The 120,348-nt window shown below is 43.2% G+C and overlaps 2 protein-coding genes across 7 annotated transcripts; both read left to right on the top strand.

Moving 5' to 3' along the window:
- Window positions 1–10,060: 10,060 nt before the first annotated feature.
- Window positions 10,061–25,949, top strand: LOC110989506 (aquaporin-3-like). Of its 4 annotated transcripts, XM_022253943.2 has the most exons (9): window positions 10,104–10,204; window positions 14,758–14,834; window positions 17,198–17,346; window positions 17,943–18,075; window positions 19,427–19,564; window positions 21,419–21,528; window positions 22,076–22,293; window positions 23,194–23,364; window positions 25,270–25,949. In XM_022253943.2, the coding sequence occupies exons 2-9, from the start codon at window positions 14,774–14,776 to the stop codon at window positions 25,277–25,279; spliced, it is 990 nt and encodes a 329-aa protein (XP_022109635.2). In that variant the 5' UTR covers window positions 10,104–10,204; window positions 14,758–14,773; the 3' UTR covers window positions 25,280–25,949. The 4 variants fall into 4 exon arrangements, with proteins under 4 accessions (XP_022109637.2, XP_022109635.2, XP_086993246.1 ...); XM_022253945.2 differs by lacking the exon at window positions 14,758–14,834 and having other exon boundaries at window positions 10,061–10,204; XM_087137120.1 differs by lacking the exons at window positions 10,104–10,204; window positions 14,758–14,834 and adding an exon at window positions 11,684–11,702.
- Window positions 25,950–37,962: 12,013 nt separating this feature from the next.
- Window positions 37,963–91,274, top strand: LOC110989505 (cardioacceleratory peptide receptor-like). 3 transcript variants are annotated; one of them, XM_022253940.2, is made up of 2 exons: window positions 37,963–38,314; window positions 84,024–91,274. In XM_022253940.2, the coding sequence occupies exon 2, from the start codon at window positions 84,058–84,060 to the stop codon at window positions 85,216–85,218; it is 1,161 nt and encodes a 386-aa protein (XP_022109632.1). In that variant the 5' UTR covers window positions 37,963–38,314; window positions 84,024–84,057; the 3' UTR covers window positions 85,219–91,274. The 3 variants fall into 3 exon arrangements, with proteins under 3 accessions (XP_022109632.1, XP_022109633.1, XP_022109631.1); XM_022253941.2 differs by lacking the exon at window positions 37,963–38,314 and adding an exon at window positions 67,408–67,833; XM_022253939.2 differs by lacking the exon at window positions 37,963–38,314 and adding an exon at window positions 67,411–67,877.
- Window positions 91,275–120,348: the final 29,074 nt, after the last annotated feature.

Raw genomic sequence — 120,348 nt, 5'->3', positions numbered from 1 at the left:
TCTGACAAGTTGTGTGGTGCTACCGATTAGGAGACAGTGCTTAGCATGGATGGTCACCCTACATAACAAACATCACAAGTGATTATCGGTACCAATTTAGACGGTATAGACTGACTTAGCTTAGCACAACTCTTCTCTGCCCAGCAATATCGTGGATTGGTAGCACGGTTTATGAAAATGGCTTCTGACATGTGACCTGACGGAGTGGTGGGCAGTTTCTACTCTTGCACTGCAGAATCACACTGACCTTGCGAGACCGCATCTTTAAACACCACCGGTTGAGCGAGCTCATCAAGCATTCACGTCGCGCCAACCCCAGCGACTTCGATACCGCTGAAACTCGTTAATAACGACAGTTCCTTCGAATGCTTCAATATCATTTTATCATCATCAAGGCATTAGCCGGTCCGGGGCGGACGCGACGGCCGGGGCACGAGGGAAGTCCTCAGTGGCGCCTACCACATCCGAGGAGCAATAGCAACACATACCTGGGTCGCCTTGGGTTCACAACGGCAAGTCTGCAGACTTGCAGGATATCGACGTTACACTTAGAAACGCTATAGGCTCATACGCTGTTATTAACCACGGTCCGTGGATACTATAACTCACGTTGCTTTCATGTGAAATCTTTTACTGGTCGAAGGCTTGAACAAGCCAATTGAAGATTTTGGCGTTTGAGAAAAAAAGTGGAATGGATATCATTTTGGGCTCAACAGACTAAGAAATGAAATTGAGCGACGGTGGCTACAGAATACAGAATTTTATGGAGAATTTATTGGCGTCTCTATAAGATTGATTTCACATCTACTCATTTTCAAGAAGTAGTCTAACCCATTCATTCTATATTTTGTATAAAATGTAATGTCATAATTGAACGTGAGGTCATGGACCCGTATAAATATACTTTTGGACCTCAAGCATAACACAAACTCTCATAAAAAGCACAAAATGTACAGTCGCTAATTCACCGCCATAAAGCTAACTACGCAAAAAACAGTTCTACGGTCTCTCACCAATGGAAATTTTAATCCGTATTTTTTTCGTTGACTTTTAATCCGATCTAACGCTAATGGTAAGGTGACTGCGGGGAGGCACACGATGTGTGCCGACTCGGTCCAGTACCATAGCTCGGGGGGCCACCCTATACCGTGTGCGGCCCAGCTGGTTCGGCGTTGGTTGTTTCTACCCGCCCCGGTCACCGTCTTGCTATTCCCCGAACACCCAATTTAGCAGTACGCGGCCCGCCCCATGCACGACTGACCGCAGGCACACCGTGCCCTGCCGGGGCGGCCCTGCGATTTACAACGAAAATACACAAGTTGTAGGCTCTGAAAAAATTTAATATATCGGACGGGAGATGTTTCGACTGATTAGGGTTCTTTTTGGGACAAACGCGGCGATGTAAACTCGCGTGACCTCGGCTGAATTTCAACGGCTTTGTTGAGTTACAGTTTTTAATGAGCAGGATCTACAGGGTCGTTGAACTGACACTTTTTGTTCGTAACTTCGTAATAACATTAAACTATTACAAGACCGTTAGAAAAAATCGTGCCTCTCACAAGACGCGATCCCCGACCTGTTTATGCGGGTGACCAGCGACGCTTATGTTGCAAGTTACGCTTCCCACACCCCGAGTAAATTAATCTTTGCCCAAACTTCATGATACAGAGACCAAATTGTTTCGATGTTCATGTAACACAGCCACCATTCTTCAGAAATGGAGCCAGCAATATAATGATTAATCATTTGGCATTACTGGGACCTCTGGCTGATCGTTATCTCCGTGGAGGACATCACCAGTGCAGTTCAGGGCACCGTTTTAACCTGAACGTAATTAAATTCCCGCATGTTGAGCCACATGGAACTTCTTGGAAAATGTTGCACGTGAAATTGATACTTGATTTTGACCGCGATGAGTAACTAGCTTAGTATAATTGTGCGGGGGGGGGTCAGTCCATGGACTTGTTAGTTCAACGATGCGAATCGGTCCCGATCAAGCAGCGGCCGGGTCCACAGGTGTACGGCGTTATCCCTGCTCGGCTGCACGCCCTATTGTCCAACTTTAAGGTCTAATTTTTTGTTTGCCTTACCAGACTGTTTTCCCATCCACCGTGCACCCAACGCCCTATTCTTGCAGGAGAAAGAAAAAAAAAAGGAGGGAAAAAACATCTCACAACAGTCGGGCTTGAAAGGGTTTGACCAACAATTCAGCAATCACCGCGATTACCTAGCGTATTTACAATAGCATTGTTCCCCTGATTGGCTCGGTATATTTCAATTTGCAGGCAGCCTTTGTTCCCCCACTTTATAAGTCCTTTCGCCCCGTCAAGCAGGCACTGGTTGTTTGAGTCTGCTTGTCTGGCTGTCCCTTCTGGCTATACTGACCCCAGATCACCGGACAGTGCACTGCGTGGTAGGGGTGACTCGACCAGGGGACAGCATTGTCGAAAAAATATATTTAATTGTAAAGACGATAACATCTTGTGTGTCAAGATTATGTTGTTCAGTGTTGAGAATGAAATAGTTGCTCCAATTGACTGTTTGGTTCTTTGATTCGTAATACCTCTCTCCTAGTTTGCTCACTGTCTTTTCCAAAATTCCAAATAAAACTAAAGGTAAATGCACATTTTCTCACACCGTTTATGACCAGCAAAGATCAGTTTCTGACAACTTGGGTCTCAATTTGGCCTGAACGTAGAGGACGCCCTGTTGAAATTACGCCATTCTCCTCGCAAAAAATAATATGCTCATGAAGTACGTGTGATTTGCCCACCAGAATTAGATCCGTTTGGAGCTTACACAAGATTGTCTTTAGGCCTAACCGAAATTACCTTCAGGTTTTTTTCTTATTAAAACCAATAAGCTCAGACACTGGATTACTTCACAGAGGGACAGTTCAACACCATTCCCGCATTTTTTTTCAGTGCCTTACTTCTCGGTTTTAGATGTCTAGGTTACGATAAAACTTCTTTTACGTTTAAATCATAATCTGGGAATTCGATTCTGGGATCCATTTATTTATTTCGAAATTCAGCCAAGCAATCAACCATCCACTTATGCCATTAAATGGTGAGTAAAGTACCGGTCCCCTCCAATCTCATGGAACCTAAAACACCCCCTTGCTCCGAATGGAACACGCACAGGTGCACCAGTCGGCGTGATCAGACGATGAGCCTTGAGACGAACACCTGCAAAGTCTCAGGTATGGCGTTCCCGACCAAAAAAGAGCTACCCCGTGAAATCGGGTCAAAGTACCCCCTTGATTAGGCCCGCCCCCTGGGACACCATGCGGGTACATTCACCGGTTGGTTATATGGTGCTTATCCAAGGAAGAAAGCCGCGGACTTGACTCGCCCTGGGGGTTGGCAGCTCGCAGGAGACCCCGCGGGTGGAGAAAGAAAACCAGAGCCATTATTAGCCTCTTTTCAGGATCTTTTGACAGTGTTCAAAGTCTCCCGGTTTGTGTGCTTAAGCCCGGTAAAGATACAATCCAGCCGGCTGAAAGGCCTATAACAAACTTGGTTTTTTTCCCCGCATTCAAAGCGTGAATGTTTTTACACATGTCGCGAAGAATGCGGGCAGCCGTTGTGTGTTTGACAGAAGTAGGGAAAGGAGATCCACGGCCCTGTATAAACAAGCTTCGAAAGCGTCAACATTTCAAACCTGGAGATTATTCTGGTGACATTTCTTTCATAAAGGCACGCCGCAGAAAATTGCCAATCTTTGATGAATGAACCCGAGACTTTAAAGGCACAAACACCCGTCGGTGGTCTGCCACATTATAAACTGTAAATGATTGGACTAGTGCGAAATACTTTACAAAAGCACGACTTGAACTTTAAGGTGCTAGGATATTTGTTAATGCCAAAGAATTGACAGTGTCTGCGCGGCACACTGCTGACCCGATTTGGTTTTGCCACGTTGAAATTTATCGCCACAACTGAACCGACTTGGCTGATGCCTTCTTGCCACTGATGGATTTCGTGTTGGGGACATAACTTTTAATAACTTTTTTCCCCTTTTATAGGCATAGTAGACACCTCTCTCTTATTGCCTACGATTTGTATGGAAGGTCAAAATTGTCATAATTGGGGTTTTCGTTATACAATGCGGATTTGCCGCGTTAGCGTTGAAAGTTAAAAAGATTGATGTAGCCGAGCAGCGATGCTGGTATTATTCTGTGTTTTGAAATCGGTGTGAGATCTTTATGACTTTGTCACAATTATTTGCTTTCTTTTGAACTCAGTGATAGCCATAGCTTGCCAACCACTGGTGGGAAAACACTGCTATTGTGCCCTGCCTTGGGAGTTTGCGGGAAAATTAAATACTCGAAAATGCTGTACGGGGTTGGACTTGAACCCACGACCCACGTGCCAAGTCATCCAGCAAGGCTCCTTCGTGGTCATTTTGTTATTCATGAGGTTGTGAGCTGAGCTGCTGATCCTCAGGCCTCGTTCAAATCACTTGGCTACGGCCGAAAATTACACACGACTCTATAAGAACTGACCGCAGCCGCTACTATACACTCGTGTGTAATTGCCGGCCGTAGCAAAGTGATTCGGACACAGCCAAATAGCTGTCGTTCCAAATGGTTCGGGGGTCGTAAACGTTGTGCAGCCCTCTGTTGACCGATCCAATTATGGAAAGAAATTTCATATTAACAGAACATACCGTTGTATGTTTCTGGTTTATTCTGTTTTCATGTGAGGGCAGCACAAGGTGTTTGCCTTGGTTTCAGGTAAAGTTAGGCCTATTTGCAACCGGGGATAAGAATATTCAAAAGAAGATTCAGTTTCGCCATTTCCCACCACAGGGTCCGTAATACAAAATAATAGGAAGTCGCATACTCATCATTTTTTTAAAGTTGGAATAGTCTTCGTTGTGTGATTTAAGTACGATGGCCGACAAGTACAACTTAGACTAATGTCATTGATGAAGTTTCAACGTGACTCGGCACATCAGTCAGTGACTTCCGGCGATTTGTCTGTTGACAGCCTCACGACGGGGAGGGGGGGTGGGTGTTGCTTCGACAGGAGTCCAGTTGGAACTCTTGTCACAAAGTCGTCGTTTAAGGTAAAGTGCACACTACCGGTGTGACTTGCGACGACCGAAGGGGGGGAGGGGTCGACAGGACACCAGCGGAACTTGTGTCGAAGAGCACAGTGTCACCGTCCATGGTAAAGTGCAAACGATCATTGGCGCGGTCCAGTTGCCCAGCACCAAAGTGTTGCAGCCGCTCACGCCGACTGCGCTACGTAAGGGGCACTCGCTGTAGCTGAACCTAACTCGAAAAGTCGACAGCACAGGAGACCAGGGTTGTGAAATGGAAGTTTAGGTGCCTGTCTGATTTGAAAGAATTGAATTAAAAGACTCAAGCTTCCAACCTCCTCGCTTTGCCACTGAGCATCTTTTAGTTAATTGCTATCTAAATATACCAATAACGGCTCTCTCTTAAAATGTTCTCGATGTCATAAACAGCTGATTGCATGTAGAAACCAGAATGACCTTAGTTAGCATCACTGTGTATTGAAGACAAGGCAATTCATCGGCTAGTTTAGATTGTTCGTGAGACTTCTCCACAGGTTGATGCCAGGTTTTACAGGAAGTGCCAAGCAATGAGATGTTTCTTGTTACCTGTGACAAGAGAGATTGTACCGAACATACTGCATATTGGTCCCGGGTTAATCGAATGGTCCATCCTGGCCAAAAGTGTGTGGGGATATACCTCCACACCTACCCACCCCTGCCCACAGTGAAATTAATCCGATATCCTTTTAACCGTAGAGGACGATGGTAGGCACATAGGATTTAAACATGTGGGTCAGCTAGTTTCTGACTCCACCTTTAAATTTGGATATAATTATATTAACAATTTAGTTTCATCAGTTTTTGCCGGTTCCTTTGCGAGCAAACATAAATATTTGTACTTTTGCAAGCACATTTAGCACTAAATATTTAGTTAATGCCACAAAAGTATATACCCAGAGACCAACAGACTAAATAAAGAAAATATAAAACGTGGCTTCCAAAACCGTCATATGTTCCACAAACTACTAGGGCTTCGGTGTTCGCTCCATTAATTACAAGTTCAGGTTCATGAATTTTAATAGTGACTACACTACAGATGACTCAATGTCTGCTCTGCATTCTCTGTAGTGAGCCTGGCAAAAGGTTTCGCAAAGAGACGCTTTGTGCTGGTTGGAACAAACCTACTCGCGTCCACGACAGTCGTCCTGTTCACTGCACGTTGGAAAATCAGCAGAGAATTGGAGACAGGTTGTTGTGATGCAAATAACATAGGCCAAAATTAGGAAGTTTATGACATCATAAAATCCCTGAATTTACTCCTATTCTTGAATTGCCTGAGAACAGCCAAGAAACAATGATTTTCAACATTCTTTAAAGACATACCTCTGAACCCTTGAACTAAACCCTCTCCTTGTTTGAGCTCTGCCCTGTTTCCTTAAAGCTCGCTCCGCCCCTGAAAATCACGCACATGAAGCCACGAGCTACGTGATTCTGTCGGGCAAAGCTGCGGTACAAGGTAGTCAGTGTGGCTCCTCTTAAAATATATCAAAGAAATGAGGTTGCTTAAAGGCTTATGAGAATCCAAATTGGCAGGATTTTCCTGTTTGCGAGATCTATACAAACCAAATACATATCAAACACAAGAAAAAGATGCCATCTTGTCAGTCCGACAAACTATATTGTGTCAGAAATAAAGACTGTTGAAGTCTTCAAGCACAAGGTACATATGAAGTACACGATTATCTCACAAATGACTCTTAGTTCCATTTTTGTTCTGCCATTTTAAAGGATATATATTCTGATGCCTTTTATAAAATAATACTACGAATTTCATTAATCCTGAGCAAAAGTTTCATGCAAATCTAGGTAGAGATCTCCGTATTACTGGTATTCAGCGCAATGTGCTGTCACATATTTGATGGTTTTCTTTCGCGTTTTCTTTTCCTTAGCGATTCATCGCTCTATAAGTAAAGTACCCCGGTAAATACCAACGAGCCACCATTTCTCAAAAAAAAAAACGTTTTCTTTGAGCCAATTGTGGGTGCACACTTTGAACAGAAAAGTCTCCAAACCGAACAAGACTTTTTATGGATGACGCATCTTTAAAATATAAATTGATGCCAAATAGTGTTTAAAGACATTGAGGAGGAAGGGGCACAAAAGCGATAATTTAAGAATACGTGTCATTATGTAGATATGGTTTAATGAACCAAAACGAAGCAACGGGGCCAAACGATGTGACGAGATTGGGGTTTGGAGGATGCTACAATTAGAGATGTCAGGCTGTATTGAAGTTAAGAAGATCTTCAAATGAGCTTGATCCTGAGAGCCTAGTCTGGAAGCACGTATCGTTGGAACGAGTGGAATCTGAACTGAAATAATTATGATGTGAATATGTAATTGGATGGAACGTTTGCTGGCCTCCGATTTTATGTAAAATATGCTGATTTAACACCACAGTGGGTTCTGTTTAGTTTTTAATGTAGGCGGAACATATGCTCAAAGTTTAAGTTTAAAATAGATGCTGGCGACATACGAAAAAATAATTGTTGAACCTTGCCATAATTTTTTTTCAAAGAGAATTAATAGGCCTACAAAGAAAACCAATAAAATAACTAATGCAATATACGTACAGCTCTTGGACTCGACGTTTTTTCTTTTGTTGCTTTTTATTTCATTTTAATTTGATTTTTGGGTTTTCTCTTCTGTGTTTTTCATTTTCTAACAACTATCTCGAATTTTCTGTTCAGAAAACTTCTTTTCAAAAATATGGGGAGGGTATGGATGATTCTGTGGATCTGTGGATAATACCCGCCCCATCGGGGATGAAGCAAAACCCCTCAACATGCTTCGGAGTCTCTCCAGAACTTTTGAAGGATACATTTTCGTTGTCAAGGGCTCTGGGTACCAGCTGTCAATCACTGACCTGAGACTGCAGGTCGTATCACACCCTCAAAGCGCAGCAGCGTTGTGAAATAGTTGATACGGAAGCTTCATCTCCGTAGGAATTGATAATGAAAAAGAGCTTACTTGGAGCGACATCAGCATCACTGGTTGGGTTAACCCTAAAATTTCCCGTGGCGGAGTCCTTCCTCAACATTTTTGACAGATATTGCCGCAGTACATGTTTTCATGAGTTTATGGAGTAACTCTTGGCGGTAATTTCGACATCAGTTTTGTAAAAAATGAACATAAGTGTTGTCGCACAGCGCCCACTTTCCCAGACATGTCAGCCAAAAATGTATGCTTCTTCATCGCCGTGCCCAATGCAGGCGAGCTGGTATGCTGTGTATAGCCTTGAACTTAAAAATAACCGTGACAACAAGTGTCTTTACATGCATAGCAAGTTATAACAAATTGGGCAACGCACAGCCGAGTTCCGGGGGGGGGGCAGAACCCAACCCCGGCTGTCAGATAGGCCAAAATAAACAGGCTCTTTGAGGGTTAAGTTATATGTAGGCTGCGAGGATATTAGATGCGGTAGCATCTCTGACCCCGGACGTGTTTGTGATACCTGAACCGAACGGAAACATCCCAGATATCTTCTTGGCCTATTAAGATTGGGTTTGCCAAGTTTAAGTCATTCAGCCTGAAGGCTTATCCAGAAAGAAGCCATGATATAATAAATGATCTACCCAGAATTCGCCATGGTACGATATCTATCTACCCTCAACATCATTGACTCTTTAAACAGCGCCCTCCCTAAATTTAAGATAGTCGAAAAGTCTTTGCAGTTAACCCTATCTTAGCTTCGGCATTTAAAAAAAGTTTCCAGTGAGGCATAGCATTAATGAATACAAAATGCGTTCAAGTTGCAAAACGACAATGTTGATCTCTTTCGCTTAACTCGGCTGTCAGTTTCCCGGTAGTATCTTACAGATGGTCACATTGCTCAAAATGGTGAGCGATTCCATTCACTTATCTCCATGTCACAATCCGGATCGCTCAAGGGCCATTCTGAGCTTCACAATCTGCCAAATGCTGGTGAACCAGTCTTAACAAATTTGTCTGCTGGGTGGTAATGTGGAGGACATGGACTTCACTGGTAACATTAATGGCATCTGCCTCCTCAGCAGGCTTGAGCGGGCAGATTTGGGGATTCTGTTTTTGGATACAGAGACCTATCGAATGGAGCTCTTTTTATGCAGCAGGAAAGTCAAATGTTATACGACGAGGGTAATAAAGTCAGGGTTGAATCCAATACCGATAGGACCCAGGCAAGATTTGAGAAATAGCTTGTTGTTTCCACTTTTGCCTTCAAATGAAACTTGCATTGTATAACTGATCAACGGATGCCAAGTGAGGGCGCCGCACATACCTGCATGAATTACATCCAATCATGTTTAATCGCAAAGATAAATTTTAAAGTGGTAAGTTGAGTTGGATAAGATTTAGCCTGTCAGTTCCTTTGGTCAACAAGATAAAGGAAACTAATCAGTCGGATGTTTGGCTGGCAAAGATTTCAATGCAGCTTGGCATTTACTTCAGACGCCGTGGATAACACATCTGCATGTTTTTCATCTTGTCAGTTTAAAGCCGTGTTGATGGGATTGTTCCTGTTTTACCCTACCGAGATGGATTTATACTTTTATACGTGAATAGCTGGTCTGCGAAACGATGTTTATTTGCCGAGAATGACAGACCAACATCTTACAAAAATTGTTGTCGAAATCATATGAAATCATGCTTTTGCTCAGCACGAAAAGCAAAGGCAAGCATTGGCAGAAACTCTGTCCTTTAATCCTCATCGGTGATCTTTCCTCATCTCTATCTGCATAATCTTGTTATCTGCATAATCTGTAGAGTGTTTCCTTTTTGAAAAAAGGCTAAAATTTAACGTACTTCTTCAGTTTCAATGAAGCTTCTTGGCTCAGGCTTCTTATCACATCATTTTTATCCAGCTTCCTTATAATTATTTCCTGAAGACTATAGTCTTCAGGAAATAATAAGGAAGTGATTTCAAAAGATTCGTGTGGCAGATTTACTCTGGCTCCGTTTAAATCTGCTCCATTAGCTTGAAAAGAGGGCGACGTGTATAAAAAACGGTTAACCGCGGCAGTAGCTGTTGTTCAGCCAGAGGGCGCCGTTTCATCAAACCGTGTTGACACTTCTGGTGGGGGAGGGACACTTGTTCCTGAAGTAGACTTCAACCTGCCCTGCTGACGCTGTGAAAGGGGTGAGTATTATGCTCTTAATCCTTCATATTTGTTTATGGTAATGTCTAATACTAAACCCATTTGGTGATATGCCGTGGAGAAATGTTCAACACTCATTGGATTTCCTGGTTTCTGCTTGGGAAAAAGTGAAAGATTCTGACCGCGGAGACCAACATATGGAATGTATGGTCCGTAATTGGAGCATAGAGAAAGAACACGTGACGACATCCCCGGACCTGTGGTTTCAAGGGCCCAGGAACTGCTGCGAGTCTTGTCTTGTGTATTGCTAATAATAATATAATACCTTGTGCTGATTGATCAAGAACTGGCCCATTGCCTGCCGGAGATACTGAAGGGTAATATTATATCTTACAGCATTAGTGAACTGCCCCCTGCCCCGTAAATCGATATATCACAGGAAGGAATCATGAATGTTGATATGTCATACGGAAAGGAAACTCCTGTATCTGGGCGATTAGCTGTATTCTGAAGTGCATTCGCGTCTGATTTATCGTTCAAGTCCCTGAACTCTGACACCTTGCTTTCCTCAGCGCTCTCGGTAAAGTCGTGCAACTTCTAGACTGCAGGGCATGTACATGTACATGTACATGTACATTGTACATGTACGTGTGCGTGTAGGTCGAGTGTGTCTTGTGTTTGGTTTTCTAATCTACATTGCTTGCTCTTGTACGTATTTGTTTTCTTGGGGTCATTAAATCATACAACACAATATGCGTGGATACACAGTAATGTTTAGTTTTAAACTCGCTGTAACAACTCAAAGATTTCATGCAGCTAAAAGACCGCTGACGTGCGCACACGTGCAATTAAACTATGGCCTACACAGTTTCATCATGGAGGATGGTTTCACCCAACAAAAATGTATTTGCTCTTTGCATGCTGTCGCCGTAAGCACGGAGAGCCTCGAACTGACAGCTTTACGCAACAAATATTTATAGCCGCTTCAGTGACTCCCATGTGTGTCAGTTGCCGAGGGAACCAGTGAACCGGCTATATTTAATTATGTGAAGCCGAGAGTTTGAGGTTCCCGATACTTATGGCAGCAGCGTTGAAGAGCGAATTGCAGTAGGCATACACAAAAGCAACGTTGACTGCAATTCTGCTCCAAGACGAAAATGTTGCTGCACATCTTGAAGTAAATCCGTTTCCCACAGAGAATTAACTATGCGTGAAAAAAGTCCTTGAACTAGACAGTGCGACCTAAAGTTGACATCAGCAGTAAGTGCTGCATGTGTAAACAATTCGGTTGAATGATGGTAATGCAAATAGTTATTCCATCTGGTAATATTGCAATTTTGCCCGCATAGAGAAATGGAAAAATAATAAAGTGAACATGTCATTTTTTATGACTATGTGTCCCAGTGCGGTCTAGGTAATTGCAAAATCAGCGAACCAGGTCCAAAGAGGGATACAATTTCTGATCAGAAAAGAACGAAATCATGTGGTCCGGAGGAACTGCAAATGTGAGGGCTTTTGAGGGACCATTTTTAATCGCAAGTATGTCTCATGTATAATTATGAAATTTTTTGAACAATTTAATTCCAAGACCAATTTCCGTATCAAGGAGAAATCAGTTTCGCGTCCGTCCAGTGTAGAATGTTTCATTGTCAATCATTTTTATGTCATTTTGTCACTCGTCGACCCTGATAATTGTCTATGTTTTGTCTTAGTGACTTCATCCCTTCGTCCTTCTTTTTAATGGATATAAATGATTACCTTTCAAAATTGAATATAAATGGGAATTTCATTCTTTGTATTTGTTCAGATAGGCCTATTGAATTTTTTTGCCAAAGTCATGCTTGTAATTGGAAGCCTTTTTAAAAATTATCTCCCCTCCAAATTGGTGCGGGTAGAAAAATAAATGAAAAAGAAACAAAAAGAAGCCTTTCCCAATAAAATGTATGGAAGAAAGGTTAAATTTGTTCTCGACATCCTTTCTCTGTGGATTACTGAGTGAAAATTATTCCCTTCTTTGTTCCAGGAAAGTCGTCGAGAAAATGCTGATTATAATTCTCCCTCAGTCAAAGGAGAACCCCTTTAATTTTTTTTTAATTGAAAATCATTCCCCCGTATCTCTGCGCATGGCCAGGTGCCTTGAATTGTAACAGTAATATTGTCCAAAGTCGTGACTCTTATCAAGATGTGCAGTTTGACAAGTTACCCGAAGCAGTGTCGCTGGGAACCTTCATCTGGAGTTTTAATACAAAATGACAGTTCATAACTTTACGAAATAAAAATGTTCAATCATCGAATACAGACTCAAGCCTGTACTGAAGCAATATATACGAAGAATCGTCTCATTGCATGTGGAAACCGCGTGCCTTTGACGACGTTATATTACCGTGGACAATTACTTTGATAAAATGGTTAATTGATCATATAGCTTCCGGTATTATAAGTTGGCATTCGGCTAATTAATTTTTCTGGACCATGTTAAAGACTAGCGATGGACTTGTGACAGGGGAGAATGTTTCAGTAAATAACTCCAGTAAAAATGGTATTTGACTTTTCTGTGTTGGTTACGTGTGGGTTAATGTACGCACAATTCAGTTTTAACTTCATTCATCAAGTTTAATCTTGACAACGCGTAAATTTTCCTTTAATTTTCAAAAGCATCCAAAACTAAAACTTTCAGAAAAGAACAAACGTTAACATTTTGGTCGTTTTGTGTTCTGAGTATTTATTTGCTTTTGTCGAAGGGTTTGCAAAAGTAAGCTGGACCTAAGTCATTGTGTCATGTGGTTAGTCACGCGCGCCGGGTTTCTGAACTGTCAACAGAGTGGGACGAACTTTGACCTCCTCGTGACTCAAATATGCCGCACTCTAAAGATTTTGTCCGAGTTTTTAATTATTCTACAATTGGTTTTGGCTACTCGCTGAACCAAACTGGCCAAGAGTAGGTGAATTCCAATGGAGAGGGAGGCAGACCGAGGTGAGTTGGGCAAATTATGGTTAAAGTATCGATTCATTAAGGATCTCCAATTAATGTGGCTTTCCTAAGATTTAATGAGGGGAAGTAAACATAACGAAGAGCAAGGGGTAGAAGTAACGTAAGAGAGTGTATAACACATGTATTGCCTTAAATCATTTATTTTCCATTCATGGAATAGGTCCAAGGGTCCCACTGCTGGTAATAGATCTAAGTGGGGCAAAATCAGTATATTTTGCTCACAAAGATGGTTACAAGTGCAGTAGGGTGTTACACCAGCCATTACTGATTTGAAGAAGAAGAAGAAAAAACCCAGAAATCCCACAACAAACCGGGCCGAGGGTTGCGTCCTCCACTGGGAGAGGGGGACAAGTTGACCCCCTGCTATCGTTGGATACTCCAAAGTTCAATATCCTTTTAGTTTTATTTATTAGAGTTCTATTAATCATCATTTATTATTCATTTATACGATTTAAGGGGCCTGGAATTATTTTGAAAGCCTGTAATGTTCGGGGACAAATTCCTCCAAATTTGGCTACTTGTCTCACAGTTTGATGTTTTATATAGCCCACAAATATCGCCTCCTATATCTAGTCAGAATCTGCTAAGTTTGCAAACATTGGGCGAAGAAGGGAAGGGGTAAACCTAACACCGGCAACTTAAGACGAAGCCGAGAGTTCGCGAAACTCAGGCCCTGTGGTAAGACGCGGCTTTCTCCTGGTGGTGGTCGCCATATTGAAATTTTATCCCCCCTGGTATTGAATGTTTTGACCTGACACGTTTTATAGCATTGTGCTATATGGAAATATAAATTATAGGGTCATTTTCCAAACTGGGGGATACATATCGATGACAATTTACACATGCATCGTCATCTTGACGTCTCGGTTTGTTTGAAATTGGCGTTAGCTCTGAAGTTAAGGTTTATAGCCTTTCCTTCAGTACAAGTACATTGATGCATTCCCTTGTCAAACGCTTTGCTAGGCTTACACAAGTGATGTACATGTAGTTTTGAAACTGCATGTATGCCTCTTTAAAATTATACCTTTCTTGGAAGATGAATATCCGATATCATTGCCCAGAGGCACATATTCTGTAACTAAGGACTAAACTTGCGCACGATCTGAGAAGGAACTTTTGCCAACTAAAGGCAAGTAAATATGCACGACTTGTAGATACTGTTGCAAACTGATCGAACACTGTGTACATGATAGGCCCCTTTGTATGTACATATACGTGATAGGCTCCTTTGTGTGTTTTGTATAATTGCGGTTGGTTTATCAAAGGTTAAAACGCTCTATCCTTGACCCACAATCGGTACTTAAGTTGGACGGGAAAATCTGATAGAGTTGCATAACAGAAGTAGTGGCATCACTGTCCCTGCAAGCTCGTGGCATTACCATGACCTACGCTCACTGTCTGTAACTCTCCGATCATAACAGTGACCGACATACATGTACTGTACATGAAAGCCCCATCGCTACTCACTGTATACTTCTGTCTCGGTATGTTGCACGTAGTGCACCATGACCTGACCTTCCGGCGCCCTTCAAAAGTTCCCCTTGTCAGAAAAAAATGCAGCCCGTTTTATTTGTCACCTAATGAGCCATCTGTGATTTGCAGAATGGCACTGTAGCGAATGGCCAATACCGAGGACACCCAGTTATTGTCGGCCGACCGGCCTGGTTCATATCTGAACGGTAGGTTAAAGCCGTGAGTACATGTACTACAATCTGGTGTAAGGCTCCGCATGCATTTTCTGAGTGGAAGTTCCTGGTATTCCCTGGAATAAAGTGTTCAGCTGTTTCTGTGTGTCGTTGTGTGGGGTAGCTTCAGGGGGCTTCTGTGGACAACTTCCATCGTCTTACGCCATCTTTGTCCGTCTGTTTACTCTTGTCTGGCGGTTCCTGCACGTGCAAGTGTTCATCTGTCTTTTTGTGTTAACAACATACAGGCTGAGGCTACACCGTGACTTTCTCAACACTTCGTTACTTCCACACATTTCTCATAATTCTGACTCAATGAGCTTTGTTGGCACGTGACACAAAGCGGGGAAACACTAGGCCTACGCTTAAAGTCCCCCCACCCGTAACGGAGCGAGCTGTCGATGTCTTTTGTCCTGTGGTGTGCAGCCCCAGCGTACCACACTTTTTTAATATCAAGCTTTCAATAAAGTCACAAGTAAGATTTGAAACTTTACATGATGGAAGTACATGTACGTGTAGTATAGAGAACCCACCTCTTCTTGAAGAGATAGATGAACCCCACCTCTTCTTAAAAGAGATAGATGAACCCCACCTCTTCTTAAAAGAGATAGATGAACCCCACCTCTTCTTGAAGAGATAGATGAACCCCACCTCTTCTTGAAGAGATAGATGAACCCCACCTCATCTTGAAGAGATAGATGAACCCCACCTCTTCTTGAAGAGATAGATGAACCCCACCTCTTCTTGAAGAGATAGATGAACCCCACCTCTTCTTGAAGAGATAGATGAACCCCACCTCTTCTTGAAGAGATAGATGAACCCCACCTCTTCTTGAAGAGATAGATGAACCCCACCTCTTCTTGAAGAGATAGATGAACCCCACCTCTTCTTAAAAGAGATAGATGAACCCCACCTCTTCTTAAAGAGATAGATGAACCCCACCTCATCTTGAAGAGATAGATGAACCACACCTCATCTTGAAGAGATAGATGAACCACACCTCTTCTTAAAAAGATAGATCCCATGCACGGTGTACCCGCAAATCCTTATCATAAATAAAAAATCACAATTTCCCCCTTAGGGCAGTTGTCTGCTGATGGTGATGATTGCTAGTGTAAATTTACCTCTTCAACAACTCTTACTTTAGGTAGCAATTCAAAATTCCTATCGGTTGACTATAGGACAGGGCCATCCAACCAATGAAGAATAATAACAGTGACGTGTGTTAAGTGAATAAGGGGGGGGGGTGTTGCTCCACTGAAACCACACACATCCTTGGGAGTAATGCAATGTAAAGGCATTTATCGGTTAGAATTGGCCACTTGAGAACACTTCACCTGATAGCCAACCGATCATAAATGTATCGGTGGGACCGTTCTGTCCGACACCTACCCGATAAGAATTTTGAAATGGTGCCTTAACTGGTGTTTGCTCTTTCCTGTATTGTTTTCGAGTACCATTTTGCCTTGGATAGTCCTACATGTTTTCTATTTAATACGCTTGCATTGCACGTTGTCACAGTGCAGTTTGTCGTTTCCTACGTTATTCTTGTACTTGTGAGCCCACTGAGGGCGCCTTTCCTTCCCAGCTTTCCAATTATAATATTTTGCTTTTCTCGATGCTCCCCTACACCATCTTTTTGTGCAATGCCCTTTATCTGCACTGTACACTCCTAAAATAATTTTCTGCTTTTAGCACAAGAAGGAAACAATTTTATACAGTACTCGGCGTCAAAAAACACGCGTGAAAATTGTTAGAAGTCCTTGAATCTGTCGAGTTTGTTTTCAAATTAATGATGTTAACTTTACTTTTGAAATTCACATCAACCTCACTGACTACCAGCATCCCCGTACTTCAACCGTCAGTAGTGTGTGAGATATTTCACTAGCCCACTTTATATGGTTTAAGCCGGAGTCTTTCATCCCTGGGAATTGTTCTTGCGCCATTTTACTGGTTAGTTTCTTCATATTTTAAGAAAAATAAATCTAACTTTCCTATATACCGTTTCAGAGCGCACGAATCGTTAATGATTTTACTTGTTTTTGTCTCATCAACATTAATGCTGACAAATTTCCTTTCGCTAGTCTTTGACCAACTTAACGGAGTAACGCGTACCGGTTCGATTTTAACGGGCATGTCTATAGAAAACTCTTACCCGGTGAGACACCACTACGCCTTAAATTAAATGAACCTGAATTTGGGCGTATTTTGCAAGTCACGCAACTGGTTGAAAAGGTATTTGGCACGTGCGTATATCCCCGCCACCCATTGCAAGCGTACAACCATGTCAAAGGTCAGTAAGGATTTTGTACAACTTTAAGAGTCCATATCTAATGTTTTGGTGATGTATTTTCCAGGTGATTCGATTCAATCCCATAGCGGCTCCAAGAGCAAGATGTCGGAGGGTTGGTTCACGCACGTAGACAAGTTCCTGGACAACCTCCGTCTCAGAAATGAACTCGTCCGCCAGTTCTTTGCCGAGCTGCTGGGAACTTTTATGCTGGTGGTGAGTTAGATAATGAAAGAAACAATGTCTAATGCTTGTTTTTAAGAGATCGTTTCATAACAAAGGTCCCCTAATTAAACGCAAAGATCCTGTTTCATAATATTGATGTCTGTGTGAAAAAATGTTGTTGAAGGCACTTAATTAAATGCAGATCCTGCTTCAACGATGCCGAAGAGTGTGTTGCTGGGATGCTATACAGTGGCTGCCGTCCATTTCTCAGATTTAACCCCACAACATAACAAAATGAAGTGTTAACCATTTGTTATGTCGTTGCAAGATTGGCATACCCACTAGTTTTAACCCGAATGGGCTCTTACATACAAACCATCATCATTTGAAGACATAAATGTAAGAAATGGTTGTTGACCCATGCCCGGACCAATGCTCTGTGGCCGTGACAAGCCCGCTTGACAACCAGGACAAACAGCTCTGACCCTTCCCAGAAGTCGACGCGCTGATTTCCTAGTGAAAGCGCTTTTACATTGACCAATTTGTGAATAGCGCCACCAGCTTTCGCTACTGGGAGAGAAACTGATTAACTGATAAACTGCTTCACCTTTGAATTAATTATTACTATGGTTCTTTTTGAAATTTAGTTGATCGGTGATGGAGCTATTGCGCAGATGCAGTTCTTTGGCGGAACAGCATTAGGGGCTGGCTTTCTGAATGTGAACATCGGGTATGCCTTCGGGTTGATGCTTGGGGTATATTTTACAGCTTCAGTATCAGGTAAATGAATTGTCCTCAGCATTTTCCCATTAGTTGCAGTGACATATCCAGAGGGGGGAGGGGAAACTTTCCCCCCCGACAGATTTTCGCGATGTTTTCTAAGAATACTGCACAGCTGAGTACTAAAGAAAGTATTGGGTATATTTATGAAATATTAGCACCCAAACCCAAAGAAAACAACACCAGCGAATAAAAGCAAGGAGGTCGGGACCGCGAGTAAGGCTGTCGATTTTTTTTTCTCCACAACATCATGTTCGATGAGCCCAAAACCGTATTGGCTTTTGAATTCCACCCCCCGACACCAAATGCTGGATACGCTGATGGTCAGTTGGAAGAGGAACTGGGATCTTATGTTGTCAACGAAACAGAATCCGCGTTGCCTGTTGCATAGTTCATATGGGGCTGCATCCGAATCTGTTGTCTAGAGGCAAGTCTAGGTCTTCGCTCCATCTGAAACACGCGGAGAGGCGCTGATAATGGGCGTATTTAGCCATAGTTCAGGAAGCCCGTTTCGGACAAGGTCTGAGTAAAGTGAAAACCGTTGTCCAGTTTCAGAGATCTGCTAAGCACGCAAAATGTTTGGTCAGCAAAAAGAGCCTGAGTGTCATGCAAAGTAGATAAGCCTATGTATTACTCGAGAACAGTTCCTCACCCATTAATTATTGCTCAGAGGAGAATGGTTTCTGCTTAGCAGCTGTTCAGAAGGCCCTCGCGATATCCCGTTAGACGGAGAATCTCATGGTAGCCCAGTGCGGTCAACTCTTGTACCGAGGGGTGAATAGGTCTTTGTCGGTTGCAATTACGCGATCATATGCTAACAATACATGTAGAAGCATAGTCGCACCTCTGGTGGTCCGTCACTACCATGGCCCATGGGTGTCGCGGGGAAGAGGGGAGGGGGTGTACAAGATCAAAAAGGGGGAAGCGATATTTTCTTTAGTGTACCTCAAAATCGATCCCCTTCCATTGTTAATGGTTTATCAATTTTCTAAAAAAAAAAAAGAAGTTTTCCCCTCTCTCTGCATGGCCTTCCAAGGACGTGAGGCTTTTGCCCGAATCTACGGCTTTGGCTGCTCGCTGTTGTGTATACCAGTTGCCCAGACCTTAGGTTTTTCACGGCTGGTTCTCTCCTTTTAGAAAATCGAGTTTGCTTTTGACACGCCCAAGCAGGTGTTATTTGCGGGCTCTGTGAGAAAGACGCAAGTACCGTACGAGCCAACAAACTCATGATTAAAGTTACTTCACAAAAGGTAGGCCTAAATAAGAGAAATATATTGAAAGGGGAAAACTTGACAAGTGTTAAGGGTTAGCTTTTTAATTGATACAGTTGAGAATGATGTTGACCTTTCAGGTGGTCACTTGAATCCGGCCGTTTCACTGGCTTTCTGTACCTTGGGGAAGTTGAGATGGATCGCCTTCCCTGTCTACATGCTTGCCCAGTTTATCGGAGCCTTCCTGGCGGCTGCCATGGTGTTTGCTGTCTATTATGGTAAGTTTGGAAAAGTCGAAGTTTAGGTCATCAAGTGTCTCGGTATTTTACTCCTGGTAGAAAAAAAATTATTACAGAATTGAAAAGATTTCAAAGGGATAAATACCTTGTTGGAAAAATACCATGAATTAGATACAACCTCGATTCCCCCTTCTTTTTAACATTTAAGGCAATCTGTTCAAACGTTAACAGAATAAAAAAGTTCAAAATAACAATGGGGATGTCAATTGCTAATAGGCCCGTTATTGAAATAAAATGCAGTCAAATCATACCTGTGCATACCTTCTTAAAGGAACAAATGTTTCCTCTCTGAGCAAACATTAAGCCTATGTAGAAAGGATAGAACAGTGCACTGGAGACTCGATCGGTGTTTCGGTTAATATCAGTGGTTGTTTTCTGAAGTTTGATTACGTATTACAGGCATTCTTGCTGTTCCAATGGATTTGCGACTGTTGCGCATTGCGTTCCCTTATTATTCTGACAGATTTTGGCTTCTCTCAGTAAACAGCCATCTGTATCCGCCTTGAGCAGAAGCACCCCCTCGTCGGTTGAAACGAGCCATGTTGGTAGGGGGTGTTCATTGTTTTTGTTGGTAGCGACGCGACCGCAACTCATGCATTTTATAGTTCTTTGTGAACCAGCGAAGTGCAGTGCCCACCAAAGTGAACCTGTGTTGCTCACGGAGCGTATAAAAAAACTGGACTCGCAGTGCTTTCTACTGAATTAAGTCAACGGCGGTCTTTTTTTTTACCGTGCCGAATACAATTGCGGTGGTTGCTTGCTTGCCGTTGTAACTGTTAATGAAACGAACGAATTCAATCAACAAGGGTGACAAAGCTTCTGTATTACCTTTGGGTAATTCGCCGCGCATTAGGCGCGGTAAGATGGCCGCCAGTGGCTTCAATGTGGCTTCAAGGGTGTAGTCCACTAATTCAGGCCCCATTGAAAGCAGTGTAAAATCAGCATTGTTCGGGGCCCAATAATATGCGTACCAACATCCCTGAGGCATCTGAAACACACGTTAAATTATTGTATGGTCCATAATCTTTTATTTTCTTTTCAATTTTCGGTGGGTTTCTGTGGTTTACCCCCCCCCAAAAAAGTGATTTTTCCAAAGTCTGCTTGCAATCATTTTCCAAGTGACAACCCTCAACTTTCTCGGGCACTTAGGACTCTTTTTCAACAGTATTTTCTAGCCATTCTGCTCTCTGATGAAAGCCCAAAGACCCAGGGAGTTCATCCCAACAACGATTTACACAATCTCACCACTTTGAGGGCCATACAATCTTCTTTTTCAAAAGATACTGCGGGGGTACTTTTAATTCTAATGAGCTGGCCAGAAATTCTCGCTTGAATTAGTGGACTGCACCCTTCAAGAACTGTGGGCCAAGATATTTTTACAAAGGTGACGTCTGTGCTGTTGCTTGGAAAATTGCGCCCTCTCTTGGTCCTTCATACGAAAAGTTATTAACAGTAAAGATAGCTGTTGCTCTGATTCGATAGACAAGGAAATATACAATTTATTACTGTCATTCAAGAAGTCCAAACTTCACGTAGGCCCCCTTTGCTATGTTGAAAATTCTTCCCAACCGCTGGTCTTATTTATTTTTAACCTAGCGAGTGAGGTAATTTCTCACCAGTAAGTGTCCCTCTATTCTAGTTAGCTAAACTATGTTCTGTTTAATGCATGATGGTGCCTCAGCATCCCACAAAGGTCGAGTACAATACAGTGTATACACGCAACACCCCCTCCTGTCGGAGATTATGTAGGTAAGACTTTATTCAGCATGCACGTAAGTATAACCCTCTTTCATCGGCTTGTTGTTTTGTTGATTTCGTTTTTGCATTCGGTAGATGCCATTGACAAGCATGACCACAACAGGACGGTGGTAGGAGGTACGGCGGGCATATTTGCCACCTACCCCAAAGCAGAGCTGTCCTGGGGAGTTGGATTCGTGGACCAGGTCGTTAACTTCCCAGTTTGTTTTACTCAGAATGGTCTTTCCACCGTTGTCGTTTAAAAGCACTGAGTTTGACGGCCACGATACCTGAAATACAGGTAGCAGAAATTAATTAAGTTGTGAGTCTTGAGCTGATTGGAGAGTGTTCTTTATGAGATACTTTGAGCCTATTTACCCACCTGCAATGCATATGTGAGGGCGTTACCTATCATTGGTGCTGTAATTGAAGCCAATAGCTGCCACTATTACTTCCCGGAGAAGCTCGCGTTCAAAGTTGTTAGCCAAAGCCAAGACTTTCGGACGAAACTTAAGGCTACACACTTAAGGCTGCACTGCTCGGTGGCATTGCGCCCTCTCCCGTTAACGAATAATTACACAGCCACCACTTTGAGGCACTGAAACGGCAATAAGTGATATCTTGTAAAACAGCCACATATTCTGAAATTTCACCCCTCGGAGTTTCTGACATTCGACGAGGTTCGATGTGATGTTTTTCCTCGGCAAATGAATGAAGCATATAAACTTAACCTTTGGCCCTTGCCCGCTGTAGCTCTTGGGCACGGCCCTCTTGATGGCGGGCATCATGGCGGTGACGGACAACAAGAACTCCAAGCCCCCCAACGGTCTGGAGCCCGTCTTCGTGGCCCTGACGTTCTTCGCCGTGGGCATCAGCTTCGGCTACAACTTCGGATACGGCATCAACCCAGCGAGAGACTTCGGCCCTCGGGTCTTTACTGCTATAGCTGGCTACGGATCTGACGTTTGGACGTGAGTTGCTCGGCGTCCGTTGGTTCACAGTCAGGAAAGGGTCAAACAGGTCCAGACCAACGGGTAGCTTTAACTCCAAAGAAATAAGCAATCGTTTCATTAGTTTCCCTGACAACGCCTTGTGATTTTTATTTTGACTTGAAAATGAACGTTGCGAATGAGGAAATCGGCAGATACGATCATGTCAATTATTCAATCGACATCATATTGCTAAGTCTTATAGGTCAGTTTTTCACCTGCATGTAACATCACCTTTTTGACAATATTATCACCCTCAGTCTGCTGATCATGACTTTACATAGGTGGGATAAATTTAACCAAATCGAAAAGAAGATGAAAGCATAAAACATGACGCAAATATACTGTATATAACACGATATCGGTCCAGATTTCAGCAGTTTGAACTTCACAACGCATTCAGTACACGCAGTCGGCAAATTCAATTTGACTGAGTGAAAGTAGTCAGATTTCAACTTGATGTGCATGTGCACAAGTGAAGTACCTAACAGTATTTAGTCTGAATAAAAAGAACATATATTACAACGTGTAGTCGATATCACTAGGTCACATAGTGCGCCCTGCGTATACCAGGCAAGGTATGGGACGGAGGGGTACCCCCCTTACCTGTCCAATCCCTATACACACTGTAGACTATTGTTACCGAACACATCCCCTTAGAAGTCTGTAAAGAATTCCTGAGATTCCGATCAGACAATGACCAACACAAAGGCAGGGGGGTTCTCTCCGTCCCATATCTTGCTTCAAATGGCCCTGCGCCTGACGCTGAGCGGTATACCGTCCTGCCATTGACATTGCAACTGTGTTATATCCACGTACCGATTGTGCCTGTAAAACCTCCTTGCTCCAGCCACCTGAACATTCTTCTTCAATCTTGAACAGGCTGAACGGGATTCAGTGGTGGATCATCCCCACGTTTGTGCCTTTCCTGGGGGCACCGGTTGGCGCCTGGGTCTACTACCTGGCGATCGGCATGCACTGCGAGTCGCCCCACCGAGGTCAGGGGGATCACGCGGAGCTGCTGGAAGCGCAGGCGCCGGACGCCGCTGAGAAGTAACTGTCATGGGAACTGCTTAGCTTACCCGTAGCATGGATCAACGATAAGACTAATTGGTCGATTTCTTTTAATGCTGCATGGTTTGCAACTCTGGTTATGACCCGTGTGTTTCAGCATGATTAACCACGGATGAAGTAAAGGGGGCTATGGGGTTTAAAGAACCATCACTTCCCGGTCGGCTTGGACGACCACTTCGCAAAAAGTACTTTTGCTTTGTTTTGCTTTTGCTTGCATTTTACTCATCCACTGAGCACCAAGTGCGTCATGCCACATCACTCCCGGTCTCGTGTCACTCAAGGGCCCTACCGTTGGACACGAACAGGCGTGGTTCTAGAGCCATTTTTAACTTCTGCCACTTATTTTTAATTTTAGAACCGCGCCTGGACACGAGTCCGGTTGGACTTGCCTCGATTCCCTGTTAATCCCGCTGACCTCTGCACAAACTGACTGGGTGCCAACGATCTTATGCTACCTTTACCATCTTTCTTCCCCTATGAGGCATGTGCAGAATCATTTTTGTTTTTTTATTTTTTAAACAAACGTTTTGCGTGGTGGCGAAAACAGAATTGCGTAGTTACCAATTTTTTTTTATTAAATCACGAGCACATGTAGCATTGCGTACAAGGGTGGACTCAGAACCAAGTTTTTTTTTTGGGGGGGGGGCAATTTCTTTTTCTTTTTTTTTTGATGGGGTAATTAGACATTCTGATCAATTATAAGCTTTTTGGTTCTTTCTGAGGGTTAAGGCTATATTGTGGGCTTTTTGCACGCTTTTTGAAAGGAAGGGAAATGAAATAGACCCAAAGATTCGTAAACTTTCGATATCAAATTTGCAGGAAATGTAACAAAGTGTTTTCATTTTGTACGGCAACTAAGGGTCATGGGTAATCTAAAAAAAAATCTAAATTTTCTCCGTATGCTTGAGCATAAATGGAGGTGTAAGGCAAATTTGTTAATATTAAAGTGCTTTTTTTCTTGTTATAGGTTTCCTTCTCATTATGAATGCCCTATCAATGTCAGAATTATAGAATACATGAACATTCATAAATAAATAAAATTCAAAAGAATGAAAAAATAAACTACGTAAAACATGCGTAATATATGAATAATATATGTACAGAATTCTGCATAAAATATGCAAATATACCATAGAATCAAAGCAAACACTGTACATGTACATGATAATCCATGGGGGGTTGTTTGTGTTAATTTCAAGTCAGTTGGGTACTTTTTTCTGGCGATTTTTGCGAAAATTGAAAAATGCATAAATATGTATACCTCACTAATTAATGTGATTAACCTACTAAACAAAATATCGTTTTGCTATCCGTATGGATTATTATTAAGATTAATTTCCCTACAAAAATTCGCGGCAAGGGGGCCTTCCATCTCCGAGATCTTGAGTGTCAAGTTGGCCACTCCCATGAAAACATACTCCTGATAAGCCCCAAATGGTGGAATTGTGACATCAAGGCTGACCAAGGGTTACCATCTCTCCAGCTAATATACAGGTTTGCTGTACTAACAATAAAAAGTTCTTGTGTATCACTTGTAGAAACCTAGTTAATAAAAACAGTTGAAAAAGTTTTGTTTTTGGAAGCAATGCCTAGTGTAGATGTGCCATTGTAGTTCAAGCTTTTTAGTTTAGCATGAATTCGCTGCGTATGAGGATAATCTGGATTTGCTTCGTTTTTCTAACTTCCATGTTTCCTTTCGTAATTTGCATTACAAAGTGTCTCGTTTTTTCGTAGTGATAGTACGTGTTTGTGATGACAGCGAGTTTATGCCTTGTTACTTTCGAACGTTTGTATCATAAAAACGTTATAAAGAACTCGAAGCTACGAGAAAACAAATGAGATTCAGAAATGGGGCTGTTTCCTTGGTTTTTTTTTTCTTCATAGATCCATGTAATCCACAGCGCGCATGGCAAGAGAAAGCTTCGAGCTCCGATGGCACGGAAGAATTCCGAGAAAACAAAAACAAAAACGGACAGACTACGGAGACTACCGATTGAAGATATTGTAGCGCCCTCTCTTGGCACACCAGGAACATCATCTAGTCAGAAGATCAAACCAGGACCTTTTTTGATTAATTAAGTACCACTGTCATTCCCTTTCACTAAAATGTCATTTGAACGTAGCTTGGTAGTCATTACCACCATTGTAGTCGACATCTCTTCCGGGCCGGTTCGTACTTGGCGCAAAAGCGAACACAAGCGTCAATTTGTGACGTCAAATCAAATAGTAGCGCTGCGAATCTGCAAAAGTTTGGCACATCTCAACTCGAGCGAACCTTTGCCGCAAACTTTAGTGACCTCAAATTCTTAGAAGTGCGAACCGGCCCTAAGGCCTTCGCAAGACCCTACAAGACCAGCACAAGTCCTCAAGTTTTAATTCAAGTCATGAGCTATTCAAATGAACTGCAACAAAAGCATTCTGTCGTCACTGTTAATCCGGTTACTATATAGTGAATGTCTAGTGTGACTGGTCTTGTGAGTGGTCTTATGTCTGGTCTTGTGGTGGTCTGGACTACAACACCATTGGTCATTAAAAGATTTAAAGACTCCCTTTCATGCAAAGCAGTTATGTCTCCCGGTTGTTTCAGCTTTATTTGAGTCCTGCAACAGCTGACTAAAATCCAAAAGCACTTCAGTTTGTGACAAAATGTTGGACCGCGAAACGGTCTGTCACCGGCAAACACATCGTTGACGTCGGCATTGTGCAACAACAGTGTGGTGTTGTGTGACATCTACGTCGGTGGGGACAAACAAGCCATCCAACGAAATTGTCATGGATACCGGAGCCATGTGGATATCGGTTGACAATAACAGGCCGCGGTAATACCGCCTGACGCCTCATCGCCGGCCGCGAGCCGAAGTGACGCGCACTGGTCTCCTGCACAAGCCAGCTTATTAGGATGATTATTTCCGGATTCCATCACAGGAAGCTTAATGAAGGATCGAGTTTAAATGCAGAGCTAACTGTTTACAGCTTCAGAGCGCCTGCCCGGCCGGTCGGGCAGCGTGATTTTTTTTCCTGGGAAGGTTAGGGGTAATCATAATAAAATGGGCGTGTCTTAACTGTTGCGCATGCGTTTTTCGTCTGGGAAGGTTGGGGGGCTATTATCATAAATGGGGTATTCAAACTTTTTAAGTATAAGACACAACCAAATTGATTTTCTGGCTGACTTGCATGGTAGCTCTGTTACAAGAGCATTATAGCTAGAACCAACAAGCCGAGGGTTTGAGTCTACATGTAAGGATTTTTTTCTTGGTGGGGAATTAGTTGCTGTATAAAAGGAAAGTAAAGACCGGCATTCACCTGAGCACTGAAGTTTCTAAGCGTCCACTAAATTGATCGAGTTTGCAGTCAACCACGCCCATATACAGGTATGATAATTACCCCTAACCTTCCTAGGAAAAACAATTCCGCGGCCGGGCCACTGAGTGATTGTGTCGGAATACAAGTATGTGCCTACAGGCTTCACGTTTCCGACAACAGCGTCGCGAGTGGGGGCCGTGGTTTGAAGAAACCATGACCTCCATTGAAGAATGAGATGTTCAGAACTCAGCAGAGGCTAAGTCATCTTTTTAGTGCCGCAGCGTCCATGTTCTCTGCGAGTCACCCCTTTGAAATCTTGAGCTGAATGAAAACTGCAGTAGCCGCGGTTCGCTTTCAGTGCCCTCTCCAATAGTGTGTGCACTCCAGATCCCCCCCCGGGCCCTGTAAGTTTAACCTTCGTGATCGGACATCATTCTGGCTGACTCTTGCTTGCGGGATGTCTGGGATGTGCCAATTTTCATAACTATCTCGTGGGTTTGCCTTGAAGGCGTAATTGTTATTGTAGTTGCAAGTAAATGGACAGATGGTTGGGTTGTTTGTTTTAATCCTGTTTGGGCTAGGGAAGTTGAGACCGCATGCACCCCCTTTTTTCCTGGTCACTTGTATACACTCCAAATGGGCGTGAACGTGTTGTCGTCCCAGTAGAAAAGTAAGTGTTACGCCGCTTTTACGTACAAGCACCCTATTGGTAGGGTGCGTATCCGCATCCGTTTAGCATCCCTTTGAATCCTGTTGTTTCAATTAACACTCTCCGCCTTCCCACGGACACGATCAAGTTTAGCGCGCGTCCTGGTCTGCGTGCGATAGTGGCAGAGGGTGTTCAGTGAAATCTTTCAGGAGTGAAACGAGGGAGGTAATAGGACGCACGGACAGAACAGACCAAACGACGCACATGGAAAGGCCGCCTTATTACGCACACGGACACGGAAGCGTACAAAGTACTCGTGTATGGAAAGGCGCCTTTACGTAAGCTACACCTCAGAAACATCCCGAACGAACATGCATGGTCATTGGAAGACAACCAGGGAAAGGCAACACATTTTGAGAATGGCGTGTCGTGATAGTTGTGATCCTTTTTTCTCAAACCATATTCTTGTCCTGGCTGTGTCCCCCCCCCAAAAAATGGTTTAGTGCATGCACCCCGGGACTTTTTCCCTGGCGAGATTCGCCGGAATTCCAGCTACACGAAACGGAAAGTGTTGGATTTCGTCGGTCTTCCGTTCGTGTCGTCCGTCATTATGCGGTCGGGCTCCCCTGACGCTAGCCCCGGGTAATCCACACCACCGGACACGCTGCCCCGTAATATGTCCCCGGAGATCGGGTGAACTTTTTGTTAGATTTCGGTTCCCCGACTTCCCTTAGTTACGGAATGAACAAACAAGCCGAAGTTGCATGCTGATACGGGTTTCCAGATGCCAAGTATGAACGCCTTAAAAGACGGGCGCTCCAATAAAATATACCATATCGCCACTTATGGAGGTTGCGTCGAGGTTTCATGATCGAACAGAGAAACAAATAACTATCACAATTTGCACATTTTCGGCACCAAATTCCACCTATTTTAACAGACGAAAATCAATGTTGTGCCAACGGAAGTTTGCTCAGTTTTTGCCGTAGTGAGATACTCTGCCATGCTTAAAACATTCCTCCAGGCTTAAAATGCACTAAAAGTAATACCCTGAGAAAGATGTGCTCAAAATCTGCGTGGGCGAGCGGTTTATTTATACGGACGCCACCTAGCTTGAGTTAACGCCGCATTTCGCGGCATACGGTATTAATTTTAATGATTAACAAAAGCGCTCAGGTGAGTACTGCTTCAGTGGTCGAAGGCCCACTTAATTGCTTTCACCTGGAAATTCGTGATACCAAAAGAACGCCTACTGCTGAATTATCTCCATTATGTTCGGTCACGTCGGTCACACTGAGTCTTCGCTGGTGGACGCATTTCCACGAAACCATTTACAGTGCGAGAAGCAGAGTTAATTTCCTGACCGCGTCTGCCCACGTGACCTCTCTCATGTGAACGGTATTTGTTCTGATCTCACGGGCATGATAAAGACAATGCATTACCCTCCTTCGCAGACAGGCCGCTTTGGGCTATATGGAGGGGAGTGTATTATGGTGATTGGTTTAGAGACATTGAATCGTACTCTGGCGGAAGAAGTCCATAGTTTCCATGCCAACGATAAGAGACATAGAGAGCATCACCTATCACTCCACAACGACAATGCCCATTACGACTAACGCAAACATGGACGCAGATAGTTGGAAAGGTTCGATCCTGTTCAGGTTTGCTGACTGTCTGCGTCGAATCGCCAGAGTAGGTCCACGTAAACACGCACGCCAGCACGACGAGCGTACTACGATTTCCGTCTCGCTTAGTACGATCAAGCATTTTGCCAATTTTCTCTTTATCACAGGCAATGAATTCATCAACAAAATAGCTGACCATACTCGCAATTCACGTGCGTACCGGTTGTGCTTGAAAAGGTGAAATAACAACCTAAAAAGCCATTTCACGCACACACACAAAATCGGAATTTCGGAGGCCATTTTGTTTAAATATTTGGTGGAATAACGTCACGCATCGCCTCCCGTGACTGTCTGCGCTAAACCATTCTCATCTTGCGGTAAAGGTATAGAAAATCACGCACCAATTGCCTCTGAGGATTCAACTTGGACGAAAAAAATACGTTACGTATTGTCACTGCTCATGCTATGCTAAGACTAACATTACACTGGTGTTACTGCGATACTTAACTTGGGGGGGGGGGTGGAAACCGTCAGGCCGGGAATAACTTGTTATTGATCTGTTTTTATGAACACATGACTACAACGACTGCTGCTTGAAAGCATAATCAGGCACCAATCTACATGTATTCCTCAATTTAACAAACGTAGGCATATCTGAAATGTAGGGATGTGCGGTTGACGTAGTACCAGGATGCATGGAAGAGCTTGTATAGCTGTCTGGGCGTGCTGCTTGACACCCTGGAAACGAGGTTGGGCTAATTCGGCAACCAGACTTCGGTGCCATTATAATACAGCGCTCACTCGCTCACGTTAAATGCTCATATAGTGAACTTTGGTAACCAGAATTAGAAGTCATTACCGGCCGGTGGTCCAACGCTCAGTGGACAGGTGGTACGCGCGCGTTACATGCCTCTTCGACCAATATGACGTCTAATTTGCCAAAAGGACGCTAGCGTTAAGCTTAGGAACGCAGGTGTGTGTGTGTGGTAACACCGCAGTTACGGGATCTCCTCTGATTAAGGCGCCTTTCGATATGCACGTCAACACTTGTGCTAACCGTTTTGTATCTGCCAAAATCGGAGCGATTTAATGGGTCTATTTTTGTGTCTGTAAAATTGAAACGCACGGACGCATAGTGTACTCAACGCACCAAAAACACCGTACATAATGGAAAGGCGTCTTTAGTCTACATAAGTGTGACGTCACTTGAAGAAGAAAGTGTAGTGCAGACGATTGGAGTACGCACACGTGTTGGTTCACGAGCTGTCAATTGGGTGTGGTAACCAGAGTGTGCGCCTGTTTCAATGTTACGAAGGGCGCAAGTAAGTATATGTATGCATGTGTCAGAAGAATCGTGATCAGTTATACCACTGCATTAATTGTGTCTCCACGGATCAGTCTACGACACTGCGTGTGTGTAACAGTGCCCCCGACAATGCTATCTGAGGACTTCAAGAAAAGAAAGGTTTCCGGTTAGAAAGGTCATGGTTTGCTGCAACCTTATTTCTAGGTACTCTCCTACGTTTCTGGGATATCCACCTCCCTCATGCTCACGAATCAGAAGTGCTCACAGTGCAGGAAAGATCGCCGTTATTGTCTCGACACTAATACGCTCGCTGTGGTATCGCAGTGGTCTGATATCCTACCTGGCCATCCGAGAAGAGATTTGTGTCTGTCTTAGGCCATGATCTCCCTGGTGATCTCCAGGATGCCATTGAAATCCCGCCCCGTCCCCTCGCACGTGTAACCCGTCAAGAATGCCTTGTCCCCGCTGAGTAACTGAATCACCGGCTCGGATATTGTAACAAGTTTAAAGGCTTCCACAACTCAGTGTGCGGCTAAAACCAAACAACGTGAGCTACGTCCCCTGACATGTCGCATGTTTCACCCAAAGTATATTACAGCAGTGGAGTTTGTTTCATTGTAAGCCTAACTTAGAAAACGCCCTTGGAAACGGTAAATGAAGCCAACGTGACGTGACATTAATGAATGAATGAATGAGTAGTCTGCTTTGTTATGCCATCAACAGGTTCCTACTGCAACCTACCTCGCTGCCAAGGCAAATTTGACTCCATGATTTTGATGTCTTCCAAGAAAAAATATGTGCAGCCAAGATCTAACTAACCCTAAGTTCACTCTTTGGAAAGGTCGCTTTATGATATTTTGTTGGAAGAAATCAAGTGTAAATAGGCCTATTCAAGCCCAATTGACATTAATTTTGACAAGCTACCTTGCAGATGTTCATCCAATCATATCATCAAAGAAACAACATTCCTTGGACAGGCTTACATCACTTTTACATATTGTTGTATAGTTAGGTTCCTATTCAACGCACTGTATCCTCCGCGCGGTGATAAGTGGATGAGCAGCGGACGATTGCCACTCAGACTCAATGGTCGGATTGTCATTTCTGGCTCGACAAGGCTCGGTGTTTTGCCAAGCGTTAATCGCGCGCCACCTTCGAGAAAAACACGGATAACCTGGCAAATCGCCTGAACCCGGGCTATATGACGTGATTCTTTCGACATGTTTTTCAATTTTATGTGCCCGTAATAAAACGAATCACCCTGGGGGTACTTTTTGGCGAAAACCCCAGCTCGCCAGCAAGGTCTGTCTACTTTGATTGAAGTGATTACATCTCCTCTGTCCGACCGATTGCATCCAGGTTCGTGGCTTCGCGCTCCCCTCGTTCGGGCTTCTTTGATTACATTTTCCCGGCACGGCTGGCCTAATTTCCCCGGCACAGACACCCGCATTTTCTGAATGAGATTCAATCTAGAATTTCACCGAGCAAATCATAATTATCCGAAATTAAACTCGCTTCCAATATTCTGTTACAGGGCTCAACTCACGAGGAATATTTTTCTCATTTTTTGGAAGGGGGGGTGCCAAGCCTTCTCGTTTTCCTTTCATATTTTGTTTCGCGATACACCCAAGTAGGTCTCGCTTCGTCACTCAAACTTTAACATGTTCCATCTGTGGTAATTCCAATTTCTCCCGTCTTTGATAATCGCATCACTGTCCAGCTCGCAATGCCTTGTCTCCTTCGGTCTGTTTGCATTTTTTGCGTCATTTTGACAAACTTAAGGGACATATCCGTCACTCGCAGAACGAGTACAGGCCTAGGGCAAATTCTAACAATTGTCATGCAGATATTAAAGCACGGCACGAGGTGTATGTCTATATTTTTGTTTGTTAATTTTTTTTTACTCAATGCGTTGAAGTAGTCATAGACTTTAGGCTTGTCATTTCTGGAAATGTAGAGCGTTACATTTAATAGCGTTTCCATGGGCGTAGTTTTAATTGAGAAGAGCTAGTAAAGGCATGCCGCGCAGTTCCCGCCTTCAATGTGCGTAAAATGTTTTACATCTCGCTGCATGTCATGTTTCGGCACTGTGTGCGTTTGCCTTGGTAAATGGGCCCTAATCCGCGTTGGAATAGCGGCTCGGGGGCACGGTTTTCAAGGGAAGCGGAGTAGTTGGTCGCTGGCTGCGCGTTACGCGGTGCGCGTCTATTGGCTCTATCCACTGGGAGCAGAAGCACCCCCTCATCGGTTGAAAAGAGTCATGTTTGTGTGGAGTGCATCTCATAGTCGTTCGTGACCCAGCGAAGTGGAGTTCCCACCAAAGGCGCCTCCGCTGCTGCATGGGAAAATCGTACCCTCCTTTCGCCAATGCAGACTTGAACAAACGTATACAAACAGTACGTAAAACAGAGTTCTGTCCTGACGGTGATTGAAAGTAACTGATTTGTCCATCCAGAGCATTATGAACTCATCGGAATCATATTTCAATATCATCCTCCTGTAGAGACAATCAGGAGACGTCGTCACATTTTTGAACCCTGGAAAGACTGACCATTCCACCACGGTCTGACAGCTGCTCAACAAGACACCAGTTTGGTCATTTTTACCAAGATTTGGTCGGATTCGGTTCCCATGCATTCTTATGCCCAGCAAACATTCAATCGGTATGGGTTGCTCAAAACAGATAAAACTTTAACGATTGTTCTTGACAATTTGAAAAAAAAGTAGATCCTCGTTCTGAATAGAGACTCAGAAGGAGTGGCATCCCACGTGCTGAAATAATAGACTATCCCGCAACGCCGTAATGGCTCAGAAAGCGCGATCTGATGGCAAATCTGATGATAGAACAATCTAGCAAATGGTTGCATTAAAGTGGCGACCGTGCTAATCGCTGGCATTCGTGCCTTGCCCCGAGCGTGTGGTACGTATCACGCACGCGGCCTACAAAAACAAATAGTGCGACACTTTCCTTCGATAAAAGTGGCTCTGAGCGCAAGCCGTAAAGTCCCAGTCGGTATGCAGCCCTCAAAGGAATCAAAGCGACTCGCAGAGCGTGCCCGAGGTACCTATTGATAACTCCGTCAATTTGTGCAGATGAAGATAAAAGCTGAAGATAATGTAATGATCACGGGTCAGATTTCTTGACGGAGCAGTTAAGCGGGGAAAGTGAACTGTCTAATAGCTTGCCTTGTGGAAAGGCGCCGAATGAGTTTCTTCATGGCGGGTGCATTCATTGGTAATATTATTAGACCACATTCATTTCTCTTGACTTCAGAAGTTTTATAACACGAAAACAGTTATGGCAGATTTTTTTCGAAAGATTAGAGTTAAACACTGTGTAGAAATGAATATTTGCAAGTCTTTAAAGAAAGGAAATTTGAAATGCTTGAAGTTCGTTTGCATAGCACTACAACAGCTGCGGCAGCAACAGACAGTGATGTCAACATGCAGATTTTTCAGGCTGCTCACTCCTTGCATGTGGGGTAGTCATCAATTACTGTGCTATATACTGTCTGTTTTCTACAGTATATGTTCCACATTCGCAAAGATCAGTGGTAGACGCTCCGATCTTATGGTGTTGGGTCAACACCTGAGCGAGGCTGGTTAAAGTTCATCCAGGCATTACGTGGCAGGTCTCAGGGGTGTGCCAGAGCCTTGTGGCTGAAAAAGACCATCCCTGGGACCAGGGATCAAGGATTCAATCAAGTTGTGCGGGACTGGTGGATAGAATTCTTCTGGCATCAGTGGGGACATGTTACCGCTTCAGTCGTTGGTCAGCAACGTCAACCAGGTGATTCCAGTTGACTCATCTTCTGTGCTGTTTCAGGTTAGCTTCTAGATTACGAAGCTTCGACGAAGCTCTGCTATAGCCCTAGTGGGACACCAGTCAAGTTTGGTAGGCATTCAACAGGTGTGGATAGAATGGCTCTACTAATCAGCCTCATGGCAGTGTTGAGCAGGACATCTATGGTTGCTGTGACTTCAGTCAGGTGCTACGTACACGTACTCAGCAGAGGAATAACCCAGAATAAAAAGTAAAACTTAGCATCCCATCAGTAGTCTTTCTCTGTAACTTGCTTGATGTGAGGGCTAAACTTATGTCAGGCTTCGGTTCGTGTTGCACCCAGGTACTTGCGTGGTCATGCTTGACTTTGGTGCAAATGAGTTCGATATTTAGCGTCGGTTTGCAAGATTGAGAGAAAATTGTCTTGAATAGGCTCAGCTTCAGAGAAATTTGCGGATATAATGGATCAGAAAAGAAAGGTTGTTCGAAAGTGTCTTTTATATCACTTTGGGAGACATACAAGCGTAACTAATGGCTGTGTCATCGGCATAACCAGCTGGCATATCGGCAGTAACACTGGAAGGACTGACCTTTGGGGGAATTCCCTCTGGAGTCTTCTTTAGCTTCTGCTTTTGACTCAGTACTGCAGCAGTCTCCCCAATCTCAGGCGCGTGATGGATAGCGAGCATTACTACATCTACCATTGAATTTCTGGAGTAATTGTACTGTCCTGGATGAGCTGCTTGACGAATCTTATAAGCTTAAAATCAGGTAGTATCTTTAGTAGCTTGACGTTGAGGCCTCGATACCATACGGTATCACAGGCCGCAGAAAGGTCAGTTTAGGCTGTTATGAATTTCTGTTTCCTTTGGGAGGCACAATGTTTTACATGAAGTAGGTCACTTGATCAGTTGCTGATGTGTGTGGAAGCTTTTTTTCTACGATGTATATGATCCTATGGAAGATGACCCTTTCAAGCCGCAACTCAAGAGTCAAGAGTGAAATCAAGTGATAGCTCTCAGGTTCATCTGGTGGCTCCTTTGGTTTGAGCATAGACCGAACTTTAGTTTGCTTGCTTCCATCTAAATGGTACAAACATAGTATTAAAGCAATTAGAGAGAAAAAGTTGGACCCATACTAGTGACTCGTGGCTCTTGTTCCTCAGGGTCTCTGCTTGGATGCCGTCATTTCAAGGATCCTTATTCTTTTTGAGGGATCCAAGTGCTTCAGTGATCTCTGTTTGATCTGGTTTATGCTTTGACTGATGTCTCCCATGAGCTTAAGATTGCCTTCTTCATACTCTTCATTACATTTAAGAAAAACGACTTTTGCTTAGGAAGACAAAACAATTCATATCTGAATACTCAGAGACTATACTGGTGCCTCTCGACACCGAATGGGACCACACGATCCTCAATTATCACTCACGTGACGGAAACGCGGTACAGAATGGACTGTTTATGTCTGAGAAGTAATACAGCCTTCAACAAGAAAAACTGAAAAAAAAAACAGCTTTCGAAATCTAAAAATGACGGGCCTGCCCAGTTAGAAGCAGGTGTGCAACTTATCCATGAAATATGGAAGGGCTGCGTAGCACCGTGATCAGAATATTGACAAGAATATAATATAAGTTAGTTCTCTGGAACATATAATTGCCGAGCTTTCGGTAACTGAGTACCTTGCAATTTGCCCTGAAGAAGGTACTCAATTACCGAAAGCTCGGCAATTACATATTCCAGAGCACTGATTTTATATTATATTCTTATCAATATGCAATATCCATGCCTGTTACTCCTGGCCTTGTTTCAACAAGATATTGTTAATTTGAAAAGAATGGTCAATACCTGAGAGAGATCGACGAATGGTAAAAAAGTCCCCCTCCTGTTTTACCCACCGGGTGCCATATAGACTTAACTTATGGCAAGAGAGGGCATTTGGCTTGTGGTTAGTGTTTGTGACTTCCAGTCACAGTGTCAGGGGTTCAGATCCAGCAACTGGTAACACGTCTGCACCTTAGGCAACTTAGGTACATGTACTTCAACTCGTCGCTCTCCACTGCATGCACATAAACAGACACCTTTGCGGCCTGAGGAAGGAGACTAGATGTACGTTGCTACCCCATAATGAATTTAGTGTCGCTGCCTGATGAACACGGAACCGAAAGACCTTTGCACTGAGCACGCCACACTTTGTTTACGTGGTTGCTCTCCTGTAATGCTTCGTGGACCGTGGGCCCCCACAGGCTCCACAGGAAAGTGCATACATATACTGCACATGTAATAAGAAAAGTCCGTCGTCATCAGTACGTAGGCCGACTGCAAAACGCTTTGAGATCGTTGGAACGCTGAAAGCATAAAAATGGGTAGCAGTGGGTCCTATCCATGAACAGAGGAATCTTATAAACCAAGAGACTGCTTGGGTACTCCATTCTCCCTGTCGCACACCTTCAAAGTTAAAGGGTAGTTGCAATCAAGTTGTTTTAATTCAAACCTACAAAATGCACATTTGTGTCTCAATTGACCTGATTTAAACATTTATTTCGCTACTTTAAAAGGTACTTTACTTATTATGCTTTTTTATTTATATGCTAATGAGTATTCCATATTCATGAGCAGAACTGTGATGTCGCCTCGGGAAGAAAGCCTAAATAATTTATTACAAATATGGTTTTGTCCTGCATTTTTGTAAATCTTGCTGGGGTACTCATCTTTTCTGATTCACTGTACTCTATGCGCATAGGAATAAGCAAGCAACCCCTTCTTCAGAAATGTTTTTAGGAAGTAAATCCTGTGCACAAATGTCTTCCCTGGATGACATCACGGCAACAGCGCCCTCAGTTGTCCAGGGAAGCATGTATACTTTTAGTGTGCTTAAGGTGAAGTGCACTCTTCAGTACATGTAACCAAATAGAAGACAAGATTTTTCATTTATAATAAGAGTACAAGTTGTAGAAAATTGTGCCCAAGAAAATGTTCATGGCGGCTACACTTCAAGTTTTTGACTAGTGCGGTATTTTTCCCCACCTACGCGACGTGAGTATGCCCTCGTGTCGTTTATTGTACAACATGTATTGGTATGTGGCCTTCACAGCAACTAGGTACATTTAATTTGCCACCCGCGTGCTGTAGAGGTGTTCTTATTTGTGCTAACTACTGTAATTCACACGTCGTTACGATTAGTTTCTGATATTCATTTCGTAGTAATACCGCACAGGGAGCTGCCATTTCGTCCTCGGAGTGCAGCTGGCCAACTGTTGCGGGAACATGACGCACACAATGGTCATTTACTGCAGTGTTTCCGCTTGATTACAGTTCATTGCAACAATTCACAGCCAGCTAGGTACACAAATTTGGCATGGATCCAACGTTGTTGTTTCATTAGACATATGCTGATAGCATCCACTCGAATATCACCGTTTCCAGATTGCTAAAAAAATTTTATAACTGGAACTTGAGCAAATCGTGCTCTTAAAACAGAAAAACTGAATGATCGCAAAATCATCTTCACAGCCTTTGCTGTTTTGGCAAATTGTTTATATATTCCAAGCTATAGCCTGTTAAGTTGAGTGAGTGCAGCATAATGCTTCCATTTCTGACTTGTAACATTTTCGTTTATTACCTGAGAAGCGGGTGGAACATTTATGCTTGAACTTTCTTACACCTTACCCCCTGCTCATTTCCCCGCAGACACTCTGACATTTTTATGCAAGAAATAGTATACCTGACCTTTACAGCCATCCAGATTCCGCATGAAGGGAGCCAAACAGGGATTTTGTTTTTACCTGGTGCACCTCGTCTTCCAGATGCGACCAGCGGTAGCATTAAAGCTGGGGCTTTTATTGGCCAGGTACCTGGCGTGTACGCCGCTTGGATTGGTCACGCTTATTTGTTTACCACGGGATTGGAAAGACAGCTAATGACGCGCATCAAGGTTGATCCGGCATTTTCGATGCGTGGTACAAAGCAACTCGTGCACGTGCAATAGATGCTTGTCGCACGGACTGATGCAAAGGTTTGATCTACCGCATCGGCGTGATCTGAAACCAGCGTAGCCTGAACCACACAGGCGATAAATTCGATAGCCAGTTTCTGTTAGGCATTGGCGTTGTATTGGGACCTAGAGTTTATACCGCGGGACAGCTATTCCCATGTCTACTTAAGTTGCTGTGGTTGTGAGACCCGGCAGTGGATGGACTCCCGTCCGTAGTCTTTGTTCGAGTTGTGTTGGAAGCAAGCTAGAGCCTGCAGGACTCATTTTTCAAGGTAAGTGAAAAACTGAACGATGGTGATCACTGTTCGACGTGATGGATATCATTTGATATCAAGTGGCTCGAATTACTCTCGAAAAATTTCGTCTAGAAGTCTAAAAGACTTACAGTCGGTCGAAGCATGGAGGAATAAAACACATTGGAGTCTAATGTAGCGTCAGTCTGTTATAGCTTAAGGTGTGATGTTAATGTTAAGGGTATGCGCGTACTGAACCATGTTTTAAGTCCAATATCGACGCCAGGCTGGAAACACTGTCTACAATAATATCAGTATACAGACCACAATATTTTACCAAAGAGTAACCAAAAAAGCTGCCCGAAATTATCGGCAGTGAAATTAGCGGGAAAGCGTACCAAACTTCTAGCCTATTCTTGTACGGCGAAGAACGCCGCTTCTTGCTACGATCAGGCTCCGTACGGGTATCGAAAAGCGCCTGGGAGTGGTGGAAATATTAAAGTATGCATCGAGACAGCGTAGGCAGCGATCGGCCAGGCTTGTAACAATGATAACTTACAGGTTAGTCTTGACACATAGCCACTAGTACATGCAGAATTTGCGTTGGCATAATGCATTCGTTAATACCTTGGTAACTCAATGCATAAAACGAATAACATACCCTTTTCAATCCCCGTCTACTTTCTTTACTGGTATACGGTCTTTTGCCTAAAGCAAGATGCCACTCTCGGGCGTGCCCTGCCATATGTAGCCTTCAACTTTCACCATTTGCCATTCCCCATTCGTGACGCTGCCAATTAAAACGACTTGTGAGGCTGTCAGTTTGCGCCGTAAACTGGTCTTCAGAATGTTATTCTCAAGCTACGGTCTTGTCCACTGACACGGAGCCCTGACTGGATTCCTTGGTTGCGGCTGGCACTGTCCCCTGCGCCCAACGGGCCGCTGGTTGCCGGCAACCAGTTTTCACAGATTCTTGTTCCTCCTGGCGAGAAGCTATTTATTTGATCATCAGTTTGATTCAGACTTTTTCACGTGAACTAAAAACCAAGAACGGTGTAACGTCAATTCGCTCGAAAGACAAGAGTTACTAGCATTCGCTGCTGTGAATACATTGGCTGGATAGGTGCTTTGTAAAAACCAACCCCTATTATTCACGCGTCTTTGCGTGAATTGTAAACAAGTAACCGTTTAAAAGTAAACAGCTTTTGGGGGGAAATAAACGTGTTTTGGTGTTCATAGAGTGCTATCGTTACCATGATACCTGATACCTGATAAACGCGTTTTGTGCCTTGTTATTAACGTCCAAATGTGTCTTTGTATCTATATTTATTAACATATTAAACACGTTTTTATTTAAAAACTAAACACCACAGCGTGTTTAGCTTTGGATTAATGGCACCATAATGCGTTCATAAAGTGTTACCCGGAGGGCGCTTAAAAGGCGTTAAAACAATAACACTTGTTTTACAGTGCGTAATTATGCATCATTAGGCATAACATTTACGATGTAGCGCAAGTGTCCAAAAATGTACCAATCGTCCTCTTCCGTTCATGACAGGAAGTGCTGGGTAACAGTGTTGACGTAAGTAGATAACTTTTTGCCTAATGGTTTTATGCCGTCAAGAAAAAAAGCCGAGTTGAGTTAAGAGCACGCACACCACGGCAGCAAAATGACATCTGATAGATTGGATAACGAATCCCACCGGTGAGAAAGAAATCTTTTTAATTGAGGATTATCCCCTAAACCAACAAACCTCAGGGAGGTTTTTATTGGTCTTACAAATTGCCCCTGTCCGTCTCTCGCTGGCTCTGTCGCGTCTCGCTCAGGATATCGATACGCCGGTCGAGTCAGTTACCCGCTTGTGTCAGGAACGCTCTTCGTTGTTGACCCGTTGCTTCTCAAGAGCCGTAGCCGGGATGAATATTGATTTCAATAACCTAATACTTGTCCCATAAACAAGCGCGACCTCCGATCCGCGGATTGAGGCGAGGTGAAACGACCACACATTCCTCCACGCCAGATGGCAATGACAGAAATGTGACAGAAGTTGAATAAATAGAAAAATGAAAACGAGACGAAGCCAAAGTCTTAAAGCCAAGGAACTGGTTATTACCGTGAAGTACGTGTACAGATTTGGCTTCTTGTTCATGATGATATCTCCGGTAGAAAACAAAATGATTATTCGAACCAATTGCCAACATTGGATTACAAAAATACATCCTTAATATTTCAGTGTGTATAGCCCGAGGACATATGCATTAAATGGCGTAATGCTTAGTTTTGAAGGATTATATAAGATTGTTGATAAGAGACGTATGGTGCCTGCCTATTTAGGCAGGTTTCTTGTTGTCAACATGCATTCATTGCAAAGAAGAATTAAGAATTATCTTAATACTATTCACTGAACGATCTTGCTGTGCGCATTAGTCTTCCGTGTGAAAAATTGGAAAAGTATTTCTGCATGATTAGTATTTAATGCTATGTATTCTACGCTTTTATGTTCGGACAATCACCATTATAACTGAATAAAAAAACTAACCAATAACGGCTTCAATTTTGCGGACAGAAAACAAACAGTGAAAAGCACTCAACATGATAGATGATAGTTACTGTTTAAAGATGCTTTGTTTCCAACCTCAGCATACTTCTTGCATCTCACCACTTGGGCGAAAAATAATCTGCAGCCTTCCTCTCGGTAGACAAGTCAAGTTTCCTCTGTATTAAAGCATGACACGTCACACGTTAGAGTCTCACGAGTCTCCAGCCCAATATTTTCTCATAGTGTATGTTAGACAGAAATGCAGGAAGAATTTGAAGTGATCTGAATGGCAGTGTATAATAGTTGAAATAAATTTTCCTCCGACAGTTTTTTCTTCAACTTTATACTCTCTTCAATGTGCAGGAACTAATTGGTACCCCTATTAGGCTCAATGCGTTGAGCATTGGAAGTAATCCTTTTTTAATATTTGAAAATATCCATTCTTTCCTGATGGCGCTGTTGCTGTGATGTCATTCAGAGAAGACTTGGTTTATTGCATAGGTTTTCTGTTCAAGTTCAAGTGAACCCGGAATTGAGTCACGTAAAGCATTTATGAGAAAAAGTTAAGCACTTGATTTTTAATATATATTTACACAACAATTAATAACGAAAGGAGAGAAAATGTAGTCCAGCTAAGCTTGAAAACATGCATTATTATGCACAAACCAATGTAAAATTCTTACATCACAGTTTGGTTTATGAATATGGAAATACTCATTTGCATAAAACCAAAAGGGCAGCAAAAACCCTTCGTAACAGCGAAAAAAATTAAAATGAGGTTAAATGAGACACAAAGATGCAATTTCTTTGTTTGTATTCAAAAACTTTTCATTGCAGCTATACCCTTTTTACGGCGTAAAATGATGCCAATTTGACTGTCGTTTTGCTTTAGCATTGGAAAACTGAAACGCTCTAAGGCAGTTTAAGAACAAAATGTACCATCTGAAACATTTACAATTTAGAAAGATGTATGTGACTAAACATAGACCTGTCAAGACGAAGTTAACCATTTAACTTGCGGTGACGAATTCGGCATGCCAGACGTTTTGTCTGGCAACAATTAATGTGTTCTAAGTATTGTGTTAGTTTGATTTCACTGTATAATAATGGCCCGGGGAAAGGCTACGGCAGACCGCGCTGTGTGCGTAGTTCTTTAATCATAGTCGATAGCGGTACTCTTTGAAACTTCTGGCAACCAATAAAATCTGACACCGATCTCAGGATTCTGAAATGACACTTTGATTATGTTCATTAAGTATAATTTTACAAACCAACCATCACATTTTGAAATCTGAACTTTTAGATCTACCTCACTTAATGGATATCGAAATTACCTGCACTCCATAATTTAATTCAGCTTACTTATTGGTTGTTTTGGTCTCTTATTTATATTGATGACTGCCAAACTGTAATGTATTTTTGTAAATACAATTTGCAAAAGGCAGCTGTTATGTGTACAAGTTTTGAAGGAAATGAGTTGGCGAGTTACGGGTGTTGAGGTATATAGTAACACGTGATTCATTCATTCATTGCTGGTTTACTATTAAAATCTCAATAGCACCCAAAGGCTGAATTGCTAAGATTTTTTACAAATAGAAATTTTACAAATACATGAAATGTAATATCAACACAGAACTAAACAAAACAGACAGAAAAAGAATTTAAAGAGATAAACCTAACACCATGTACATATATACTAAAAATGAATGAATAAATAAATAGGGTAGAGACAGACGGATAAAATGTTCAGTATGTTACAGGATAATTATAATATCAGTCGAAGTAGATCTGTTAGTTGAAGCGATTATTTCGGCCTTACGTGTAATGTTTCATTGGTTTTTGCCATGTGTATGTCTTCGAAGTATACATTTTATTTACAAGCAGTACCGTATAACGAAAACACCGCCGCTGTGCGGTAGCTCTGTCGCTGTGGTTACGAATATAGAATGGCAGATTTCTTTGCAAGAGAATTAAGTTTCACAGTAAAGTATTTATAACAGACTGGAAAAACACCGGCTGTCGCCAACTTAACGCATTTGCCCCCGAAACCGTCTTAAGAAGGGAATTTCTTTTGAAACCTTTGGCTGTCCATCACAATTTCGCATGGCTACCCTTGGCGGGAAACAAGTATTGAAATCCCGGCTAGAATTAACGGGCGTCTGGGAACCGGCGTGTTGACTCTGCGGCCTCATGGTGTGCGCCAAATATAAATATATATCAACCTGCATCCTGCACTAATTAATAGATCGGTTTATGGTTCCGTGGACTACACTAGGCGAACTGAAGAATTGGGGGGAGCTTAATCGACTCTCGATCATATACGGAGCCTGATTTCTAAAAGGCACCGAACAGTGCGGCCAACTGAAGTGGACGGACCTTGTGTGCGTGGGAAATTACCAGCGATTTGTTCGTGAATGTGAGTCGTGCTTAGGCCAATGTGGTGCCACAAAAGGTGCTTACTTTTCAATTTTACTTTCCACCCGGACCAAAAATTCATTAGATTCATCCAATGGACGGTGGCATATCAGAAACTCTCGAAATGCTGATGCCAAACATGTTATTAGTAGGAAATGCAAAAATTTTCATATTCTGTTCATATCTAGGATAAAAGAAGTGACTTTTTCACATACGAAAGGTCAATCCCCTACGATATGAAGTTAAGATGTAGTGGTTTCCTTTATTTGTAGAAGAATATAAAAGCTATTAAAGATCATCAGAATGCTGATAGACCAAAGTAATTGATCAATCCGGAAATGACGGGGGTTCCGATTCCTCGTATCCATTGCAAATTGATGCCTCCTAAGGTCCAAAGAAAACACAAAAAACCAATCCCACTAATGCAAATGGAAGTGCGCCTCTTGATACCGAAAGCTAAATATAAAAAAGTCCCCGTTGGCATTTGCCCTGCAGACGGATCACTTTGATGGGCGCTTGTGTACTCTTATGACTTATTGAGGAGGACACTGAGGCGGCGCAAACGTTCGGTCCATTGAGAAGCCCAGGGAAAATTGAAATCCGGCCTCCGCGGCTGAATTAACGGCAGCAGTGGAGCTATAATTGAATCGTAAGTGAAGTATAATTTGAAGGACTTACATGTGGATGATTAGATTAAATGTCCTCTTAAACATTTTCTTCGATTGGATGCTGTTTCATATCTACGACAAGGCCACTGTAAACTTCTGGGAAGGCTCTATCCACCTCTTTTGTTGAAACCAACCTTTGCGTGTAGTGCATTGCAGTACGTGTATAATGCAATCCAAGTCAAAGTGCGTTGGTCCACATTTGCCATTGATACTGAGTAGAAGTTTTCATTAATCACATCGCCGTAACGTTTTCGAATCAAATCATCCAGGAGGGCAGGCGACATTTTCTTCTTTTGAAAGCCAAAATATTCATTTCTGATAAGGAACTTGTTCACGACGTGAAAATAAAGGAATGTAAACCTCTCAGTGGGATGATACATTTTTACACAGCTGTGTAGACCCTGTTCATGTGAAGGCAATTGTTTGATCTTACTCCCAAAATCTGTTTGATGTATTGCAAACTGTCAATTAGAATGGCACCAGACTGTTTTATAATTCCGTGCGCTGCAAGCCCCCCTTTCAATAATTTTCAGAATCTGGCAAGGTACAATTCTGTGTGTTCAATCACAAATTTGAACAGGAGTTGACAGGTGCACATTTGTACTGAAATTTAATTTCGCTATTTTTGTTTGTACTCTCGTCATGCAAACATGAAGAGTTAAGCTCGGTTTCAAATTCAATATGGGTAGCTCTGTGAATAAAGTCTGTAGTGGTGAGGGTCCAAACCAGATTGTGCGAAATCGCATAGGAGTTCTGATAATGTTATCCTCTATTTGTGCCCACTCAGCAGAATTCAAACTCCTAACTTCACCCATAAATATCTTACGTGCACTTAATACGTGATATGTAATACTTGATATATACAGATGTTGTACAAGATCTTCGAGTGTGTATTCTCTGTGTATTCGAGTTTGTTTCTGCATTCAATTGGAGACCCTGAACAATAGAGGACAATAAGGTCCCCGATTGACAGAGGATCCTCGATTGACAAATGTGTACAAAACATATTGGTGGTCTTCTAAACACGTGAACGTACAAACAAAAGAGGAACAATAGGGGGTCCCCAGTTGCAGGCAAATACACACTTGTGTGAGTGTGTAAGCCCTTTGATGATGTTGTCCGCTCCCTTGAACTTAGAGGGAGGCTGAATTCCTCCTGCACTGTGTACCTTAGAGTACGTACTCCCCAGCTGCATGGCATTGTTTTGTCCCTTGAATGGGCCAGGGCCATTGCCATTGATTATTAACATTTGCAACGCTGTTTAGAACTGCTGGGATATTTGTAACGAGACGCATGTCGAATTATTGAACGACGGACAAAGGCGGGTTCATTGACCGCTTTGGCTGGTATCGATCGAGGAGAACTATATTATGCATGTTCGCCGTTGTTATACAAATATGATTTCACGAAACATCAAGAGGAGCTGTAAGGTAAAATGCAAATCACAATCGTTTGACCAAACGCCCTGTTGAAGGAATCCAAATTACATGTGTACAAATTGCGTTGCTTCTTCTACATGCGTGATAATATGCCCATCTTTATAGGCGTACGTGTATAACAGTGTTCAAAATGCCTCTTCCGAAAACTCGAGAAGAGGATAAGTTGAAAGACAATGAAGCGACACTTAACTGCCAAGTGTTTGATTTACAATAGAAATTGAGGCAGTGAGAGAAAAATGATTCCCGCATTTGGGCGTGCGCGTTTGTGAAATAGTTCTTGGCGAAAACCTGATCCAAGATTATAGCAATTTGTCGTGGACTTCAATTTTAAAAAATAATAAATGTGTCTTTTTTCTTCATCTTTTTTGAGCGTTGCAATTTTGCGGAACAATAAATGTGACACAGCTTTAAATGCAAACAATGTGAGCCAAATATCTATATTTGTACTGCTGTGTCGTAATTGCGGTTCATTACTGATTGTCCTTCGTTTTATAAAATGATAATACTTTTAACACATGAATAAATTGATGTTAGTAGAGCTTATTAAATCGAGAGAATAATTTGTTTCCTTTCAGTAATTCGTAAAATGTTGATGATGAAGAAAGATGGCATGTATATCCGTGCCACGGCGGTTTGTCGGCCAAATACCACGCCACAACAGCAAAGTCCTTTTGGGGGGTAAAGATAGGTCCACCTGAGAAACCTTTTCCTGCGGATTTCATAGCCGGGACAAGAGTCTTGGGAAATGCATTGCCAACGACCAATGATAAGACGTAGCGGGGGAGGTCCTCCTTGAGCAAAATTTAACTCCCCCTCCATCCCCTATCCCAGGCGTGCTGATGGCTCACCTCTACAGGATAATTCACAATTCAGGCTAATGTATACAGCGTGAAATCTGAAATCATGAACTGCAAAATCCTCAAGGATGCAGCTCAAACACAGGAGACAGTGTACAAGGACGAAAGCAGGTTTTAACGGTCATAAGGGGGTCCCTTTACGAGAATGTGACCTATGCGTTTGTTACTACTCCATTCGTCCCTTTCTGTTGTTTGGACTTATATTTTCTGCTATATCCACATGGATTGTACACACGATCCTCAGTTGGGACTTTGACCTGCAGGTACTCTGCCTGATTACGGTGTTTTACGTAACTGAAGCCCGTAACTGGTCCTCTAAAAGTGGACGGGCAATATATTACACGTTTGGAAGTACAGCTTTGGTACAAGGAAAGTAAAATGTTGCACGGCAGTCGATAAATTACCACAACAAAAGGTGAATACATTCGCTCACAAAAATTAGAAAAAAATTATCATATTAATGTGCATTCTTTGAGATCAAAATTCATTCACTCTGTCACCATTGCTTGGTTTTTGTTAAATATTTTGGAGGGTATTTTCACACCTTCGAGAAAAATATGCTCATACAGGTAGTCCCAAAGTCCATTCCAGTTTAGAAAGTGATGCCTCCACTTAGTTTTAAAACATAGCAATCCCAACTTTCATTCCAATGTTAAATAAATAGGACTTAATAGTCCCCTTGATGCCCCTTCAGATTTCATTCCTCCCTCTGGTCAGTAGAAAATTTCATGGCATTTGAATCAAATTTGCAGCTTTTTAGATTTACGCCTTTCAGATTTACGATTTCATCTGAAAAATGTTTCGACTGTTACACGAATCAGTTCACTTCCGTGGTTGTTTGTTGGATTAAAATTAATATACCAACGGCGTCAGCTACCGTGTGAACACGCGGCGGTCGTGGGGAAACAAGTTGATTGTGATAAAGAACCTGACTGGTGCACAGTTGTATGCAGTTGGATGCCCTGAAAAGATGCAATCAAGAGAGTAAATAATTAAAGCCGTCGAAACCTCCACCGATGCCTGGAGAAAATTTCCCTTGTGTTTGTTTCCAGCATAATTAGTGTGGACCTAAAAATGCCTAAGGTAAACAGAAATAAATTTCTCGACTGAGTAGAAAGTTTCACCCAAAATAGCTGCTGGTCATGGAAAGTGTAATTCTCTCAGTCAAAGCATCAGCGAAGTTTGGAAGACCTTTTTTTCTGGTCAGAGGACATGTAGCTCATGGAAATTAAGCAGTTCGAGTGAAAATATCAAGGAATTAAACCATCAATTTACAATAAATTTTCTGCAGAGGACATACAAAATAACTATTATTAAAAAAAGTCATCGAACACTACCTGTAATGTTTTTCTGAAGTAAAGAAAACTTCAAGATTTAAGGATAGCCCTTTGATTTGTTTCGCCTTTGTTTTTAGGGGGTGGCGCCCGTTTCTTCTTTTTTTTCTCTTTTTTTAAGGGAGGTTCTTTATTCTTGAGACAAATGATGACACAAGAGGGCGGTATTTTGCACGGGTTGGTGATTCAGAGCCTGTGCTGGTCGACCAACATGTACTTTTGTTGCGGGTAAGGGAAGTACATGTGATCACAGAGACTCAAGTTTTCTGCATGAGTCTTCATTTAACAGTTGCTTATTAATTCATCACCAGAAGTCATGTAAAATGCGACGAAATCATGTCCTTTTTAATATAGTGAGATGGAGAACTCTGCTGAATTTGGGGACGCGTGCGCTTATTACTTGATTATCAGATGAATAAAAAATGGTCTCCAGATCTAATATAAATATAAGAGGAATAATACATCGTTGTGATAACGAATGGATTTCCAACAGTGCAAATAAAAGGATAACTATCCAGGGGTACCTAAATGGCATGTGCGGTTAAGTCTGGCTTCATGTCGTGCACGTCAAAGCGAAAGATGAATTCCCAACCGCCTCTTGTCTCCGCGGTCGTGATGTTGAAGACGTCTCATCGCCATGGTGACAGAGCATTTGCACGACTGTAAAATCTGTGTAGAGCCCGCCAATATGAGAAAGCATCTTGACAAAGAAAAATCATCGGGGTCGAGTGCCGTCCTCGACCGGGCCCTGGGTCTCCTCTCGCCACGGCTGGCCCAACGGAGTGGTCGAGAGCAACGGCTCCCCAAAGAGACGTTAAAACAAATCAAGATCGCGAGGGCATCGGCTCGTCAGAGGCAGCTATTGAGTCCCCCCCCCCCCAGCGGGGCGGCATTGGGTCGATTCCCTAAAGTCCACGAGTCTGTTTTCCGAGAAAAACCTGGGAAATGGGAGGGGGAGGAAATGGTTCAATTAATTCTGGAGTGGTTTGAGCGGGCAGAAGCCATGTATTAGTTTTTAATGTAATTTGCCTGATCACGGAACTTTCCGCTCACCGCACAGTACATTCACCTCTTCAATCATGATGTCCAATTGTTCATGTCTGGATAAAAATATCAGATCCAATCAGATGTGATATGCGACGTCTCTCCGTTTGATTGTGAGAAACGTGATTTTTTTTAAAAAGTGTATTTCGGTGGGCTTTTCGTTTTGGGCCACCCGTATGCATTGGCAAATGAGACGTTTAATCTTTTTTTTCATTATCGACATGTTTGATTGTAGGTTTGTTACACCATTTCGGCATAGCAGTCATAATCTCTGGAATGACATTGCAAAGTTACTGCGAATGATTGAATGGCGTATGGACAAGGAAATACGCGTTTATACCGTACCTGTCGTCTCTTCCGCTGGTGTTGAGTGGGTTCCGCTGGGGTCTCGCCTATCTTTCTGTTTTGGGCTTGGATCATCCATCTCCCAGTTATTTGTGCACGAACACAGAGGGAGCAGAGGGTGTCTCAGTCATTCATATTCAGTGTACTGCACGTCTGTCATGCCTCCGTCTGCTAAACGGCCGCGCGCGACAAATGACGCCCGCGTGACAGCGGCACGAGGGACACCTCCCGCCTTGAGAAACAGGCTAAGCTGCGAGGTCCACCTATCAGCGGGGGAAGGAGTTGGAGCTAAAGGTATTCGTCCATGGCTTAAGGAGATCTAAGATGTTTAGCTGTTCAAGGCGACACCTGGGAGTTTATGGCGTAAAGAAACCACAGCTTTAGCCTATGATAAGAGGGAGCATCAGGAACAAGCGTAGGGTGTTATTCCGCCTGGTTTATGCCTCACGAGATTGTCTCTAAGTGCAAGATGCCAAAATCAAAACCTTAAGGATAAATCGATTTGACGGGGTACGCTATTTTTTTTAATCTCCTGCTAAATTCAGCCTTCGGAAATATGATTTACCTCGCAAATACCGTTCTACGTAAACAATAGGCGTCGCTGATTTTTGTAGTCGGAAAGTAAAACTACCATGCTTATCAAAACAATGCTATCCGTAGAGACTGCTTGGCGCTATTTATGAACGTGCGCTGGGTGTACGCGTACATGTACCACCTTGCATTGGCAGGTGTAAGTTATGCAGCCGCTGGCTCGATTTTGTAGTACTAGTTTGCCGCTAAATCGACAAAATTGTAGTCTTGCACGTAGAAAACGACAGCGTCCCTTCTGGGTCTTGAGTTCATCAAGTTCTGGTGAAATCAAAATGGACACAAGCCAAGCGCTTCGGTACGATAGCACTGTCTGTTATTTCAGCCCCAGGCCGATTATTAGGTGTTTACTGGGCACCCACGCATCGCATAATTTGGTTGCGGTTGAAGAGTATGTATCTGCTATGGGCGGCCATCGGGGCAAAAAACACAATGTGGAAATTATAAATAAAACCAAGAAATAACGATATGAAAATATAATACAAACGAAAAATATAAACACTCACGATAAACATAAATAAAAACGAAACGTATAAGTACAACGGAAAAATATGAATAAGAAAAGTTAAGAGAAACGGCAAAAATACAAACAAACGAAACATATTTAAATGAATGTAAAATCCAAATAAGACAAAACAAATGTGCGATGAAATGTAACTGTCGCGCGCCATATAATTGTCGGCAGCAAGATAAGAGTAGTTGCGCAGTATTTCGATCGCCAGAAATATATCAAGTCCCAAAACTGTTACAAGTCGCGAATTAAACTTGCCTCCAGTCCCTCCACCGTCGAGTCTTTGTAGGAGTATGTATAGAGGGCGCAGACCTTAGGCTTGTTTTGCAAAGACATCCTTGCCACTCCTTAGCCCTTGGGGGGATATAGTCTACTAATTTAAGTGTGCCCCCCCCATTAACTTTTGAAAAAGGAGCTTGTTTGGCCGCAACGGTGAGATTGTGTCAATCTTTGCCAGGATTCAACTCCTTGGTTCTTCGGGGTTCCATCTGAGAGCAGAATGGCTAAAACATACGGTTTTGAAAAACGATCCTCACTGTCCGAGAAAGTTAAGGGTTGCCACTTAAAAAGAAAATGGCTGCAAGCATACTTCAGGAATATCGCTTTTCGGGAGGTGATTTTGTTTTGTGGGAATAGTTTAAAATGCAATTGGTTAACTTACAAAAAATTGAAAAGAAATTGAAAGATTTGGGACCAGACAATAAAATAATTAAATTTGTGTTTCAGAAACATCAGATGTTGGAATGCATGTGATTGGGCCCTGAACAATGCCGACTTTACACTGTTTTCAATGGGATTGAATTGGTGGACTGCACCCTTAGTGGTCTGATTCCCATCCCATACTTAGTCTCCAGACGTCTTTCGATGTATATCGAATGCATGGGGGAGGCAAGGAATCAGTGGTGTTTGCGCAGGACATTTCTTTCGAACTCGAGTGAATTGGCGCTGATAATTTAACTTCGCAGCGCAGCCGGTCCAGTGCCAGCTTCGTCCCAAGTGGTTACTGTATATCCCGCATAGGTTCGTAAACGACAGGGAGTGAGGTAGGTCCAGAGCCCGAGGGGCTGGTTCCCGGTACTCATTGTCGTTCAGAATTAAAGTACGAGGCACGGCTGAAACAGTAAAAAATATTTTGCGACTTGATATAGCTTTGGGACTGGCGATCAAAATACCGCGCAACTGCTCTTATCTTGCTGCCGACAATTATATGGCGCGCGACAGTTACATTTCATCCCATACTTGTTTCGCACAGAATTTCGATTTTACGTTCATTTAAAATGCCATTCATATTTACATGTATATTTTTATATTTGTCATTTCTCTTAATACTTCCTCATTCATATTTGTCTGTTGTATTTATACGTTTCGTTTGTTCTAATATTTATCGTGAGTGCTATATTTTTCGTTCATGTTAATATTTTTCGTTTGTGTTTTTATTTTTGTATGTAAATTTAAATTTTTTGGTTTTAGTTATAATTTCTGTTCTGTCTTTTTTGCCCCAACGGCCGCCCACAGCCTGTGGGGTTCGTATATTAACAAGTTCATTATTTTCGAACAAGCCACGAGGCTTTAACTGTTCCTGAGCTCCAATAAGCAGGACTCTTTCCGGCATAAAAGGGTTCAAAACCATAAGCCACTTGCAGAACGAAGATCGCTCTTGAACTTTCGAATCACTCAAACATGCACAGATACAAGCAGTAGACATTTCTAGCGGCTTGAAGTGGCAGATGAATATATACATTTGCCGTGATGGCGATTTGGATCGGTTCTGTCCTAGCCTCCACGTCAACACGTCGTTGTGAGTCTCAACTTTACATCTCAACACGTGAGGAGTGGCTGGCGTGAACAGCCGTCTATTCATCTGAGCTCTGCTTGGCACGCCCGACAGGAAGATTACCCCCAATAATCAATCACTCTCGTAGAACGCCGGAGCACCGTGAAGGTGAACGTAGGGCGAGTACTCGTCTGCCAGCTTAAAATTGAAAACATCTAGTTTTGAACTTGAGGTCGCCTACATGCGACACAATGATTTGTGCAGTATTATTAGCCGCGTGTGTTTGCTTGTAGATTCGATGGAGTTTTCATTTATCGAATTATCTGTGTACGAGTGTAATTTTCGACATCAACAGGCACACTTTTCTCAGTGACCGCTTTTCTTAGTGAACGTTAATATTGTGAAGTTAGACTTAGGTATTTTGCTCAGGTTTCGTATACTGTGTCGAACACATGCCTGTAAGGCTTGAGAGTACATTCATATGGATATTATGTTAGGAGAAAATTAATGTTAGTACCGTTCGAGATTAAGACTTAACCCTTCCCTTGGTGATGTTCGCGTTTGTTGACAAACATTTTTGAATTCGTTGCCCTTGTTAATAATGTGACCCTATCCGCCCTAAGCAGAGGTACCTTCTCATTGGCTGAATAGAGCCTTGCTAGTTCAGAGTGTCCATTTTGTTGGTAGCGATGCAACCACTGTGAACCAGCAATGTGCAGTTACTACCAAAGCTACCTCCGATGCTATTGAAATTGCGCCTTCACTTGCTCCAGCTCGGGGCCCATAGCATAGTAAGCAAAATGAAGTGAAATGACGAATTCAGTTACGGCTCTTAAAAATCGGTAACTGTATGTAGTGTGCCTTGGGGGCACTCGGCGTTGTCTCTCAGGACAGGGAAAAATGTGTTCAGATGGGCATCACCACAGAAACGACTCTCAGTTGAATGCCATCCCTTGATTTGCGGTAGTAATTGGAAGAATTCTAAATAAATTGAAATTGCCTCAGGAGGTATGTCTTACATTAGACTCTTGCTCTCTCTCCCGTGGCAAGTAGACATTGCAAGGACAACGTTGGCTGTCTATGCAGACAGGACAAGAAAATCAGTGCGCAGTTAGGGCTTCGTTGGCACCTCGCCTTTGGGTGCAATTGGTATCAGAACAGCCGGGAATGGTTGTTTGGAGTTCATCTTTTGGTCACTGCTCTTTTTATGTCCATCTTCCAACTTTAAAACGAATTTGATACGATCTTAAAGACAACACGGTATAACTATTCTGTTAATAAAATCTCATAAGGGATAAGTACCTTAGTATGGGATCAGACATCGGATTTTTGGCAGGGTTGCGTTTCGTGGGAAACGTAGGCGTAAATCACGTAATCGTAAAGATTTCAATTTATAGCTGATTAAAGGCTGCAGCAAAATCAAGCACAGTGCGAATCCCATATCTGACTCGATACACTAAGGGGATATTTGAATTATGCAGGTGCAGTAAAGCGCCCCAAAACATGCCTCCACGGAACACACGTGATGGAGATATCTAGTTACACTAGGCTTACGATTATTTTCGTAGGTTGTGTTGTCTGAATTATTGCGAACAGTATTGCGTGATATTTTTAAGATACCAGTAGGCGTGTATTCTTTGAACTCTTGATGGCAGCAGACATATTCAATTCACTGTATCACTCTAGGAATTCAAAGGCAGCTGTAAAAACTGTTGCTCATGGTTGGAAATATTGGGGAAAAAAAGGTTTTCAGATTCATTTCAACTTTAATTGACAGAGACAATGAGAGAAAAAACTTCGTTACCTTGCAAACTCCTCTGCGCTTCCAGGTCTGAATTAATTCTAAATTAATTCCTAATAAAGATGATTGTCTTCATTTCAATAATCTATTAACCGTGACGGCCCTACAAATGACTTTGCAAATAATAAGACTTGGGTTTTTTGTAGAAAGGAACTGTAAGAATAAAAAATGCCATGTCATTCTTGGAGTACGTCTCTCCTTTTTTTTTTAACAGAGCAAGTGTCATTCGAAACCTACACTTCCGTCTCCGAATCATGCGGACAGGCCAAAAAAATCAAACTCTTCAAGGCGATATTTTGTCTTGTGTCATTTCTGCTACTTTAGTTTTATGTAAGATTAAACCGTTGTGTGTGTTTAGTAGCGGCATCTAGTCGGGCAGACAGTGTTCCTGAACCTCCTTGACCATGCTTAGCTGTTTACCGTGGAGCAGGGCTGTAATGCCAAAACTCGGTGCCGGAGAGAGGGCGTGATCAATCATGTCAAAGTTCGACTTCAGTGGCCTCACGTTTTTTGACGACTGCCGTACATGGAGACAGATGAGTTTGGCCTTCCGCTGGCATTATTTTAGGAGCAGATTCAAGGGGCATGCCTAGCGTTCACCAAGCAGAGCTCCTGTGAGAACAATGAGATGCAACTACAACAAACAGTACCTTTATTTTTTTTTTCTTCTGGTTTGTAGGATGGTAGAAGTACATGCAGTGGCTGGTCCTTAGAGGGCTAAAGATTCTGGTTTTGTAGGGTGGTAGCAGTAGGCCTACACTGGCAGGTCCCCAGAGGGCTGAAGACTGCCCCTTTCTATAAAACTTTTTCCCATTAGCCCTGTCGTTCCGGAGTGAAGTAGTGGCACCTTCAGACGATTGATAATTGCGGTTGTTTCACTCAGCCTGTTCAGGGTCACCCCGATAGGTCTTGATACTTACTGTTAAAAAATAAGCCCCAATTTTGGTGTACTAAATGCTTGATTCGGCATGGAAGGAAGCCTCGATACATGTGGAATCCACACTTGCTCGCCGTGAATTTTCTCCTCTGCCGAGCAATCTCATTACAGGAATAATTTTTCGAATTACTTCTCCTTTTTTAGTACCTCGGGGGCTTCAAGCGGCCATCGAATCAGAAGTTTTTCGGCAAAGAGATACGGCCGGAATTCGATCAAAAGTTAATGGCATTTTTCACCAGTGGATATATGTGTCATCAATCGGTCCAAAGTCGAAAATCCGCGGGGGGGGGGTCGGCCGAGCGGTGTCCAGAGGAGTCAGTTGGATGGACAGCATTATGAAGCAATCACCAATCGACGATTGCGGCGTAAATAGTTAATGGCCGTGCGCAAATGGACGGTGATGAATTGGTGTCTTGAGGAAGACCCATTTTGTTCGGCATTTCCTGCTGACGATGTCAGCCTGGATCTTCCTGAACTTGAGGACTCCGCGTGCCATGACGTCGACTTGAGAAATTAAGTTTGACCGAGACTGTATAATTTGATCTCATGGATATCATTTCCGAAAAAAGCCTCTAACACAAAGCCAGCAAGGAAACTTCCATTTTCAATCCTCTTTATGGTGGTTTCGTAGAAAAAAAAACGTTTGAAATATTTTGAATGCTATAGAGTACCGAAATGAGTACGTCACGCGCACAATTAGTGTGTAAAAGGCATTAGCGCGCGAACCAGCGCGTGAACCAACACACGCGCGTACTCCATTCGTTTGCACTGCACTTTCTGGTTCACATTGACGTCACATTCGGTACACTATGCATATAACTGTAAAGTTGTGTTTTCTTTGGTATTTTCTGTAACAAAATGTAAAAGTGTGTTGGGAGACTGTACACCGTCCCGTTGAATACCCGAATGGTCACAATGAGTTTAGCAGACGGGGGGGGGGGTCAAGCCGTATCTGCCTTCATAAATATTTTAATTGTATCATTTCAAACAGGATTACGTAATTTTCAAACTAATGTTTGAATATCGTGGACTAGCCATCTCTCTGTTCTCTACAGAGAACAAGCGAATGCATCGGGAATGATTGGAGAAAGGTAAAATTAAAAAGTATCACAGCTGAATAAGTCTCGACGATTCCGAGTTATTTGCACAAAGATTCGGAAATTTAAAAGAAGTAACAGGAAGGATTTGGATGCAGAGAAGTGCGTAACGTATACGGAGTGGTAGAGTTAGCTCATTGAAAACACAGGCATTGAGTTTGGTACACGGTTCTACATGTTTTCGAGTGCTTCCATGTTTGGGACTCGGTGCTGGGCCCAAATAACTGCTCACCGAACACCTTAAGGTTGTTGACTCAGTGGGAAACGAGAATGGGAGCCGGACGTAACGGGCAGTAGTGGGAGGAAGCCCCTGCCTGAAACTACGCTCGATGAAAATTAAATCCAATCACTCCGCGGTCCACCACAGTGAGGCGGTATGGTGCAGGCTCTGACCAAGTGGCCCCTCTCGCAGTGGCCTCTCGGTATAACACTGTCCGTAGTGGTCGAACGAAACAAAGTGGCGCACCTGCAGAGGCGGGGAATCAAATTTGTCGTGCAGGCTGTGCCTAGAGGAGATGGGTTATTGGTAATCTTTACTCAGCCTGGACAGGTGAATTTCTTTAGGGGAGCGAGGTTGTGGGTGTGTATGTGTTAAAGGGGTGGGATTCAGTTTGTCTTATTGAGAAATCAACTAAAGCTTAATCGAACAGCAAATTGTATGCCGATCATTCTGGACGTGTGTTAGAATGTCTACACCTGTAGGTCGAACAAACTGACGTAATCTCACAAAATGGGGGAATCTGATCAAAAGAACTCCCTAAACTCTGGTTAAAAATTGGTACAAATATACTTAAAAGAGAACTCTGTTGTTTCATCCACTGCTAAACTGTAATTTAGAGAAATTCCAATAAGCAAAAATGTGGCATTGGAGTAAAATGAATCCCTCAAAAGAATGTGACGCACGCCCTCTTTGTTTACCTCTGAAATCCTTTCAGGAAATTGTGCCTTTATTCCCAAACTCTTAATTCTCAGAGAATCCTTGCCCGGGGTTCTTAAGTATTCTGGAATTAAGGAAAGGGCGTCGCCGAGTGTTAGTTAAAGTGAGAGCAGTTTTCACCTGCGTTGAGCGGTGTTCCCTTACAGCCTAAAAAATCCATACTTCGTGAGGGGTAAGTTGCGGTGTAAAAGCAATTGCACGAATTGCCCGTATAAGATTCTTTTCCTGGAAAGAAACCTGTTGCAAAAGCTGCTCAGAAAGTTTGGAGTTTGGTCGAAAGCAACTTCGTAAAACTTTCCACACTTGCATACAGAGCGTGCCAGTTGTCCTCACAAACCGACGAGGTATTACAAAAATACGCGGGAATTTGTTTAACTGGTCGGCTGTGCAGATGTTGTAGTCTGAAACGGTCGTTTTGAAATTCCCAACGGAGGTTACAAAGCATTAAAATTTACAACACAGTGGAAGTATTCTAAACTGATGGCCTAAATAATAACTGGAGCTTCCGATAAATCGATCATGCATGATCGCGCTTGGCTTCAAGACAAGCATGAGGGTTTTCAGCCATTTGTATATGTAGTCGGCGTTTGGTACCCCTCAAAAAATCGTCGTTAAGTAAGAATGCTTCATAACACGAATCACATCAAAGGAATGCTTAGAACTGTTCCACTTGTGCAAACACAGAGAACGACATTCGTTCTCCGGTCATGGTACACTTCTCGCGTATCTAATGTCGTGGAACCATTCATCTGCACTGTGTTACTTAAATGCCAAATTGAAAACGCTTAGCCTAAGCCACTTGAGCACTCTGGCGGAATTTCAGACACTCTACCCTTTTGTCAACGACGCGGTGATTGAGATCGACACACATCACCAAATATGGTCATAACTTTTTTCCAATGGGCCAACTTGGCAAAGATTTTTTTAAAATAAGTAATCCTCACCCCAGGCATACACTACTAACCTGCAAACTCGATCCCATTGGTCAGATCCTAACCTGTCACAGATCAGTCGTCCCAAGGAGGCCATCAGGAACCGGATCTTCTTGTTGACAGACATGTGCTGACTGGCGGCTGTTTGGGTTGTGACCTGGTATTACTTACACTTCCAGAGCAGGATAATGAAAGATAGTTAGAGGGGACCTCAGGGACGCATTGGCTACCATGAAACAGTCATTTAGGTTCAGGCATGACCGGGAACTGACCTGGAGACCACAATCACCTCATGGAGTAAGGGTGTGATTTGGGGGGCGGGGCTGCTCCGGGAGGTTTCAATTAATGGAATTTCTGCTAGAGAACATTCTAAGTTGCTTCATCATTTGAAGTGAACAGAAAGCACACCCCAATTCTCCTGGACCTACACTATCCGACCCCCTCTTGCACCCTAAGTCACGCCCATTTTCTTATTCCTTAACCACGTCCCGCAATCCTACAGAGAATAATACCCCCTCCTATACCTGCGCGAGCGGATATCGATTCGAACATTTCCCTGTTGAAATCGTCCAAAGATTTATGACCGGTTTGCGTTTGTCCCTCCCGGTAATTGTCCGGGCCAATATACACGACACATCCCGGCTCTTACCGTTGCCGGGATGTCCCCCCGTTGATTAGTGTAAATGCTGTTACCCTTAGTAACCGTTTTGAAGCGCTCAGTGACACATGATTGCCGGCTTGACCTGTAAATCAAGTCCGGCATCGGCGTCACGTCTCAACGGGAGGCGATTTCGTTCGGTACGTTTGGGAATTTCTGCATGCAGTAAAATTAAATGCACATTGAAGTCAGCCTTTTGAACGCTTGCTACTTGAATTTGAAAAGCGACACAACACGGAGAAGTTTTTGCTACCTAACAACAAAACAACGGCTCATCTGTATGTCGAATTTTGTTCTCTATGCTCGAACTATAGCCTATATTCTGGCCACCTTGAGAGCACCTCAGAATATACCTTTCAGTACAGATATAAACATCTTCAAAACTGCAATACAAAAACAAGTGGCAGTCTCTCCTAGGCATCCCATAACATGAAATGTAACCGTTTCAATATTGGTTTTGTTCCTAGACTTCAAATTGACTGCTGAAACGTTCGGTCTGTTGCTGGCCTTCTGTTGAAACGAACCTTCGGAATACATTAGCCCACGACAATTTTGGTTAGGCGAATGATGACGTCTGCGTGCAATTGCAGTCATTGTCTGACAGCCAATGCATCATGGTTGGCCCTCGAAATTGCTGCCCCGTGTTTATCACGCCAAAATCAAGTTTGAAAGCGCGGCCACCCCTGTCGTACGCCGTATGCCAACAGCGGCCTCTGTCGTATGGACGGTCACGTCCGGATGCTAGTCGCGACTCGTCGGCACAGGACGACATTTTCTGTCACGGATGCTCTTTCTTATCTCATGTAAAGAAAGGAATTCAGCGGTGGGAAAGGATGAACAAAAATGCTTCAGAAATGCAATGGCACGGTTTAGAGATTCGCATCTTCGATGGCAATTAAAAAAGGTTTTCAGGAGTTTGACGCTCTGGGCATTCCCCGAAAAAAATCATTATCGATACCCCTTGCAAAGTTGCTCGGCCATAGTGATAATAGATATTGGGGTGCCTGCATGGGTGTTGAGCTGCAGTTTATGTTCGGGGTTGTTTTCTGATGGTGTCACCCAGGCCTGAAGTTCCAACTTTTGGGTCATGAATTTTGATAATGGCCAACGGTACTCCAATTAATTTTGATATACTCAAAACTATTTTTCTAAAGTAGATATTACAAGGACCATAGGAATCTGTAAAATATGACATCTCATGGTTTTATGCAGGGTACTTGCTTGTGTCTTTGGTTCGGGTCAGCTGTAAAGCCACCCGCGAGGCCAGGATGAAGTAGCCCGCTGCAGCGTGACGCAGGCGGCTATTTTCCTGGCGGCCGGACATTGATTATCGATGATGATCTGCGGCCAGCTACTGAATATTCCCGGTGCCGACTCCCCTCCTCGGCCGGTGCAATAACCAAGAGATGACACCCTTCTACCTTGAATAACAACACCTCTCAATCTCATCTCGGTGACGAATGTTTTGATGGTCTGGCTTCTTAAAATACTGAAGGAAAATAAGCAAGATAGTTGTGGTTTCGTGCTCTCACTTCAAATTGGACAAAGGTTGTGCTTGTTTCACATTTTGCGACATCCCTTCGTGTTTTTTTTTCAATGGGCGATTTGGCAAAAATGAGCATGGAAATCGAACTGGGAAAAATGTGAAGTTGGCCTATTTTAGCCAACTGCAGGATTTACCCCTCTGAAATAATATTAGTATTGTCTTCATTAAAGAAAATGCCAAGGCATGTCCAAAGATCTGTTTAAAATCACCAGATTAAAATGGGTAGACCCGTTGCCATAAAATAGCTTGCCTACTTCACTTTGTCTTTTTACGACATTGCCTAACTCAATCTGTGAAGTGGCATGAAATATTATGGTTGGAGGTTTGTTGCTCAGCATAAAACCCTTAGGGTTTTGTTCCTTGCATTCGTCTTGAATTTGGGCATGTTACTGTGATGGCATTTGAATTACCTTTTCTAGAGATTGGCAGGTTTTATGGAGGCAGTTAAAGCTAACGAGAGGGCATTTTTCCCGTCAGAGAAAGACCTTGTATCCCTGGCTAAGCAAAAAGTCGAGAAGGCGTGAGACGCAGGAATCACCCTTGCAGACAGCTGTCCTACTGTAGACGCAAATACGTCATGAAATATCTTGTGCAGCTGGGTTTAAATGACGTTTTTTTCGTGTGATGTTTTGAACCACAGCGCAAGTATTTGCCGAGGCAGATTAAACGAGGCAGTTTGGAGAGAGTATAAACATCCTTGCCATAAATACAGGAAAACCCTTGGACAATCCAAGTGATTCCTCAGTGTGTGCATAGCATGCGTGTGAGGCAAGGTTTTTAAGCAGCTCGCACCAGTGTCAGTACTGTGCGAGCGCGTCTCTCGGTTGAATCATCGAGTTCGCTGCTCCAAAGGTTGATACCGCTGTGAACTAGCCGGTGGCTCCCAAGCGCAGTTCTCTCTTGGCGGTAACACCGAGGCTGATGTGCCTGAGCGCAGTCAGTCTTCTCGAGCCGTTAGCCATTACTGTCTTTCACTTCTGGGGAATACATGTATTTGCCTTTCGTCAGCAGGACGGGTCGTTTACACCTCATTCCGGTCGCGGTTCACGTGTATGGCTCCTTCAGCCGGTTTTGATACAGACCGGCCAGCAGCGAATTTTCAGTAACAGACATACAAACTTGATGGATACTGCACGTGCCCGCACATGCCACGAAGTTTGGCGAATTTCTGTGAAGTTATCAGTGGGAGACAGTGCGACAATGACTTTGTGCCTTAATATGCAAATGCCAATCCAGTTATGGACATGTTAAATATGATATCTTTAGGTTTAAGTGGTTTAACTTAACGTAGTGACAACAAAACCTTGTGAGAGTAAATCTGAATATTTGTTAAATCACTCTTTTACTCAAGGGCATTGAAATGGTATCGGGCCCTTTTTCTTACAACGTGTTAATATTTATGTGCACTTTTTTCATTACTCCTGGTCACTCTTCTGAAGCAGACTCGAATTCAATGGACTCAAAGGTGTTTAAACTTTCCAGGGGGGGCGGATCCAGGGGGCGTGGGGCGCACGCCCCGCCCTTTTTTCACCCCAAAAACTAGAAGACAAGGGGAGGGAGAAGAAAAAAGAGGGGTCATACTGCCTGAAATTGCACCACATAGCGCCTAGAATCCAATCTGATCCTAGAATCTCTTAAGTGGGCCCTAGACCCCTCACCGTAAGGGCTTTATGCTACGCGCTTGCGGGTATTATACCATTGCTACTTTAGTTCACGCCCCCAAAAATCCGTGGATGCGCCCCTGCTTTCCATCAAACCGACCCGTTGTGATTTGATATCTAACGTTATTTGACGTCAGAGTTCAAAATGCAATTGGCTTGATGTTTGTCGAAACATATTTTAATTAGCACCAGTGCGACTATAGAGGATTGCCGACAAGATCAGAGGTTTATTGATATACATGTATATAGGTAACATTTAACTGCTGTGTTTGCTAACTCTCCAGGCTTTAATTATAAGCGTGACAACATGCACAACATGTAGTCGATCAACGCGTTACCCGCGCTTTGCAGATCGGTCATAGGCCGTTAGCACTAGTAATCACAGGGTTCAACTGAGTTCTTGCCGCTACTTTGATTCATGTACCGTCTAAGATGTTAACAGGATTTGTAAAAATGTCTGTCAGTGAGAATCCGAAGGGCCTTTCCGAGGGTTTATAATTTCATCTTGGGAAAAGTGTTGAGAGGCTGGTGATGGTAACTATCGTCAAAATATGTTGATTCATTCGCAGTGAGCTTTGGTATTTATGTTAAAGATAAAGCGAAAGTGTGTGAAATATTTTATGTAAAATAGGCTGATTGTTGAAACAGCGATGACAGTGCGATCAGTTCGCATCTATGGTACATGTTGTTCGTTCGGAATGACCAAACATACTTGAAGGGGTCTGAAATGCAAACCTGGGAAGTGTACCTTTATGTCTCAGTTCATTTTTGTTTCACTATATTGAAGAGCATTTTGTTGGCCCTTGTAATTTTTGTACTGGGTTTTGTCATGTGTCAGAGCAAACTTATGACGTCATCCTTGGAAGAAATGATGCATCTGATTTTGCACCACGGCATTTTGTTGTTTTTCCTAGATTATGCATGTTGGCACAAGCAAGCAAGGAACCTTTTTATCTGAAAATTTTTTAATGAGTAAATTCTGGGTTCCCAATTCGAAGAGAAAATCCTATATAACGAACCATGCCTTCCTGGATGACATCACAGCAACATCACAGCAACACCCTCAGCTGTCCAGGAAAGCATGAAAAAATTGAATGTTTTTAAATACATTTAAATAAAAAGGGATTTCACATAGTTTTCACACGATGAAGAAAAGCATAAAGTTGAAAAAAAAACTGTGTCTCCGAAAATGTCATTGCTGCTTCTCTTTAACAGCGCAGATCTGGTAATTTTCAGAGGCGCAGCGTGAATGGGTCTTATTTCTAGAAACATAATACACGGATCATCTGACAGCGAGAAAGAAGCCGTACAAAGCCCAAGTCTCATGCTTTTTTCAGTGAGATACCAGTATGTGGTGAATGTATCTGGCCGAAAGAAGGACGCTTTCAATTCTTGCACTTACCAGAGTTGTTCTTAACCCGCTGGGAGGTTTCCCACTCGCTTCCCCAGATCATTTTATTGTTTCTCGTCTCTGTAACATTTCTTTCAACAGCCTTTGAAAGTCAGGGAATCCTACCCGGTCAACATATCTCATACCATGACTGATACTCCCCCCCGCCCGTATATATTTCCACGCCGCTTGGGTAGCCAGGTCCGACCTTAGCCGTGGAGGGAGGAATGGGCTTTCTGTCAATCGTTATTTGTAGAGTTTTAATTAAAAGTATATATGCACAGCAGCGGAACTACCGGTCCAGGCTGATAAAGAAAGTTGCCCCGGCGAGGCGCGCAGACCGTATCTCATCGCTCACGATATCTTGGCAGAAAATGAAAATGACGTCCGTGTTTTTGTTCCGTGGCTGGACGCGGCCGCTGGGCGAGCGACGGTGTCATTATGCCAGGTGGGAGTTCGTGTGACGATCCGCTCACCGCGAATTGAAAAAAAAAAAGTGCCCCAATCACACAATCCATCAGATAAGAAGTCAGGGGGTCGTGACGACCAGTTATTGTACTGCCAAGAGTCAAAGAAGCAGACATTTTGCACGGGATTACGCGTTGACGGTGAACGCTGTCTCTATCCATGGAGCTCTGTTGTACGAGAGAAAGTGCACAGCCTGACGGTACTAACATTACATCGTCAAACTGCAAACAATAATCACGCTTCTGTCCTGGTATCTGAACGCAGCTGCTCTGCCTATGTGATAGTCGTCAACTGCAACGCACAGTATGCAGTGGAAATTCAAAAACAGATAAGCAAGCTTAACAATATGAAAGTTACTTGTGGAGATAATACAGTTCTGAAGCAATATGTGCATAGATTTCTGCTGGTTTGTCTATTTGTGAGTTTGGTTTTTGTGTACGAGGGTTCTCCCTTTCTCTGTATTGGTTTCCTGCTCTCTGTAATAGGTCATGCGTTTTATTTTCCCTCTAGAGATGGTCGGCTGCCATCTGAATTGACTACTGAACGAACCAAAATCTAAGTACACGGAAAACGTGTATCAGATTTGTCGAAGAGTCAACGCCAGTCGGGTTTGTATTACACGTCCCCAATTAAATTCGAGACAGAATCAGTCGATGGTTTGCAAAAGAATGTCTTGCTTGCCCTTTGAACTGGCTAGAATTTCTCTGTTGCTGCCCAAATTAAGTAAAAAGAGAAAATGGCGGCGTAAAGCGAGAAGTGGACGCAGTTTATTGAATTGTGCGCAAGTTGCCACGGTTCAATTTCGGATCGAACGCAGCTACCGACATCCGATGTCTTCTTCGAAATGCCATGCCAAAATGTTACTCTTTGCAGGACTTTGCCGCCCGTTGCGGATGCTGTGTTTCGTTTCGTTTCATGGACACAGCCTAGCATCTTGGCCCTTCGGGGCGGCTATGTACGTAGCCAAATTATCGTGAATATACGAGAAAGAGTCAGACGTTCCGAAGTCCCGGCGTGAAAGTTCACCCGCGGCTGCTTGGTATTGTCATCACGATCTCGGGAGTATGACGTCTGTGTGAGACCCCGAGACCCTTGAAAGAGAAACGGAGATAATGTACACATTCACGAGTACAAACGCTCGGAGTCGCAGAGGCAGCGGGGAACAATCCCTGCTCACGTCATGCCAGCGTGAAGAAACTGAACGGTGTTCGACCCGTAGTACCTCCCGCCGATGCGCAGTGTAGAGTAGACCTAAACGGGGCGTGACGGGGTTTAGACTGCACGTCGAGGACGGAGTACTCGACGAGACACTCTCACCAGGAACCAGCGAAGCGATGCCCCGCTCCTCTCGTGCCAAGTTTCCTCCGCTGAGTCTATAGTGGGGGCTCGATTGCACTTCGCTAAACTCCCCGGCGACAGCTGTATTGACACGTTAAGAAGTAGGAGGCCAAACGCGCTATGGAGAATGTTAATTTCCGTCCCTGACTGTTAAAGGTTCGATTTCCCCTCCAAAATATCGCAGATACTCATTTGGTATAATATTTTACACCACTGTTTCAAGTTACAAGTGATTCACAGAGCATTCAAACAATACCAGAACACTGGCCTAAACTCTCCACTCCTCACTTATGTGAATACGTGCGCATTTGTACCAATAAATGGTGAGTGACGGAATCCATCGTCAATTTTGAATGAAGACGGTGTATCGAATGTCAACCTTGAGGCTTAGTATCGGTACATTATTTTCACAGAAGCAGGAAACGGGGTTGATAAACGAGCGCGATTAACGCAAACTGCCCACGTTTGCCGTCACTGTCAGAGTCAGTTCGTAAGTCGACCCGTCTCAAGCAAATTCAATCAGCGTTGTGCTCCCATGTTGACGGAACATACCTAAAGATGGGATCGATCTAGAGACTGCACTTCAAGGTATGATCCTATCGATTGGCCTAATCAATGGCTACAGTGAAACAAGTGGTTGAAAGACATAGCCGCAAAACGAAACAATACTCAGGAGATATCACATGATAGGCGCACTACGCGCGTCAATAGCTTGATGGCCACATCCATCGAGCAGAAATTGACATCGTATAAAGAGTATAATATTTGATATAGGTGTACTTTTCAATCAAGTTCTATCCGCATCGAGGCGATTACAAACTTAAATTTTGAAGGTTCTGGCAGCATCCGGCGCTTCCGTTGAGTATGATATGGGGCGGGAAGCCCAGTGATGATTGCTTAGCAACATAGACCTTAAAATGAAATTGAAAGTCATTGAGTTATTGTTTCGTTGGAATATATGGGTTGACCTTCTAGCATAGGTTATAATCACGCCTAGAGCCACCAATCAGTCTGGCCAGCATGAATTCACCTTCCTCAGGTAATAACTTATTCAGCACACAGTCACGTCCGCGTACAGTTCTGCACTTTACTACAGCTTTGCTAAAAAAAAAAGTCTTGCGTGCCTTTCATGGCAAAAGACACGTCTCACGTCGGCCCCCTGCCTTCCTTTTCAATTTTCCTGGCACTCTGCCAAGGTACCGCTGTGACGTTGCTTGTTTCGACTCTAAACCCATTTGGGGGTATTCTGTGGGCTCACACCTTACTGGTTCTTGAGTAGGCTACTCCAACCTCTGGCCCGTTGGGAGCACATTTTTCCTCGCTGCATGATTGGTATTCGACAGAGGAGGCAATCTTTGTCTTGACATCCACCTGACGTGTGCGACTCCCGTCTGGGCCCCACCGGCGTCTTTTTTTTTTTTGAATTCCCACCCCACCGAGTCTTTTCCATTTTACGTAAGTTTCGAAGAACGTAATGCCAGTGATGTTTGCGGTAGAAAACAGCCAGCGGTAATTGTGCGTCTTCGATGGTTGAAGCATTGATTGATCACGGTCGGTTTAGGGTGTTATGTTAGATAAAAAGTCATTTCATGTATACATGTATTTTTTTTTATTTAAGAAAGTCTTTAACTCCATCATCAACGTCAACAGTGGTAGACACTGCATATCACAACACGCCACAGTCCCGTGCGAACACTTAGTGAAATCGCCGGGCAACTACAATGCAAAATCTTGACATACCGCAAAAAATAAACGTGAGAGTTTATAAATGAATTTTTTATAGCTCAAGACAGTTACTAAGGGAATAAATAAATATGCGCTTGGCTGAGCCGCGGGCAAAGGTCTAACCATCGTCCGCTCTTCTAAGTCAAGTCAAGCACTCATCAAATGTTATTCCCATTCATACACCTTCAGCCACAAGTCCGAAAGTCAGAAAAAGGTTACTAGTTACAGAATTCCACCGATTTTGCTCGACAGTATTCATTTTTTTAGATACCCTTCTGCCCAGGTAATGGTATGTTCCTGTCGGGAAGAGTCTTATTCCTCTCTCCTTATGCGCGTATTGTGTGAGGTGGCGCAGAATCTGAAGAGCCAATCAGTGCTTTATTACTCGTTTTAAGACCGTCCACGAGACATGGTCTTGACCAGTAGAAATGGTTTAACTGTCTTAGGTATTCATGAATGATGCTAAAACTATGTCGAGCATGTTCGTTTATTCGACTCAGGTTGTTCTAAATAAATTTAATGTTGCGCACATTAATATAGACATCTACGTCATGAAAAACAGTGTTTTTGGTGAAGTTACAGTAACGTTTAATGTATTAAGTTTGTGACACGTGTTGAGAATCAGTTGTAGTGTAATTCCCCACTTTACTTTAATTAATCCATGCAATCTCTAACTTCAACTACCAACTCCAATCAGTGATGCACTGAATTATTTTTCTTTTCCGATGAGTTATCGAAAATTTCATTTTCTTATAAAATTCATTTATAGAACCTTTCTGTGGAATCCAGTTTGTTGCACAGTCAAAAATCTACGTCATAAGTTATCTGGAAGGGGAAGGGGCGTTCCCTTGTTGTCATTACTGTCAAAGAATTGACCCATCACATAAATTTATGGCAATAGCCGAACTGAATGCTGACGTACCGACCAATGCCGTTAATGTAACCGGATACCGACTGGGGCTGCCGATCTCATGACCGCCATCGATCATAGACCGTGAGGTTGTTCCAAAGCCAATGCGACATATCGAAGTCATTACCCGTGAATCTTTCCCGGTCCCTCGATGTTCCCCAAAGCACAATGACTGAAGATGCGTGATTGTCAACCCCCCCTCCCTTTCTTGCAGACGTACGTGTGTGCTGCCGTGGACTTGCGCGCAAAGAGACCACGGGCAGTTCGCGTGGCCAGCTACGTCAAAGCCAGCGCTATTGATGGGTTTCTTAATGTTCAGACGGGGGGCTCGTTGAACTCATTTGCTGCTTGGACGACGGTAATCACACAGCCCCCTTTCCGCGTTGGCTTGTCTCACACACTGAACACTATCCTCGCCGTCATTAGAAACATCATCAGGGTCTTCATCTACGCGGAGATTCACCGCGCGCTTTCAGTCTCCTGGAGCGGCCTGTTATTCGTCGAAGTTGACTACCTGACGAGGCATTCGTCATTTTTTTTAAAGGCCGGGTTGGTTCGGAGGCGCATGTTTAACATACAGCGATGATTGAAGGAAAGGGTTACACGTGCCTTGTCCGGCTTGGCGGGAAGTGATGGGATACATGTAAGTTTCTTCGTTCCTTCGACTGCACGTTGGAAGGAAGGGAGGTAAGAGTGATACCAGTTTGATAGTAATAAACCTGTCCTGCAGCCACGCCGTCAAAGCAGTTTCGTTTTTGCAAAATCTTGAATATCGTGAAAGCCCCAACCTGTGATATTTATTTTATAAATATTAGAAAACGACATACAAGAACGAGACGCTTGAAAGCAGAAGCTTCATTCGAAGGCAAATAGCGATCTAAAATAAATGTCTGCATCAGAAGACATGTTGCTATACGCATTTCGTCTTCTGTTGTAACTACCCGCCCAAACAATTCGATGTCAAATCCGCCCAAACCGGTTTTTCCCCTATAAAATGTAATTGCCCAGATGCAAAGGAGAGTCAAATGTTGGATGAGACGCATATTCCTCGAAGAATTTTTATTTCAGAACATGCCAGAGTAGAAGGACAGTTTGCTAAACGAAAACATTTTTTCCGAGTTTTTGTTTTAAACTGGAGATAAATTGCGGTTCATGGACAGATTATCTTTTTGGTCAGCATAGAGACAGACGCCTGCTGTGCCAATTTTGTGGATGTGGCGGACAGAGCGTTTTCTGGCTTGACTGTCCAGACCAGAATAGTTTTGTCCTTGTAGACTCTTGAAGGCTGAGTGCGTCTGCACGCGACAGGATTGAGCAACGTATTATGGTAAATGCCAACCTGAGGTTAAATAGAGTTTGTTGTGTTGCACTTGCTTCAAGGAACAAAGTATTTTTTCCTGTCAACACCTCTATCGTGTGTGCGTTTTGTCACTATGCAAGCAGTTCCAATTTTGTTTTAAGTGCGTAACCAGATCCAGTGTTAGACTCAGATTGTAGAACGTTCGTTTGAAGTACGTCAGAGAAAGGAATTTTGACCTTTTTACGTTGGCAAATTTGGTATATGCAGTATAATTAAACTTTTGATCGGACACGACTTAAAATCGAAACTAGATCTCATATCGCCCTCTCAGGATGGTTAGAAGTAGGAATTCGAGGTACCAGCAAGTGTCAGTCATCGAGAGAGGGAAACCTTTGGTTTTTTTTTCGTTTCTTTCAGAGAATTCGAAATGTTATGAACTGCATTTCTTTGGCTGTTCCGCGAGAATGGGGAAAAATGGGCCTTCAAAACGTGATATGTGATTTTCGGGGGTAAATCCTGAAATAAAAATAAATAAAGATGATGAATTTGTAGAATCCCTCGTGATTGTTTGTGAAATTTAAATTTATAATGTTTTTTCTTACTATTTTCATAACATGACGGCCATGCAAAGGCAAGCTGGCGCATATATATTGTAGATCTGATTCCTCCAGTTGGCGCCATTTTCGAACCATTTTTCATCAGGATTAAAAGTTGTTTTTTTTGCCCGAGAAAAACAGGAGGCGCCCAGGGAGATTACATGATTTTTCAACTTAATGGATTACTTCAGTGCCGGGTACGGAAGACGTTGTGCCCATGAGATGAGAGAAGCACGAAGGAATCGCTCCGGGATGGTATTATCATTCAGCCAATCAGGGTCCATGTGGAAAGCTTACCGGTCACGTGATACTCTGTTGAGTAGCCTCTGCCCGAGGATACTTTTCTTGTTTCAATAACCCTACCTGTTACTTCATACCCTCTGGAAAAATACCACTCCCCCGTTATTTGTGGAATAGCCTCTACAGTCGTTTCGGAAAGACTCGCACGTACCAATAAGGGTGTGTGAAGACGCCATTTTAATACCTACATTAGGTATTTGATGATGGTACCAAAAATAACGGTCACATTTATTCCATTTAGTCCTTCCTCGGCTACACAGAATTTTACCTTAAAGGTGAAAGGACAAGCGAGAAAAATGAAATTTATATCAAAAGATCTATAAAAAGTTCGTTTTTATCCAAACAATGTTGAATCTGGTCTTCAAGTTATTTCAACTCGTAATTGTTTACTAGAATACTGTGGATTATGATCGACTCATAGAAGTGTAAATATCTTCTTCTATTCCAAGATATACATACCGTTTCCAGCTGTTTTTTAAAGCGTTACAACGAGGTAAAAACTACACTCAAGTCTTGTAAGAGTACATTTGATTTACCTGACATTTAACCCGGTCATACATCATCTGATAAAATGTCGCTATTTTTGAAGCTGTCCGTTGGTTTGTACCGAAAACAAACAATTTAAATCGAAACACTGCACAGGACATGTTACAAAAAATTCAAACGAAAACGGATGGTCATTTGTTCCTACGATAAATGCCCAATTTTCCGGCTCAATCATGGTCCTTTATTCCTTAGTAGTTAATCTTCAATGGGCATCTATGCAGTTTCTTTAAGTTTGTATACAGGCAATCGGAGCGTAGCATCAGTCGATACCTCCAATCGTTACGATCCTTCCTTCTTTCCCCGAGGAGTTTCCCTCTTGCCGTGCAAACACATCCATAGATCAATGAGAGAAACCCGCACGAGAGTGTTAGATTTCCTCCCCTATTATATTCTTGTTTTTTCCCCGCACAAGAGATCTTCGTTAAAAAACCGAGGGGTCCCATCGAATGTATTGCCGACCGTATTTGCAGGATATCCGTTTCCCTCTTTATGGAGACCTTAACGTGCTTTTATCTGAAATTCATAAATACTTCAGATAGTTTACCCTTTCTTATTGGTCAAGAGCCCATCACATGGCCGGTATTAAACAGCTGATAAAACACCAGCCAGCTGCTGCAAAATTGGCCTCTGAACAGTGTTTGTACGTTTATTTCTACACTGCAATGCATCACCTGCAGGGGTGACGTACTTCGAAAAAAAGTGTATTTATTTAACTTTACGCTGAACTATTCCTCAGAAAGTAGATGGGTTTTGAAACCCAGGGAGATTGGTAGTACGAGAATTATTATGTTTAAAACCATTCTAAATGAATAGTTATTTAAACCTTTAAAGGAGAGCAACGAACTTAAAACCTCTTGATCAAGCTGGAAAAGTTGATATGTAAGCACGAGCGCGCGAAAGCACGAAAATATGACTGGTTTTGTTGTACCTCCTGGTCGAAAATAAATTACGGAATACTCAAAGTCATTTTTTAAAATTCACAGTTGTCAGGATAAATTCCATTGTCTATCGCATATCCATGTACGATGTAGAAGTGTTGCTTTTCGTTGAATAATTCATTGTTTATTTCAGGCGCAAACCAATTTCGTACTGTGCTTTCTTTTTTTTTCTTTTTTTTTGCCACGAACTGGCCCTCCGGATAAACAGTGGCAATGATGGCCATTTTAGTCTGGCCGACGGTCTCGATTTGTATTATTTAAATCATCTTTATTGCGTTAGGGCAGACACAAGTCATTAATTTTGATAGTGGCCTGTAGATTGGGGAAAAGCAAACAAAATGGGGAAAGTGTAAAATTTAGGTACGAAAATTTCGAGGTTGTGAAGAATCATATTTGTATTTATGAATGGATAATAGCGATTATCACCACCCTAAACCAAACCGGTTTTAAACATTTTGTTGAATTCCGGCCAAGTACATATTTACTCCTTGAGTAAAATGCTTCATTGTGATAGATTTTTTTCTGTAGCATTGATAAATAGTTACCAATATAGCATCGAACCGACCAACGAGAGCCGTAGATTACAACGGGAACCGTTATTTGTTATGGCAATTTTTTTATAGCGTAACCAACACCACGAAGTAGCTTCAACTGCACTTGCGTGCTACTTCGTGAAAACAATTGCGGTTTACAACAATTTCGGTTTCACGAAGTAGCACTCAAGTGTGCGCGCGCACATCGTACACTGATCATAATCGAACGATTTTCGTTTTCACGAAGTAGCACTCGTGTATCTTGTCAATATAGCATGTATAAAAACGGTTTGAAAGATCTGAAATGATTTGATTCACCCGTAAATATGTGACTTAACTAGAAGATGATCTTTAAAACTCGTTTTAACTGTTTAAATTAAGGAAAAAGTCAATTCCTTACAACGACAACTCACGGAGTTCGTGCCATACGTGCTGAGTGCTACTTCGTGCAAATGAAAATGACACATTTCTGTGAAATACGCGCTGAAGCAGCGCACACACCTTTGGATGGTTACTACTTCGTGGTGTTGGTGACGATAGGGGCATTTGCACTTTGTCAGCGGTCATGGTTTTATTCGTGCGCTCTACATCACTCAGAATTTGCCGTTGCACGCTTTTACGGATGAGCTTTCACCCCCGTAGCATTTTTCAGGTCGGTGGCTTTAATGTTTGTTTAAATTGTTTGAGTGGAAACGGCGTACCTTTTTACATTAGCATGTTTTGGCATTGTCAGATACGGAGTCAGTTGTGTATGCGTAGGTATCGTTTGGATACTCATCTTAAAAGGGAAAAAAAACGGGGAAATGTAATTCCTTGATTCTGTTGTCGTTAAGGTCGCGCTCAGATTACATTGGAGTTGATTAAGTACTGCGGACTTTGTACACTAAAAATAGAGAACTGCTGTTCTCATGACACAAAGAAACTGATTCAACAGTCCAGCCAGCTCAGTTAGTCGGTGTTTTCATAGCAAGTAAAACAGTGATTCCTACATGAACGAGTTTGAAACTACTCTTCATTTCATGACACATATTTGACTATACTTTTTTAATACTTTACGGATTCAGGAATTTTTGGGTACAGTTATGATGTAAGAATTTCCAAATTGTAACCACACCTAGCTGCAGAAGTATTGTTGAAATTAAAGCGTGATTCGTTGTTCATTTTTTCCACTTCTCGAGAACAGAAAGAGCTGGAGGTCTTTGTTTTTCCCTGTCACGTTGTACATTTTTTGGTTATTTCGTGAAAACGTACACACATGAAAAACTTGTTTCTCTTGTTACATTTCAAGACTCGCGCTCATTTTTTTGGTTCATTACCGTTCGCGCCGCATGGATAAACTCGCATCCTCACTGTGGAGATCGAGTTTTGTGTCAAATGTTTGTTTATAGTTAATATCAAACTAAACAACATTCTTCTTTGAAAATATTTCTTTGAATCAAATTTGGTAAAAAAGGCTGGAAAAGTTTAGATCCAAAAATGACTGATTTTCCAGGTTTATGCCACTTCATGAGAACACCGACGAGTTGGCGGATGTTGCAATATGCACTGCGTGACTGAGCATAGCAACACGCAAGGTATAATTCAAAAGAAAAGTTACATTGAGTTTGAACGCTTTGGATGTTGATTGGAGCCTGTCCCTGGCGTCACATAAGCTATAGTGCATAGTACAATGGGCGTTCACAGACAGAAATGTGCCCTAGATTTCTGCCTACCGGTGTTCGCTGATTGATGAGTATTTCTTTTGAACGGCATGCTTTAACCAGAGTGATCTATTTTGTGTCACGTCCAAAGACAAAATGAGGACGTCTGTTCAGACACAAGTTATTGGATCGGGGGAAGATGGGGATTTTATGCAATTGAGGTCTGTAAATATCGACCAGCGTCACAAAGTTGAGGTTTTGGAATCTGTGACTAAGATTGGAACTCTATTCCTATACACTTACTGCAAAAACTGAAGACGGCGTTTAAGACTGAGTGGCGTCTGTACTAGATGAGTGATTCTGTGCCCCCAAACCGTAGGTTTCATGCAGAGCTGAAACGGCTTTTCAGGATATGTTGAGCAGACACATTAAAGGAAGACTCTAAATCTTTAATCATGTAAACTAATATTGTGATGTGAAGGTGCAAGTAGGCCTATCATGTGGACGCATGCTAGTACTACGAGCACCACTTGACGTGGATAAGAACTGTTGGTTCCAGAGGTCGGTCGCGTCGTCAGACGAACGGCTAGCTTTAGAAATACACTGTTTCAAATGCCCCTCGTAATAAGCGCCAGTTCTTACTCTCGATTTTTTTTCTCTGTTGACTGAATGGTCTTTTGAATCATAGGTATGGCGTTTCCGATTACAGTATGCGAGACAGACTTAACTAACCGTTCCATAAAACAAATCTTTTTCGAGAACACTGCCGTGGTGCCCGGCTTGCATTTTAATGGATCGACTTCCTAAAAAAGCAAATGACACAGCACAGACTGGCGGTAAAACTTAACGCGCAGACTTCATACTTCACCTTGCCTTCACCGGAAATCTACTTTGTCGAAACTTCATTGTTTACTTAGAAAAGGAGGTGGACGGTTAACAAAGCGTGGCAATCAGTTTTTCACTTGAGGAAATTTGAGTGAAAACACATCCAGGTTTCAACTCCACGATTGTCATGTGAGTTAACATTTAGGAGGTAACTGCAGCAAATCACCATTGAGCGCTTCCGACAAGACCTCACGCTGACTTGTCCACCTCGCTTTGAAGGCGCGGGTACAAGGATTCGCTGTCCTGATGTGAACTTTTGAGCGCAACATGCAAAGTGGCAAACGGAAGACAAACCATTCTCAGACACTCGGTCAAACAGTCGCGGGAATGTAGCCTCCTTCGGGCTGTCCCATGTGTTGCTTTGTTAAAGTTTGACAAGAGGTGGTTCAGCTTCTCCCGACTCACACTCTTCCGTGTCCCCCGGGGGTCAGGCGATTGCAGTGGCGCGATGCTACAATCTTGGAACATTATATTTGACGGGTCGACCAAGTTTTCTCAGCAATTCATGAGCTGTCTCGGGAGAAATCCACGCTCGAAGTGAGCTGCGGTCAGGCAACATCGTTGAATGGGGTCTTGCTGTAAAGATCTCTTGCAACGGTTCCAGCGTAATATCCCGCAAGCCTTGTTTTCATAAAAAATGATCTGCATTTCGCCTGAGGTTTGAAAAATCGAGTATTCTAAGAAAGGTAAAATTTCCTACCTTGAGGACTGATAATATTTCCGTGCTATGAAATCTTTCCCTTTAGTTAAATGAGTAAGCCTGTATGAACGTTAATAACGTGTGACTTACAGCAATCATTATACGAGATGAACGGGGCGGTGTCGACTTTCTATCGCATGTGTATCATAGAAAGGAACAGAAAGAAGATTTGCACATCTCTTTGTATAGCTCCCAAAATCGGATTAAAGGCTGTTGTAATTCGGCACGGTTGTTTTCTTTTTATTACCGGCTTATCTCAAGATCATATTTTTCCACCTGTTCTAGAATTTCAAACATCTCATAGATTTATCATTTAATTTTATCGGCGTACCACTGACCACGCTTTTTTTTAAGATTTAATACCAAAAAATAATCAAATAGATCTCATCGGAGACTTACTCAAGCCTTCTGAGCCATTTTAATCTAATCCCTCATATCTAAGGTAATTAGATTACAGTCTGTGGTTAGCAGGTCTTAGCGCATTGGCGTTATTAATTTCTGCGTCGATTTAGATACAATGTCACCCCGTGGGGCCATATGGTGTTTTTGTCCTAGTGTATTAGGTGGTTTCTTCCAGCCCTTTTCGAAACCGTCTGATGTGTTGAACTGTGGAATATAATTTACTAGAAGTCTTTCCGTCTTGCTGGGAACTGAAAGGGGAGGAGTGGGTATTTTGATACCGGTACCATGCAATTGCTGAAGTAACTTCAAAGAGCAGTGTAGTGTTGGTTAGCGCCGTGAACTTTGCAGATTAAAATGAGCACAGGCCTACAAGACTAAAATGCCAACTGTTTTTAAAGTGAATTTGTCCGCATTATAAAGATACCATTATGCCATAGGTGTAGAGTTGGACGACGGTTTATGGACAACAATAACCTCTGGTTCAATACATCTTGCTATGCATGGTATTTAATGTACAATGAGTCTGTGTAGCCTCATGGCACATCTGCATAAAGGTATACAAGGGTCATGCATGTACGGTGGCCTAGGGTCCTTATGTGCTTGGACAGTACATCCCTCCCAACTTTAGGTGCTTTGCACGTCTTTAATATCGAATAAAATAGTGAATTTAGAAGGCATTTTAATTAAGAAAACCTTACAGCCGCAGAATTATTGCTTCTTGAGCGGTATTGATGTGAGTTATTTGGGTTGTGACCCATTTCCGAACAATTACTGAAATATAACTAATTTAAACATATATACAATGAGTCATTATGTAAACTGGGTTTGGACCATGAATACTTGTCCCTTCTCCCTTCTTTTTTTGGTTTGTTTTGTTTTGGTGTTACATTTACATGCACAAAAACAGTAGAGTACATAAACTTCGTACATGTAGTTTGAGCGAACAAGCTTTGACATAAATAGAGGGGGAAAGTGGTGTTCTCAGGCGGTGTTTCCCGGGTAGTGTCCGTAGGTTCAGGCGTGTCCCCAGTATCTTGTGGGAGTGTTTTGAAGAATGAGGAATTCCGAGTGATTTGTTGTCCTTCGTGTTCAACTGTTATCATGGGACCCTTGATGCCGACGACCTTGTACGGGGGTGGGTTGTAGGGGGTTTGTTGCTTTCCAATGAAACCATTGCGTTTCACCAGGACTGGGTAACCGCAGTTTATGGTGTCTGTCTCTTGGTCAGGTATTTTTCAGCATTTTGCTTCATCGGGTATTTCTTGAGTTTGTCGCGATCGCGCAACTCTCGATCAGAGTCGCTTTTATTGGTGCTTCCTTCTGGGATGCATGTGCGAATGTTGCGGCCGAATACGAGTGTTGCAGGTGGAGATCTGGTAGTCGCGTGTGGCGTTGCGCGATAGTTTCGTAGAAGCTTAGGGTCTATGTAGTTCTTGCCTCCACGGTTTGTGTTCTGCGTGTGCGATGCGATAAGCTTTTTTGAGAGTTCGCATGAACCGTTTCTAGGCATTTGCTCTTGGCCATTGGGGTGTTATGCATCGATGCTTGAAACCGAGATAGGCCGCGAATTTCTTGAAGTCTTCACTGCCGAATGGCGGGCCGTTATCAGTGCGGACAGTATGTGAAACTCCAAACTGTGAGAATATGGCATCCCTGAGTTTGGGGATGACGACCGTTGCAGACGTGGTTGTAACAGTTTCAACGACAGGATAGCGGCTGTAGTAGTCTGTCACAACAAAGAGATGTTCACCGGAAGGTAAGTCAGCAAAGTCTATGCTTACTTGCAGCCATGGTGCAGCAGGCAATGCAGACATTTACAGGGGTTCGCGTAGTGTGCTGGGTGATGTTGCTTGGCAGGAAACGCAGTGGTTAATTTTATGTTTGACCAGCCGATCAATGCCAGGGAACCAGACTTGTTCCCTCAGCAACTGCTTATTTTTCTCGATGCTCTGATGTCTTTCATGAACTAGGTCAATTATTTGGCCTTGGCACAACATGGGAATGACAATACAATGTCCCCACATGACCAGTTTGTTGCTCGGGACCACTGTAAGTTCGTCATGCATCCTGTGAAGACTTTATTGTGTGCTATTTGTCTTTAGATTGGGTGCCTGCTTGACAGCTTTCCAAGCGTTGTTTCTCAAGGCCGTAATGCATAGCTGTAATGCACAGTCGATTTCAGTTGCACTTTCCAAGTCCCTTAATGGGAATTGCGTTGTTTGTGGCATAGTGGACTTGTTGTTCCGTCATTTTCTCCTCGTGGCTTTCTGGTTTGTTCGATGGAAGAGGGAGCCTGGAGAGGTAGTCAGCCGGGTTAAGCTTACCAGGCTTGTACACACCTTGGAACCTGTATTCTTGTAGCTTGAGGATCCAGCGTTCAGTTCTCACAGGCGGCTTGCTGTGGGGATTGTTGAACAATGTCACAAGTGGTTGTGATCGGAATATGATCTCATAGTTCAGTGTTGCCGCATAGGTACAGATGATAGTGCAACGTTCCCCACGTGGCTGAGAGCGCCTCGCGTTGAGCGACCTGCTTGCCATAGTAACAATAGACTGGTTTCCATCTTTGTCAGTCTGAGCGAGGATTGCCCCTAGACCAACGGGGCTTGTATCTATAATCAACTGAGTGGCTTTATCTGGGTCGTAGTATGCTGTGGAGCAGCTGGTTGCATGACGTTGTTTGATTTCGCGAACTGCATTGTTGTGTTGCTTTGTCAACGTCCAGTCAGTGGACTCGCGTGTGAGGTCCAGTAGCGGTGCTGAAATCATCGCAAGATCGGGGATGAATCTGCTGCAGTATGTCACGAGGCCAAGCTGCGTACCTCGCTGACAGTTTGAGGGTCAGTGGCATTGAGGATCGCCTTGACTTTTTGAGGTCTGGCGAAACGCCCTGTGCACTGAATGTGTGTCCGAAGAACTCAATGCTGTCGCCATTGAACTCACATTTCGCTTTGGTTAGTGTGAGGTTGCGGTCCTTCATCCTCTGTCAGCATGCATGGAGTCTGTCGTTCATCTCCTCTTGCGAGCGTGCAAATACCAGGATGTCATCACTGATATTGATAACACTGTCAAGTCTTTGGAGTGATGACTGTATGAGGTTCTGGAAAACCTCTGCAGCCGATGTGACTCCGAAATGTAGTCGCTTATATCGGAACAGTCCGACGTGAGTGGAGAACACGGTTATGTACCGCGACTCCTCAGCGAGCTCAACTTGGTGGTATTCTGCATTCAAGTCCAGCTTTGAGAAGACTTTGGGTCCACTGACTTTTGCGATTATGCCCTCAATTGTAGGCTTTACATGGCGTTCGCGTTGGACTGCCTTGTCTGCGGCTCGCATGTCTACACAGATGCGAATTTGGTCAGGGCTCTTGGGTTTTCGGGACAACGTGAATAGGCCTAGGTGAAACCCATGGTGTAGGTGCATCACTAAGGAGTCGCTGTAATTCCTTTTCCGTTTGTTTACGCACGTGAAAAGGAATTCTACGGTGACTGATTTCACGGACTCATCGACGTGGAGCCTGCATTTAGTGTTCTTCAATTTGCCAATTCCTTCGAAGCGGTCTGCGTAATTGGTTAGAATGTCTGGCTCGCTTTGCTGTGCTTTGCTTCGATATGTACGATACCACGAGCCTGGGCTGTGCTGTAACTAAGCAGTGTATCACAGTCCCCGTCTATAACAAAGAATGTGGCTTATGTTGTGGCGCCCGCCCTTGAACAAAGCAGGTGCTTCAAACGTGCCCGCGATTTGCAGAGGCTCGTAATTGTTGTAGGCCTATGTGTTCAAACGGGTGTGAGTTGGCGTTGCGAGTGTTGCCCGTTGCATGTCGCACGACTCATGACGTTAACAGAGGCTCCAGTGTCAACTGTGACGTTCATGTGAGAGCCACACGTGTTAATGTTAACTCGCGGGTGTGTTTTCAAATTTGCCCGGTGGATACCGAATAGGTACTCCTCTTCGTCGTCGGAACTAATTCAACATTTGCGACTAGCTTGTGTTTCCTTGAGCGCAGGCTGGGATCAGTTTTGTGCTGTTTTGCAATTTTTACAGACTTTCTCAAAATGGTCTTGTTTACCACATTTTGAGCATTTATGTCCCTTTGCTGGACACGGCTGGTTCATGTGGAGATACGATCCGCCACAGTAAAAACGTGCGCGTGCGTGTTTTTGGCTTTGCGCCATGTCGGGTAGACTTCTTAAAGCTGCACTTTTGCTTGACAACTTTATTGACAGCTGTCTGTGAACAAAGCACAACAAAGCAGTAAGAGCAGGTCCAGAACGCTGTAGCCACACAGCTATTTGAAGTTTAAATTTTTGTCAGGAGAATGACGACTCAACTCAAACGAACTGAGTCACAAGAGGGTAGAGCCCCTTTTGAGTAACAAAACGTTTTACCAAGTAACTGGTATTCAACCTGTTAGTATTGATCATGTCAAACTAAGTTCCAAGAAAAGAGCCATTCTGATGCCGTTTAATTTTTATAGTTCAGCAAGATTCTTTTTAGAAATGCTTCTAACAGAGTGAGGAAAATTGGACAAAATTTGTTTGGAGGTAGCTCAATGCACTTATCAACAGGAAGGAGAGGAAGACTGGGAAATTATTGTGTGTGTTTTTTTCTTCCTTTTTTGTGTGTTAAATATGAGTATTTTATGCAGAGTAGTTGGCAGTGTCGCGGCGTACTGCCGTCCTGCTTCAAGATACAGACGTTCATGTCACTTATGAATCTCTCGGTATTTTTTTCTCTTCATGAATGTTTGCGTGGTGTTGCACTACGCATCCCTGTTAGCCCTGGGGTCTCCTTTGCAAGAATAACCGGGGGAATCATAATAAATCCTTCTCAAATTTACTGCACTTCACGGCGAGAGTATTTCCTCTCAAGGCGAAATAATTCACACTCTGACACGTGAGAGTTCGACGATTATCGGCCTCGCTGAGCAGTTCCGAGCTGAAATCGATCACATCTGAACACATCGGCAAGACTGTCGACCAGAGGAATCACAAGTTAGTGGCACAGCGACAAACGAAGCGCAACACTCAACCCTAGGCTATACTGTTGTATTGCTCAATCTCTTTAAAAAACAGTGTAGTTGCCTCTGGTCTGTGGACTATGCTTGTAAGGGGGATGTAGCTAGCAAAGGCCGTCCTGCTCTGGGTGGCATGATTACGACAGCGTATCGAGTCCTGTGTCGATCTCTAGTGAGTTGCTGGAGACATGTATAATGAGCGCCCTGGTATAGATACCGCCTGTTGCAGGGTAATACACCAAGAGTACGGGCAGCGTGTAGTGTGAGGTTGTGGTCGTGTAAAGTATCCCTGTTCTGTTCAAGAAAAACCAGACTTCTAAATTTCAAATCACCTTAGTACCTGCACACATGGTTTAGTCGATTTCCCCTTTGTCTCTGTTTAAAGGAGGTATAAATTTGGGTCCAAGCAAACGTCATTAAAGAGTATAAAAAGGCAACTATTTTCAACCGAAACATATCCTGCCAAAATGCTTTGCTTTTAAGAGCAACTTAAAGTTATGAGGGGCGTACAGGAGGTTTCAGAGAAATGTTATCTCTAGGCTTTTGCTTGTACACAAATTTTGAGATATCCAATCCAGACGGTGACTTTTGACGGGGAGTTACTGCGGCATACACTCTGGCACACATAGAGACACAAATGGAAGGAAATCGGCAAAGGGGGGAAGAAACGGGGGAGAGTTGACTGCCAAATCCCCAAAGGAAACATTATCGCAACTGCAGAGCAACGGACACAATTAGAGACTCGCTGAGCGGGCTGCATCTTAGGTGTCCTCCATCAGTGGAATTGGTTCATCTTTCAACGTTCTCGCGTCGGCCGGGGAATTATGAGCGCACATTAACCTACATGTTCGGCGTGTCGGGGGGGGGGAAATGAAACACCGGCCGTGCCTTCAATTTTCCCCCTATTTGACAACGAGTGGACCGCGTCTTGTTTAGGTGCGACGTTTCCGATGCAGTGGAGGTGAAAATTGAGAAATCAAGACCGGCTCGGGGCACTCGAACGAAACTGGTTGAAGTTGGTCCCCGAGGAAGTAGTCTTTTAACAGAAGTCCCTCAACTGCAGTTGAGATTGTGTGAAAAAGGACACCTTCAGATTAGAATCTGGAGGGAAAAAATTATACTGTGAACCAAGGCAAAAGGGGACCGGTGTCTGTATAAAAATAGCAAATTAGATATTCGGTGGAGGAAGAAGGAGCAATATTTTATCATAAGGACTAGGCCTATTTTACCGCACAGTGCGACATCTCGACAACTCAAACGTCTTGAAACACCATACAATTCCATGTGTTTTTGGAAGTTATTCCCCAGGAGCTAAGAAATGACGGTCTTCGTTCTTTTATGGGAAACTGTCCCTTTGTAACAACTCTATTCGGGGGTGTTGAAAATCTGGTGCTCGTCTTTCAATCCTTCAACAGTGGCAGGGGTTCCAATCCACCTTAAACCTCACTGGTTTTTCTCCAGAACCCCAGGAATTCTTCAAGAAACCCGCTTCACTGAAAAGATGTTCTTGTGCAGCACTTGACAAACTAAATGTTTATATATACAATTTTGATTTTGACAAGATTGTTCGAGCGTGACGCTGCTTTTCAGTGGTGCCCTGACCTGTTTGACAAGAGACAAAATACACAAGTGGAGAATGGACTATAGAATATTGTAAAATATAATAAAATACGGTGGAGTAAATTAAGTCATAATGAAATGGAATTTGTTGCACATTCCAACCCAACAAGTGTTTTAGACGAAAATAATATTTCTGTCTGATAAGTATTCAGGAACTACATTATGTGTGAGTTATATTTCATTGAGGAAACAGTCATACCTGTTTGAAAATAATGTCATATTTGCTCGATATCGGCTGCGCTCACGTAGTGTGCAACGCCAATGAATAATGTGCTTGTTTAGGAATAAATGCCAGGAACTTGTGAAGTAGAGACGATGGGGCATCCTCAGCCACTCACTGTGCGACGTATAGTGCTGGCTCTCTGTGAACTGAAAAATAAATGGATGACCTTGGTTGTACTTTCGAAAATGTTAATTAGGCCGTATGGGCTATTTGTATCAGTCTATTACGTACACGTTACAGGCATGCACAAAATACTAATGCGACAGTTTTTCTGTGTTCGATTATTCAGACATTCATCTGTGGACTGTGCTGTGGGCAGAGGTCCTTTGATTTTGTTTTCTGTCTCTCTTGTGAGTTGAAGAAGCCTGAGGCACTCTTTTTTCTTCTATACTCGATAGCTCTGAGGCCAGACCGAGACGAGAATAGCACATCACTGCAGCAAAACAATCATGTTGACAATCTTTCTTTGCGCCGTCCAACAGAATCACCAAGTCTTAAACTAAGCGGCTTATACAAATGTCTGCATTTGGGATGGTCTTGTTGGCGTCATTTCATTCAGAATATCAAATATTCCTTCAAAAAATAAGCAAAACAAATAACTCGCCCCACAAAACAAATTTTGAAGATTTATGGAAATGGGGTGCCAAATGCCTTAACATTCCTTTCGCCCAGCGGCTTTGGGATTGTTGTTTACACGTTGACCTCATCCGATGCAACCCGGTAACGCGATCCGCGGCCATCTGCAGGAAAGAAATAACGCAAAGTTCCGTCACTTGTTCGATTTCCGCACGTCTGCTGTATGCCCCCTTGGGGTGAAATAAACGCTCGCGTGCTACCGCAAACTTAACAGCAAATCGTAGAGACGCCAGTCAGTGGCTGGACCGGGTCCCTCTTGCCTCATCTCTAGGAATGGGGAAATTTCTGCAACACTTGCATGTATATCCCCGGCCACTTGTCGTTTTGTCTGATAGTGTGGGTAATGACCCAGTCACTGTCTGACCGGCGACAAAGCGTTCCTATGGTTACTTTGGTAACCAATTTGATACCAATTTCGAAATTTAGAAGCTCGATGTAGCCCTACGAACTTTCTCAGTCAGTAGTTTCTATTATTGTCAAGTGTTCTCTTGCTACTTTATCCTGAAGTCCAGACGTCCTTTGGGCCTAGTTACAGTTCAGAAGCTATGCATTAAAAAACTCTGCAATTTACACGCAAAAGTGTCTGAGGCTCGTAAACTATACCAGTCCAAATGTAAATGTGAGAAGAGTCGGGTAACCGATAACCAAAGCTATACCGAGTAAGGACAAAATGCGGACAGTGATTATTAAATCGTGTGTTTCAACAAGAAGAAGCATTCCCTCTGTCTGTGCACGGATAACGCGTGCTCAACTCTCGGTGCTAGCTTAAGTGCGCTTAATCTCAGCGGATTCGTTTGAAAAAGGTACCTTTCAATGTTGAACCACTTAAAAGTAGTTGAACTGGACTTTCAAGAATTTCTTTTTCGTAATGAGAAGGTAAACTTTGGGTAAATCCAGCACGGGTCATTTACAGCTTTCCTCGTCAACTGGCGTCACTGCCTGACCTATAACCACTTCAGCCCCTCCAGCGTCACCGATATGCAATGCGAGGCGATTAACCCGTTCCTATCACCCCCCCCCGCTCGAAAAATATTGGCCGAGTGATGCCGTGGCGCTGCGAACTATCCTCGCGTGTGGATTACGGCTGGGAGGCAATATTACTCAGGTCCAAGACTGGCGTTCGAGCTGAGATGGATCGATAAAAATCCAAGGACTGGCTAGAGCGGGTCAGGTGACAAGAGTCTGCCAAGCGATGAGCTGCAGCACCACAAGCCTATACTGCCAAACCACTTAGCACGCGTCCCGTCAGCTCATGATTTTATGAATATTGAGGTCTTCACGAGCGACAGCCGGGCTGTTTATTTTACTTTTCAACTTTTTTGTCGGGGGCGATAAATGGTTGCCTTGGTTATGAACACCGGCCGCAAAGGTATACGGAAAAAACAAACAAGCTGTGTCTGCTTAGTAGGGCAAATACGGCCGTGGCGTATCGTTTAACCGTCTAATGTTCAGCCTTTATATCGCACGTTTTTTTAATTTCCTCTTTGGTGCAGGTGCTGAATTACAATCCAGAGAGGTGCTGTCACGATGACCACAGAGTCAACGGATTCAAGAACACAGATGTTAACCAGTATATATACCGTTGAGGTTACCGACATGTTCGCATTCTACGACAACGACACGGTGGGGGAGCCCGACCCGAACAAGAACTCCTGGCTCCCCATGGAGTTCCAGATCACCGCGCTGTGGTTCGTGTTCGCCGTCAGTGTTGTTGGCAATCTGCTTGTGTTCCAGTGGATGAGGTTCAACTGGCATCGCAAGTCCCGGGTGAACACGATTGTGTTGGGCATCGCAAGCGCTGACCTGTCCGTCAGCCTGTTCGCCATCATGCCCACTGCCGTCATAGAAAGTTCCGGTCCGTGGACAGCTGGGAACGCCACGTGCAAGATTGTCATGTACATCCAGGGTGCCGCCTTGATCAGCAGCGGCAACATGATCGCCATCATGGCAATCGACCGCCACCAGGCTGTCCGGAGCCCCCTCAGTGCTTTCATTCCCGCCTGGAAACTTGTTCTTGGGGCCTGGGCAGCTGCTTGCGTGCTGGCTGTGCCGCAGTTCTTCATCTGGCTCGTCAAGGAAAGAAGTGGACGACTGGTCTGCGGTACCATTCTTTCAAAGGACCAACCTGGTTTGCGAATGGCGTATCTCACCTACGTCGCCTTTATTACCTTCTTGGTACCGTTTGGGATCATCAGCGTGGCTTACGTGCGGCTATGCAAGACAATCTGGGAGAAATCCCGGGAGTGTTCGGGCAAGCAGCGGCACGGCCAGATTGAGCTGCGGCGCGTCCCCACGGGAACGCTGACCAAAGCCAAGAAGAAGACACTCAAGATGACTATCGTCATCATCGCGGTGTTTGTCCTGTGCGGTTCCCCGTACTTCATTGTGGAGATGTTGAGGACTTATCGTGCGGAGCTGCTCAGCCCCGGTGTCTACAACCTCTTCAGCATCTTCGCCGTGACCAATTCGGCCCTCAACCCTTTCGTGTTCCTCTTCTTTAATGTCACCACTCGGTTCTGGAAGGACATGTTCCCCTGCGTCTCCAAAAGCAGTCCTGAGGCAACGTACAACAGGTACTCCGTGAAGTTCTCCTCGTCCAATTCCCGCCAGCACTCCAAGTCTTACGGTGATCCCCACACGCGCGCCACCGACCTGGAATCGGGCGTGACAATCAACTGTACCGACTAAACTAAAGACTGCGCTGTTCGAGGAGGAAGGAGGTCATCGAAAGTGGACGTCGGAGGGGGGAGGGGAAGACTACCCAAAAAAAAATTGCGCCCTCCCCTCTGACCAGGTCACCATTATCTCTACAATCAGCACTGTCGAACTCCGACTCCGAGATCGGAGGTGTTAAGATTAGGGCTGGTCTATAGTCAGCCGTATAAGATATGATTTTGTTAATTACGGTTATGGCACCTGCCTGGGTGGTTGGCAGTTACGATGGCTTTGATCTTAATCGAGGTCGAACTCATCGACTGATGGATTGGGGAACTCCGTGAAAGCAGTTGTGGATTCACAGACTGTTGCTCTCCAATCAATTAAGTATCCTTTGCTTATCGACAAGAGCTGTGGCGACGTCAAGACACATTATCGGCAATAGCTTTCTCAAAGGCAGCTTTGAACTTTTTTGGAAACAGTGCATCCACTGTAATCTGTATTTGTAAATATTGTAATTTATGGAGTACCTTTATCGTCTCCATTCTCTTAATTTGCTCATATCAAAAAGCGCATTCAGATAACAATGAGCCACTATACAGTACTGAATAACTGTTTTCAAATAATGCACTGTAAGGGCTATGTAAGTTTTGATTTGTCCCAAGCTCTTTTAACTGTCGAAACCCCCATGTTTTCCTCACAAAGGACGCATACCTTTTAAGCTTACAGGATTTCGTTCAGAGATTTCGATGCTTAAAGGTTCGTTTCCTGACAAGATAAATACGACGTAAAGGTAATCGTCTTGAAAAGGCCAAAAATTTCTATACATCATTAGATTATTTATTAGCTAGCGTTTGTTTGTCTAGCATGAGAAGCGCTTATTTTTCACGGTAAATACGCCCTAACGTATACCAGCATAACGTTATACTCAAACCTCATGCAGAGCAGACACAATGCCCATTGTTCTGAACGAGCACACGTTTTGCCATGTGTTTTTTGTGCGCGACCATTTTTAATTGTTTTGCTCGTGGCTGCAAGTGTATACAGATGAAATGCGCGGTTGATATTTCGCGTAGAAGGTTTCCCAATTGAAGAAAAACACAACTTTCAAATTATGGAAAGATTTGTGCAGACAAGCATGCACGATGATGGCCGCCGATTCTTGTGGAGCACAAGATCCCGTTACTATACCAACGACTGGCCATGACTACGATTGCGTAATAACATCAGTTGCGTGCACCACTGTATACACGTATATAGCAAGTATGTTGTAAATAGGATGATCATTGTATACCGTATATCTGTCAAAGAAAAGTAATGCGAACAACATTTCAAAATGGCCGTATTTTTAAACACTGCGAAATGCCTTATAATCGTCTCCAGTCGTTTATACACCAATATTTATATTGTTCCATTTTTCATTGTAAGATACCTCATTGTAAAAATGTCAAAAATTATGTGGACTTTAGACGTACTCCCTAGAAGCTGGAACCTGCCTTGTATGCGCTACCCACGTATTTCCACGAATAATCCAGAATAAGCTACGTGTTAAAAAAAGTGAACGGAACCTGTTTTAACTCTCAATGTAAATAAGTAGTGTAGGTTTACTTGTGAAGAACTTTGGAACCCAATTTAGTGTCTCCTGCGATGTATCCAGTATTTCAACACCCCTCCGCCTCTTCTGTTCCCAACTACTACGTGATGGGTTCAGGTGGACTGTGATGTCAGAGCTTATCTGGTGTAACAAAGGACTAGTGGGGTGATATTGAGGTACTGAGAGAACTATACGAGCGTGCGTTGAGTGAGGTGGAGGTCTTTGTCGAATACACAGGCGCAAAATGTTACAAAGGTATAATCCATTTTGAAAGCCATGCATAGTTTATTTCACAGCAAAGAAATAAACAAAACAATGACAAACTGTACAAGAAGAATCTATTGTATGGAAACAACACAACATGAGGTACTGTCAACACAGAAGTGACGGACGGACGGAGCCCGTCGTCTGAAGTCCTTTTTTCCCCGTGATATCGCCGTCGAAATCGGAATCTTTTCTGTAGCATTTAGGATGATGTCTTACGCAACATTTCACGCCTGGGTGATCTGTGCACGGGACACACGGTTGTCGGGGGTGTCAATTTATTGTCGCACAGTCCCGTGGTTGTCCTCTCAAATTTTTCATTGACCGTATTTGTTAACACACCACCGTCTATTTGAAATATCAGTAGCCTATGTGTTAAGTATAAAAATGCTTTGTGTGATTCGGCAACACCATTACAGTTTCCTCAACACCTTCACAGTGCGTGGATGGCTCCAAGTTAATGAAAACCGTGGCGAACTCCGTTGTAACTTGTCCTTGAGAGGCCGATACATAATGGGAGAGAAATTGCCTTCAGCCCATTCTCTTGGGAAGGCTGGGCGAAAGTGTATCTATATGTCAGGTATGATACTCCAAAAGTATCACATATGTTCACGTTCCGTGCATAATGCAGGAAAAGATACACTCGCGATGCAAAATGCTTCAGACATACAAATTCTGCAGTAGGCCTATATCCCGCATCACGAGCATAACGTTAACGGTCAGCTCGTTTACAACAGTTTGAGCTTCTCCTGACAAGATGCACGATGATTTACATCTTCGCGATAACCCAATTTGTCCCTCAGGGTATTCGCTGACTAATTTCGATCCTCTGAATAAATTTTACATACACCACCATCTGAGTACTTTATACTTCATTACAGTTTCCAATAATTCCCTCAACAAGCACCTGTACTGAGCAACGACTTCTGAGCGATATTACCTATTCCAAACCTTTTTGGACTCATTTAATTAAATACATGTGCCCTTTTATTGAACGAGAATCGCTGTTAATTTTATCTGGTTTATCTGTCTTTAAAAGGGTTCATTTTGCTGTGCGTTCGGTTCAATAAAATATAGAAAATATCAAACCAAACCTTAGTCTTATATATATATCTGAGCTGGGTTAGTGGATTAAATTAACAAAACTGAAACGCAGAGAATACTCAATCTAGGCCATGGCCAGCTCATCTAAGAAATCAAAGGATATGCAACCCCTCCCCATAAAATTCAATTAAATGCAATGCAAACATTCCTTAACTAAATCAAAACAAACAAAACAGTTCAACGAATGGGCCAGAGTATGAAACCACTCCAAGTCAATTTAAACCGATGTACAAAAAGAGAGACCAATTCAAACCAAAATTACAGTGGAAGGACAGCCTGCGACGGGCAAACCTGGTGGAAAGGGAACGAATTCACTGGACTAATTCTGAATAACTGTAAGACTTGTCGAACAAAATATAACAAACCGCAAACAAGCATACCATAAATTGGAGGAAGCATGATTAATCCCAATATGATCTCTTCAGTCTGAGATTATAAAGTAAAACCAAACCCTTCTTATTTGTACCAACTGTCCAATACGGATCCTAATCAACACACGCAAAAAAAAAAGAACAACAACCAAAAAAAAAAAAGAAACCAGTTTCACAAGACAAGAGAAATGTATCCATTTCGTCGCCAGTGCCGAGCTTGCTCTCTAAGGTCATTTGGGAAAGGATTATGTGCATTGATTACCAGAGTGGAAACCAGGAGAAATAGTTCAGTCTCCCTACGAATGCAAGTGAAAGACAATATGAACAGAGTGAATAAACAAGACTGTGAGAAAAGTCGGTCCAGATATGTAAGATTCGAGGGAAGTGAAAGTGCGCCAAATTTTAACTGAAACTGCAGGATGCTCTGATGCACTTAATTAACCACGCGTCCTTTTCCAGTTTAGCGAATCCGACGATGCGGTCCTTTACTCAAACAACACTGAAGGGCAGTTTTCACGTCCGAGTGTCCCCTTTCGCCATTTGATTAAACACACTGAACCCTAATTGGACTGAAAAGCTCCGACGCCCGTCTTTGCACTTTCTTGCGGCTCGCAGAGTCTTACAGTTCCTTGAACGTTTCCCAAAGTGGTAATATGTTGACGTTGTGATGAGGAGGATGTTGTTTGAGAGAATTCGAGAGAGAGAGAGAGAAGAGACGCGTGATGCAAGGAAGTTCAAGGAACCTTCCACTGCATTTAGTACGTATGACAAAGTAGCGATTCTGCATTTATATAACCTATAAAGTTACAGGTGATGCAATTACATTGAGTAAAAGTAGATGTGTAGGGTAGCGTTTTTGTATCCAGAACTTGTTTGGGCGATGTATTTAGTGGCTCAGAAATTCTCAGGGGCCAATTTACACACACGAGCGGCATAACAGCAAGCGTTAACGAAAGGCGATATGTCGCGAAGTATTGTACAACTGAAAACAAGGCAGAAAAAGCCACTTTTTTCTCTTCTCCGTGCTCAAATACAACGGTTTATCGCCATATCTTGCGATTTATCAGGTCTCGTACGTGTCAATAGGCCCTTAAGTTTTAACTGTAAACGCCACTTTCCCTCTTTGTGGCACCGGGATACACCGACGCAGTTTCAGTCTCCCTGCAGGCCAATCTATCTGAGACATGTTTATTTCTGACCCATTTTTTTTATCCTGTCAGACAATTTTCAGAGTGACTTACAGCCTTTTGTACCTCAGATTTCTTTCTTAAATCCAGAGCACTGACCGCGGCTTTTATGAAATCGAGATTTGCAGTCGGTAGCAGATGTATGTCATTAGGAGCTATCGTGCAGGGTGAATGCCTCGCGGTCTCTGTAAATTGAATGAATTATATCAGTGTCTTTGATTTCACAGACTACGGGGTTCCATGGTTTTCCCTTTGATTTTTTTATCTGCAATGAAATTATGAAAAATGTCATATACTGGCAACAGACGTACATCAAAGGTAGGAAAAATGATACCGCAAAAGGTCAGGTAAAATTTATTCCTGTCGATTTGAGTCTCTGACTCGTTTTGAACTGCAGTTTCTTCCGGAAAGGTCACAAATTCCCGCAAACTGGTACATTCGTGGTTATGAACCATCGAATTATCGGTGCAAGTTTGTATAAATTGAAAATAATGAACACGGTACCTTTCTCTGAACAGTTTTGCTGCTAAACCATAGGCGGTATCTGTGATTCACACCCATGCAAAAGGAGTAAACTTTGTTAAGCATTGGCTGCAATGGTATCGATTACCAATAATCGGATTGACAAGTTGTGTACTTGGTGTACATCTCTCTCGCCAACTCAATCCGATGCACAAGCTGTTTTGCATTTTCAAGAGAGACAAACATATCATGCCTGCTGGCGTGAACCTTGATGCCGTGAAGTCTAGTCTGTCTGTAAAATATGGAAAAGACAGTTAGTTTACACTGCTCTTTTTCGTCATTGAGGAAATGCTGTTTTGAAGCTATATTCTATTTGCTTTATATGCTCTTTTAAAACGCAACTTAAAATCCCAAAGAAAAAACATGTTGTAATAAGAAATGATATTTTTAACGCGTATGTAATCACTAGTTATTATAAAGATGTAAATTACATGACGACATTAAGGCATGAAAGGAACGTTCTAAAATAAGACTGGTGCCCTGTATTCCACGCGATGTAAAACTACTCTCTCTGAACTGTATAAAGCCACTGTGTTAATTTATTATCAAGTGTATTATATATGATATGACGTGAACTATTTTGATATCAGAATAGGTCTCAGCCCAACTTCTGAGCATTTTGTCATCAGTCTCGTGTATGTAAGTCTATAAAGTGTTTCGAAACTAATTTCTAACCTTGAGCAAATTTTTGCCTGGAAAGTTTCTCGTTGATTGTGTGCACTCTACGTCATGTCACCTACGATCCTTTATACATTCTGCCATACCACATTGGAGGCTGCCATTGTCGCTTGTGTGACAAGCCGCAGCCAAGAGTTGAGGACACGGCATGACGCCAAAGATGGCGGGTCGAAGAGATTGGAGGAAAAATGTATAACGCCTTCTGTAAACGATCTTGGTGTATGCTGGAATGCCCCGTAGCTATTTTGAAAGGTTAATTAATTACTGTGACAAAACATCATACAGATCTGTAGATCCTCTGTGTCGCTGATATTTTGTGAATGTACATAAATGGTAGCAACGTGAATAAATGAACCAGAGCTCACCGAAGCATCAGTTGGCCACCTAGTGAAGTCCATTTGAAGGCAATCTCTTTTATTTAAAAAAAAAAAAGATTTTGCTTATAAAATTCGCTGCATAGAAAGAAATTATTTCAAAGAGCAGTGTGTTCGTTAACTTAAAAAGAGGGGAAAAAACACCACTCTGGTAACTGGGATTAACACCCATCCACTCTGAGCGTGGACAGGAGAGGGCGTATTTTTTACATAGCAACTGCGATTCTTTGGCGGGAACTACTCACTGCGTCGGGCAAGTTCGAGTAACGACTATATATACTTGACTACAGTTTGACTTACACCGCTATCTATTGGACCATTTTGGACCAGGCTCAACTGTATGGTCGCACCGCAGGTTAACGATAGGTGATTTCATTTATTATCACAGAGGAAACCATTCACAAGAAAATAACTGTAAGAGATTTCAGTGACCATGTGCGCTACGATAATCACAACCAACGGTGAAATGTAAGTAACGACGAGATTTTAATTAAAATATAGGCCAACTAGGATCGTTCAAATGTAACTGAATTGCGCATGCACATTGTTAAAAAGCACTGATTGCTGGTCGACCTATAATTCGAGCCCAAACTTGTCCGTATGTCGGTGCAAGGTTTATCTACGTTCGGCGCCAGACGAACCGAGCACGGGGGATCTCTCGTGTTGACGGTAAGAGTTCAAGGTGTGCATCTTCAGAAGGTCTTTCCAAGCGAGAAATCTGGATCCAAGTTATTTGTAGATGTCAGTGGAGTAACTGTTCATTATTGATCGATGTGAAATGAGAGCAAAATACGCGCGCAACATTTCCCTGCATCAGCGAGTATCAAGAGTTACATGCGCGAACGCAGCCATAGATATTGGTTTGAATATCTGGTCTCCCTTCATGCGCCAGGCGTGTGCAAGGATCCAGTTGGAGAAAAAAAAAACTTGTCAATTAGCGTGGGTGTGCACTTCAACACGGATCAGATCGCAAACATAAAATACCATAGACCGACAGCGCCTACAAGAATCAGTGTCAAATCCCTTTAATTTTGACAGCGCCCAACTAAACGTGAAATTGTGGGTGGAAGCTGGTGAACAGTGTGAATGACGCTGTTAGACGATGTTTGGATCAGCAGAACATTTCGGATGATAACACAATGAATATGACTGATAATGCTTTGCTTCATGCTGCACAGCTATGTATTGTCTGTTTGTCAGACACGATGTTGCCCTAATTAACAATAAATCAGAACCATGAACACATTTCCACTGCGGGCCGGTTCATGTTCATGAAATACTGCAAAAAAAAATTGCTCTGAAGTTTTGAGTTGTTTGACCGATTGGAGGCTTTCGTGACGAATAAGGGGCAACTTGCAGATCGATTTGCATTCAAAAGAAATATTCTTCAATTAAAACAGAAAGCTTACAAGAAGCTCATTATATTTAATATATAATTTAATAGATGTGAAAAGGCTATTTGGCCTTTCAGCTCCACAAGTCGAAAACTCGGAAGTTGGGATCAAAATCAAGCGGATGGTCTTTGGTGGTGCTGCTTCAAAAACAAACAAACAAACAAACAAACAACCCCAACACCCCCACTAACACCCCCAACAAACAAACAAACAAACAATCAAAACAAAAATAAAAAGCACAATAAACACTTAAGATGATTTTCACTTCGACGGGGAGATATATTTACATAAGGTTGAAGAATATCAGCAATAACATTCGATGAAACCATTTTTCTATTGATAAAGATCCTCTTTATACTTGACTTGGTCCACGTTGATTCGCATCGGTGCGGTTGCAACATTTGAAACAAAAAGATGACACTTGACAGTATCGAAGTGTAAAAATGTTAACGTATTTTGAGAGCACCGAATATTCAAATCCAGCCAATGTGAGTTACGCGCAGTGCGCACTAAACGCGCCGCTATCCGTCGCTTTACCCATTGTTAGCCAATACTTTAAAAAATCAAGATTTTATGAGCAAGACTGGCGGTAAAACGCCACCAGGCGCTTGAAAGTCTGCAATTACAGTCTTGCGCCGCTGTTGCCGGTCTAGGGGTTTTTATGCCTGTTGGGCGGATACTGCAGTTATATACAATTCTTGCGCAAGGGTAATGCGAGCGCGTTACATTTCTCTTCGAGCAATCCAGTTCGTCCTGGCATGACTTAGTCATACACGGGCACACGCACAACTGATTACAAGCTCCTATTGGACGAACACGCGTTAAATTCCGGTTCCATGGGTCCACAAAACACAGAGCGGTGCCGTACCTTTTATGGGGAATGCATCTTTGATGCACGAAACATCTTTTCAAAAGGTCACTACAAGCGATTGGAATGTTGCTTGTTAGGTAACCGTTTTGTTTATTTCACCCAGGAGGAATGGACTTTTTTGGACGGGGGAGGGCGGGACTCGTTGCTCCACCTCCAGCAAAAGTTACACTGCGAATATTAATACTTCTGCCGCGTCCTTCACCAATTTTATCAAAAATTACTCGAAAAGTCACAGGGAAAACTCACACACCAACCGCCAACACACTGACTTATTTGCTAGCATATGTGTCTCTTACTGCAGGGGGCCCTCTGTCCTGAAGTGGGACGAAGATTACCTAGGCCTATCGGGATTTTTTTTACCCGGAATTACGGTACTTGGGAACAGGCTGAGAGTCATACTGACGACAAAATGTTGACGTCAATGAACAAATCATCCGACCTAATAAGTGCTGAGGGATTTTTTCATGTTCATTCGATCGTGATTTTCACTCCAGGTTCTGGATGGGCGGGATTGGCAAAAACCACAGGCGTCGTGAAAATTGTGAGGATCACAAACTAGTCTTGATCATTGCGAGTGCGATGTTAAAGGTGAACCGTGTGTTAGTTTTTGTTAACCTTTGTGGCAGTTACTTGGGGGAGTCGATGGAACTTGTTCTTATTGTCACGATAATTTTTTTTTTACAGAATGACTAGCGTGAAATTGTAATCGAACTTAATAATGGGTTAGGTGTACGGAAGCGCATAGGGACCACTTACCCCCCAAAAAAATCCTCGAGTTACTATCTCGCCACGGCTAGATAGTATCTCGAAAAAAAGTTTTGCAAGTGGCCCTTATACGCTTCCGTATGGGTGGGATCAACAATGGAATAAATCACCGTTAATTTAAGGAAATTAGTTCACTTCGTCTTGCTGCTATGAGGTAAGTTATGGTCGCCTGACTGCCATGTCGTATTTCATATCAAAGACATACGGGAAAAATGATTTGCTGATTTAGCCCTGTGGGTACAAATTATAGATACAGAACACTGGACGAGTACCCATCACGACTGTCTCAGGTGACTGACGCTCTTCATAATCGCTGCCGCTAACATTGGCTCTTCATGTGTTACATACCTGCGGGGACATTCAGACTTGTATGTTGTAGATGATTAACTGGTTTCATTCTTTTGCTTCGTGCACGAGAGCGGCTCATAGGCGCAACTTGAGGTATAAGAGTGCCGCGTGCAAGCTGCAATCGGCGCCGATATATCATCTTGGGGCCCGGCGTATAATGATGACACGGCAGCGCGTGTACACATTCAGGGCGAGCGGCGGCAGAAAAATTAGCCGGCAGTGCCCCCCAAGGAAAAGATGACGGCAGATTTTCTGCGAGGCCCAGTCGCCCATGGGAAGGGAGCAAATTATGGCGCGGGGAGACCCGTTTGACTCACTCCGCGTCTCTTTGTGGTATGAGAGTAATGAAAGTCTTGAAAGCGGGGAGGAATTTTAATCCCACCTTCTTGGGCAATTTAGGAGAAATATGATGCATGTACAACGTCTATTTGCATTCATTCGTTGGCAGATGAAACTTCGCTTCTCCGCTACCGTCGAACATCAAATTTGAAAGATAGCACAGCGCAAAATGATGGTTTATTTTTCTTGCTGTAATGCAAATACCAAATACACAGTTCACAATTTCTCTCATATTAAATGTACGTTGGATCAAACATCGTGTAATGTTAGAGAAAGAAAATGAAATTATATTGGGAAAACTTACAAACCACTTTAATTTTTTGTAAATTTAGAGGACTACGAGATGTTTTGAGTTGCCTGGCATTTCAGTTATTATGTTGCAGAATTACTGTATCTACTTGCTCGTGCCAAAAACCTTCGTTATTCTCAAGAAACCATTCCTAATTCAAGGGAAGATACGTTTATAATTTTTAGTCAATGCCTTCGCAGTAAAAAGAGCCGCACCTGATCTTACATTACCGGAGCTCTGTCTTGTTTTGTTACCTTTACCGTGTTATATGAACACCTTAACACGTGTTGTGAATATTTGAAAACGTCACGTGTGTGAAAGTGTTCTCTGAAAAAGTTGTCTCGAATATCAAACGAAATTACCCAGAAACTTGTAGAATAAGATTAATTGAAAGGTCAAGTCAATGGCATTGTATGGAGAACCGTTAACTTGCCCGTATTAACCCCGTGTACTTTACGTGAAATCAAGGAAGCCAAGTAATTTCCCGTAAACTTACTGATTTGAGTTTCTTTACAGTGTTCATGGAAAGAAAAACGTGGTTTTGCATTATGTCGATGTACAAAAAAAATGTAGCTGTTAATTTTTTTTAATGATGCGTAGGTGTCATTAAGGTTTTCAATTATTCCAGGCATTGTCGGCCACCATTTTCTCTTCTCGAAACCGTGACTCCAGAGAAGGGACTCGACCAATTCCGTTGAAAGGCAACCGCCTTAAGGTACCCATCCTCCGAAGACAGCCAGACGGTCTCCAAAGGTCACGTCTGTCTAATCACAGGTTTCCGTTATTTAAAAAGGCAATATCGTAATGAACACGGACCGGCCAAGCCGACCGGAATAAAGGAGGTAGATCGGGAGAAGGAGGTTCATTCAGCTAACAGTAATGTGGCAAACCATTCAAAAATCATGCACGAAGCGGCGGGGTTTGCATCGTGACCCCTTTTTATCCCACTCCACAAATAGCTTCGTTAGCGTCCAGTGGATTTTGTTTTACGTTTCGAAATTTGCTTTTAACTAAGTGGTACCATTTCCTGCGCAATGCCTATCCCTGCAGGCCCTAGACGGTCGAACTCGTGTCAATTTATGCCCAAAACGGTACCTTTACCAAGACGTTTTGTCACAAACTAAGACCAAAAGTCTCCGGTTTCTGGTCAGGAGCAGAAGTGGTGCGGCGATGCAGCTGTTTTTTTTTTTTTTTTTTTTTTTACTGTCCCTTTTTTTCTGGAAATGATGTACGATAACGCGCAATGTACATCGCAACGGCATGCGCACGTAACTCCGGCCGCTACCAACACTAAAATAGACTGGTCCCCGCACTTTTACTCAATTAAGCATTTTAGCTTGTACATGTACACAGGACATAAGATTACCTCGTTTGTTCTGGTTCCCAGATGTAAAAGAAAACTACAGAAATGACGTCATCTGAAAAAAAGCGTGCCCGACTAAATGTATTGGGAACTACAGGGATTCCTTCACAGTACGTATCACTCAACCATGCCCTATCAAAACATGTTGAAATTAGGCAGTAGCAGGATTCCAATCGATTAAGCAAGTTTGGCAGCTTTTGGGCATAGTTTTACACCAAATAAAAACTTTTTTGCCGATGCGCGCACTGACCAGTAACCAGAGATTGGGGGGGGGGTTGAAACAAAACCTCAAACCAATAGAGGGCGAAATATAACTCCCTCGGGTTCTTACGTGCCAAGAGAAGGGCGTTTTCTTCAGTGTTGTTGCCACAGACAATGGGATAATGCTGGATTTAATCAAGGAAAAAAGCCATTTTTACCATCATAACTGTTCGCTGTTCCTGCTACGTCCCACGAGCACCACAAGACAATACAGCGATAATGATGATTGAGTGTACGCGCACATTGCCATAATTATTGGTCGTGAAAACACATGAGAAATTGGACTTCACGGCAGCTGGAATCAGCTGTACTGGTTAGTAGCACCAATTTGATTTACTCCATAGCTCTTACCCTGCTCTTCGTGTGTTCAAGGTTTCTGAAAAGAAGCATTCCATTGAACAAATATGGTACTGTCGCCTTGGTTACAGTTGACCCGTGACAGTGACATTACACCGAACCACGGTATATTAGAGAGTGTCATTCTGCTGCACATCAGCAGAAAGACGGAATGAATATCAGTATAATCCTTAGTCCATACAACTGGTTGTTCCTGTCAGGTCCGTGGGATTACGAAAAACTGTCGACTGACCTGGTACAACATTGAGGTATACTTAGAACCAAGACTGAATGCGAGCAGAGGTTTGATAATACCTGGCAAAACTACTCCGAGCTGTCCTCAAGAGACTTGTCATTCCGTGCGGGATAAATGTTTTCAGCTATTCTCGACATAGGCTATGACAGGGAGCTAAACTAACGATCTTGTGTGGTTCATGGAAATGTTTTTTATCTGACTCGGGACAATGACACAAGAGCTCAGAAGGAGTTGGAAACTAAATCATCTTGACAATGCTAGCTATTTGCTGCCCCGCCGGGAGTTTTCGGGCGTATTTCACCGATCAGCCGGCAAACAGCGACTCTTACCCGGCTCATTTTCTGCAATCACACTGCGACGACTTCTCTCCACAGCCGGGAGTTGGGCAGAAAGAAAAGAACAGGGTACGGAGCAATCGATAGAACTGGAGGCAATGGAATTACGTCTTGCCATCGCTGCGAGAAGAAAACAAGGCAAGGTCATACGTGCAAATCCCTCACGTTCTCTCGCTATATACCACCGACCAGAGTTCCGATATGTCCGTAGCTAGAGGCATCCAGGTGTGGTGACACAATCCGGTCCCCCCCCCCCGCACTGCATCCGGCATCTCATCGGTGTTTGTCTCGGACTCGTTTCCAGGTGAATTGGGGAAAGAAAAACCCTGATTGGAATTTGAAAATCGAGGGGTTTTGGTTTCCACGTCGGAGGCCGCAAGGGAAATTTTGTGGCTGGAAGATTTCACTGGAACGGGTTTAATGATGGTCTTGCTGGCGCTTATACTTTGTGACCCCCTGGGGGGCAACTCAATCGCAACGGCCCCGGCTGGGCAGACGACAAGACCATGAACTTACTTTGCTTTCATCAATATTATGACTGGCCATTGGGGCATGAAATAGCAATACAAACCATGAAGTTTAAAACAAGCAACAAACATCCCATACCTAGTTTGGAGGACCACAATGGTTTTGAATATAACTGGCTTGATACATTATTCATTACCTTTCCAGAGAGTGCACTGCAATCTCACACGCACCGATTCATGAAGAGCGGCAAATCCGATACCCATGGAGAAAACTACCATTCAAACGACGTAGTCAAAACCCAGTTTTTGAGTTTGATGAACACGACAGCAGGAACGCAATATGCCTTTTGCGAGTTACCGTTGAATAAAATCTGGTACACTGAGTTATCTGATTGCACATAAACAGAACCATTTGAATTCCCCAGACTAAAGACACTGTTTCAATACCTATACCCAGCAAGAAATGAGACCGAGGGGTACCCCCCCAGTATGTCCAATCCCTATACACATCCCATACTGTTGTTACTTAACACATCCCCCCAAGATATCTGAAAGGAATTCCCCAGATTCCTGCGAGACAATGACCAACACAAAGCAGGGGGGGGGTTCTCTCCGTCTCATGTCTTGCTGCATATGTCTATACCCCGTGATTCGGGGCAAGCTTTCGCGTACCGACCACCATCTCTGGAATGGACTGGTTCCTTTGTGCCCTTCTTATCCATTGGAAACAGTGAATTGTTGCAAGGCGTTTCTGATGTACCCAAGCAAAAGCCTGCCCCAAATCACGAGGTATAGCAACAGTGTCTTTAGTATGGATAATTCAAACTGTTATGTCCAAGCGAATTTAAAGAACTCAACGTGCCAGACTGAAGTCAAAATAAACTTACAAAAGGGTTGTTGCTGAGAACCAACATCCAGTCGATATTTGCAAACCGGGTTTTCATTCCCCACTTTGTGGAGTTGACGAAGAACATTAAGAAAAAGGGTGGACTTTTGAAAAATTGGCTAACGGCGTGATTTTTGTGCAAACAATTGCGATTCGCCCGTGGTCAAGTAAGGATATTCGAAAAGCGGTCCAATATTGCATCATCGGAGAGAGGTTAATATGCACGAAAAGGAAGTTTCGAATTGTTCGTACAAGGGGCGTTGGCAGGAAACAGGCAACCGAAGCTGTGAAGGAATTGTTTAAATTAGTTCGGTACCCTGTTTTTCAACTGTGGTGGTACTTTTTAACCCTGTATCAGTGTCTCCTTAAAGTATGCAACAAATACGATACGAAATGGAGTGACGATGGGGGTAATTGTTTTCGAGAACGCAGGTGACACAGTGATGCTGCATTATAGTTAATATGAACACGAGATCGACGCACTGGAAAGATCGCCTAGCTATGTTATCAAATTCCAGCTGCGTCGTCCAAGAAATGATTCATGCCACATGTTGGCAAATCTCCTCATATCCTCATATCCGCAGGCAGCCATCCTTGGTATCCCAATCGTGTAGTCACTGAGAGAAAAAAATTATTGATGGATGGAAACTGGGCACTGATGTATCGGCCTGTCGCCCGGCCGGGAAGGCCACGTGGGCCCGGCGCGCTCACCTGCTCGGGAAATGTTACCGCCCCGGTCCCCGGCGGTGTGAAACAAAACATTGCTGTCGTGTTCAGTCCCAACAGCTCCGCTGGGGCCATACCAGCCATAGCTGTCTAATTCGAACGGGGACGTTCACCGACAAACCCTTCCGGGTGGAATTCCATCAGTCGCCAAAACTGTGGACTTCAGATGTGAAGGGGTATTTCATTTTCAACAAAAATACGCGCTCGCTTCGGGGGCGTGGCTAGGCAAACAACTTTGGATCGCCACGCGTGCTGCAAGAATTTGTTGAAACTGTTCAGTTCAGCTGTCAGTTTGCAAAACGCATTAAGAACTTTGATAGATCGTGTTTATCCATTGGATAATGTTTAGGAAGTGAACATCAAATGTTTGGCATCTAAACGTGTTTACAATGTGATTTGTTTCTATTGCCAAACACAGTTTTCAGAGAGTGTAGTGCTACGATTTGTAAAGTTATACTTCAAGGCTTGTGGACCAAAGCAACTATAGAGAAAACACGTTCCGCGACGGAAATATGATTTCAACCATAACAGTTTATCAATAATTACGGTCATCACACACTGTATGATCTGAGGTCGAGTATGTTGTTGAGTTATTTCTGTTATCGTGTAATTTCATGAACCGATCGAGGGCCCTACGTTATCAGAGTTGCCATATTGGGCAAGTTTTATCCAGGACCACTAGTTGACTAGGGGTTGGTTCGTGACGTACCTATAGCGCATGTGCAGTGAAGTTAAAGTGCAAACGACCTACAGTCAACTGTTGTCAGGTCATTAGGACAAAGGGGGTAAAAGGTGGCCGCAGGAAGGGCAGAATAGCAGAAATAAGTGAAAACGGTCGTTTACTAGTGACATACTGTTTTTCCAGTATTTTTCTTATAACTGGTCCTCTCTGCACTGTGCCATTAAAAAGGGTTTATGGCACCCAACGATGCGACCGACCTCGATAGGCTGGTCGCAAATAGTTGACATGACTAGTGCGACCATCGTCGACTAGCTTGCGTTCGATCGCAGTTAGTCGAACTATATGGTTAACTATGGTCCTTCATCGAACTTGCCCACGAGTGTCACCGTTATTGAAAACAAACCACGCGCCAGTGCGTACGAACAGTTGGTATACAGTAGTTGCGCCCTCTACTATACAGTCATAACGAACAGTCAATATTGTTTCCAAAATCTGAAGTTGGCGCTGCTCTCTCTCTCTCTCCCTCACTGTTGCCTAAAGCTCTGCATTTACCTGTCCCCTCTATTAAGCACCAACTACTGCCGCGAACTTGACATGGCTGGCTGTACCCCTCGCTATCTTCCATAACGAACGGCTGCAGCCTCTTTCGGGTTGAGCTCCAAAGCCTGTCCGAATCGTTTAGCTGTAGTAGCGCCCTCTAGACATCATGACCGGGTAAGCCAACCCGTACACGCATCGCCAGCTTGTTTATGTTTCACTGGACATCGTACAGTGGGACTATCATTAATTTCAGCGATTTCTGGCCAGATGAGGGCACTGATATGGCGCCATTTGGGGTACAAACAGATGTGAAAAAAAGCTTGAGACATAGTTTCAAGAGTGACTTTTTACATTTGTAGAAATAATTTTGTTCTGTTTGTACACGAAACTCGTGTCTTTACAATGACCTCATTCAAAAACTTTCGCCTTTTCCGAAGATATCAGAAACATGTGCTAGAATAATAAAAATGCTCAGATAGAAAAAGTCGGATTTGAAGGCTGGCTGCAGATCCCAGTGTTTAATTAATATAAGCGACATTTGGGGGTCGTTGACGGTTCTGCATTTCGAAAGAACTCGGTAACAGCAAGCTATCCACGGATGCGTCCTCTGGGATATTATACTTAAAGTGCTGTACTCTTCTAACATTGTCTACCGCCCTCTACCTCCTATCTGTACGAATCTTTCACTTGCGGCACCAGCAGGAAAGACACTCACACTGCTCCCAGACGGTTTGAACCGGTTGTTCGTGGTTTAATGGGCGGCTATTAGGGGCTTCAACCCACGATGAGTCCTGTTTCAATTCCCAGTTAGTTACGGTGTTGGAGTTCCTCTTCTCCTGATATATCTATGGAACGTCACTGGGCTGAAGCACTATTAAACCACTCTCCTTTGGAATTCAGGGTTAATCAGATACATGCTTCTTGATTGCACACTAAATAAATTTAAGTCTCTGCCAAGTTACGTCAACTGCCAATATACCAATGTAACCAATATATAAAGGAAGGAGACCGCGTAAAATTCTAAAAGCGGCGGTTAAGCTTGGATGCACGGCCGCAGTTAATTGTGTGTGTGTGGTTTTTATGCTAATTATTTCTTATAGGCCTAATGTTATAATTAAGTATCCTTTTTCTTTCTTTTTTTTGGGGGGGGCCCAAAGTTTTAGCGCTTGATTTCTGCTAGGAGTTTTACGTGAAATTTCCTTTCGGGACCCTCATAAAGTACGTACGGGGGCTGGCATTTGTTGTGGACGTTTCGTTGATGCAAACATGCAGGGGAAGATGGGTCCACGGCAGTGCGTACGCGGAGCAATATTACAGATTGACATGATATTCATGCACTTTCTCCTATTTACACCTAACGGGAACTTTGTTTCTGTGCGATGACATGGCCACGACATGAGATAACGCTAGTAATTTGCTTTGTTACATGAAGACACTGACGAACATGATACCTGTGGATTACATATTAAACGTTCACGTTCCACCTCAAGGATTAGAAGAAATAAAGAACCATGCAGCCGATCTTCCGATATGTCAGATCTGGATTGACCGTTTTTAAATACGCCTCCGTCGATTTCACTGTCCGTGTGTAACCACAAAATTAAGTTTAGGGATAACTATTGTGAATTATGAAGTAGGCAGTTGGACTATTTTCGTCACTGACCGCCCGTGAACATTTCAAGAAGGATGTACGTAAAGTATACTCGAAATTGCTAGATTTCTTTGTGAAGTCCAGGAGAGAACCGTGACAGGTTTCCGAGAGCTACATTTATGACCTCTTTATTTCCTTGGCCTAGTCACCAGCAAGGACTGCGAATTTCAAGACCCCGTAGTCCTCTGAAGAATATTATGTACAATGAAGGGACTGGGGGTATCTTGCCAGTTACTGCAGCATTGAGACGTACACCAAATGTGCCACTTTCATAGACTATAAGACGAACAAAATTTCCAGCAATAAATGACCTACAAGGACCAACATAGGCGTCTATTTAGACATGAAAGCACATTATTAAAAGTTCAACAAAATGTCGGTATTTCATTTTCTTTTCAGTGCATTGTGTTTGTCTAGCTAATGTGCATTATCAGTGCACATAAAACTCGATTGGACAAATGCATTACAGTTGGCGATTTACACTGTAATTAGTCATTCTTGGTGTTTGCTTGTCCCCTCTAGTTCACCTCCCCATTATTCAGAGCAAATAAGGCAATGGAGGCTGGACTTTCTGAAAGAATTGGGAGGTATTGCTTATGTTGCCCCATTCGTGCGAAAATAATGGAACGCCGAGACAGAACGGTGACGTTACGGGAGGAGTTTAATTCAGCCTAAATGGCTAGTGCCCCTGTACGTAACATATCACACTCCTATTATATCAGAGAGTAAGGAAGGTCCCGACGCACCAGCTGCAATCAAATTACCCAGACAAAAGCAGTATAATACCGCCCTGAGTTTGCTCGTCGAGGCGGAAGTATTTCGGAAGTAGAGAGGGGAAAATGTGTTTTCCCTATAAACATATTGATTGCCTCTGGTGCGGGCAGTAATATGAAAAGGGCAGAGAGCAGAGAGGGTAAGATCAGCCAGCAGAACAGGGAGGAAAAGATCACGATCTGCTTTCAGTCGCGACTGAACGATCAACGAACTGACGGTAGTCTACCGGGGACATTTTGTGGTTGCCGAGGGCGGGTATGGACTCCGCCTGCGTGGCCGCTAATGTTTGTTGACGCTTTGCCTAGACTTGATTCAAGTCGGAATGCCATTGCTCGAGACCCAGGCCATATACATACACAACAGGTCAACGAGAGACGCATGCAATCGCCTGCCTCGTGCTAGTTTCCTCCTCCTAAGTGGCATGGTTTGATTTGCTCAGGCATGTCAGTGTTTTGTTTTGTTTTTTACGTGCAAGCTTGACGTAAATGTGTTCAGGTATTGGCAAAGACATGGGATATATGTGCATTAGCTCAAATGATTCGGTTAAAATGGCATATAATTTTTTGATCACAATTGTAAAAAAAAAACTTCTCGAGTCAAGTTTGGGTATAATAGCTGGACTGTATACAAGCGGTGGCAATGCACTGCCCACAGTAATGACTGTAGAAATTGGTACACGCAAGACATATCGTTTCATTCATTTTAAAATCTTTAGACATCCAGAATTTAAAGATAAATTCAACAAGGTAAATAGCCTGATGAGATGTGACAGAACAACTGAAGTATCAAAACTGTCATCAAATGATGTGTTTTCATCCACCCCACCCCCCCCCGATTTTTACAAAAAGGTAAAAAAAAAAGTACGGTTAAATATCAAACAGAAAAAAATATATATGTATAAAAAGAAAGATAAAAATTACAAAACCTTGCAACACAGACCACATGAATTAAATCTTAACAATTTCTAAAACTCCTCCCACAATCAACCTCTGAATCCCCATCAAAACCTACAGGAAAACCAACCACCCATCAGAAATTGTAGGCGTCGGTGCGAGCTGTGTTACAAAACGCTACGCCACATACAGAATTCTCCACGCACAATTGAGCGCTGAATACATGTTGTAAAAGACTCCTCCACGAGAGTGTTTCGAATCCGCCATCAAGTTTCGAAAAGCGGGAAACGAACAGCCCCACTGTTGTATACGTCAGTATACGAATTTTGTTATGGTGATATGTTTAACATCCCACTGTCTATGTTTATAATCAGTCATATAGTCAGCCTTACAGGGAAACTTGCAGTTTGGCCTTAAGAGACAAATCCAAGTACCTCCTGCTTTCGACAGGAATCAGCCCCCGATAACATCAACCTATATATATCCTCATTTAGACTCTACGTATCCTGGTGAAATACGGGTGACTTTTCGCTGTACACCTCCAAGTTTATTGATATGTTTGACACCATCCACCTCGCACAGAAGCACCCTCATCGGTTGAAAAGAGCCCTAGGCCTATTGGTCGGGAGTGTTCATTTCGTTGACAGCGATAAGACCATAACGTGGGCACTTCGTTCGTGAACCTGAGAAGTTCGGTTCCGACCAAAGGATTCTCCGTTGCTAAGACAGCTGCGCCCTCTGTTGGTCCAGCTTGAGGCTCATGAACCAACCAAACTGGTGAACAGTAAAACAATGGAAGCACAGAAGTGGGAATAAAGCGTTACATCAGAAACAGCACTGCCTACCACAAAACGACAGAATTCTGTAGCATGGTTACATTTAGAAACAGCTTCTCCTGAACTTGCTTGTCCCATGATGCATTGCAGCCTAAAATTTGGAGAGTCTCAATTCAGAGACGATCTCGCGCTAACAGCTACACTGGCTTAGGCATCTGCTGTCTGCAAGTCAGAGCCATTGGCTTACACTTGTCGGGGTTCAATCGAAGAGACCTGCACTTGACCCATTCCTGGATAGAGTACAAATCCCGTTGCAGTTGATCGTCATTCATTATAGTGTAGGCCTGTCGATGGATGAAAACTTCATCATCATACTGAACATTGGATGATGCGAGGGTCATTTGCATATAGATCAAAATAGTAAACTACGGGGAAAAGATCCCTGTGGCACCCCTTAGCTGACAGACAACCCTTGTAAACGCTGCAAGCGATCTGAGACGAAACGAATTAGCCATCCCATCAGAGCAGCACCAAGTATGTGCTATGTCAATAAATGTCCTGCAGGAAATTGAGTCGAAGGCTTGACTGAAATTCAGCGAAATAAGATCCACGGCTGAGATCTTAGAGTCGAGGGACCAACACCTGTTTGTTGTAGCGGACATGACCTGAGAGCGGTGGAACAAGATCGGCTGAACTAGCCGTCATGAGGCCATGAGGGGTGGTTCCTCCTGAACAACCGCCCGCCCAGTGCCTCAGATTGTGTAGTGCGTTGTGCTCTGATGATAGTATCGAACATTACCTGACCCTTTGGCTCACAAACATCCTCTCTCTAGGATGATCACTTTGTTTGTTTGAATCCATGCTAGTCATGCTGAAGGTAACGGCGGATTCACCCTTGATCAAAAAACGCAGTGCAGACTACCAGCGATATATCAGTTGATACGCAAGGGGGCTGGATCGAAAGCAATATTTTCCATCGTTTACTTCAAGAGGGTAGAATTGGCCAAGGATAATTATGTACGGTTGTCGGATAAGGTGGGCGGAAGGCCTAGGGACTTTGAGAACCTCCACCCTGTCGCCCAGATTCTGACAAGGAGTGCCTTATCGTCTGCCTGTTTTCCCGTATAGGCTTCCGCATGCGGTGAGATGGGTTCCTTTGGCGTTCGTAATGAATTCTGAGCTGAAGTTCGAAGGTGAAAATGTAGACCATCAGAACACGAGATCCTTGTATTTCCTGGCTCTGTCAGCGCCGCTGTAAACGCCCTAACGTATTTACAGACCCACATACACGCGCTGGCAAAAAGCAGTTACAGAAAGTGGCATGCCAAGTGATATTTTATAATAAAACACAAAGCCAGAAAAGCGTTCGGTATGCAAGGCGTTATGTTAATAAATATAGCACCCCTCAGGAAGAATCAAAGGTATAGCCATGATTTTCAACCCAGCAGACATGTTCGTTAGTCCGTGACGTCATACTTAACGAGACGGTTGATTGGATAGAAGGCACAACTGCAGTGCGTGCTGACCAATGGCTAATTTATTATTTAATATTTTTCTGTACCTAGATTTGTCGTCCTATAACGCGTGTCCACTCTCAGTGTAAACAGTATGAAACCAGGGTGATCGACATATTATATACCCTGTATAATCCGTCCAAGCAGAATCAACCATCACTGGTTGAAAAGAGCAATGCTGGTAAGGGATGTTCGTTTTGTTACTAGCGAACCAGCGAAGCGGAGTTCACGCCAAGGGAGCATCCGTTGCTAGGAAAATCGCGCCCTCTCTTGGTCCCACTCGGGTCATACCCTTTACTTGCACGCTGCGTTAATATGGCCGCATGGTGCAAGTTTTGTAAACAAAAAAGTGAAACAGCACTGCTACCACTTCTGGGGTCTTACACAGTTTTACCCCCCGAGAAATGACGTTGAGTTTTATTTCTCCACATTTTATATTTTTCGAATAACTTTTTAACTTTTTGTCGAATTGAGCCAATATCTCATATGGGCTTATTCGAATTCCCAAAGAGACGAATATGTTTTAAGACTGCATGGCCCCTTTGCTCTATAGCCGCAACCACAGGTGAGTACAGCCTGTTGAAAGACCAGTATCCCCAAGCTGCCCATAGCCCTGTGCATGGGCGGAAATCTCTTCTCGATCGTGGGGGGGGACATCCATTTACACTTTTTTGTGCACACCGTGTTTATTATCTCATTCCATTTAGAAAAACTCAAAAGGGGAAATCCTTGATCCGTCAATTCCTTTAGTATTTTGTTTTGCTTAAAACATGGAGGGGGCATTCGACATTGTGTTCCCCCGAACCAAATTCATGGGGGAACGTGTCCCCCGTCTCCCCGGGATTTCCGCCCATGGCCCTGTGCAGTAAAAGGATCTCTCTCTCTGTTCAGACTTGTTCTGCCCAAGTACTGTTAAGACTATCCTGGCCTTTTGACCTCCCCTATCAAAAACAGCTAGCCATTTGCTGAAGTATTTTTGTGTATGTGAAGCAAAGTTCGCGTTGCATGGTCGGTAAGGGGGGCGTCTGTGGTCAGAGCAGGCTCAGGGTTAGGGGTGCAAAGAAACGCCCATAGACCAATGATAACTCCTTATGTTTCAAAATTATGTTAAAAATGCTCACAACACTCACAAGTGTCCAGGCTGGACAGAAAAATGATCTTCCACATGTCCTCTTTCATTTTCCTTTCAATTTTTAGTGGGTTGACCGATGAATTTTTGAGAAATTCTCACCAAAAGCAGATCACCCCTAAAACAAAGGAAATTCCACTGCCCAGAAAAGTAGCGATTTTGAAAAGGCATCCATCTGCAAAGTGCCACTTTCGGACCCGACTGCATCCAAATTGCTCAGAATTGGAAGCCCCAAGTCTGGGCCAGAGGTTCAGTGCCATATTTCTTCGATCCCTCTAATATAGAATACTTTGAGTATATCCCTTTATTAATGAGCTCAGCGGACATATTTCTGGCCTATTAATTTGCTTGGGTGCACCCTAAGGGTCGGGTGAATAGCTGTTTGGATTGTGATATTGTATTTTCACAGCAACATGATGGAGTGCAGCGAGAGAGAGAGAGAGGTGCTGATGATTGCATTGGCTGACATAAAACACTCGTACAGGTTCATCGGTGCCTGGTCTATTACCTAGCACTTCTCCAAATAGCATTACTCCACTATAGCGTGCCCAGCTTGAAGTCATGTGTAATCGATTCCCCAGGGGTCTATTATCGATCATTTAATCAGTTAATCAGTTAATTGACTAAACGAATGTGCAAACTCACAGTCTGTATAAAATTGTTTTAAATTGTTCCCTGCCGGTACAATAAGCCAATAAATGATTAAATTGCATTAAGCTCATCTAAATTGGGTAAAACTGACTTGGAGACTTAAATATCCAAATCACTACTCCGTGTTCTTTAGGGGGCGTGGCTTATCGGAGAGTTTTAAGTGCCTAGCATTGGCCCCATACAAGACGTTATACGTGCGTGAACTTGCCGACTGTCCACACAACAATAGTGGGAAGAGGTGACGTGCTATAATCCAACTTGAGAGCAGTCTCGGATTCGCAAAGCAGCCTGTCTGCGTTCATCCTACTGGTGGCTCGATGCTCGTCAATCCTCTAATTTGTCCAGGCAAATGAAGCTGAAGCAAGGACAGCAGCGGGGTTTCGCGCATTCATTGCATGGACGAATGAACCTGAGGTTCTTGTCTCATGACTGCCCGTGATCGGCACGCGTACGTAGGGCTGCTGTTATCTCTGATCGGGACACAGTCATCGTGGCAGCCGGTATCTCCAGCCGGGTTTCTGTACGCTCGAGTGACGACTCACGGACAAATTAAAGTCAATCACTCGTCCAGCCAAAACAAAGGTGAGTCTTCATCTTCCATCTCCGATCATATCCAAGTTTTCACGTTTTATGTATTCGGTCTACTGCTTTGTCGGAGACAGGAGCAAAGTGCTGTGGAATTAAACAGTCCTGAGGCTAATTACGGAAGTGTTAGGAGATGAACGGAAAGAAACTTTCGGCCCAGTTCTTATAAAAAAAACACAAAACAAACCAAAAACCTCGCAGGTGTTTTTGAGTTTTACATAACTTATTAGATTCCCAACCACTCTTTTCGGTTATTTTTTTATAGCTAAGAACCTCAAATATGTTCCTTTGTACGCATCCTGAGCTTAAAATACTACCTAGAGTCAAGCGTTTGAATCGTCGAGTTGGCAGGCACACAACAAGATAGAAACCAGATTCATGTGTTTCGCAGCGCTGTGCAGTTTTAATGCCTTTTGCGTCTATGCCTTGTTTTTCAATCTTACCTCGACAGTTCTGCATATGTGGCTAGCAAAAAATAATAAATAAATAAATAACATGACTATGTACCTATGACAGTTTCTACCCACAAGGAGATATGAAGACAAAAACAATCTGCAAATTGAACCAGCCCAGGAGGTCAGATCTTTGTGTGTTTTTTCTTTTCTTTCTGAGCTCACTTTCCTCCCTCAGCTTCGTTCGTGTCTCCGTTCAACTCATCAAACAACGCGACCTTTTTCCTCCACAGAACGATTTTTGTAGTGATCATTTTCGTGCGTAATTGTTGTCAGAGTCGTCTCCATCACGACAGTCATGCTGCGAGTAATACACCCACAGTTCAGTTCGTCAAGCCACCTCATTAACTGTGTCTATGGGGTGTTCATCATGGCAAATAAAACAGTGATCCGAAAATAATGAGTCTCTTGGGAAATTTTGCGTATGACGAACACGAGTGTTGGTAAATGAAAGGCCAGTTTTCTCATTTTTCAGTGAATGTACCCATTCACATCGCCATACCATGGCAGTCAAAGACGAAGTACAGAAATTTAAAGAAGAAGAGTAGAAGCTTCCAGCGCAATTCTTTTGCAAGTTGGCCTCAGTCAGTGGTAAGATAAGCTTACTTTGGAGTGCGCTTTTGCTGTAGAATAGTAAATGCGTTTAAGCAAAGAGATTGTCTGAAGACGTTGCTGTGTGTGTGTGTTTGCCCAATGAAGATGTTTGACCCATTCAATCACATTCGATCTAATTCAGCGAAAACGGTGACATAATGATACATCACAAATTTGCTCATCAAACAAATTATAGAGCTAGGAACACACAAATAACCAGTCCTCGATGTTTTTTTTTTAATTTAAACTCAGTTCTTGCTTGTAAAATTATGCTAAATGCATTCTGATTTTGTCGTCCACGTTTATTTATGGCTATATATTACATCACTCTCTAACACATAGGACCTCTGGTATCTTCGTTCAGATCAAATGACAAGAAGCGACAAGTTTCCAGCCTATCTCGTTACTTGTTTAGTTAGCGTAACTGCAAGCCCGAATGGAAAGGTCGAAGCGCTAGATTTCACACTTGATAAGTAAGGGTCGAGCTGTTGTCTTACGAGTTTGACCTCACGTCACATCAAACGTCACACGCGAGGCACGCACAAGCACCTAGTAAAGGGTGCAGACCACTAATTCTAGTGAGAATTTCTGACCAGCTCATTAGCATTAAAAGTGCCCCCGCAGTATCTTTTGAAAAAGAAGATTGCATGGCCCCCAAAATGGTGAGATTGTGAGCTTTTATATGAGGGCAGAAGGGCTGAAAACTACGGGTGAAAAATGGTCCTAAGTGCCCGAGTAAGTTGAGGGTTGCCACTTGAAAAATGGCTGCAATCAGACTTCGGAAAAATCACTTTTTGGGGGGTGATTTTTTTTTGTGGGAATAATTAAAAATGTAATTGGTTGACCCAAAAAAATTGAAAAGAAATTGAAAGATAAGTGACCAGACAAGAATTTCATTTGTGTTTCAGAAATCTCAGGGATGTTGTTGGCGTGCATGCTATTGGGCCCTGAACGTTGCTGATTTTACACTGTTTTCAATGGGACTTGAATTATTGGACTGGACACTTAGAGCCTCCCCGGGGGATTTTGACGGCCGAACGCAACGCACACGTGTGTTATGTACTGTAAATGGTATCGTTTTTTGTGTCCCTGAAAGTGAAACACATGAACACATCGCGTGCGGAACGCAGACAAGAAACGTACATATGGAAAGGATGTATTGAGTGGCCAAAAACAAGCACTGATGCACGTGTACACAGCTATGGCTAATCGGCACTGGCTGCAATGGACAATGTGATTTAAGTTATTGTCCAATCTTAACGCCTGGTTCGATCACAGCTTTGGGTGATCGTTTTGTTGTGTGTCCCGGCTTAGGGGATTTAGAAGGCAATTTATGATAGAAATTTGGAGGGTACATACACGCGCCGATGAGCCTTTTATTCACCAACTACCGGAATCCTGACAACAGAGGGCGTCCTTACATTTCTATATAAGTCGACATGTTTCACAAAACGGTTTCAAATTCACGGCAACGGATTCCAATGGAAGACCATCCAGTTATATCAAAACTGCTTTCGCCGTGAAAAAATGACCACTTTCATTCGTAATTCAGCACTGAAGTCGCCAGATTTTTTAACAGCATGCTCTACATTCACCTCCTGAAAACTGTAGGACAGAGCTCTTTCTGAGGTGAAATCTGTGGAAGTACTGCTAAATATCGTCGACTAAGTTGCATGTATTTAGTTTTCCGCCACAACCGCCATATGTTGTGGTGATTAGTTTACGCTATTGGCCGCGGGTGTGTTATTCAACAAATACTCATTCTTTGGGTATCGTCATTCTTATTTAATACCTAACTTTTGTTAGTAATAGCAAAACGTATTAATAGCGGGAAAGTCGGGTCCCCACATCCTTTCAATGCATTGTTAATTTGGACCAAATTCGACTAGATCATTTTGCTCTTGGTCTGGATAATCCACTCGTGGTACACGTAAATTTGAGTTGGTTTAACTTATTCTGTTCTAACTCTATTTTTGATTTAGTATGGCTTACATGGATTTGGCGATATGGCGTTTCAAGTTATCATGGTGTTATCTATTCCAACATGCTCAGAAGGTTTGGTTTTTACGACACATATTTATTCATATCCTAATTCCCCACAATTGCTCTTTGTTCCTGTAGTCTTGGGACGGTTCTCTCTGTATTCGCCCTAACATTTTGCGAGAGTTGAGCGTGTAAACAAGTGTATTACCTGAACACTGGAGGAGATGACCGCGCCTTTTATACGCATGTAGCCGCAGCGAGGACAGTCAATCAATGATTGTTCTGCACCAAAATTAGGAAATATTCTCACTATTTACCCTTATTTAAGGGAAGGACACAGAGGGTTGGGTGAATCACGATTTTTTTAACTGTTTTGGTTTTTACAGTATTGTTAGCACGAGAATTTCCAAATGTGCGATAGGGTGCTGACGATAACTAGATGTACGTGAGTGTCGTGCATACTCGATGCACAAGAACTGTGGCAGCGCTTTGTCTAGTTTCACTTGCTCCAATTTATGATATGAGTCGATTGCGTATTGATTGTTTTGAAGTTGAAGTACTTGACCTGTGCTTATTTTCTGGAATGCTGGCTACGGTGTCTGGGCTTACTTTGTTTCAACAAACGCTTGATCGATAACAAGTGATGAAGTGCTAGGGTTGGCCTCGAGATCAAAATCCTAGCCTTCAAAACCCATTGGAGCTTCAGCGCGCGCAGTTGCACGCCAGCCAGCCAGAGCGCACTACTGCACGGTTGGTGCATATTATTCTCGCCAGGAGCATGCCCGAAGTCACGAATGGAACTAATTATTTGCACGAGAATTGATCCTTACCTGGGAGCAATTGTTTGCCCCTTTTTTACACTGCTACGTGCACAATCCGGTGGAATTGGGTAAGCATGTCATTTTAAATCTACGGTAACACACTGAAACTCTCGGTCACCGCTGATGAATCGTGGGGAAAATTAGCAGTAGCTTTGATTGTGTTCAAAATAAAAGGAACAAAGAAAGACGTCAATCTAGAACACTGAGTTCAGGCCAGCTCAAATTTTGATTTCCTACTATGTCTAACTTAGCAATTTTTTATGACAATGGATGTCCCTCTCCGTCAAATTTCGCCTTGAGAACAATGTAGAACAGAAGCGACTACAACCTCTTTCTTTTATAGAATGCTTCGAGGCGCTGAGAAAGCGTTTCGCACAGAAATCGTTGGTTGGCGAAGGCCTTGCATAGTCTGACGTAACCTTTCACGTTGTTTATTATGGTACAATGAGGGCGCCATACAAGGCTTAGTTAATCAAGTGATGACGGCTGCATGGAGATACTAAGAAGATCAATCCGCAACGATGTGCAAACACTCCGCTGGCAAAAACTCTACACGCTGTCAACAGCACCGTCGAGGTCTAAATTATTAGTGCGCGGCAACAGCTGATCAGACTTGAACCAAGCCTAGTACATTTACTTCCGAATTCACGTCCAGCCACTGGTCGGTGTGTTCAGCGCGAGCGAAGTATAGCGGTACTGCGCGGCATGTAGGGTGGTGTGTGAGAGACCACACTGATATTTGGTGACAGCACTCTGCCCATCTTCGCTGTTCCGTGACAACCTCGACGGTGAGGAGGTGTGAGTATTCCGTTTGTTAGAAGATTTTAACCTTTTGCGTGTCGTGTTGAATTGCGTTTTTGTTTTTTTTTTTTTGCATGGGGTTTTATGGTTAGTTACCTCTCGGAGGGTATTTTATACTCCTTTTTTGTTTGAGGTGATGAACGAACTTAGTCTACATCTAACCGTCATGTAAATGCTATTGCAATATCATGCGATCGTCATTCAAACTTGGAATTGCACATGCATAGTTCAGATGTTGCACACTAACTTTAGGTACATTTTGCAGATTTTTTGCCCCCCCCCCTAAAAAAAGGGTTTTAAATCCAGATACCGCAGTACTGGTTTTCCTCAAAGTAAAGGTCTTACACGCCTTTTAAATCACCAGAAACACCTGTTTTTCTTTCAAAGTATAAACCCTGTTGCACAACCATCCTTCCGTTATTTCGCTTGCTGAAAAGAAGACATCGAAATGTCCATTATACAGGCTCGCAGAAAAGGTAAACTTTATCGGGACTGAAAGGTCCCTAATAAATCACTTTCCGCCCCTCGATCAAGACTTAACCTGCTGTTGAAGAAAAAAAAATTCCTCGGACTGTACTTTTGTTGAACTTTTGGCATAACTTTTACTGCCCGAAAGTGCTGTTGCTAGCTAGCTCAGATATTGCATGTAGTACGAAACGGGGCATGGATAGGTTATGTATTTACATGGGGCAGGTGCACGTAAGGATTGCACCAGAGAAAAAAGCTGCATGGAATGAAAATTGAAGAGATTCACATTGATCGTCTGGTCAACGGATTCCTTCATTATTTACACACGTGTCTGCTAAATGAAGGTTGAGTTCAAGCCCGGGTAACCAAGTAACCTTATACCACCCTAGTTTAATCATTAAAAACCACTCCCGACCTAAATAGGCTTGCACAACAATACTGCCACACCAGTTTCGTAAAGCAAGATACGTGTGTGTCATAAAATGAACTAACAAGTCATGTGGCTTTACGGTTTATATTTTGGTAAGCATCATTAATATAAATAGGCCTACTATTTGATGTCTGCTTTTATTTGAAACCTCTCCGCAGTGGCATTAATTAATACCTTTGTTGTCTGAGAAATCCCAAACTAGCATGCACAGTTGGCTTTGTGATACTCGGTTCTATAATCTCCATTTTGGTACCTATAACGTGATCGGTGCGCTACCCGCCCGGCAACCGGTTCGGATGTACAGCTTTCGGGTCTATTATTACTGATTTGGGTGAAAGTGTCTATCTTCAGAGAGGTAAACGGGGGAAAAGGCAAGACATGTATGCCCTTAACATGCATCCGCAATTCTAAACTATGCCGGACCCCAGAGCCTTTTGAATGAACACCGAAATACCAAAACTTGTCTCCACAACAGAGTTGGCAGTGAACGGGACAAACGTGGCTTGGTAACAGTCACTTTAAGGCAAATGGTTGAGCGTACATTGTCAAAATATGGCGGGGCTTTTGGTAGACCATTCGTCCTTGGGATTCCTCGTAACAGTCGGCGGAGATGCATTTGCATCGGTGGTAAGTGGGATAAAAAGATCCGCATCCTCTAGGGGAAAGGTGTTCTAGAGGAATCAGTACCACTACTCTGACAAATTTTGTCTGATTATAGGGACAAGCTCAAAAGCCGAAATCAACGGTGAATTGGTCTTGGGGTTCAACGACCACCAAAGCTACCCCAGCCCTGGCGTTCAAAGCGACGCCGCGAATTAAAACAGTAATCTTCGAGTGTCCCAGCACGTCCGTTCGACGACTGCGCCGCGCTAACTACCGCTGCAGATTTCGAAGCCAAAGGAGTTGGTTTATGGCCAGACTAGCGGAGCCTGGAAGCCACTTTCGAGCTCGGTAAAGCCCTTGATAACTGACTGCATGTCGTTTCTTGATTACTGTATACACGAGGGGCGCAGTCTCGGGTTGGACACGCCGCGCGCGTGATTGGATTGGCACGTCTCCAGATGGAGGGGTTTCGGAACTGCTAATTTTATGAGAAAGAAAGCGTGGAAAGTGATAACAGTGTCGACACTTTTGACGATTGATCACATATAATTACTTGTACTGTATTCGGAATTCGTCGCTTTATCGCATATACAAAGACGGCGCGGTAATACGGAAACCCGATTGGGTTGGCCCATCTTAATTTTTAGGACTTATGCAACACAGTGGTGCTAAACAAGAAGAATTGGAGTCAGTAAGCGAGAAAGGGGACCATGCATCAAAACCAACAAGTCTGTCACACTTCTAGCAACGGGACCGCTGATTGGTCACAACACCCTGTCTCGGGACGACGTCTTTCAAAAAAAAATCGCTCAGGATTTTCAACTCAGCACCTTGCGACTGTATCGGGCAGTCTCTTAGCTCTCAGCATGCGAAAAGTTCCTTTGGGAACCACTGTGTTCTGTTTTTTATAACGCGGATTTCTTTCTTGACAACTTTTTTTTTACACCGATTGACTAAATAAAGTTTTCAGTTTGGTTATTGAATAAGTTAATCCTAAAAGAGAGTTTCTCAGATATCGTTACGATTTCCCTAACCTTTAATGGTCTTCAAGAACTGTCATACAGTTTCGGCACCATTATTGGAAAATCGGACATCAGGCATACCATTCCCACGAAAGTCCTGCTTTAGACTGGTCGGCAAAGTATGTCACTTATTTCAGCTAGATTACTCAGGGCAAGCGAGACAGGCATGCACTATGAACTTACTCGATGGTCGAACAAAATCCGGCCCTCTCAAAGTTAGACGGGTATTTTTACCCAGATTGATTAAATCATACAGGTGCCCCGCTTGTATGCTTGGGCGTCATTTCCATTTAGCCCCAGCCTCTTTGTAAACGCTGATCCACCAATTATCATTCCAGTCTGACGTATGTGCTATGCATCACGTTGATTGTGGACATTGAAGATCTGAAAGCCTATTTGGCCTTTCATAGCTCTTTCCATGGTCCATTCTGTCTTTCTTCTCTGTAAACAAGGATCCTGTGGATATCTTCTGTAAGCACCCATCCCCCTCAAAAAAATTGAATCTCCATTTTATAAAAGTGAAGATGACACTGTTAAAACATTTGTCCCTGCAGGGCTCTAATGACCATCACTTTGGCGCCAAAATGCGTGTGAAGGACAGTGTGAATATGGCACGTCTGGAACGCACCTTTTCAGCTGATTGCTTGTGGGAATACACGGGCACACTCTTGGTGGAGTGATAATCAATTTGAACGTGAAACGTAACCCGGGGGACATGAGTGTCGATGGTATCGGGGTGTTTGCAAGATGAAAAGGGTCTGTACATTAGTTGAATCTGGGACGAGATGACCTGGAATATGTATCTCAGCATGTGAAACTTTTTACATCGTGACTGTACCACACAAAAGTCATTTCTTGTTTTTCTTGACAACAGTTGTAAAGAGTTTACACTGGTGAAGAAAAATCGTACATCCACTGAATCGTAGCAACGCTTTTTCGAACTATCTTTTAAGGCATATCAACTTTGCAACAGCTGGTGAAACGCCGGGCATTGTTTTTAATACAGAAAAATCGCTTCATAGTTTAAACTCAAATGTTTGCGAATTTGTGTAAAAATTAATGAAAACTTGCCAGAAGTGTATTGGTGGTTGGTGTTTGATCAACGCTGAAGCTTTGTTGACGCATAATGTCCATTTTAGATTGTTGTTGCACTCGCTCATTACCCGCAAAGACTCATGTGTGTAGTATGCACAATTGAAAAGACAAAATGGCTCGAACAACGACTAGATGATCAGCAAAACGAGTGACGCCTTCCCTCGCCAACTCTTATGTATACACGTTGACATGCCTACGACAGAGATTGTTGATGATTAATAAACAGCGTTCGTTACGGAGCCTTATTCGCTTGCACATGACACTGTAAACAAATGAATCGAAAGGACAAAAACAAATTAAAGGCTGGCCTTTCTGACAAAGTTGACTTGAGTTCCTACGTCTGGCTGATTTTTTTTGACACGTCTCAGAAAGTTTCATTTCCCAAGCCTTAACGACCAGAGCGTTGACGTAAACTTTATACCACGGTCTTGAAACCCAAAACTGCTGAATAAAGTACACGTTTCTGCACCATTGATGTCGCTACTGGAAAGTTCGAAATATTGAAAACAACGAAAGTGTTGATGCACGCGGTGAAAACGAACATCGAAAAGAATTAGGTATAATTTACAAGTAACCTTTCCGACCAAAGATATCTCAATGCACGCGTTGATAGGTTGGTAGGCTATTGGATCTGTTTTGATATCTTTGTCGTTAGGAATTGTGGTCTTTTCATGGAGACGATTTCCTCCTATAATTAAAGAGGGTTATTTCATATAGCCCAGCTTGGATAGCATGTTACCCCGCTAACTTTTTGTTTGATCGGTTCCTTGTCTTATTCGGATCTTGTCACGGAGATCTCGCGACAATGTCCTTCTACGTCATATCTGGAAGTTTCCCTGCGGTCTTGTTGCTTTCGAGAGAACCCCGGGGCGTCCGATCCAATTGCAAGGTTGTCTCGAAAAGCTGTTTTTGTTTAATCCACCGCAAACTCTGATCGGAGTAAAGCAGGGAAGAGGCCCGCGACTCCGAGGCGTAAATCGGTAAAATGCAATTTCTTGCCCGTGTTTATTTACCCCCATCATCACAGTTCACTGCCTCGGTGGGTGTTTGCCTTACTCGGAACCGTTTGCTTTTCTCTCTGCATGCCTTGTTTTTTAATACTGGAGTCGTCCGGAGAGCGATACATGTCTTCAATCTGAAATGCAGTTTTCCTGGCTGTCACTGATGGCCCGTCTAGCTTATTCCCGCTGTGTATTGTGAAGAGACACTCAGTCGGATATGAGTGCCGTATAGATGCATGCATATTCCAAGGCGTGTATTGGAAGTTGAAGATAAGGCATTGCTAATCGGAAAATCATTGTTACCCAGTGGTCTTAGGATGTTTCTCTCTGAAATACGCGCACCGTGAAGGTAAACCCTATTTTTGCTCAAGTGGTAATGCACGACTGAAGCTGCTGATGAAGGAGACACCAAAACAGCGGACATTGTTTTGTCTCGAGTGCAGTGTCACACTGCGATAGCTCAGATTTCTCCTTAATTAACAAAGTAAACCTTCGAGCGGGAATTGTATCTGTTTTTGACGAGAGGAAAGGCATGCCAAATGCAAGGGGTAAACCAGCTGTCATCCAACCGTCGTATCGTCATGGAAATAAAATGAACGATTCTTTAATCGGCTGCGACATTCTTGCTGGCGCTTATATTTTCTGACTTTTTGTTCCGCTTCTTTGCAACAAAGGGTTCGTATTGTTTTGTCAGCCTGCTTAAAAGGTGACTCAGAGTTCAATTGACATCAGCATTGGTTTATGTTAGCCGCCGGGATGCAATTCCAAACTGTATCGCTGCTCTTTGTCGGCCACCTAGGGCTGTTTTTATTTTTCCATCACACTCGATATCTTTATGCCAAAAAAGAGGTCAGCTCGAAGTAAAACGAAGAAGTTTGTACATTTTGCCCCCTCCTCTTACGTATACGGCAGCGATGTAGCTGTGATGTCACGAACTTATTAAACCTGGAAATATCCTCGGAGCAAATGTGTCTCAGTTAATATTAGCAAGTTGCGAGGCAATATGCACTTGGAGGTTAAATAAGATGGTCAACATTAAACGTTAAACTGATACCGTTTTCAGATCAAGTGAAATTGAATAGTTTTTCCATGTAAAAGTACATATAATATCAAACAAGATCCGTTGTTTAATTCAGCAAATCCTGCGAACACGCGTATTTCCACTGAAGTCAGTTTTAAATTAAAACGTATTGTATAATTTAGAAGAGATACCAGATGACGTTGATCATACCAACTCTGCTTTTGCAGTGAAGAAAACAATGTCATTGGACGTAAGAAAATAAATGGGCTGACCAGGCAAAGCATATGGCCGCACCACAATTACCATAACTTTGTTATGGCTGGCAATCATTCGCATGGCCATGGAAACTGGCTGCAGCCGCTATAATAAGAGGCTCCCATTTGTCTGCTCGAGGCTTAAGCCAAGGAGTAATAATGATTCCGATGGTCTTATACTGCCTGGGCGCCGGGCTGCAGGGCGTCGATCGCTGTGGCACCCGTGAGTGCAATATCTAGTCGTAGCCGTTCTTATGCGACTGGTTACTGAGAAGACGTACGTTTTAAATTTAAAGTCTGGGGAATTTATTTCGCCGAAAGGATTTTAAAATTTTTTTTTGGGGGGGGGTCAAATGAAGATGCCAGCGTAGCTCGAGAATTGTTATAGAAAATCGAAAATGATAAATTTGATATAGATTGACATCACGGCACAGTAATGGTTTGACGTGATTTGTGACAAAATGTAGGACAATTGCCCATGGCGAAGCCATTGAGAGAGGCGGCCGGGGGCTGTCTCTGTCCCAAGGCCCACCGGATGCCACAGCGATCGACGCCCAGTAGGCCCGTTCAGGAAGACCACCGGAATCATTATTACTCCTTGGCTTAGGCCTCGAGCAGACAATTTCACATTTGTTGGAGGGTGTCTTGGGGGTTATGCACTAACGTCTAAATTCTAAATCGATATCAAGTGCA

The sequence above is a fragment of the Acanthaster planci genome, linkage group LG05 (assembly GCF_054643075.1).
Source record: "Acanthaster planci isolate LZ-2023a linkage group LG05, COTS_SCS, whole genome shotgun sequence".
Taxonomy (NCBI): Eukaryota; Metazoa; Echinodermata; class Asteroidea; order Valvatida; family Acanthasteridae; genus Acanthaster; species Acanthaster planci.
This window is presented reverse-complemented; position numbering and strand designations above follow the sequence as displayed.

Coding starts and splice junctions, on each gene's coding strand:
- LOC110989505 (XM_022253940.2), top strand. CDS start 84,058: ATGACCACAGAGTCAACGGATTCAAGAACACAGATGTTAACCAGTATA.
- LOC110989506 (XM_022253943.2), top strand. CDS start 14,774: ATGGCCAATACCGAGGACACCCAGTTATTGTCGGCCGACCGGCCTGGT. Junction 14,835..17,197: donor GCCTGGTTCATATCTGAACG/GTAGGTTAAAGC, acceptor TGTATTTTCCAG/GTGATTCGATTCAATCCCAT. Junction 19,565..21,418: donor GGTGTTTGCTGTCTATTATG/GTAAGTTTGGAA, acceptor TGCATTCGGTAG/ATGCCATTGACAAGCATGAC.